Here is a 144,179-nt window from a genome sequence, read left to right as displayed (position 1 = left end):
AGATTTAAACAAAAAGCCCCCCTCAATGGGTTCCTAATGTACAGAACTCACTACCAAACTCCAAACCAAGGCCTCTTTACCCTCTGCCAGCTTTAGAGAGCAGGGCCTCACACATAACAGACATGGGCTCCACTGTGTAGCTGCCAAGCTGCCATTTCAGCCCTTTGGATTCCCCTGAATTCCACAGTCACTTTTCTAGCCTATTTTCTCATTTTCATTGTGTCTTAAGTTTAGCACCCCTGCCCCGCCCCTGCCACAACCAGCTCCTGCAGAAGCATCTCCTTTATCCTCTCTGTTTTCTTTCCAATCTGACATTATTCTCTACCATCCCTGGTGGAGGATGCTAATATTCTAGTTAGCTAGCTAATACTCTAGTTAGCTTTATATTCTATATTATTTTAACAATATGTGAAGATGGAATTACTTTAGTTTGGGTTCACACTGAGACTTATATTACCTAGCCATTACTGTGCTAACTCAAAAATCATCTCACAAGTTAGAAGAAAATGAATTAGGAGTTGACAATATTAAATTGCATTTCTATGAATGAATTTTGCAATTCATTACTTGATCCAAATCATCTCTCATACCCTATCTTATTCTCCAATTTCTTCATCTCGTAAAAAATAATCTAAGATAATACGTATGTCCCATGATTACTGAAGTTATTAGGTCAGGTAACACAAACCAAAGGGTTTTTTTTTTTAAAAATGGTTTTGTTGTTGTTCAACAATTTCATAAATTCATGTAAGAAAATGCAGTTGTTTTCACGCCCCATTCCCTCTCTCATCTCCTTTTCTCTTGTGCCAGAACCTTCCTTCTCCTCCTTCTTTCATGTCCTCTTTCTCTGCATGGCCCGCTGAGTTTAATTAGAATATTTTTGCCTCGGGTTGTTTACTGGAGTTAGGGGCTGCTTACTGGAATGAGGACAACTTATCAGTGGCTTTCCTATTAAAGAAAAGGATTCCCTGTCCCCCAACAACCATGAATTGACTGCAGTCTCTCAGAAAGTGGTAAGACCTTGTGGGGTCTCCTTCCTAGATAAAATGTTGACTAGTCTAATCTTGTACAAGTCTCATGCAGATAACCATAGCTTCAATGACTTCGTAAGCAATAGAGTATTTGCACATAATATACACTTAACAAGAAATTAAAGACTTCCTAGAACCCAAACTTATAGGACATAATGAAAGCAGTGCTAAGAATAAAATTCATAGCACCAACCACCTTCATAAAGAAATTGGGGTGATCCCATACTACCAACTTAACAGCACACCTGAAAGGTCTAGAACAAAAAGAAGCAAACACACTAAAGAGGAGTAGATGACAAGAAATCATCAAATTCAAGGCTGAAATCAATAAATTAGAAACAAAGAAATCATTCAAAGAATCAATGAAACCAAGAGCTGGTTCTTTGAGAAAATCAACAAGATAGACAAGCCATTATCCAAACTAACTAAAAGCCCAAAGAAGAGAATACAAATCAGAAAAGAAAAGAGAGACATAATGACAAACACTGAGAAAATCCAAAGAATCATTAGATCTTACCTCAAAAGCCTATATGCCACCAAATTTGAAAATCTAAATGAAATGGACAATTTTATTGATAGATAATACTTACCAAAATTGAATCAAGATCAGCTAAACAAAATAATTAGTTCTATATCTCCTAAGGAAATAGAAGCAGTCATCAAAAGTCTCCCAACAAAAAAAAAAAAAAAAAAAAAGCCAAAAGCAAAAACCCAGGGCCAGATGGACTCAGCACAGAATTCTACCAGACCTTCTAAGAAGAACTAATAGCAATTCTCTTCAAACTATTCCACAAAACAGAAACATAAGGAACATTACCAAACTCATTTTGTGAGGCCACAGCCAACTTGATACCTAAACCACAAAAAAACCAACAAATAAAGAGAATTTCAGACACATTTCCCTTATGAACATTGATGCAAAAAAACTCAATAAACTACTCACAAATCAAATCCAAGAACACATCAAATATACTATCTACCATGACCAAGTAGACTTCATCCCAGGCATGCAGAAGTGGTTCAATACACAGAAATCCATCAATATAACCATTATATAAACAAATTGAAAGAAAAAACCCCACATGATCACCTCCTTAGATGCTGAAAAAGTGTTTAACAAAATCCAGCACCCATTATTCATGTTAAAAGTCTTGGAGCGATCAGGGATACAAGGCACATACCTAAACATAGTAAAGGCAATATATAGCAAGTCTATAGCCAACATTAAACTAAATGAAGAAAAACTTAAATCAATTCCACTGAAATCAGAGACATGAAATTGTTGTCCATTCTCTACATATCTCTTGGTACTTGAAGTCCTAGCTAGAGCAATAAGACAACTAGAGGAGATCAAAGGGATACAAATTGGAAAGGAAGAAGTCAAAGTATCACTATTGAAATATGGTATGAGAGGATATATAATTGACTCCAAAAATTCTACCAAGGAACTCCTACAACTGATAAACATCTTCAGTAAAGTGGCGAGATACAAAATCAACTAAAAACAAATGAACAACAACAACAAAAAAAAAACCCAGTATCTCTCCTTTATACAAAAGAAAAACAGGCTGAGAAAGAAATTAGGGAAACAACACCCTTCATAATAGCCACAAAAATACATAAAGTATCTTGGTATAACTTTAACCAAACAAGTGAAAGACTTGTATGAAAAGAACTTCAAGTCTCTAAAGAAAGAAATTGAAGATGATATCAGGAGATAGAAAGATCTCCCGTACTTACGATCAATAGGATTAACATAGCAAAAATGGCCATCTTACCAAAAGCAATATAAAGACTCAATGCAATTCCCATCAAAATGACAACACAATTCTTTACATACCTTGAAAGAACCATTGTCAACTTCATATGGGAAAAAAAACCCCAAATATATAAGACAATCCTATACAATAAAAGATCTTCTGGAGGTATCTCCATCCCTGATCTCAAGCTGTACAATAGAGAAATTGTATTAAAATTTTCATTGCACTGGTATAGAAACAAACAGGAGCATCAATGGAATTGAATAAAAGACCCAGAAATAAACTCATACACCTCTGTTCACTTGGATTTTGACAAAGAAGCCAAAACCATGCAATGGAAAAAAAAGAAAGTATCTTCAACAAATAGTGCTGATCTAACTAGATGTCTAAGTGTAGAAAATGCAAATAGACCCTATTTATCACCCTGGACATATTAGCATCCAAGTGGGTTAAAGACCTCAACATAAAATCTGACACACTAAATCAGTTAGAAAAAGAAGTGTGGAAGAGCCTTGAGCTCATTGGCAGAGGAGACAACTTCCTGAACAGAACACCAACCCCTCAGGCTCTAAATTCAACAATTAATAAATGGGACCTCATGAAACTGAAAAGCTTCGGTAAGGCAAAGGACACTGCTTCTGTAAGGCAAAGGACACTGTCAACAGAACAAAGCAACAGCCTACAGACTGGCAAAAGATCTTTACCAACCCTACAACTGACTGAGGGCTAATATCCAAAATATATATTGAGCTCAAGAAATTAAACACCACCAAGCCAAATAATTCAATTAAAAGTGGAGTAGAGAACTAAACAGAGAGTGCTCAACAAATTGAATGGTTGAAAGCACCTAAAGAAGTACTCAATGGCCCCAGTCATCAGAGAAATGCAAATAAAAACAGCTCTGGTACTCCACCTTAAACCAGTCAGAATGGCTAAGATCCAAAACTCAAGTGACAGCATGTGCTGGAGACGATATGGAGCAAAGAGAACACTCCTCCATTGCTGGTGGGAGTGCAAACTTAGACAACCACTTTGGAAATCAATCTGGCACTTTCTCAGAAAATTGGGAATGGTTCTATCTAAAAACCCAACTATACCACTCCTGGGCATATACCTGAATGATGTTCCATCATACAAAAAGAACATTTGCTCAACTATGTTCTTAGCAGCTTTATTCATAATAGCCAGAATCTGGAAACAACCCAGATATCCCACAACCAAAGAGTTGATAAAGAAACTGTGGTACATTTACACAATGGAATACTACTCAGCTATCAAAAACAAGGAAATCTAGAAATCTGCAGGCAAATGGATGGAACTAAAAATGATCATCCTAAGTGAGGTAACCCAGACTCAGAAAGACACTCATGGTATATACTCACATAATACATGATAACCACACAAATCTAAATAAGCTAAATAACAAGAAGAACCATAAGGAGAATGTTTAATTCTCATTTAGAAGGGCAAATAGAACAGAAACACAGGAAGTGTTTGAAGAGAAAGAACAGGAGTGGTGCCTACCCTAGAGGTCCTCTCAATGTCTCCACACAGCAGTGGATCAAAGCAGATTCTGAGAATCACAGACAAACTTTGGGAAGGAGTGCAGGGAGTCTTATGGAAGATTTGGGAGACAGAAGAACCGGGAGGGGACAGGAGTTCCACAAGGAGACCAAAGGAGCCAACATCTGGGTCAAGGGTTGAAGAAGTGAACGTAAGAGACTGGATGCTACAGAGACTGATGCCCCAGCCAAGGACCATGTATGGTGAGGATGTAGTAGATAGGCAGCACAGTCTCCTTGTGGGTCCCATAATATGGGGAGTAGGGGCTACCTCTGACAGGGACTCCGGTGCCCGCTCATTGATTACTTCCCCGCTGGTGGTGGGGCAGCCTTGCCTGGACATAGAGGAAGTAGATGCAGACAGTCCAGATGATAGTTGATAGGATGAGGTCAGATGACAGGGGAAGAGGACTTCCCTTTTCTGAGGACTAGGAGAGAGGGAAGAAGGGATGGGGGGCAGGGCGGGGCCAGGAGGCAATGAGAAAGGGGACTGCAATTGGGATGTAAAGTCAACAGAATTAAAAAAAAATGTAAACATACATTTAACAATATTTTTAATTAATCACAACAATTAAAATTAATTTTATATGTAGACAAATAATTGTATGAAAACATTATATTGTCCAATAGAAAAGAACATAAAAATAGATGACATTATTTTGTCTTCTTTTACAATGACTGGCTTGCTTTCTTAATGCTTGTAAACATCTAGGTTCTCTTAACATTGTTTCTTGGTTTCTGTGTTTGTTTTGAGAGAAGGGCTCACTGTGTAGCCCTAGCTTTCCTGGAACTGTGCATGTAGACCAGTCTATCCTTAAACTCACAGAAATCTGTCTGCTTCTGCTTCTACCTTCCAAAAACTAGGATTAAAGACGTGCACCGACATATTGGCTGGCAACCAGATTCGTATCTTTGTCTATGCATTCAACTTATGCTAATTCATTTTTTCAAATGTATACTCCAAAAGCAAAACTTGCCTCAATTAACTCTTACAGTGGAAGGTCAAGAGGAGTGCTCGAGAGCTCTCACACATCACAGGTACTCTATCAAAACACGACAGGTTGGCGTTCCTCAGAACCTGAGAGCATACTCCTAGAATTACCTGAGTAATCACAATGTCAAAATCTCTTTTATTATAATTGGTCTTAGTTATTGGTTGGAAACACACGAATTTGCAAGATGTAGAGTGTCTGCCATAGTGAGTTGCTCTTGTGTGCACATGAGATGACTAGTCACTAGAGGTCTCAAGGTGGCTTCAGTGTGGAGACAGGTGGCAGATAGATCAAAGTATGATTTCATGACTAAGATTTTCAGTTCCGTATGTCTCCAAACATCTATAAAATTGATCAAAAATGTCTAGCAAGTTAGTCTCCAGAGTCTGTATAATAACACCTCCCTTAATAATCCTAATCGACTGGATTCTAAGGCTTCAAAGCTGCTTGGCACATGCTCTGAGATGGTACAGAAGATTGTGGCTTGCCCCATACTTCTAAGCATCCCTTCTGTTCGCTCTTCTGAGTAAAATGTTTTGTAACAAAGCAATGATATTTTGAATAACAGTTTCCTGAGTTCTATGAGCCTTTTTCGGAAAGAAGTGGTCATGAGAAATCAGGAGGTAGCCCATTGTTCAGAAGTGCAGGAAGCCTGAGATGGCAGTTGACTTCTTGGACAGTCTTGTGGGATAGACGCTCTTAACCTAATGGCCATATACTAGTGCTGCATGTGTGAAAATGGAAGAATTACAACTGCATATCCACATAATAATTGGTTTCCAGAAAGTTGGATAAATGTGTTTTAAAATCTCATATATTTTGTCAGAAATGTTGAAAATTGAAATAGTTCATCAAGAATTGGAAAACACTTTAGCTATCATCTAGTGTATTCAAGAAATTCTCTCTACGCAGGCCTGCCATCAGGTCACTCAACTTCTGATCAAGCACTTCAAGTGATGTGAACCTCTAATTTGATAAGTAGCCCAATCCACTAGTCTTGGATAGCATCAATTATTATTCAGACCTTCTTCGTTTTAAGCTAAAATGTTCTTGGTTCCATGATGCAGAAAGAATCTATTGCCTCCTTTTTTCACATGACTAAGCCTCACGCATTTAAACTTTAAATTTCTTTGAATTTTTAAAGACCATTTAAAGCTATATCTTTCCTTAACACACACACACACACACACACACACACACACACACACACACACACACTTCTACCCTCATAGTCTTTAGTTACTTTTCTCATCTCTTTAACAAAATACTGAACAGAGGCAACCTAATAGAGAAAGGATTTTTTCTGGGGGTGTGTATGGGCTGGTATCAGAGTTCACAGTCTGTGGTGGCAGAGAAGCCATGGTAGTGGGAATAGTCAGTCTGTGGGCACAGAAATTTATAGCTTGTCTTGGTCACATCTTGGCAGATCAGTCAGCAGAGATGTGACTGAACACAGGATAAACTGTCTCCCATAAGGGCTTGCCTATCCTGGTCTATGTCTGACAACAAGGACCCCTATCCTAAAGGTACTACAGTCTTTCCAAAATGAACCACTATCCAGGAGCCAGTTGTTTAAATACATGAGCTTTCAGGAGACACAAATCATCATTATCATCATTTTCATCATCATCATCATCATTATCATCATCACCACCACCACCATCAGTCTCTTCCCAAATGAAGAGCTTGAGTTTTTTCTCATATGAGGTAGTTTCTAGATCCCTCTTAGTGATTGTCCTGCTTTGCTTTTTATTGCTGTGATAAACACTATAGTCAGAGCAGTTTGGAAATGAAAAGGTTTATTTTACCTTAAAGCTCACCGTCCATCAGGAAGGAAAATCATGTAGGAACTTAGAGACAGGAACTAAAGCAGAGACCATGGAGAAGCACAGCTTGCTACTGTTTACTGGCTTGGTCCCCATGACTTGCTTAGCCTGCTTTCTTACTATCCAGGGCAACCTGCCCAGAAGTGGCACTATGCAGAGTGGCGTGAGCCCTCACTTTCATGCCGACATTAATAAAAGACTTTTCCAGACTGATGGAGACATTTTCTTGATCTTCTTTTCCAGATTACTCTATCTTGTGACAACTTGACAAAAACAAAAACAAAGCAAAACAAAACCTAACCAACACATTCATTCTAATCCTTTTTCCTTACTCTTGTGTCTTTTAAGATTAAAACCACAGTGTTACTAAAGTCTATTGAATTCAATAATTCAAGAGCAGAATTCATTTTCTTCCTGTGCACTGGTATTGGTGCAGCTTGCTGCTGTATTCACTGTTTTGCAGAAACCACATCCAACTGGGGATACATGTTGAATTAGCCTTCAAACACAATCACCAGGCCTTTATCACATAAACATTAATCTGACTTCACTACTTTAAGCATGTTCAATTAATATTTTTAACCCCAGTAACCCCATACTATACTGACAAATCTTATAATATTAGATCCATTTAGTATAATGTAGATTATATGACTTGTATTAATTTTAAATTTTGTCTCTTTAAAGAATGCTTGCTGCCAACTTGAACTGACTTTTTCTTCCCTGTATATGTGCCCAGATGATGTTCTTGATCCAGTCACCTTTGTAGTTCAATAAAACTGTGGAAATTATCTTTAGCCAATCATATAAGTAAGTGGGGTATAAACTTCCTTTGAAAGCCCATTTCCCTTGCTATTGAGAATCAGTAACTTATAAAACAAAAACAAAAGCAAAATAAACCAGAAATTTATTTCTCACAGTTCTGGAAGGGAAAAAACTAAGCCTAAGTTCAAGGTATAGGCTGGGGTAATATTTTTGGATGGGTGATCTCCGATTCCAAGACAGTCCCTTATGTCTGGGTCCCCCAAAGGAAACAAATGCTGTGTCTATCACATAGCAGAAGACAGAAGGACAAAATGAGAAAAAAACATTGTTATATAGGAAAAGGTGAGAAGATGATAAGGTCTGAATATGATGGCATTGCATGACAAAGAGAGGGAAGGGAACAAATCTACTTCCTCAAGTCCGTTTATAAAGTCCCTAGTCTCATCAGTAAGGACTCTTAAAGTTCTGTCTCTTGATCAGTGTGGTGACTAAGTTTTATGCCATTATTGAACAACCCATTAAGCACAGAGCAAAGAGACTTAAAGAAGCAATGAGCTTACTTCATTAAAAGACTATGGACCTCCTGTAGGCTTCTAAGACCATCTGGATCCTTCTATTTCCCCATTCTCCTATGCTTCTCTCCCCTAAAGTGCCAATAGGATGTCCTCCCCTTTGACCCACTTTCCTGGTAAGTGAAGATTTTCATGGGACATGCCCCTTGGACTAGGGTCTAGATATAAGTGAGTATATATCATTTGACTCTTTCTGCTTCTGGCTTAACTCACTCATTATGATCATTTCTAGTTCAATCCATTTGTCCACAAATTATGGGAATTCCTTGTTTTTTATAGCTGAGTAGTATTCCATAGTGTAAATGTACCACAGTTTCTTTATCCATTATTCTACTGAGGGACACTTAGGCTGTTTCCATGTTCTGGCTATTATGAATAAGACCACTATGAACATGGTTGAGCATATGTCCCTGTTGTATGGTGGAACATTTTCTGGGTATATTCCAAGGAGTGGAATAGCTAGTTCTTGAGGAAGTCCTATTCTCATTTTTCTGAGGAAGCACCAGATAGATTTTCAAAGTGGTTAGGTTACCAAGAAGAGACTTGAAACCCTATGAGCATATACAGGGGGAGGAAATCCCCCTCAGGAACAGTCATAGGGGAGGAGAATAAGGGGAAAATGGGAGGGAGGGAAGAATGGGAGGATACAAGGGATGAGATAACCATTGAGATGTAACAAGAATAAATTAATTTAAAAAAAAAGAAAAAAAACCAAAGTGGTTGTACAGGCAGATCTGGGCCCAGGGGTCCTGCTCTAACTATGGAACCAGCCAAGAACTATATGTGCAGAATATCGAACCCCAACCCAGATCAAGCCAATGGACAGGACATTCTCTACAATTGAGTGGAGAGTGGGGACTCACTTTCACATGAACTCTGGTTCCCTATATTTGACCACATCCCCTTGATGGGGAGGCCTGGTGGCACTCAGAGGAAGGATAGCAGGCTACCAAGAAGAGACTTGATACCCTATGAGCATATACAGGGGGAGGAGGTCCCCCTCAGTCACAGACATAGGAATAGGTGGTAGGGGGAAAGCAGGAGGGAGGGAGGATTTGGAGGGTACAAGGGATGGGATAACACTTGAGACATAATATGAATAAATTAATAAAATATTTTAAAGACTATGGACCAGGAACACTCTCTCTCTCTCTCTCTCTCTCTCTCTCTCTCTCTCTCTCTCTCTCTCTCTTTCTCTCTGTCTCATACAACACATCCAGACCACATACATCTATTTTACTTAGAACAAGGGTGAGAAACACAATAACCGCTGATGAAATTAGGCTATCCATCTCTCAAGACTTCATCTCATTCTAAGAAATTTCTCTTACTTTCTAGAAGGTATCATAAGTCCCTGATTTGGACCATATTCCACACATTGACTACAAACAACCTCCTGTTTAAGGCGGCTCCATCATCCCCAGCCTGAGTTGGTGCCCTTCCCTACCATGTCCATAGTGAAGCCTTGCTGAAGAGCTCACGACTTACTGCCCCTTTCATTGTTTTCCAGGCATCTTTTCACTAGACCACATGCTCACAAGAACAGGGATCATGTCTTATTTATCTGCGTACTTGCAGGGTCACAGTCTCTGACACATAGCGAATAGTCAATAAATGCCTAAGAATGAATGATCCCCAAAAGCTGCACAGATGCTTTTAAGTTTGGATCTATAAGAGAAAGAACTTAAGAGAAGGGGGCTTGAAATCACTAAGTGTTTATTAGTGCTAAATAAAAACTGAGTCTGTGAGTGTGATTTATCAGAGCAGAGAGATTGGTAACCTGGCATTCGAAGATCTGTGAATTCTTTTACAGTCTTATGTTTGCTTTGGCAGTCTAGAACTAACTAGTCTGGGTGTCATAATTGTCTATGACGAGTCAATGCTCCAGATTGCAATGAACAGGCTCTGAGAGTACGAACATGTTTTTTAAACTCTGCATCCTCTTAAGCTCAAGTAAGATGGAACTTACTGTCTCCTTATATTTCTTACTTTGGGTTCGATTTATTTAAGACCATTCGTGACAGCCAGATGGTCCACACTAGTTTCAGACAATTTATCACAGAGCTCAGCTGTTGCATTAAATCTATTTCTTAAAGGAGAAAAGGCATTCATAATTTGAGCTGAAAAAGAAAGGGGATGCAGAGCCTTTACCATCGCCACTGCCTAGATGGCAGAAGGTGCTACGAGGTGTTTGAAGGGCTCAAATCCCACTTAGAATTCTGTATGTGATCAAAGCTCTCACTGAATTTTCTCTCAATTATTGGTAAGCTGAAGTAGATTAGGGAGGGATGCCCCTTGGATGGCCCCTTGTGTTGAGGTCTTATGTGTCACCTCCTCGGGTGTACATTCTATATTACATCAAGGCGCAAATGAAGCTAAGATCTCTCTTAGCTCCTACTAAAAAGCTCACTCAGGCTAATGATGGCTGGAAGAGGCTTCCTCTAGAGAAAGCCTCAAACCTGGCTGGGTAGCACTTATTTCATGTTTTGTTCTACTCCTTATTGGTCATTTAACCTGTCATGCCCAGCTCTGTGTCTTATGGATGGTGATGCTCTCGTACATCTTTCCTCTCTCTCTTCTCAATTTCTGTTTATTTACAACTCAGATCAATGTAGGTATGTCATTTGCAGCTTGGATTGATGCAGAGCTAGTAATGGATTAGTGAAATACAGATGGCTAAATAATGGCACTACTTATTTTAAGTAGTACTGACACAAAATATAAGACAATAACATTTAAGCCTGTTTTGCAAATGTCTATGGGGAGAAAGCAACACAAAGGAAAGAGGTCAAGATTGCTGCCTTCTAGAGCTTAGTCATTTTGTATGGAGATACGTCCAAACTCTACGGTACAGAACTCAGCCCTGCCTATAGGTTTCCTCACTCTTAGTCCAGCATGGACCAGCTCTTTAGCCTCTAACAGTGATGTGCTATAGTTAGCATCTTAAATATCTCTACAGGCCAATTTGTACTCAGACTGCTACCTAAAGTCTGGATCATCAGCCTTTAACTTTCTAGGAGGTGGTGGAGCCTTTATGAGGTGGGTTCTAGTGAGAAGAATTGTGGTAATTGTGGGTATACCCTTGAGATGATATGGTGCACTGGTTCTTAGGCCCCAGCAGGTTTATTCCCTTCAGACATCCAACTCTTGGGGAAAGCTGGATTGGTGGAAGCTTGCTCCAAGGAAGGACAAAGATGTGGGTTAATGGCTCTATGCCTCTTAGCTGTGACAAGACAGGTGGCTGCACTCCCCTGGAGAGGGAGCCCACAGATTCGTGCATTCTCCAGCAAATCAAAGCGAGGGCAGGTTCCCACCCTCCTCTGCAGAGAGGAGCCTCTGCTGTTTCATCTCTCAAGCAGGAGGAGTGAAGCCCCTGAACTCATTTGCCAGAATAAGACAGCCAAGAGAAGTACGTTTAATACACATGCTAAGTTTCATACATTCCATCTAGAGGCAAGAGTCATAGTTAAGCTAAAGGATAAAAGGGACTAACAAAGGAACAAAAACAAAAGAAAGGAGAGAGAGAGAGAGAGAGAGAGAGAGAGAGACAGAGACAGAGACAGAGACAGAGACAGAGACACAGAGACACAGAGAGACAGGGACAGAGACAGAGACAGAGACACAGAGACACAGAGGGACCCTGGGTTATAAGTCTGAGTTGTAAAAGGGACAGGCAATACAGCATGTGCTATTTTTTTTTATATAGTAAGCACCCCAAGAGCCTGTCTCTGGAGCCTGGCCTCTTATTAATTCAGGGGCAGCTTTGAAGTGTCTTCTCTGAACAGAGCCAGGTTAGTCACACCTTTTCACCAAATGGGATTTTATGGTCGCTTTCTAGAGACAGGAGGGGACACTTTCTCTTTCTGCTTGCAGGTAAACTGGCTTTTCCATAGAGGAGCAGACTCAAGAATGGAGCAGCCCTCCTCTTTGTTTTCTGACTACCCTGAGATGAGCATACCTCCTCCACCACATGCTCAGTCATGACACATGGTGATACCATGGGTCCAAAGCAGCTTAGCCACGCAATCCTAGACCCAAACCTCTGAAATCAGGAGCCCAAATAAGTTTTTCCTCTTTTTAAGTTGTTTGCCTTAGTAAACATCACAGTGACAGAAAACTGATTAATACATAAAATAGACATCTTACTCTCACCATGTCCTCTTCCCGCTGCCCTCTTCCCTTCATACCCCAGCTTGGACCATTAATATTTCTCCTTACCTGGCTGTGTTTGCTCTGGTTGAAATCTGACAGCTCCATCTGCATGCCTGATATCGGGACTCTGTTACCCTAGTACAACTAAAATTAGGATTGTAATACCAAACTACTGTGTGGCTCCCATGTACAAAATTACCATATTTTTATAATATGTTAAACATTTATTAAATGCTTAAACATCTAGATATAAACTTTTAAAAAGCATTTTTACCATATGTGGGGACTACTTATAAAATTTCACAGTATATTTGTCACTATAATCCACATTTTCAGAGGTAGAGCGAGAAAGCAAGCATTCTTTTACCTTTACTGGTCATTTGAATTCATTGACAACGAGACACTGTTGGCAATGTTGTAGTAAGAAGTTGAGACCCTGATAAGGAAAAAGCTAAGAAAAACTAGCAGTAGGTATATTGGTTAATAAAGCACAGACACTAAAATAATAAAATGCCCAATATTCAGAGTTCAGTTAAGAGTTGGACATCTCAGAAACAGCGTTTGTGGACACCCTAAGATGGAATTGTCAACATTCTCCCATAAGACTACATGAAATAGGAACAACAACCCAATATTCCTCTAAAATGTGTCATGCACATTTTCAATTTAAATCTGGTTGTTTCAAATTGTGTTAAGACTTATGTGAAAGCAACATCTATGTATCTCCTTTCAAAGTTTATATGCACGCACTCCAGATGTACTGGCTTCATCTTCCAGGCACCTGGTTGTGTCAGAGAGATAACTGTGTTGCCTCATGTAGGAGGAACATCTGGGCATCTGACTGCATTTTCCCTACTCATACCAAAGTCTTGGCAGCTAGCTGCAGGCAGATTGAAAATCTTCTCTCAAAACAGGAAAGGGAAGCTTCTGTCAGATGAATATTGACAGGATGCATGGCAGGCTTTTCCCCCCAAGTCTCAGCTACCATCAGAACGTTATTTTCCAGATGCTAAGTGCTGGTCTTTTCTCACTCAAGACCAATTATATTCAGAATGAAACATCAAAAATGCATTTAGTAAAATTTTCAATCCTGGCAGAGGTTTCCAATTACAGATAAAGTTACAGAATAGCACACAGGGAAATAAACATATGACCATTTACTATTCAACATCTGAAATTATCCCTCTTTAAGCATTTTATGCTTAAAGAAAGAGTTAGGTCAACTATTGCTTTTTAAATATATGAGGACCCAACCTTCCATGTGTCTATTTATTCTAAATAACAATTTAATAAATATAGTAATATAATTATATATAATAAATTTTAGAATCTCCTATATCCTCAATTATAAATATATAAACTATTTCCCTGGCCATGGATAGTGGTAGAAGCCTATAAGCCCAGGACACAATGAAGAAGGCAAGATAATTATTTCAAAGTCAGTTTGATCCACATAGTGAGTTGAAGCCCAGTTTAAATTACATTGCCAGACCCATTCTCAAAGAACGAAGCACAGGGATGTAGCTAAGTTAACAAATGGCTTTGCCTAGCATGCATGAGATCCTGAGTTACATTCTCAGAGCCACAAAAAGGTCTACAATAAATAAGATTAGCAATCGCAAGTAAATCATGTAGAACGTGCCTGCATAGGACCTGAGGATTATGTTATTATCTTCCCTAACCACATTTTAGAAAAAAAAAAAAGTGTTCATAGCACCAGAGATCAAATTTGAGTTGAGAGAAGTAGATCTGAGAAAGGAGAACTGGGAGGAAGTCCTGATTGACAAAAAGGACAATGAAGCCACCTTCCCACCCTGCCACGGGTATCCAAACCATTGTTTATTCCCTGCACCACGCAGCCTCCAAATTCAGACCTTCACTCATACTGCTTTGCAGTCAAGTCCGCCCACCTCCGATTACAACCCCTCACCTTCTCCTGCCATAGAACGTGGGTCCTTCGACGACTTCTAGTGTTCTTTCATCCTCCCACTCCTTCCTGATTTCCTTCTCTTCTGAAACATGGCCAAAGCTCACCATGCACTTCCTGTTCCCTCAGTTAATGAAGTTGCAGTCTGCGTGCTCTGGGTTCATCACAAGTATTCCATTGACACAATTAAACAAAAGGGTTGCACACTTCATAGCATCAGATATTTAGAAATATAGTAAGAAAAGTTGGGGTAAAAAAAAATCTATAAAACAAATATAAAAAGTTTAGTCATCAATCATCCTTTAGCCCCAGAGTGTATTTTTAATGTATATATGGGTCCTGTCCTTGGACAACATGCATGTCCGGTGCCTTGGAGGCCAGAAGAGAGCAGTGGGCCACTTAGAAGTGGAGTTACAGTCATTTGTGAGCCACCATTCTGAGAACTGAATCTGGGGCCTCTGGAGGAACAGCCAGTGATCTTAAGGGCTGAGCTACTCCTCCAGGCCCCAGACGTGTATTCTATCTAAAAATCTGAGCAGTAAAAGTTTATGTCAAAAGCTTGCCTCAAGTAAAACAATCTCTATCTGCAAAAATCCAACTCGTATCAATATTGCACCCAAACAAGCATGTCCGCTGTGTGTGCTGCCGAATATCTACTACCCAACATCATGGATGTGTCACATGCCACATGCCACATACCACATACTACATGTGGTACAAAGCCAGGAATTTCATAAAAGCGAAACAGTTTAAAAATACATTTTTTTCTAGTGTTGGTTGAAAAGTTCTTGAGTTTTGCATTATTATTATTTTTTATCTTCTATTTTAAATGATAATCTAACAATGTATGGCTCCACAAAACAAAGATACAAGGTGTTCCTTTGGTGAGGTCCCAGATCTTCAGGGCCTGCTGGTGGCAGCAATCAAACTAATAACGTTAATGGCAGTCGTAACGTTGAAGGCAGCATGTTCAAGCTGCTGAGATGGAAAATCTCATTTTTGAAATGGCCCCTTTCAGATTGTTGTTTCTCCCTGTTCTTCTTTTTTTCATTTTTCCATTGGCAATAATAGGTAGAGAATCACAAATAATTTCAAACTGCATTATGCTCCTTGACGTGAAGGACCAGGACTGGATCTCAAATCACCAGCTCTCAGCCAAGGTGTCATGACACACTCATTTTTATCTTACAGCTGGGGAGCACTTCAACATTGGTCTTAGTGCACAAAACGTAATTAGATACTATTAGGAAAAGTACTAAAATGTGATTGTAAAAGATTGTATATCTGAGGTTCTGTAACAAACTGTAAAACTTTCCATCATTTTCTTTCAAATTATGCTCTCCTGAGAGTGGAAAAGCAGAGGATAGAACTGAGATATTACTAAGTGTAAAGAATTCGTTTCCGGTTTGCCTACACCATGGTCGCACAGTGACAAACGCTTATATGTCCTCACTTCAAGTGTTCCGTCATCTCAGGAAGAAAGAGCCCGGACCATCTGTCAGAACCTAAAGGAGGCAACACACTTCTTAGTGGCATCATGGCCTACAAAGTCTTTTGTCAAGCCTACATCCTAAATATTTGTTTGCAAAATACAGTCACCAGAGAATCTTGATAAAACTGTAGGTTAGTTTTAATTGTCATATGCAAAAAAAAACCAACCAAACAAAAAAACACAAAAAAACCCACACACATCAGAGAACCATTATGCAGGCATTTAATTGTATAAATCAGGTATAATTCAAGACCATAAAACCTTGCATAGTTAAAAATTCTCCTTCACTATAGCAACATATTTAAGTAATACTTTCAACGTTTTCTCTCTCGAAATTCTTTTTATTGTGTCTATTGGGGGTGCCCACTAAAAGCTGCAAAGGGCATTGAAGCATTCAATATATATATATATATATATATGTGTGTGTGTGTGTATGTGTGTGTGTGTGTGTGTGTGTGTATACATACATATATATATATATATATGATATTTGGTTATACTGGTACCTGCAATAGCTTGGCAGTCATTTGCAGCACACTGAAAAGAGAAATGCCATTTTCGATTCACACTAGGAAGAGAATGGGAAAAGTATAGGAAAAAGAGGAAAATGTCAAATTCACACAAATGGCTAAAACTATAAAGTTAGAGCAAGGGAACTGTGATTGGGAAGGAAAGGGATAGCCTGTGGCTGTCAGGCAAGACTGAAAGAACAGAGAGATTGGCCTGAGTGTTTATTTAACCTTAAGGGGTCTAGGAACTGAAACCTTCGGCCCAAACCTCAATCAAAGAGAACGTTGCAGGGCAACTCATGCAATAAGAACATACAAAAAGAGCTGAGCCCTGAGTGAAGCCAGTGCAAGGACAAAGAGCAAGGCTGCCAGTGCCCTGGTAAGCAAGCCACTGTCATGGATCCATAATGAACTCACCTAGGAGAAACAGTGTGGAATTCTTGGAGTACCCCGGTCTCTTGGGTTCGTCCCTGCAAGGCCTCATTATTGACTGATGAGCTTGTCTGAATCACCTGTTTGCTTTATGATTTGGAAGCAAACACGGTTATGCCTGAGCTAATTTGAGATTCCAATTTCTCATTTTCAGGGTTGCCTAGTTAACACATAAAACCTTTCACAGTACTCATGACAAAAGGTTACTCTTTCTTCTTTTGTTCCCGTGGTTTGTTTCCCTCCCCCAAGGGGGCCACCCTCCCCCAACTAGAAGTCATTTTCGCTAGATATTTTCTCCCACCTTCCATTACTGGAACAGCCTAATTACTGCATATCAAAGAGAGAGGCACACACAGCTGTCTGGCTTCACCACTTCCGCACAATGGTGCAAAAACGCAGCTCAACAGTCCAGTGAAAAGTAATTGGAACTCAGGGGTCCGCCTCCAGTCCTGGTGGGGGCAGCCACTCCTGTGTTTTGTTAACACGGAAGTCACCCTGGGGAGATGGGAGTTGGGAGTTTGTAAAGATTCTTTATAAATTTTTTTAAAGAAGCTGCCGTACTCTTACTCCCTCCTAAGACATTTTTTTTTCAATTACACATTAAATGACTTGGCATTTGAGGTAATGTTATCTAGTGCTAATTCACCTGTTAGGAAATTGCCTCTCTCCAGAACTCGGGGTTAATAGAGTGCAGAAGACCATTCTTATCAAGGGGTGGGAGAAAGGCGATTAATTTACACTATAAATTAAAACATAGAAAATAGACTGAGTACTGGCCTTGCTCCGGAAAAGCTATTATGTTTTGTGAGGTTTTTTTCTGTTTTTAATTTGTTATTTTTATCCACGTTAGCAGGCCTCTAATCACTCCAGGCATAACACACAGCATGGATGAAACTATACATGAAAGAATATGCTTCAGGAAGCAAAATTAATTGACATTGTAGGGAAAGTAGTCGCAGGGTCCATGGAGTTGGAGCCGTGTGATTTCTAGTCACATCACAGGAGAATCATTTTTTCTGGTTAATATTTGCTAAGACACATTTGGAAAACAAAACTACACAGTGTTAAGTGGCCTTGTCGATAAGAACTAATCCTCTTGGTGTCATATCATACTCACCTTTATTTAAAAAAAAAAACCTGAATCTAATCACAATACAAATTTATTGAGAATTTCTTGTGAAGCAGTGTAGGTCAGAGGGTAGCCTACCCCTGTTGTGTTGGCACTTTACACCCTTTGGGGGACTGACAGTAAGCCCTAGATGAGGAGTTGAAGACATGAAGATAGGTTGTTCCTATTCACTGTCATTTCAGGAGCCAGGCCCTGTTCTCTGCTCCATCAATTTATAGCAACTGAAGCTAACAGGTGGTCCTGTTACAGACCCAGCTTTAACTCAAGCTTACCATTAGCTACTCCAGCTCTCAGTCCTCAACATCTATAATGTTGGGTAAGGCATCTTCCCAGGAGCCTAATGTTTCCCAGAGCATCAGCTCAGAGGGTCAAGCCAGACCTATTTTCTCTCATCAGTCCTGGTGGCACTTCCTTTTTCCTTTTCTTTTTTTTCTTTTAAGACTCTAAAAAGATATCCCAGCACATTAATTTAGCCGAGCTAGCAACTGCTTACTATGTAATTGATCAAGTGTTCAGCACTCACACATTCTGTAGCCTTGAGCCTCTTGTCTGATTTCTTAAACCTTCGTTTCCTTATTTTGTACAACTGGAGCTGCTACCTTCTCAGAGGCTGGAGAAGAAGTACTCGAGGCACCTGTACCAGTAACTCATTAAGCATTAGCCATCCCGTAATTACCCCAGGGCCAAGCAAACTACCTGCCACAGGAGGAGGTTAAATGCGAAATGCATGATTGTGGAGTAGACTAGATGAAGAGAGACAGATTATCCCAGATTGCTATCACCACCCAAAGTGCCAGAACAAGCCACCAATCAAGTAGCAATTATTTTTTGCATAAAATGCCCTGTAAGCATCAACACAGTATCTAGAACTATAAAGCAGTTTAGACTAGTTCAGATTCCCACGGAACATGCACCGACTACACAAATGGAAACGCTGAGCGCTTTCCGCAAGCTATCCGATGGAGTCACCCACACTGCTCAAGGAGACAGAGACTCAGTCTCGCGAGCACTTCCTGGCTAACTTGAATTGGAGCTAGTGGACATAATTCATTCTTGAATATACAATTTAAAACCATGCACTAAATGACTCATCACTGAGAATAATGACCAATTATAAAACAAAATCCCGAGAGTGTGGTTAAGAAGCCCCAGCTATCTTAAAGTACTTTAGAATGGAAAACGTAAAATATCCATGATAAATCTGGAACGTTGCTAATTTTGTGCGACCAACACAATAAGTATGAAGAAAATAAGAAGATAGTGGAGGTGGGGCGTGAATAGAAGAAAAGGTCTTTGGAAAAGGGATCATTTAGGAAACAAGTTAGTACTTGAAAAACAAATACATTACTTTGTAGGTAACTTTACAAATATCAACCTCTTTCAACCTTGGTTTTCTTATCTTTTAAATGGAAATTATTTGCTCCAACGTGAAGAAGCTGAAGCCGGAGGATCTTGTGATTAAAGACTGGCATGGGCTACAGAGTGTATCCAAGGTCTGCCTGAAAGATGTTATAAGGCATTATTTTTTTTTAAAAAAAAGATCTGGGAATCTAGCTCACTGTAGGGTTTTTTTTTTTCCTAGCATGGACAAGACCAGTCTGGGTTCAAGCCTCATCATCACAAATTAGTTAGAATTAAGAAAGTATGGTGGTCAATTTAGCACATGCTATGCAAACATGAAGCTCAGAATCCCAATGCTGATGTAAAAAGTCAGATATCACTGTCTGCACCTATTCTCCCAGAACTGAGGAGGGAGAAGCAGAAGGATGCTTGGAGCTTTTTGGCCATCCAGTCTAGCTGAATTGGCAAGCTTCAAGTTCAGTGAGAAGGCTGGCTCACACATCAAGATGGAGATGAGATTGGGGAATACATCCAGTGATGACTTCTGGCCTCCATGTGTATGCATGTACACGGTAAGCACACGAGTACTACATGAACATGTGCAGACATGTATACCACATGCAAAAATAAATACATTTTAAATTCAATACTTACTGGACATTCTTAGTACAACCATCTGAAATCCAAAACTCAGAAACTTTCTTGGCACCAACATGATACCATAAGTGGTCAATTCTAACCTTGCCCTTAGTTGACAATCACAGCCCAGATGAAAACAGACTACAAAGATAAGGCAGCACCTGAAGACTGTGTGCAGAGGTAGATTCCATATTTGAGCCTGGGTAATATGCCCAATATACCTGATAATATATGCACAAATACTCCAAAATTAAAAAGAAATCTGAAAGCTCAACACCTCTCCTCCCAAGCTCAATCAGTGAATGTCTCTGAAATTTTCTTGTAAGAATTAGAGTCATACGCATACTAGGCACAGCGTAACTGCTTGTTGCAGATATAGTGAAAGTGGTGATGGGGGAAACAGAAGCTACAACAGCAACATAAGGAATGGATGGTCCTTTGGAGAGTCATATTTAACCACATGCTAAATAAGAATTAGCAATTCCATGCTATAAGGAGAAACCACACAGTAATCAGCAATGTATCACTTTAACCATGGGATAGCAAGAGGAAAAACAAGTGTTCAGTTTTAAAAGTCATCTTGCTGGTAATCAGGGACATGAAAATTGAATAAAAAGATTACATTACACATCTACCAGAATGGCAAAAACGAAGAAGTCAACAAAAACCAAAGCCAGTGAGCATGTTAGAGGCAAGGGACATGTGAAAAATCTGTGGGGAGCAGTTTTCAATATCTAGTAAAAGAAGAGGGATGCCACAGTTGCTGCCCAGATGCATGTTTCCAGTAGAGAAACTATCACCTCTGAACACACATACAACATTGCTTACCCTAGGAAAAACCTTAACTCTCTCTTTAAAGAACAGATATATGAAGGAGTCTGTTCGCATGGACTACAACAGAACACTCAAGTGAACAAATCCAAACTGTATGTATCTACTTGAGTAAATCTTAAAACAACAGCAATGAAACAAGAAAGTACAGTTCTTGGTTGTAGCAGTGTCAAGAAGACAAAGAAAATGAACTAATGCATTGCAATGAGGTGATAATTTTCTCAATAAGAGAATCAGGAAGAAGGCCCACAGTCCTTGATAACTGATCTTCAAACACAGCTGAGGTAAATGTGGTGGAGTGACACACTGGCACGGTGTCTTAAATGCACAGTTATGCAGACAAGAAAGCACGAGAAACACACGAGGTCGATAAGACTCTGGAGCTTAGAATCACCATCTGTTGAAAGACTTGCCTGAGGCACCTAATCACCAAGCTCCCTTCAAACACCATGATTTCACAATGCTGTGTTAAGCAAATTTATATTCTGGGATAAGAGAACCAAATAGTCTCCCTAACACAGGAAGAAGAAATAAACTCAAAGTTAGGAAGGAATACCACAATGCCCCCAGCACCAAGACAGTATGGCAGATCAATGTGGTACTGGCATAAAGAATGTCACGCGTGTCAAGGAATGAGGCCCTGGATTCTAGAAATCAACAGGAGTACTTATGCTTAACTAACTTTCAACAAAACAGCCAAAATAGCCTGAGAAGAATAATCTTTTCAACAAGTGATAATGGGACAGCCGCATGATTCATATACAGGTAACAAAGAAACATATAAAAAGGACACTCTACTTTATTAGTCTCTATGGAAATTAAAAACTAAAGTTACAACTACTAATATGTTTATAACAACAACAACAACAAACTTGTGACTGATGGAACAATCTGAAGCCTTAAAGTAATACAGGGTTTTTTGTTAGAGGGTGTTTGTTTGTTTATTTGTTTGTTTGTTTGTTTGTTTTCGAAAACCAATAAGTGGTCCTCAAAAAGTTAAACATGCTTTTACCAAGTGTTCTAGTCTCCTTCCTATTGCTGTGGTAAGCACTCTCACAGCAACGACCAAAGGTACCATAAGAGAGGAAAGGTTTATTTAGCTTGCAATTCCAAGTTAGAGACCATCAACCAGGGGAAATCAAAGTAGGAATGCCAGCAGCTAGCCACATCACACCTACAGTCAAAAGCAAAGGGAAAAATGTGCACAGATCCTTGCTTGCTCGTTTGCTCGCTCGCTTGCTTGCTTGCATTGCTTAGTGCTCAGCTTGCTTTCCTTCTTCTGACACAGTCCAAGACTCAGTATGAAATAGTACCATGGTCTGGGTCTTTCTGTATCAGTCAACAATCAAGACAATCCGACCGACGTATACATGCCAGGCCAAGCAGAACCACACAGTTTCTCAACTGAGGCTTTCTTCTCAGCTTGTGGCAAGTCAAGAATTAAAAAGTAATCATCACGTGGAATGTAAACTGGCACAACCACTTAGGAAAACAGACTCACAGCTCCCAAAAAAGTTACGTATACATTTACCATATCACTCAGCATTTCCAATCCTGGGAATATTTCCCAAAGAACTTAAAACACACATGCACATTAAGTCTTGTATAGCACTGTTCACAGCAGCCTGTTTACGGCAGCTAGAGGTCAGACAACTCAAATGCCTACCAAGTATTGAGTGAATAAATCAATGTAATATATTCCTCGAGAGGTATCACTTAGCCATGAAAAGTAGTTGACTACTGATACATATAACATTAAAAGAAATGAAAATACTGTATCTCTTGAAAGAAGTCTGACATAAAGAATCATTCGCAATTTGAATCGCCTTCCCAGCTGTGTTGGTTTTGTCAAGTCACAGAAACCTGAGTCACGTGGGAGGAAGAAACCCCAAATGATTAATTCCTCCACCAAGCTGCCCTGCCACCAAGTCTGTAAGAGCACTTCTTAAGTAGTGATTGATGTGGGAGGGGCCATATCTTTGTGGTTAGGGCCAACCCTTGGCTGGTGCTACCGGGTGCCATAAGAAAACAGGTTAGCAAGCCATAGGAGCAGCGCCTGTACCTGGCCTCAGCTTCAGTTCCTGACTGTAGTCTTCAGTTTTCTTCCCTGGTGAGAGACTTAACATACAAGTCAAACCAACCCCTTCCTCCTTTTTTTTTTTCCATACTGTTTATGACCACAACAGAAAGTAAACTGGAAACTCTAATACCTCCCGATAGTATCATTTGAAATCCTACCCCCATTGTGATGGGATTAAGTGGTAAGGACCCTACCAGATGATTGGCTAATGCTCATGAATGAGATTAGTGTCATTCAAAAAAGGAGGGCCTGAGAACCTCAGTCTTTTTTACCCTATAAAGAGCAGCATAGAGCAGTGCCATTTGGGATGGAGGAAGCAGAGGCCAGGCACCAGATGTTGGTGTCTTGATCTTGGACTTCTGAGCCTCTGGAATGGTGAGAAATTAACCCCTCTGCTTATAAGGCACAGGGCTTTTATTTGGTAACAGCCCATATGAACTAAGTCAATCCCGTATCACTTGACTGAAATAACATTAAAAGCGCACAATAAGTAAACCTATTTGTAAAAGCAGATTTAAGATTTTTGGGCAACAAGGGAGGAAACAGATGAGTGACTGCTACTGGGTACAGGGATCTTTTTCAAGTGATCAAAATGCAATCAAATTATACGCTACTGCTCTCAATATGCTAAATGGAACAAAATTAACTGCATTAGGACATGGCATTCATACTGACATACTGATATTTAAAGATTTAAGGAGAAAAATTTAGTGCCCATGTTTAGGTTTTATAAAGTATGGCTTAAATATCATAATCACTATGACTACTAAGTAGACTTTTCTTGGAAAGTTCTAAGAAAAACAGGTTGTTGTTTCAGGAAGACTTCAGAGGAAGATATGTTGCAGCCTGCCTTGATCACTCTAGACATTTTTCATCAGAAGGTTTACAATCTAGTGATGTAGTTTTATGACATTTCTCCCAGTTTTATTTAATAATGAACTCAAGAGTTCTATTACCAAATATTGATTTTTCTCCCATTCCCCTCCTAGGCTTTATGTCTAAATACAAAATATATTCTCTTTCTCATCTGATTTGAGGAAAACCCCTCATGTAAATCAAAATACGCTGATGTTATAGCCACCTGTCACTATAATGGAAGGAGTGAACTTTCTCACACAGCAAGGTGCTACAAACAACTGGAAACTATTTGTAGCTAAGGTTACCTGTGTTTTCCCTAGTCTTACTTGTTAGAAACACCTCCAAAATGCATTCCTCCATGATCTTTGAGGCAACAACAGCAAAACAAACAAACAAACAAAAAATCACAAAACAAACAACATCAACAAAATAAAAACAAACAAACACACAAACAGAGTGTGTATAATCACCTCTCCCTTGTGACCTAGGTCACCTGCAGGAAGAGCCACATAATGCGCTGTGCTACTAAGTCTTGTCCAAGGCTGCCCTGGGTTTGGGTAAAATCTCTTCACAGGATTGGCACATTGCCTGTGTTCCAAGAGAGCGTTTTTCATTCTCTTTAGCCCTCCCTCATGCATCAAGTGAGAAAATTATTTCAGTTTCCTTTAAAGGAGAAAACCAACTCTTTTGTGGAAATAAAATGAAAATAAAAAGCCATTGCTCTGTATAGCCGTAACTCCACTCATACCTGAGAATTGAAAGGCTCTTGAGTCCAGCTATTCTTCCTCTTCTAATGGCTTGGGGTTGAAGAATGGATAAATTTCCATCATTTCAGTCCTGAGGAGTTGCAGAGGAGTAGAGTACCAAACTTAGTCTTTGTTATATGGATATGTTACTACCCACACAGCCTCTGACGTGACCCAGACACCTTCTCCCACCTACTCCATCTCTCTAATGTGTCTTTACTAAGAATGACAAGGGTGCAAAGAGAGATAGTAACGGATGTGAGGTCCCCAGGAACCAGAAACAGAATCCATACCTTGGCCAAAGCAAAGCAGGCGATAAATGAGCATGTTATTAGTTTCTCAATATTTCTTGGAAATAGAATTTTAAATACTGTATCACAATCTTCTGTATGCATCAGGTAGAGAAACAGGATTACTCTTTTGTTCATGTCATGCTTTCCATCTTTAAACTGAGGGTGTTGAAAAGGGCTTGGCTTCTATTTCCTCTTCTAAATAAAGAAAATATTAACTCACTGAGACAAACTCCATCCCCCCACCCCCCAGTCTGGTTGCCATTTATTCTTTTCCTTTATTATCTTTCCAACATCTCAATGTTGAAACATTACAAGCAGGACTTTAATATTCTCTGCCTCTACATGGCAAGAAGTAATCAGATAGCAAAGTACAGATTAACACATGTTTGGGGCCATCAGAATTGCCATCGGTGCTGAGTATTGATCCCAGAGTGACCCTATGGAAGAGGAATCCCTGATGACCCCCCAATGAAACAAGAAAAAGATTCCTCGGATGACTGATGTGTGTTGCTATGATACAGACAGTGAACCTTGACTAAAATGACCCAGAAGATGGGCGCTCTATGAAAAGTTCCATTTGGGCAGTGTCAAGAATGGCTGTTGTTTAGGAGGGGGAAAATGAGAAAAATCTGGGTGTGTATATGGAAATTGAGCAAAAGGAGAAATGTGCATCCTTATGAGTAAAAGAAGAGACTAAGCAATAAATTAAAGCACAGAAGAATGGGCTTAGGTGTGCGACACGAAGGTTCAGCTCACAGCCATTGGATCCGGATGCGTTGTGTAAGATTTGTTAATGAGAAGAGCACAGAAACCATACCAGCTAACTCAAGGCAACAAAGGGAGATGCTTAAAACAAAATGAAAAGAGTAGACTCAAGATCTCTGAGGCTCAGACCACACTGAGGCCCAAGCTGGAGGAAGCGAGTCGTGGTGCGTTCTGCAATCACTTATTTACCTTAATTTCTTTTGACACGTGTTTCATTCCACAGACAAACCTTCTCATCTTCTATTTACATGGTTTTATTTTTTCATTTCCAGTCATAGATTAGTCCATTTAAACTCTAGTGCTTAATACAAAAGACATAGCTCTGCCATGTTCTGGCTTCTGCAACCCAGTAACTGCAGTGCAGGAGGCTGAGTTGGAGGGAGCACACGCTGTAAAACGCAGGTCCTCTAGAAGGTAGATTGCCTGGCAGATGCAGCAGGCTCCCAGCAGTGCTCTATCCATAGATTGTGGATGATTTAGAATGTGATGCATTACACGAAGAGGAAAAGGCAAAAAGAATAATATACACCACTGTGATGAAAATATCCTGACACCACTGAGCACAATGGGTCAAAGGTCAATGTGGATCAGGGACAGACAAGATCCGCAGGTAGTTGTAAGTGAATGTGTGTCTTGTAAAAAAAATGTCCACAGTTGAGTGGAGAGTGGGGTATGATTTTCACACGTACTCTGGTGCCTCGTATTTGACCATGTCCCCTGGATGGGGAGACCTGGTGGCACTCAGAGGAAGGATAGCAGGCTACCAAGAAGAGACTTGATACCCTATGAGCATATCCAGGGGGAGGAAATCCCCCTCAGTCACAGTCATAGGGGAGGAGAATAAGGGGAAAATGGGAGGGAGGGAAGAATGGGAGGATACAAGGGATGGGATAACCATTGAGATGTAACAAGAATAAATTAATTTTTAAAAATGTCATGGAAAAAAACAAAAAGCAATCAAGAAAAAGAATTCAGTTGCAACAATCAACAGCAATGTTTCTTCCTGTTGTGGATGCTGTTATTGTTACTGCTTTCAGCTTACTTTAAAAAGGCTGGTGTTTTAACCTAGGCTGTCACTGTGCCCGGGATTCTCCTGCTTCAACTTGCCAAGTGCTGGGGTTTCAACACACACAGCCTAATAGACTGCCAGCCAGGCAGTCTACCTTCTAGAAGACCTGCGTGCACTCCCTCCCGACGTATGCATCACCTGTAACTCTGCCTCCTGGACTGCAGGTAACTGGGTTGGAGGCCCCTGAACAGGACAGAGCTATCTCTTCTGGATTAAGCACTAGAATTTAAACTGATCAATCTGTGGCTGGAAATGAAAAAATAATGTAAATAGAAGAAAAAAACATCTTTCTGTGGAATGAAAAACACTTTGCAAAAGGAGTCAAGGTAAATAAGTGCTTGCCTAATGCACCACCACTCACTTCACACACACACACACACACACACACACACACACACACACACACACACACACACCATCCCACCCCCGCCCGGGTCTCAGTGTTGTCTGAGCTTCAGAGATGTTAGTCATTAGAATTAGTAAAATGGGCACTCAACCAGTCTTTCACTCAGTTACAGTCACGTGAAATGTGAAAATTGACTATTTTAATGGTCAGAGGAAAGCAGTTTCTGAAATACTAAGAATAGATGCAGGTCAACTTCATACAATTTGTGAATCAACTATTGATACCTCCTAAGTAATGTATGAAAAGTTTCCTTATTTTAAAATTTTGCCATTTTGATTTCTGAAGTTATAAATAATGTATTCTTTCACTCTTTAAGTTCTGAATTTCCACTCTCTTTGTGTTTCCTGCTGCAGAGAGTGAAAGTTTAATTAGGGTTCTAGCCTGGTGAGGGAGAAGACTGATCTGCTCTCTCTGAGTTCTTCAGTAAAAGGTCAAGTCAACTAACTCATACTGATACTGGTTTATAAAATCTATTTCATAAACAGGGCTTTGGGCAACACAAAAAAAGTGCTCCTAGGTTCTGGCTCTGTAACCCGGAAGCTATCTCCCATTTTATCTCTAGTATGTATAGTCACAAGAGGGGGCGGGCATGCAGGGGGCAATGCTTCAGACCTACTTATTTGGAATAGATTCAGATTTTTATCTCTACTATTAATGTCATTCGCCAACTTTAAGGACATGCCAGTCCCCTTTTTTTTTTTTTAAATACCTCTCTCTTTTGGAAATTCTAAGGATGTCAAGATTAGCTCAGGTCTCTTATATTCTAATCTTTTCAGCATCTTTTCTTTTGGGTCAAGTAAGGCAAATTCTATTGCCTTTTCCTCAAGTTCAACATTCTCCTGTCTATCTCTGAATTTATCTACTAATATTTCATTTCTGTTATCACAATTTTTATTTCTAATATTTTACCTCATTCATTTCTTTTAAGTTTTTTATTTCTTTGCTGGGATTCCCTATGTTTTTATTTGCTTCGAGAAAACTCATAGTTGAAAAACTCAATGACAGCTGCTTTAAGGACTTTGTCGGGCTTTTCAACGTATCATTTGTGTCAGTGTTCTTATGTGTTTTCCCATTTCCATTGTACGTTTCCTAGTTCTCAATGTGAAAAGTGATGCTTGATGTGTCCTGGATTCTGGAGGCTGCAGCATCCCTAATCTTCAGTCTTTTTAGTTGGGAGTCCAACTGTTGAAGTGTAATGAGAGAAACAGGTGTGTTTATGTCTCTCCTTGCTAGGGCCCTTTTCCCATCTCCTCACTTCTCTTGTTAGGCTAGATCATTTGTCCTTCAATCTTTATTTCAAAAGGCTATTTCAATCATATTGATACAAATGATCTGGTCTATTTCATAAAGGTAGAAAAATAATCAGCTTTTGCATTCTGGCTTTTTTTTAGTGCACTTTGAAAACATGTAGGTATATGTGTATTTATAGAAACTGAGAACACTACTTTTCTAGTTTATATTTACATATTAGGTCATGTATGTCTCATAGCTCTGTATAAACTGCTTTTGCTTTAGGAGTCTCCCAAATTGCTCTACTTAGGAATGAATGCTTTTTTTTTTTCTTTTTTTTCTTTTTTCTTTCTTTCTTTTTTTTTTTTTTTTTTTTTTCTTTTTTTTTTTTTTTTTTTTGCCGGGCATGTCTGATTTTCCCATCGAAATGTGAATACTGAAATAGTATTTCCCACTGAAATAGTAATAGTGCCTTTAAAACAGTGGTTCTCAACCTGTGGGTTGTGACTCCTTTGGGGTTGCATTTCAGATATTTAAATTATTATTCATAACAGTAGCAAAATTACAGTTCTAAAGTAGCAACAAAATAATCTCATGGTTGGGGGTCACCACAACATAAGAAACTGTACTAAAGGGTCACAGCATTAGTAAGGTTGAGAACCACTGCTTTAAAATGTATATCTAAATGCAGGTTTGTTTGGGGATGGTGGTTAAAACTCTGGTTTTCAGTGCCACTAGAAAATACACACCTTGATGCTCTATGGGAAAACGCTGTTGAACACAGTTTGATAAAGACACCCTTAGTGAGCATGCAAATCAGTGAACCTTTTCAGTCTCTTTTGTGTGTTAGACCCATATGATTTTTAAAGGTGAAACTTTACATTCTAAGGCATAATAACTATGCGTTGACAAAAAGTGATGCATGAAATACCACAGAAATGAAATGCATATTTTACACTTAAATGATTTGAAAAGCAGAAGAGATTTGATATACATAAAGTTCTTTATTTCCAAATTCCAGAGTTAAAAAATATTTGAATAATAGTCAAAATATTACATTGCCTTTCCTTCTTTTAGAAAACAATACAAATATGCCTCAGTAGCAGCAGCCCTCTTCTGTAATTGAAATGATCTGGGCAGAGCCTGGGGTGGTTTAGAGTTCGAGTTGGGAGTATTGCATTCACACATTCCAAGTTTCTTTTCTTAACTTGTGACTCTGGGGCTGAAATAATGATCTATTTTTCTTCCCTTTAAGATAAATCTTTTCCCACTTCTAACTACCAGGGGAATATTATGAAAACATTCAGAACTAACTTCACAGAACTAACACAGCCAAAAATCCACACATCAGCATTGTGAAAAGGCCTGTATTCCCAGAGAGGTGAAAACTCCAAACACTATGAGCAACACAGAACTCTTTACTGTTGATTCTGAGAAACATTAAGCTTGGAGTTTTTGCTGCTCATTTAGCAAGAATAAACTTACAAGAGAGAGATAGGAAGAATAGAAAAGGAATATAGACAGGAAAGACTCCCCTGTGGCCCATGTTACTCTTGACTGAGTAGCCTATCTGATTCTGAAAAGTTTCAGTGAGGATAGTAAGATGGAAAGGAGGGGCCATTGCAGAGTATCTTTTCTCCTCCATAGTGCCTTGTTCTTGTAGAGATGACCATAAAGGACAGACAGTTTTAGTGATGACCACCCTCTAGTTTAGACAGTGAGGACCACCCTTTACACACACACACACACACACACACACACACACACACACATACACACACACACACAAACACACACACACACACTTAAGTTAAAAACCACCATCTTCGAAGGTAATTCTCTGACTCCTTTTACTATTATGGAGTTGATTTTTGTCGTAGTTCAGAAGTTTCTGCAGCCCTGCAACTATGTGTATGTCTTCTTGGGTCCTGTGATGGTAGACATTATGTATTACTGCCACTTTCCTTGATAAGGAACCCTTTAGGGTGTCTTTGAGTTCCCAAAGTCTAGGCACTTTCCAAGTAGAAGACATTTCAGAGAACTCATAATCACTGCTGCTTTCTGAGCAGCTGCTGACTCCCAAGAAATATTTCCAATGGTTCTTTATAAATAGTAAACACCACTGGGGAAGTGTTAGCTCTGCAAGCCAGGCTTGGGTCAAGGGCCTATGGGAAAGTTCACTGTCTTCCCACTGTAGTTATCATCCAGGACCACAGACAGAAGCCAATAATGTTATTATAAGAATCTAACAATTGCCTTTTCACTGTTGGAAAACACTGATGGTTTTCCCCTTCACTTGAGACAGCTAGACTGTAGGACGTGTGAATTAAACATGGATAATAAAAGCTTTGCCCTAATACATTTATAGACCATGAGGTAACAAGGAAGGAACCTACTTTTTGTGTTACACTACAAATAACAGCAAAGATAGCATACTGGCCCATTCATACATACACGCATGCATAGCCCCCCACACATATACATATTGAGTAGGGCTGGAGAGATGGCTCAGCCATTGAAGGCTAGGCTCACAAACAAAAATATAAGAATACAACATTTGGTGTGTATGTGTATATAGAGAAAAACGGGGAGGCCTTACTAATGAGTACCTTTAGGCAAAGTTTTAGCTATTTCTCTGTGTTCTCCTATCTATGATGGGTTTATTGTGAGAATAAAATGAGATACAGTGTTTAAAAATGTATCCATTGCAACAAGAGGTCCTCCATGGCCAAGGTTAGAGTTCCACAGAATTCCACTCTCATGGCAGAACTCCAGTAAACTACCCACACACTGATATGCAATTCTTGTGACAAATGGAAGCACATCAAGCTTCAAATTCATGTTTTCCTTAACAGGGTCTAGGATACATCCTTATGATCCAGTGACACGACAGTTGAGAAAACATCATAGTAGCAGGGATCACTCTAAAACAAGCAGGTCACAGAACATTGGAAGTAGTTCTGATTGCCCCTGGAATCAGGTCGTGATGTCTTCACTTGAAAGGTGTCCTCTCTGTGCCCAGAAGAAAGTTTCGTCTTTGTCCTGAAGACAGGATCACAGAAAGGACTCTCATTATTCAAGCCTTACTAATTCTTCCTTGGTTTATAACCATTCCACCATTGTCTATGTCCAATTATAATCCTCTACATTCCATTGTCCCACTAAACTACCAGGAAAACAAGTATTTCTTTGGATTGTCAACACGTTGTCTTATGGAGGTTCTACTATCATAGAAAATTATAGAGGAATTTTCATTCAGAACATGGGTGCTCTGGAAAGAGGTGACATCCAAAGAACTCTAGGTCTGTATGATCTGGCTGGAACACAGACTTGAAAGGCAATGGCAGCACACACTTTTAATCCCAGGATTAACCATGGGGTTTTTACACTTCGAAGCCTCACCCTCATGCCACATCGCTTCCAATAAGGTCACACCTCCTCATGCTTCCCAAAAAGTTCCAGCAAATGCACACTAGTAAATGTTGAGCCTATGGGGGACATTCTCATTCAAACCACCACAGGTAAGCCCAAGTCAGCTCTGATCAATGCCACCCTGGAAAAGTGGGCCTGAACTTAAGAGAATGACAGTTGAGAAAGCCAGAGAGAGGGAGAGTAAGTCAGTAAGCAGCACTTCACCATGCAGTTCCTGCACTGGCTTCAGTTGAGAATGGGTTTTATTCTATAAACTGAAATAAGCCTTTTACTCCCAAAGTTAGTTTTGGTCAGAGTTTCATTCCAATAGCAAAAATCAAAGCACAATAAAACTTTTTCCTAGAGACTGGGTATTGCTGGAAGAAAGAAAGAAAACAAACAAATAAACAACAACAAAAACCAGACCATGTGGCTTTATGCATTGGACTGTACTTCGAGAAGGAACCAATAAAGTGTTCTTCCATGGTTTTGCTTATGCCTGTGATTTGAGTTCCTGCCAGCTTCCCTTGGTGATGGTCTGTAACCTGAGTGATAATATAAACCCTTCATTCCTCGTGTTATTTCTGGTAGTGGTTATCACAGGAACAGAAAAGCAAACTAGGACAATACCAAGATTGTCAAACAAGATAAGTCTCTGCCCTCTTGCTTCAGATATTATATACTAAACAAACAAATTTGCTGCAGTCTTTTCTTCTTCATTGCCTACTTTAGTTGAGTTTTCATTGTTTGAAGTGGCTTTGGAGTCCAACACTTCAATGCTGTACCATTAAGTGTTTATAAGTATAAAATATTTGACATACGCTTTACTTAGGAAACATTTATGTTAGAGGCCCTTCCTTCAGGAATGAATGACAGTGTTAATGGCTAAGAATTCTGCTTACTTAATTGAAAACATATATCAAACAAGTTGCCTTTAAATACAACATGCTGAAAGTGAAATTATACATTGGTTAATGAAGATAGTGTGACCAAAGACTTGTGGAATCTTAACTCTGTATGACCAGCTGTAGTAATGCTTCTGTGTTGGATAGCTTACTATTTATAGTATTGTGTAGCACATTACTTGAACAAATAACTAGAGCCATCTGTAGCTAGCTATTATAAGTGTAGGAAGCAAAACATGGAGTACAGAAGCCCATCCTTACAGTAGTGCCAGGCAGATGAGACGGGGAAAGGAGTGGATGGATCATAGCTATGAAGGGTAGGTAGACATTGCCTAGGTGACTGAAAAATGCAACTGGTCTGGGTACAGAAAGCAACTTGAGTTCATAGAGAGAAGATGTATGATGGAATCATGACATGGGGAAGGGCAATTAAATAGTCATCTGAAACGGGCACACAAAATACCACTCATGGTGTGCCTAAAAGTTCAAGATCAAGGCCACCAAGATTGACTCCTTCAGGGAATTATGATAATCTATTTGGTTTCTGATGGTTTGCCTATAAGCTGTGAGTCTCTTGGCTTATGTAATATCACTTGTATATAACATTTCTCTCTGTAGTTGCCGGAAATCTGCATTTCCTCCTTTTCTAAGGAAACCAATCATATTGGAATAGGGGATTTCTGTGTGACTTCTTAACAATGCAAGCCTGCTAATGTCTTTTGTTCAAATAAGGTTACATCCTGGGATAACTGAGAGCGAAGACTTTAAAATCAAAATGGGGGGGGGGGGAGACACAAATCAAGCCACACAAAGTCGGCAAACAATGGTTGAGAGATTTGGAACCAGGGCCAGCATAAGAACTCTGAAAAGTGTGACCTTTACTCTAAATGCAGTGGGGGAGGGGGAAATGTGCTTTAATAGAGAACTATACTTCACCTAGTGACAGTCTTCAAGATTATATGGTATTAGTCTTCTGTTGTCTTTAACCTATTTTAATGTTTTGTGACTACAATTTACAATGCAAAATAATTCCTGTACAAATTCAATTGACTTCCCAAAATCATGTTTGGATTTGTATTCTTAATTTGCACATATCTATGACATCTGTTGGATTCCAGTACTCTGAGTAATGAGAAGAAGATAATTAACATATGTTTATTTCTATATGTAAATAAAAGTTATTGTTTGTGGTAGTTTGAATAGTAATAGCTCCCATAGCGTCATATACTTGAATGCTTGGCCGTAGGGAGTGGCACTATTTGAAGGTGTGGCCTTGTTGGAGGAAGTGTTACTGTGGAGATGTGCTTTGAGGTCTTATAAAATCAAGTCTGGCCAGTGTGACACAGTGTCCTTTTGTTGCCTGTGGTTCAGGATGTAGAACTCTCCATTCCTCTGTCACCATGTCTGCTGCACACTGTGATGCTGTCTTCTTTCATGATGATAATGGACTAAACTTCTGAAACTGTAAGCCTTTCTCAATTAAATGTTTGTCTTTATCAGAGCTCCCGTGGTCATGGTGTCTCTTCACAGCAATAAAACCCAAACTAAGACATGGTTCTTACAATATTCTGAAAGTCATCTTGCACAGCACTGTGAAGCCTTTAATGGCATGCTAACAAAGGACAACTTGTGTATGTAAGTCAGCAGGTTACACACTAGATCCACTCCTAAGAGGAAAGAGGGTTTTTTTTCCTGGTAAATGATGATGAATTTTGTAAGTCCCTTGTTTTTGGAAATGAGGGACGGTTAAGAAAACTAGACACTGTGATAAGGTAAAGAGCTTACCTCCAAGAGCCAATCTTGCTAATGTGATATAGACAAATGTTGTTCATGAATTCCTTTAGACTATGAACTGTTTATCTTCCCCAATATTGACATGTGAATATTGTTTTGAAGGTTACTAAAAGACAACAACAACGACAACAACAAAAACAAAACAAAAAAAAATGTAGTTTTAACTTAAAAATCCCCTCACCAGTAATTGCCTACTCTTCACTATAGAAGTCTAGTATAAAAGCAGCTGGCAAAGGAACTTTAGTCTAGGGTATTGTTACTATTCAACAACTTGATTAAAATGAGTTTCTCTAATTAGTAGTTTCTAAGGTACATTTCAAGTGTCATCAAAGAGCTCTGGAAAAATAGCAGATTCAGGGACATTCTCTTCCTCCTGAGGCAATTGCAGGGAGAGCTCTATTCTCCTTTCTCTTCTTTTTCCTGAGAATGAAGGATTTAAGAGAGTATGAGTGTCTCTCCCAGTATGGCCTTCACCTTGAACAAACTATGTAGCCAAGGATGGCTTCAAACTCAAAGAGATAACGCTGCCTCAGTCTCCGGGGTGCTGAGATTATAGGTGTGCACTCTCACATCAGCCACTTCTCTTTATATATCTGTAGTTTTCATCTTGCGATTTCTGTTGGGCAGCTCCCTACTCAACAACCCTGTGATAAAAAGATAAAAACATCTTAATATATTTAATTATTTATAACTTAAGCTAAAAGTCATCTGCAGCTACATAAATAAATGGAAAGAAAATGTCTGAGGGTGACATTAAGCTACGCGCTGTTTTGATCTTTGATAGCACTTGGTGTGAAGGTGTGTCATGTGATCTGAATATGTTTTGAACGCATCTCATACTCAGTTTCACAGTCAACTTCAGAACTACTGAAAATCCTTTTCACTGTACTGAATAAAAGATTTTACTGTGGAGCAAACACCTTCTAAAGACTAATCTTTTCCACCTTGCTTGAAGAGTCAACTCATGACTTGAGCATCCTTCTATGGAGCTGCCACCTTGCTTGAAGAGTCACCTCATGACTTGAGCATCCTTCTATGGAGCTGGAAACATGTGAGGTAACTCAGGCTCCGAAAGATAAATTCTGTATTTTTTTTTTCATGTGTAAATCTTAGGCTCTAACTGTTAGACATGTGTGGCCATGTGGGAGTTAATATAGGTAAAGGCCAAGAAACAAGAAAGAGTCTCCAGAGACTGGGGTCAGGAGAAGGCTTAAAAGGAGGGGCTAGAGAAGACAGTAGATCAAAGTACAAGTACGGAATGCCACTGTCTAAAGAGTATTGCTGGGGGAGATGGAATGAGTAACAAAACCTAAACATATATGAAAAATCCCATATGAAAACCTACACTTTATAAAACAACTGAAAAATTAAGAATAAAGTCTCGGCAGCTACATCTAGAGAATGGATGTTTCTCCGTAAAGACATTTAATAAAACCTCGCACAAAGGAAAAGAGTAAAGTATTTTATGTGATTTCCCCCTCACTGTTTATTATTCTCCTTTTTTCAGCATCAGAAACAATCTCAGCTCAATAAGAGAGAGACCTCTCCCTTTCCCATTTCCTTTGAACCAGGGATTTGCATGTCCTATGGACGAGATGATTACACCCATGAAAAGCAAATGTATATTTCAGGTGAGTATTATACATAAGTCATAAGCTTTACTTATTCAGCATCTGTGTGGAACACTTAGAATTCATAAGGCGCACTGCTGTGTCTGTTGGCACTTTTTTTTATTTTATCATTTGCTATTGTTACACATGCATCTGCTTTTCCAGCACACGTCCTTCAGCATAGGATATGAGGTTTGCTTTCTAGTATTCACTAAATATCTAAGAATAGTGGCAGACGTTGACACTCAAAAGAAGAGTGATTGATGGCAAATTGCTTATCTTTTGAGTACTGTCTTCTTGGTAGATGACAGTGAGAATTTACAAAGCCCTGTGTTTATTAATTGTTAATCTTTTAAATACTGGAATGAATAGTAAACTAAATACCCTCAAGGCATCCCATTAGAGAAAACTAGTTTAAAGTCTTTTTTTCCAGAAGAAATACAATAAATTCAGTGGAAAAAAAAAAAACCCAAACCTCAGTAATTTTAATTTCCTTTCTTCCTATGTGGGAAGGGTGAACAGCTATGAGAAGACTGAGTTTGCAAGTTCAATAGGTGAAGAGACTGAGCCCAGGACTGAAGAAAGGTTTGCAGAGCAGTAGAGAATTCCCACCTACAGAACAAATCCTGAGACACCAAGTTTCATGCAAAAGGAAGCTAGCAGGGCCGTTTATGTGATTTGAATCTCAGAGTGACTTCGTCAAATCATTTTGTCTTTCTTCTCCTCTTCTCCCAACACTCCATCAATCCATTTGCACAGAAGTAGTATTCCATGTTGAGAAGCTGAACTGATTCTCAGGTGAAACTTCACTGCGAGACAGAGAGAGAGAGAGAGAGAGAGAGAGAGAGAGAGAGAGAGAGAGAGAGAGAGAGAGAGACCATTGTAATAATAATTATAGAGAAAGGGGTCATGAATCCAAGAAAGAGTCTCAGGGGGAGGAGTTGGAGAAGAAGGAGAGGTAGAAATACTGTAAGTAGCATACAGTGTATGTATGCATAAAATTCCCCAAAATAATTTATGAAAAATAATTAGACTGGCATATCAAATCATATTTGGTATAAACAGTGTATGGATGCAGGCTTTGATGTTAGAGGTGTGTGTGTGTGTGTGTGTGTGTGTGTGTGTGTGTGTGTGTGTGAAAGAGAGAGAGAGAGAGACAGACAGACAGACAGAGACAGAGACAGAATGAGAGAGAGAGACAGAGAAAGAGAGACAGAGAGAGAGAGAGAAGTTACTAGGACAAAGTCATTCTCTGACCTTAGGCAATCTTTCTTCCCTTGCAGCAATCCTAGGACACAGCTCATCTGGCCCAGCATTGCTCCCCCCACCCCACCCCACAGGCTTTTGCACCTTGAAGGATGGCTTTCTCCTGTGCCTGCCTAATGAATACTACCTACCTGTGCCAAGCTGAAGTTCATGGCATCAGCAGCCCCTTTAAGAGCTTGAGATTCTCAGGCTGTGGTCTGGGGAGCCAGGGCTAAAACTCAAGGACATGTTTTTCTTCCTGTACTGGGAATCAAGACTAGGGGCTAGTGTAAGGTAAACAAGGGCTCTGTCTTTTGGAAGCACATTTCCTGAGCCTGAAGCACTCTTGAACAGTACCTGGGCTCTAAGAGAAGTGACCAGTTCCCTCCACCCCCTCAGCAGCTCTAACTGGTTACAGAGTAACAGAGAGGGAGGGTATGAATGATGAGACATAATACGAATACATTAATAAAATATATTGTTTTTAAAGTGAGGGGATAACAATCTGAATAAATTAATAAAATAAAAAAATAAATAGTCTCAAAAATCAGGTTGAAAAAAAAAAAGAAAAGAAAACTCCAAAATTATTCTTTTGGCTTTGGCCTCAGTTGATTATACTGTTTCTGCTACAGCTCTTCTCATTCAGGCTGATAATAACCCCTCACTGTAGATTCTAAACTTCCTCAATGCCTGCAAGGACATGGCTGAACAGAAAGTATTGTGTGCCAATCTTACCCTTGACCCTTTTCTTATTGTTTAATTATGTGCACACACACACACACACACACACACACACACACACACACACACACACACACACACACACCCCTTTTCAACTCCAGATAGCTGACAAAGAAAGCAGAGGCCTAAGAGAATGAGTCCCAAAGAAAATGGGTCACCAATGAATAAGGGCAGGTTCCTCGTCCTTAGTTGAGTATGTTAATGACGGTTACAAAGCTTGGAAAGATGCAGAGATTGGAAACAAAGCCATATACGGCTAGGTGACATGAAGCGTATCGGCCACTTCCTTTATGTGAAAACACTGAGGAGTGTAAAGAATGAGTGAGTCGGTTACTGCGGTGGTTTGAGTAGGAATGGCCCCAGAGCCCCATCTTTTGAATGTTTGGCCCACAGAGAGCGGCACTACTAGGAGGTGTGGTCTTGGAGGAAGTGGGTCACTGAAGGGGTGGGGCTTTGACGTCTCCTATGCTCAATCTACATCCGGGAGCACAGTCTTCTTCTGCTGCCTGTGATTCAAGATGCAGGATTCTTGGCCTCTCCAGCACCATGTCTGCCTGCACTCTGCCACGCGTCTTGCCATGATGATATTGGACTAAACCTCTGAGACTCTTTACAAGAGTGGCCACGGCCACAGTGTCTCTTCACAGCAATGAAACCCTAACTAAGACCGTTGTGATCACTTTTTTTTTTTTTTTACTTAAAAGGAATGAAAATGTTTTCTTAATCCCTGAGAATATAGGCCTGAGGCCATGTTTCCACTGTGGCAGTGGAGAAGCTAGTACCAACTGGAAGGAGGAGATAGAGATGCTGCCGAAAAGCACAGTGATAAAAAGCCACTCCAACGTGAGGCAGAACCATCCTTTCTTATCTCAGCATTCCAGGCTCCTCCTTAAAGGAGTGGGAGGTGGGGGGAGGGAAAGGCAAGTGGGAGGGAAATGAGTTATAGCAAGGACAGCACAGATGGATTAAAGTCTAGAATGAAAGAGAGAGAGAGAAAGAAAGAGAATAAAAATTTTCACTCCAGTGTCTTCAATTTTAATTATGTGTCACTTTAAGACTTCTGAGAGTTAAAGCTCCTACCATGAAGAAAGGAATGCTTGTCTGGGCTGGACATGAGATATGGGTAGAGAACAAAGATTCCAATGAGAAATAAAATACCCAGACTTCCATGCTCTTAGAGACACCGAGTCAAACCAGGGTACTGCTGTGCAAGTTTCTCTCCTCTCTTTTGTCATAAAACAAAACCAAGGTGTCATTCTGCTTTGACTCTCCCGGAAACCTGCAGGACACATAGCCAGGTTTTACTTACTTTTGAAATTGTTACTGTTTTTTTTTTTCCCACCGTGCTTGAGGATGACACTTCTGAATAATGTCCTTCCTTGCAAAATCAGATCACACCTTTATCTTTACCCACTAGTAGTATGTTTGATCTCTCTTTGTGGTAGCTCTATAAAGACACAGTGAGCAGAAAATTTGCAAAATATGAAATGTTGCAACATGGAATCAGGGGTATGTTTTTTGGAAACATTTGTCACAATATTGTCATTAAATTATGAATATTTTTATTGTCTTAATCACTGGGGGCAACTGGGGGCTTGCCTACAGCTTGGGAGGCTTGGTCCTTCATCATCACAGCACGACGCACAGCAGCACACAGGAAAGCATGATGCTAAAGAGCTAGCTGAGACCTGCACACTCATCTTCAGGCAGCAGACAGAGGGAGAGAAAGCCCCTGGGCTGGGTATGGTCTTTGGGAACCTCCAACCCCACACCTGGTGACACACTTCCTCCAACAAGGCCACGCCCACTCCAAAGAAGGCCACACTCTTCTCCAACAGTACCATTCCCTATGCCCAAGCATTCAAAAATATAAGACTGTGGGGGCCATTATTCAAAGCACCACATGGACCTTGTCTGTGTTTCTGCATAAGAACCTCTTCATTCATGTACGCTATTGCTTAGTTAACATTGAACTTATGGTCATCTGTGCTGTAACTACTGTCTAAAAAGAAACTTACCCAACTCAGAACTATCTGCATAAATTGCACCATAGCTTTGAGTTTTTATGAACCACATAGGAAATCCATTAAACTTTGAATACATCAACATAATGCACAAAATTGCAAATGAAAATTATCAAATGAAACACAAAAAGGGCATTTGTTTACAAACTGATAGCTGAGGATGGAAGACCCACAGTTTAGCCAGGAGTCGTGGCACACGCCTTTAATCCCAGCACAGGCGGGGTGGAGGGGGCTGAGGGAGAAGGGCAGAGACAGATGGATCTCTGTGAGTTCAAGGTCAGCCTGGTCTACAAAGTGAGTCTAGGACAGCCAAGGTTACACAGAGAAACCTTATCTCAAAAAACAAAACAAACAAACAAACAAACAAAAAGAAAATAAAAGAAAAAGAATGTATCTTCCAAAAGCAGCCTGTTCCTACTGACATCATGTCTCTGGTTTCACTTCTCTCCATAGGGAGCAAACCCCCTGGCTTTGATTTTTTTTCCCATCTTTCCATCATGTACTTCTTCTTTTCATCTCTCCACTACATATTTGCACATCATAGTGGTGCCCACCCGGTGTCCAGGTGGGTGCTTGGACATCTCTCTTCCTATCTCTATAAGGATCCACTGTTGATGGTGTAACAGAAGCCAGAGGCCTCAAACCAGACCAATGACTCCTTGCGATGAACATTTGAAAGCTGATTATAAAGAGTATTCTGTGTGACACACTGCAACGTCCATGGAGAGATGCTTTTTCACTTGTTTGTTTGTTTTATTTTTATTTTTTGTTTTCTTTTGGGGGGACTGCAAGGGCTGAAGGTGGATATCAATACAGGAGGTGGGGGAATTGGGGTACCTGATGTGAAATTCACAAAGAATTAATAAAAAGTTTTTTTAAATGTACAATCCAGCCTTAATGTTTTTCCACTCTGCCTTTGTGTTGATTGTGGAATTATAAATACATTTAATCACATAGACAAATTGGCAGTAGTAACATTCTCAAATAACAGAAATCAACAGTGTTTTTCTCAGAAGGAAATGAAGCTCTACTCTAGGCGTGATCCACTAAATATGTGAAGTCTTACAGAAAGGAGGATCGTGATCTCATAGGTGTGGATTTGTTCTGTAAGAACAAGAGCCTTCATTTTTCATGAACAAAGCTCAAACTGCCTACAGCATACTAATTTGGATCCCTCATTTCTTGTCATTTGAAGCTTTGGAAATGTAATCCTGTATCAAGTATAGTAAGTTGCCCATGGTTATACTGGTAATTGTGGAATTAGAGAGTTGCAACTTCAATATAGTTTCAAGATTTCATTCACATGATGCCTCTCTGAGATGCTCCAGGCACTGAGAACCAGAGGCTGTGACTTGCCTTGGCGGTTTCTTGATTCTGCCTTTCTCTACCCTTTCCCCAATACCGTTTGAGATTTTTGAAGACATCTGTAAACTGAAAAGAGCCTTCTCACATTTCTTAAGTGCCTTCAAAACCTTTTGCTAACAAAATTTTGCTAAGAGATAATTCCATTCTTTCTACCCAGTTTATGTTTCACACATTTCACACCTAGTTTGTCCTTCCAATGGCAAATCCAATACCTTGGAATAAAATCAAGATTATTATTTTTTTCTTCAGAACATTCCATCTTCTAGATTCTTATTTCTGTCCCTCTTTGGATACATTTTTTTTCTGTTTCTTCTCTCTTTTTTCCATAAATTTATTTTAAATTTATATATTCACTTTACATCCTGATCATAGCCCCCTCCATCCTCTCCTCCTGGTCCCTCCCTCCCATCCTCTTTCTCTATCCCACCTCCCCTTGTCTTCAGAAAACGGGAGTCCTCCCACCCCACCCCAGCACATCCTTTTCCACTGAGGCCAGGCAAGGTAGTCATGTTAAAATGAAGTGACTGAAAACAAGCAACAGAGTCCATGTCATAGACAGCACCTGCTCAACCCACTGGGGGACACACAGGAAGCTCAAACTGCCCATTGGTTACATATGCGTAGAGTGCCTAGGTCCAGTGCATGCATGCTCTTTGGTTGCTGCCGTCTCTCTAAGCCCCCGTGGATCTAGTTTAGTTGAATCTGTTGGTCTTCTCGCAGCGTTCTTATCCCCTCCAGGTCCTTCGATTTCTGCTTCTTCTCAATGTGGATATTCTGTTTCTAGGTTCCTTCATATAGCTTCTAAATGCTCTAGCCTCTTCCTAAAGTCTCTCCCATTTTCTCATTGTCTTCAGTAATTAACTCATTCTTATAGTCCCCCTTGATCTTCAGACACAACTGTCCCAAACCTCAAGTTATCAATTGAAACTATATATATATATATATATATATATATATATATATATATATATATCTGTGTTGTCATCTTATGTAAATGGATGGAAGCCAAAATTAATTTATGTTTGTATTTTCCACTCCAGAGCAGCATGCATATTTATTATTGCACCTGACATCTATTAACAATTTCAGCAGATATTTATTGGGCATCTGCCACAAGCCAGACATGCTGCTGGAGAAAAAAATAAACTCTAAAATACAGCCTTTGCCTTGTCTGAGTTCTCACAGGGAAGGCAATTCAACAACAACAACAACAACAACAACAGCAGCAGCAGCAGCAGCAGCAGCAGCATGAAAACATTATGGACTACACTTACAGAGATCTTCATGGTATAGCTTACTATTAGAAAAACTTATTTCTGAATACATATATATTCATATATCATACATATATGATGATACACATACTTTAAAGGGATATAATATCTATATATAATCTTTCTATATATGTATATATATACATCCTTTAAAGGGTATAATATATATAGTCTCTCTATATATACACATATATAGAGAAATGTTTATGTACTTTGTAATATACTACATATTTTATGCGTGCTTATATTATTATTATTGAGATCACAATGCACTCAAAAAAGTGAAAGTAAATTAAGCTCATAGAAATATTTTCATTGTTAGATGTAGAAAACACAAATTCTATGAGATTGCTCCTGGTAAAACACATCATACTGTTTACAGTGAAGTTTCTTTCTTCCTTTCATTCCTTCCTTCATTTATTTATTTATTTTGGTTTTTTTTATTTATTTTGCTTTTTTTTTAAGACAGGGTTTCTCTGTGTAGCCTTGGCTGTCCTGAACTCACTTTGTAGACCATGCTGGCCTCGAACTCACAGAAATCCACCTGCCTCTTCCTCCCTGAGTCCTGGGATTAAAAGTGTGTACCACCACCTCTGGCTCACTGAAGTTGGGTTGTTTTGGTTTTTTTTTTTTTGGTAGGGGGGGGTATTATTACACTGGAATTTTGGCAAATAATTTAGCAAAGTAAATATCTAAGCCAATGACAGTCTTCTGTTAACATTATCAAATACTAAACACAACAGTGTGTGCTGTATTCTCATAGGCCATGAGCCTTAGCAAAAATACCAGAAATGTGTAGTGGTACAGTATTAATAAAAAAAAAAAAACACAGCTTTGCTGGAACTAAGACATTAGCTGCTCCATCATAATCTTCCAGGAACACATACACACAATAAATAAGTCTAGTAGAGTAAAAGCTGTATTCAACAAAAATTAAAACGTTATCACAAAAATGAAAATAACAAGATCTTTCCCATGCTTGGAAATAGGACTTTTTCAGTCCTATGTGCTGAGGTCTGAGTGTTGGGTTTCAAACCTGGGACAAGTGGCTGAGGTGCATATTTAACACACCAAAGAGGACGGGGCTTCCAGGTTCTCCCAGCATCCCTCAGTCCAAATGTGTTACAGGGCGTGGCTGGCATACCCCACCCTCTCCCCTAAACTTTCCAGTCCAGGGTGTGGGATTCCCTATATAACCCAGATGTTTTGAGTTCTTCTCTCCCTCTCTGCATTTTCTCTCACCCTATGTGTGGAAGATCTTTCTCTCTTTTTCTTCCCTCCCCATAGTGACTTCCCAGTCCTAGTTCCTTGGGACAAGTGAACTGACCCAAGAGATGCATCCAATAAACCTCCTTTTATGCTTTAATCTGACTTGAGGGGAGAAAACCTATTACTGAGTACTAGAGATCACCCCTTTATTATAGAGGAGGGAGGAACCAAGAGTTTGATTCCTCTCCCTCTATACATGTGTGCAAGTGAAAGTGCATGCATTTGGAGACCAGACACCAACTTTAGGCATATTCCCCAGGAACACCACGATTTTAGTTTTTAAGACAGATATGACCATACTACACACACCAATAAGTCTAGACTGGTTACCCAGCAAGCTTCTGGAATCCTTTTGCCTCCATCTCCTCAGCATGGGAATTACAAGAACACACCACTATGTCCAACATTGTACATAGGCTGTAGGCTTCAAACTCAAGTCCTCATCTTACACAGGAAGATGCAAGGCAAATCCTTCACTGGCTGAGCCATCTTCCCAGTTCCATAACCAAGATTTTCGGATTATATTTTCTGGGGAAATAAGTCTCACCCCATTCCTGCTTTAAAGCTTAATTGCTTGACAAGGATATTATGCAAATCCAGGTTTTCTTTCCTTACTTGTGCCTTGGAGAAGGCAGTTCCTTCTTTACGATATCAAATGATCACAAAGTAAATTGCATTTTAGTATGATTCAATATTTTCAGAATAAGTCATTTTCTATCCTTTCCATTTCATAGCTAATATAAATTGTATTCTTGAATGTAATCCCCTTGGCCTTGGGGGCTTCTCCATTGAAATGAGTGGTGGATATTTATTAAGCCCACACTTTCCTACATTGTCACTTGAAAACTTGTCAACATCTTGAATTAGGGTAACACTTTTAGCTCTTCTTAGTACTATTGTATGTTCTATCAAGTTATTGAATTTTAAAATACTTAAATGGTATTAGAAAACTTGTAAGAAAAATTTTAATTAGAGAAAAAGGATTTGCAAGGCACTCTTAATCTTACAGTATCATAATTTGTTCATGATGGAAGCCCAATAATAGATAGTTGCCTTTAAAGCTCTAATTGCATTTTTTAAATTATAAGATAGAATAAATTGGATCGTAGAAATGGGAAAAAGCTAAACTGATTATCACTATGAGTCATGAGCAATTGGAGGAAGAAATCACAATGAACAAATTTCTAAACCATTATTAAAAACTGCTATTAGAATAATTAAACATGAAATTGAAATGAAATGGAAAACAGAAACAAAATAAAAACTGCACCTTCAAAAGAAAATTAAGTGTCAGATCACATAGTCAATGGGATGGGCTATTACACAAAGAAAGCATTTACAGCTGTAAGCTATTTGTCTACAGGCAGGCAATTGTGGTTGCTTTCAGTACAAATTGTGTTGCATAATTATTAGTGTGTGTTATATTCATGAGTGGAAAGGAAAAAAAATCATTCTTTTCATAGTGAAGATGCCTGAGGCTCTTATTCCCTATGGATGTTTCTTGCCAATTAGATGTCAAAAATCCACCAATAATCAATCTGACTTATGCGTAGTCTAGAAGACACACTATTAGCTTGAGTTTATGGGACTCTTACTATGCATACATGGATTACTAAGACAACCCTTAACAGTGCCTTTGCTTTTCTTGACTTATCAATACATTTAATATTGTGCTGTGTTCATGATTATGAGGGATCCGGTTATTATTATTTTAATTGTTGTAAACTAGTGGGAAAGAATAGAGTTAAAATAAAATGAAAAAGATACTTTCAAGCCAAGTTAAAGAGCCAGTTCAGTAAGAACAGCCAGTATTGGATGCTGTACATACTGCAAGCCATCGAGTTAAAAAAATTGTAATTTACTAAATTTCCAGTTTGAAGTTTTTATGTTTAATTCATATACATGTATATATGTTAAATTGCATTACTCCAAATGCAATTTTAGCTCTAGATCCAATGATATAATTATTTTCACATGTCAGGATTTCATAGCTCATTGGTTAAAAAGGGTTTGTTGCTCTTCCAGAGGACCTGAAATTCAGCTCCCAGATCCACATGGGGGCAGCTCACAACATCCTAGAACTCCATCCTCAGAGGATATAACATCCTCTTCTGGCTTCCATAGGCACCTGCATACACACATGACAAACACACAGACACATACACTGATCTTCAAAAAACAACAACAACAACAACAAAAATCACTAATGTTTAAAAAACCTGATTTAAAACTAGCTTCATAATCTCTGCCAAAAGTATACCAAAAAGTAGAGTGCTTCCAGCAATTTGTTTTACTGTTGCACAGCTCTGGTATTTACAAATTTCCTATTTTATTGCTGAAAATGTGTTTTCTGTTAAGTCATAGCTATTTGGTGGTAGTTATATGTTGACAAATGTGTTCTTTTTGTTTAAATCTTCAATTATACAAGATAACCATCGTGATAATTACTTATATACATGTGGACTTTACTGCATCAAAGAATATCTTTTAGAATTTACTTTGGGAAGAATATCATGCCTTTACCATTTCCTTCTTTCTAGTCTAACTAAATAGCCCCGTTCCACTCAAAGTTTCTTTGTTTTTGTTTGTTTGTTTGTTTGTTTGTTTTTTCATCTGACCACTCAAAATTCTAAATAACTTGAACCTGGATGATCTGGGTGTTATTGTTTTGAAACATGGTACTTAAACATAAATACACTCTGCCATCAGGATGGTTCAGTAGGTACCAAGTCTGACAGCAGCAGGAGTTGTGATGCCCAGAAGGCACAAGTGAAAGGAGAAAACCAGCTCCCTGGTAGCAGTCTTCTTTTCTCTATTTGGTGTGCCTGTAACAGCACTCTTTCTGACAACGCATGTGTAAATCTGAGAAACACCCAGAAAAGTCGGACTTTTGCTATAACTCTAATAATAAATAGTTAACGGTAGAAGTGTTATTAGACTCCAAGGAGACAGAAAACAGAAGTATATGGCAAAAAGCTACACTTGATTTCAGGGATCTCCCACCCCCAACCCCACGCCGGTGTTTTGTTTGTTTGAGTTTTGTTTCTTGTTTTTTTTTGTTTTTTTTTGTTTTGTTTTGTTTTTTTTTGAGACAGAGTTTCTCTGTATAGACTTGGCTGTCATAGACTTGCTTTGTAGACCAGGCTGGCCTTGAACTCACGATGATCCACCTGCCTCTGCCTCCCGAGTGCGAGTGCTGGGATTAAAGGTGTGCACCACTACGCCCTGCTCAAATAATTTTAAATTGTAATTCTAAACAAAGACCGAAACTGTTAGAGTACGTTAAATGTTACAAGAGTAAATTACAGCAACTCAGAAGGTTGAAAAATTGAGTTTATGTTATTATTGGCACTTTCTAGGCAACAGTTGTAGAGTTTTGTCTTGAACTGTACAGGATCAGAATATACCAATACAAAGCACTAGAGCAGAAATATTGGCAGTGCCAAAGTGAAACCCAGATCTTTTTCAGTCTTTGTCTAGTCCTTTTTATCCTCCTCACTACACCCCAATACAGCTCCAACAAAACAAAACAAAACAAAACAAAACAAAACAAAACAAAAACGACCACCAAAACCCAAAACAAAACAAAGCAAAAAGTCTGCTGGAAACAACCAATTAATAATCAAATCTCTTGGGAGGTGATAAAGAATTAAAAGCATGTCTCTTTTTGAAATAAATAAGAATATACATATTTTCATGTGTAAAAAATAATCAAATCTTTTAATGGAGACTAGAATATAAATTTGTAAAAAAAGTTTTGTGCCTCTTCTTTATTTGGCTTTCACTAAGTGAATGCCATTACATTAACTTCAAGCCGAATTTTCCCGGTTTCAAAAAAAAAAAAAAAAGTTTTGTCAAAGCAGGAAGACTGGAATGTAACCATAGAAGTCATGCTTCCTGGCTCCTCCTTTGCCCTTAAGCAAGATGGCGGGCCCCAGGTGCACATGCGTACAGCGGCCCGCCGAGGGGCGGTTCCGTCGCACATGATTGCGTTACGGACTGGGACTGGTAGGTTACCCGGCGGAGGGACGGAACAGGAAGTTTTCATGTTTTGAGGCCGCGGCAGATTCTTCACGGAGGCTTTCTGGTGCCTGGCAGTCTCTGCGGCTTCAGCTGTCCGAGCCGGCCATGGGGGAAGCGGAGAAGTTCCACTACATCTACAGCTGCGACCTGGACATCAACGTGCAGCTGAAGATGTGAGAGAGCGGGGAGCGGGGGCGGAGAGGGGCTGCGCCGAGAAGGGCATCGCTGGTGTAAGCTGCACAGAAGCCCCCAGAGGGGTGTGGAGCAGTTTGCATTCCCGCTTTTGTGGGGAGTACTGCGATCCCGTCGGACGCAGGACGAAATCAAGTCTTAGGAGACAAGTTTCTCCGCCTAAGAAAGAGGAAGATCTTCCCTTTAGAGCAAAGGATGGAGGGTTGAATGGGGCTTAGGAAATCGTGAAGGTGGGGTAACTGAGCACGTGGGTGCAGTTTAATCACACACAAGACCATTTCATCACACACAAGGGTCGTGTATATCTAAACCTTTGCACAGCCTGACATTTTAAAGGCAGAGGAACTGAGGGCGAGGGAGTAGGAGACCGCGTCAGTTACAGAAGGATCAAGAAGATGGGAGGAAAGAGCCTTTTAGTAAAACCTCGTCGCAGCGTGCTTGAAATAAAGGTCAGGAGCACGTCGTGAAATGAGAACGGGAGTGGGAAAGACGGCTTCCCCGAGATGCTAACTTCAAGAGCCATAGAAACATTTGCGTAAGTAGGGAAACCCACCCTTCCGGGCAAGTGCAGTTTTGTTGTGTAGTTTCCCTATTGTCAGAACTTTGACCCTGTGCCATTTCTTGAGTATAGGAGACAAATTTGAGGGCTGTGCCTGGTGAGAGCCTTTTTGCTGTCGAGGACTTTGCACTCCTACCTGGAGCCAAAAACTGCATATTTGTTCTTTCCCTCTTTTGCGCCTATGTCCTAGAAGCCTTAGGCAAATGTCAGACGTCTGTCTAAGACGCAGACTTGGGTTTTCTTATGGTGGGAAGACAGCCGGTCTTGGACTCCTCATGCTGGTTCATAGTCTCACTTGTTAGTGTTTCCATCTTGATAGGGAGTGTGATCTCTCGAGTTTCTGCTTCTTCGTGTATAAAATGAGAATGTGGTTTTAAAAAGCATAGATGAGATTCCTAGTATGATAGCTGATACAATATTGATGTACAAGAAATGTTCCTACTTCCTTAATAGTGTTTATTCCTATCCAGTACAGCTTCTTTTTGTATTATGAAATGGTGGGATAATATGAGTATATAGTATGGAAAAACATAATTGGTAAAAGTAAGTTTTTCTCCCTTAGAGCAAGACATAGGTTTTTTTTTTTTGTTTGTTTGTTTCTTTTTTGTTTTTTTGATAGGCTCTCACTATGTGTCTCTGGCTGGCCTAGAAGACACCATGTAGATCTGGCAGTCTCTGCCTCCTGAGTGCTAGAATTAAAGGCATGCATCAGCATGTGTGACTTTACAGTTCCTTGCATTACTATATTGGGTAACTTTATATATATATATATATATATATATATATATATATATATATATATACACACATATATATATATACATATATATATATTTCTAGTCTCTATACTCACTTAAAGGCTGGGCAGATACATTGAAATCAGTAATTTATTTATTTATTTTTATTTAATTATTTTATTTATTATTTTGAAACAAGGTTTCCTCTGTGTATTCCTGGCTGTTCTGAAACTCTCTTTGTAGACCAGGCTGGTCTCAAACTCAGAGATCCAACTACATCTGCCTCCCAAGTGCTAAGATGAGTAAAGTTAATCTTAAGACGTGCATCAAGAGTAGGTGACAGGGTTTAAAATGAAGAATCCCTAGGAAAACACTGTAGAGGAATGTTCATCCAGCAAGATGGCCTCTTTGGCAAAGGACCACAAACAAAGACCTTCTAGGTCTGTGTGATTTGGCTGGAATGAAACACCTTTAAACTCCTCTGGCTGGAATACAGACTTGCCCTTAGTACACATCTTTAGTCCCAAACAGTGTAGGTAAAGTTAGTTTGTAGAAGGAAGCAACCGTGTTTGAAAGTGATGTCTAGTTGAGAGGCAGATAAATCAAAGAAAGATTGAATCAATCAGCTTGCAGAGGAGTTTGAGTCAGAACAGCTGAGTTGAACCAGCCAGCCAGAGTTCAGAAAGAGTTAGAAAGGTTGAGCTTATTTATTAGTTAGTCCCAGAGGCTTGAAAAAATTCTAAGCCTAAATTAGATTGTACGGAGCCTAGAAGCTTCCAGGACTAGGCCTAGGTTAGTGGGTGGAGGCCGTAAGCCTCCAAGATGACAATTACATCTGTCAAATAAAATTTGCTTTCACAGGAGACATCTTTAATAAACAGAATGAGCTTAGCAACATTAGGATTCTCAGAGTTCCATATGTAAAAGCGACATTACTTTTAAAAATAGGAAGGTATTGTTAGTTTCTGGTTACTTTAACAGGCATAAACTCCTTAGCTTTCTATATATCCATGTGTTCTGTAAAACTATACCTCTGAAACATTGTGTTTGTGCTTTCAGAGGAAGTTTAGAAGGAAAGAGAGAACAAAAGAGCTACAAGGCAGTCCTAGAAGATCCGATGCTAAAATTTTCCGGGCTGTACCAAGAGACCTGCTCTGACCTGTATGTGACCTGTCAAGTCTTTGCTGAAGGGAAGCCTCTGGCCTTACCAGTCAGAACATCCTACAAGGCATTTAGTACAAGGTGGAAGTAAGTTATTTTATTTTCTTATTTGTTGTTGTTGTAGAAAGATTCTAGACTGTTCTTTCATTGCCTTACGAATGTTATAAGAAGTGACACCTATATACCTATAAGCATTAGACTGTTGAAAGCACATGCTACCCATGGACACATGGTTGTATGGATGTGGTAGTGACTTCACGTTCTTATTTAGTATGTCAGCATTTTGCAGAGTAAGTATTTTACTCATTTACAACATGAACCAGAACACAGCCATGTCTGGACTCTCTCTCTCTACTGTTCTGTGGCCTTCAACACAAATACTTAAGATAGTTTGAAATGGCCAATCTGTTGTTTGGATCTTTAGAAGTAGATCTTACATCATATGTTCAGGTAAGCTTTATGTTATTATTGAATTACCACTATGGCCTAATAATGTTTATTATCAGGCCTATAATTATTTTTATGGCAGTATAACCCGCTAGCAATCAATCAAGACACGGACACTTGTTATATTTTAAAACAGCCTTAGTTAACCTGGGGCAGGGCAGATAGTAAGCCCTTAAACTACTTCCCATAGTGGGGCAGGTATGGGATCCCTGCCTCAATCCCATGCCATCTGCTTCTAATAATTTCCATCAAGCTACCTCCCATCCGTAATCCCAAATGCTTTCTAATGTTCTTCATCTGGGCCAAATGTCCATCCATACAGGCCATGTACTTCTCTTCCATCTAACCCATGGCCGCCTTCTTCTCCTCTCTTCTCCTCTGGTCTCTCTTCTTCCCAAGATTCTCTCTGTCTCCCCAAGCACGGGACCCTTAGCCACGCCGATCCCATTTGCCCTTCCCAAGTGTGACAGCCTTTTAATTAGCATCAAAATACATTAGACCAACAGATTTATAGATTTTTTGTTTTCCAAATGAAACTCTATTTTAGTTTCATAGTTTATTTATGAATTTGCATGACATATTAGCAATACATTGTTGAGATATAGGGTCAGTGTAAGATGTCATGAAATTCTGATTTTGAGAATAGTATTGTGGATCCTTAATCTAATGTCCTGGTACTTTTTGTCTGATAGACTTTATGGGGGCATTTCTAATGTTTAGTCAGTTTTAATCTACAATCAATTAGGATGGGAAATAGATAGGTATAGGTTAGTTTTTATTTTATGTGTGTATAAGCGTTTTGTGAGTATAATTATATTTGTACTATGAAAAGAGTGTTGGATTCCCTGGAACTGGAGTTATAAACATATGAGTTATCAGGTGGGTACTGGGAGCTGAACCCAGATCATCTATGAGAGCAGTGAGTGTTCTTACAGCTGAGTTGTCTCTCCAGTCCCAAGTGTGTGCCCATGAGGAAAGATATCTGTTACCAGTGTCACGGAAGACAAGACATGGCCATGTGCACAGTCACACTGTTGTTGATTGTACATCCCTGTTTATATACTGGTCTTTTATACTCAATCTGGGAAAGACTTTTCAGAGAGAGGAAACTTTGTTGGTCTACCTACATCCAAATCAACTATTTCAATAGTATAATGTCTTTAGTTTTCTTCTTGGTGTCAAAATAAATATAAATATTTATATCTAGAAAAAGCATACATACATAACTAATACATTTCATTCTGCAAAAAAATTTTTTTATTTGTATTTGGCAGCTTTGATGAAAGCATCTTGCCTATCTTAGTGAGTCTAAAATTCTGAAAGTAAATCAACATCTATCATATTTCGTCATTATCAATACAAATAGCCAAAACATGAATGCAACATATGTATAATTTCTGATTATTCTGTGGTTCTTCTTGCTGTAGGTAGTTTATTGTCTATATGTGTAATAATATAAATGTATATATAAAAATATTTAATAAAAAAAGAAAAATTAAAAAAAATTATTTAGTTATTCACTTTACATCTCAACTGTAGCCCCTTCCCTCCTCTCCTCCTGGTCCTTCCCCTCTGTCCCTCCCTCACTCCCTCATCCCGCTACCCTGCAAACCCTCCCTAGCACTTCGATCTCATCAGGACTGTGTACTTCCTCTTTCACAGTGTCCTGGCAAGACAGCCACAACCAGGGTAAAGTGATCGAAAGGCATGCAACTGAGACCATGTCAGAGACAGCCCCCATCTGCTTTCTGGGGGACCCACATGGAGGCTAAGCTGCCCATTGGGTATATATGTTGTAGAGGGCCTAGGTCTAGTCCATGCCTGGTCCTTGCTTAGTACTTCAGTCTCTGCAAGCTCCTCTGGGCCCAGGCTAGTTGGGACTGTTGGTTTTCTGTTGTCTTCCTGTCCCCTCTGGGTCATCCTATCTCCTACTCCTACCCCCCACTCTTCTACAAGGCTTCCTATGCCCCTCCCAATTTTTGGCTGTGAGTCTTGGTTTCTGTTTCAGTCTGTTGCTAGGCAGAGCCTTTCAGAGGACAGCTGTGCTAGGCTCCTATCTGCAAACACTGAAGAGCATCGTCAGTAGTGTCAGGGGTTAGTTCTCTCCCACGGAGTGGGTCTCAGGCTGGGCCAGGCATCAGTTGCACATGCCTTTGATCTCTGCTCTATCTTAATCCTTGCATATCCTGAAGGCAGGTACATTCCTGCTGGAAGGAGTCCTTTCTTGTTAGAGGGTGGCTTCTCTAGTCTCCATGACCCCCACCAGCAAGGGTTTCAGCTAGAGTCACCCTCATGTCCTCCCAGGAGCCCACCCTATTGCAGATCTGCAGCTAGTTTAAGAGGTCCTCCCATCCGTGGTTGCTGCTCGCTCTGCAAGCCTTCTGTCCTCTGGTTCCCCGCCCACACCATTTATCTGATCCCCACCCTTATGTCCCTGCATGTTCCCTCTCCTATCCTGTTCCTTCAACTACTTCTGCTTCTACTTCCCCTCCTGGGTGAGATTCCAGCATCCTCCCTTGGCGTCTTTCTTGTTTCTTAGCTTCTTTGGGTCTGTGAATTGTAGTATATAGCTAATATGTGCTTATAAAGGAGTACATACCATTTGTGTCTTTCTGGATCTGAGTTACCTCACTCAGAATGGTCTTTTCTATTTCCATTTATTTGCCTGCAATTTTCATGATTTCGTTGTTTTTAATATTTAAGTAGTATTCCATTGTATAAATGTACCAGTTTCTTTATCCATTCTTCAGTTGCGGGACATTTGGGTTGTTTCCAGTTTCTGCCTGTTATGAATAGAGAGCTGCTATGAACATAGTTGAGTAAATATCATTGTTTTGTGGTGGAGTATCTCTTGGGTATATGCCCAGGAGTGGTAAAACTGGCTGTAGAGTAATGTTAATTCAGAACATGGCTGTTCTGGCAAGAGATCACATATAAAGATCTTCAAGGTCTGTGTGATCTAGCTGAAATGCAAACATGCCTTTAATCCAGGAGACAGGCAAACAGATATGAGTTCAAGGCCAGCCTGATATAGGGCAAGTATCAGGTAAGAAAAGCTTAGATCCAGGTGTGATGATACACGCCTTTAATCCCAAATTAAGATAAAGTTAGTTTGTAGAAAGAAGCACCTATATTTGAAAATAATGTCTAATTGCGTGGCAGAAAAGGTGAAGAATCAGAGAAGATGTGACAGAATAGGGTACATCCAACTCTCACAGGGAGAGGAAAAAAGAAGCTACTTAAGAGGCAGTTTTTCAGAGAGAGAGAGGAGGCAGTTTTACCAGAACAGTAATAGAGAGATGGGTTGCAGAGAGAAAACTCAGGTGAAGATGGAATGATCCAGAAAATGAGGAGAAGCCAGAAGATTAGAGCAGATTGCTGAGTTAGTTCTGGACTGAGAGAGAAGCCATATTTTATAGGTGAGCTGGAAGAAGAGTTTGAGCTAGAACAGCTGAGTTGAACCCACCAGCCCAGAGCTCAGAAAGAACAAGAAAGGGTGGCTTATTAAGCAGTAAATCTTAGAGGCTGAAAATATTCGAGTCCTAGGTTAGATTGTATGGAGGCTAGAAGCTTCCAGGCCTAGACCTAGGTTAGCAGAAGGAGGCAGTAAGCCTCCCAGACAATAATTGTGAAAAATTGTAGAATAAAAGCCACTTTTACAGCTGGGTCTTGAGGTAGAGCTACACCCAATTTTCTGAGAAACTACCAGATTGATTTCCAAAGTGGTTAAATAAGTTTGCACTCCCACCAGCAATGGAGGAGTACTGCCCTTTCTCCACATCCTCACCAGCGTTTGCTGTCACTTGAGGTTTTGATCTTTGCCATTCTGATGGGTACAAGTAAAAAGGAATCTCAGAGTTGTTTTGATTTGCATTTCCTTGATGACTAAGGACATTGAACATTTCTTTAAGTGTTTCTTGGCCATTTGATATTCCTCTGTTGAGAATTCTCTGTTTAGCTCTGTACCCCATTTTTTATTTGGATTATTTGCTTTGTTGGTGCTTCATTTCTTGAGTTCCTCATATATTTTGGATCTTTGTCCAATCTGTAGGCTGCCTTTATGTTCTGTTGACAGTGTCTTCTGCCTTACAGAAGCTTTTCAAATTTCATGAGGTCCCATTTATTAATTGTTGATCTAGATCCTGAGGTGTGGGTATTCTATTCAGGAAATTGTCTCATGTGCCAATGAGTTCAAGGCTCTTTTAACTATTCAAAAATATAGAAATGTAATATGGCCAGACATTGGTGATGGATGCCTTTAATCCCAGCATTCAGGAGGCAGTGGCTGGTAGATCTCCATGAATTTGAGGCCAGCATGGTTCACATAGTCAGACTCTTGACTTAAAAACCAAAACAAAAATATATTATAGTACCATCATTACATCTAATACAGTGCACCAGTGTTCCTCAAAATATACTTAGATATAGAATGTCAGTGTCTTTGGTGACAGCCACTACTGTCTTTTGTTTGTTTTGGTATGAAAATTTTTATTGTCCATTCCTTACACTGTCCAAACAAATTTAGAACAAAAACTTTGTCTCAACTCATTTACTAGATCTTTCATTCATTGTTTTTGCTATGGTTTATAAGGTTGTAAAATTACAACAAAACAAAACATACTGACCACTAAGATTTAAGACAACTGTAGAAAGTAGATTGAGAAACTACTTGGAGGTGTTTGTAAAACAAACAAACAAACAAAAGTGGACTGAAATTAAGAGGAAAATTCACAGGTTTTGTGAAGTCTACTATCACTATTTGAAAGGTGCATTTAGTGCCTAACTCACCAAAGTAAAAATCATGGATAAACACTTCCGTTGTCCAGTATAAGTAGGTACCTACCAGAAGTAGTCTATAAACTAGAAAAAAATATTTTGTAAAAGAACCTCTTGCTATATGAATTTTTGCCTTTCCTTGGTTTAGATAATATATTTTGGGGTACTAAAACGCACTGTCATCTAAAGGTCTGATTGTGACTTGTGTGAGTTCTAGTAAGGAATTCACCCAAAATGTATCCAAGTCTGTCCTAATGCCTCCTATTCTGTCATGTCCTACACACAGATCTCATGATAAAGGAGGCTGTGGCCCAGTGGGTAAAGGCACTGTCTATCAGCCTGACAACCTGAGCTCTTCCCTGGACTCTTCACTTTGGGAGGAGAGAACTCTCTCCTGAACGTTGTTCTCTGACCTTAGTCACAGCTAATGCAGATCTTCACAGAGAATGCAGTGTCTGGATGTTAGTTTTCTATAATTCAAATGAAGAGATTTGTTGTTGGTACTGTTCTTAGGATTTTTCTTTAGGTAGGTTTTCGTTTTGTTTTTATCCTGATGGAACTTACAACCTTGTGCATGCTAGGTAGGCACTGTACCACGGAGGTTCAGCCCCTGCCCCTTAAATTTTTAGAAATATTTTGATTCTGTCTTCTTCTCTAAAACAGTTTAAACAGTGACAAAGAAAGAAAGAGAGCGAGAGGGAGGTATTAATCTGATAATTTCCATTTCAAAGTGTGTCTCCATTGGTCTAGAGAATAAGTCCCATGGGATGTATTATGGGTTCTAGTGTCCAGATTTAGGTTTTGCAATCTGGAGAAGGCTTATTAGGGATTGGGTTAGCAGTGATGGATAGAGAGGAAGACGACGAGATGATGCTGAGAGCACACAGCCTCATTGGTGTTTGGATTGATCCTTTCATGGGTTTTGGAGTGTTTAGAGTGGTTTTTACATGTGTTAGCTGAAGGAACCCTTCCCCCTAGAGAACTCGAGCTGCAGAAACCCAGTGTGTGAAACAGGTCGGGCTATGCTTACTTTGATTTAAAGAGATCTTGGGGCCAGGAGTTAGATAGCAAAAGATTTGAGGGGAAGGTTCTCTTGATCAAGGTACTGTCTCTCAGAATTTAAGGAGTAGACAGAGATGAACAGTTCCACAGATTAATTTGGATATTGGCACCACTTTTTCTCTTTACCTCACGTTAATTGTCTACATGTCAATCAACTGCTCTGCTTTCTTCATCACAAGTGATAACACTCTTCAGTATCAGGAGATGTCAGTCTGTTTTGCCACTCGAGCAGTAATTTACTTAGTTGCTTATAATCATCTGTAGAGATAATGGCTCTCTTAAACATGCAATTTGGTTTTTTAAGAAATTTATATAAAAAAGATTTGATGATATTTTGCTTCTAATGAGAATTAGTGGACATCTCTACTTTTCATGGAGTTTCACATTTTACCGTGGCTATAAATATTTTTTATTGTTTTTGAAAATTCTGTTGTTTTTTTTAACTGATACATATGTATTTGATCTAGAGATAATCTGCTTCGAGGGTAATGGTGAGTAAACAGAATTCTGTGTGCCTTCTGGGTATTCATGGTTTTGCATGGAATTCTGTGGGGATTTTAAAAGCCATCTGCTTAAGGGAGTAGCAATTGTCAAATGAGCCTATTTTAAATGCAGAAGAATATTTACAGAGACGAGTATGGAGGGAGAAATTGCTGGTTATTTCTCTATTATTCTGCATTATTAACAAACACCCATTAACAAGTTATTTGCAGGCGTTCTTGAGAAGCATAAGATGCTAATAGCCAAGTGTCTTCCGTGCCAATGAAGTAAGTTGAAGGGCAATGATCAAAATATATTTCGAAAAAAATTTATAAAAAAGAGCTTACTGAGATAAAACAGATGTGCAAGTTGGTAATGTCCAAGTGTTACAAAAGCAAGTAAGCTTTGGCTTTGTGAGGTTAGGGTTATTCGGGGGCTGTCTTATCTCAGAAATGCACTAGCAATCCATGATTTTATAATTATAATATGATTATTGTTTTGTAATTTGTTATATGATTGGTTGTTTTCCTGATGTGAAGTTGTGCTCTGGAAAATTGTTAACAGAAAATGATAGTTTGGCTTAAAAGTTTTAATATGTTGAAATGTATTTCTGAATTTGTTTATTTATCTTTATTTTTCAGATATTCTATTTTCATACATCTTAGTGACATAACTTTGTGTTTTGGGCGCTATCATTGTGTAGCATGGGCTCAACTCAAACTCACAAAGCTCTCTTGGCTGGCCTTGAACTAACAATAATAATACTACTTTTGCTTTGGGCTGAGTCCTGGGATTATAGGCACATGCCACCCTGCTCAGCCTGAGGGTCTTGATATAAAAGTTCATGTTTTATATTTGAACAAGCAAAATTGATGGGATTTCTATATATATATTTTTTTTAGCATACAAACCTGAAATTTTCAGAGTCTTCTCATCTTGCAGAGCCATCTTTCATTGGTTAATCTGAAAGAAAGATATGTATTTAGTCTGTTGATTTTGTTTCCATAGTTGGAACGAATGGCTAAAACTACCTGTGAAATACCCTGACCTACCCAGGAACGCCCAAGTGGCCTTGACTATATGGGATGTGTATGGACCAGGAAAAGCTGTGCCCGTGGGAGGAACAACTGTGTCACTCTTTGGAAAGTATGGGTAAGCTTTCTGCCCACTAGTCCACAGAGGGCTGGCTTCTTTCTTTCCTAGAGAACTTTGATTATTTATGCAATACGGTTTTTGTTGCAATGAAAACACATTAGGTACCTGGGCCTTACACACTTTGAGATTATATTTGAAATGGGTTTCTTCCAAGATATGCTGTATTAGCTGTTTTTCTCATTGCTAAATCAGCAACAAAGTCCTGACAAAAGCAGCATAAGCAATCACCAGTTTGAGGGTATGGTCCACCGTGGGTGGGGAAGGCATGGATGTAGGAGTGTGAGGCAGCTAGCTGGTCCGTTACAATTGCCATCAGCAACAAAGACAGATGAGAACTCATGACCTGTTCCCTCTGTTCATGTGGTCTGGGACACCAGCTTGTAGAGTGTTGCCGCACATTAGGGTGGGTCACCTGAGTTAACACCACTGCCTCACACATGTGTACCGATATTTGACCGCCATAATTAGCCACCACAGCAGCTAAATGAAAAGAAACACAACTTGTATTACTCTACTGAAAATGAATGCTAATGTCATTTATATTAGGAAAATAGACTCATTAGCAATGAGAACCTAGGGTCCAGATCTGGAAACTGAAAAGATGTGTAGTGCCTTTCAGTGGAACAGGATACTGACTGTAACTTTTTGGATGTTACCAGATGCCTCAGTTTTTGTCCATTTTAAAGTTTAAACATGTTAATTTACTCATCATTAAATATAAATGAGAATTATTGTCTTAATAGGTTTCTTGATTATTTCTGTAAATTGCTTTAATGATATCTGTTGCCTCCCTCTCCTTTTTTTAAATACAGTTTTCACACAGCCCTTTTTAATGTTGTTAAGACAGGATCTGACTCTGTGGCCCTGGCTGGCCTAGAACTCACTATATAAATCAATCTGGGCTTGAAATCACAAAGATCTGCCTACCTCTGCCTCCTGAATTCCAGAATTAAAGGCATGTACCACCATGCCCAGCTAAAAGTGCCTTTGTCCTAATTTTTCTTTTTTTAGTGATGTGTGAGGAGTGTTTGCACATGAAGAAAATTGGCTATTTGTGTGCTGTGTTAAGCAATTACTTAAAAAAGTAGAGTTTTTTGGTTTGTTGTTGTGTGTGTGTGTGTGCCCACGCGCACATGTGTGTGTACATATACACATAGGTGCACACATATATGTACATATACGTGTTTATATATAAGTACATTTAGTGAGCCTGATAAATATTGTATTTATAAATAATACATGTGTTGGTGCATTGTAGATAGTGTCAGCCCAGAGCAGGTGAGCCTGAGCTGTATGAGGAAACAGGCTGAGTAAGCCAGGAAGAGCAAGCTAGGAAGCAGTCTTCCTCCATGGCTTCTGCTGGGTGGCAGGGCTTAACTGGATGGAGGATGAGCCTGGAGGTTGTGGGCATGCTAGGAGGGTCCTGACAGAAGTCTAGAGATGCCTAGAAAATTCAGGGACACTGGACTGACCTGGCCTAGATCTGGGGCTTAGGGGAGGGCACCTGATAAGGAGGATCAGCCAGACTCACAGGCCTAGACCCTGGCAGAGCACGTCTGTAATTCTTTATGTAGCTCATTGAGTCACGTTTTCTTTGGCTCCCATCTAAAGGAAGTGGAAAATGTGCCTGAAATACAAATTCAATCACAAGCACTGGCAAAGTTAGTAGTAATAATTAGGAGTGAAGTTTGTTTGCTTGCCACGAACCAAGAGTTTTAAATCTTAGAAAAATCTGTTCATGCTATTTCTTCATGTCCTGCCACTACAGTTCTGTGGTTTTGGGAAGCACTGCTTTGGGCCTTCATTTTCTCAGATGTTTCTTTAGCAATACAATATTGGTGGCCTCTTCTCCCAAAGGACCCTGGTATGCACTTACTAGAGTGTCTTGTATAAGTGGCCCAAAGCTCATACTACTGGAAGATAATACAGTAACTGCCAGCTTGTGCTGTGTGCCAACATCTGTTTTATACATGTGTGTTAGTATGAGAGAGAACATCTTAGTCAATTTTCATGAATAATACAGAGACATGTTGGACAGTAGTTGTGCAGCAGCAAACTGTCTTTAACTTGAACATGTAGCTTCAGAGATTTCTTAGTAGCCTAAGAGCAGGTTGGGCATTGCCTGAATTGGTAGAACCATAGGCAAAGGGCAGAGGATGCGCAGGGGTGTGTGTGTGTGTGTGTGTGTGTGTGTGTGTGTGTGTGTGTGTGTGTGTGTGTGTGTGTAATTCTGAAGTCCTGGCAGTGGCTGGCTATACGGCATGGGCCGGCCAGCCAGAGCTGCAGTGGTAGCTGCTACTGAGCCTCTGATGGAGGTGAAGGACGGCCTGCTGTTCTTCTGTCTTGTCTGTTTGCCCTAATTTCCCAAGTGGGCACAAGGCTCTGCACATGGTCTACCTCACTCCCTATAGCTGTGATTTTCTCCTAAGTTTCCATTAGTCCAAAGAAAATGGTGTGAGCACTTGACAGTCACCAGCATTTAGGGTACCGCTCCATCACACCCCATTCTGAACTCTCTCCAGACGTATCCCAGTTGCTTAAATCATTTACTAGACTGGCTTCAAATGTGGCTTTTTGTTTTTAGTTAAATTCAGCCCAAGTAGTCACTGAGGAGCAGAGAGGTAGAGAGGAGGAAGGGCCGCCGTGTGCTGTGTCTGAAGGAGTAAGTGAGGGTCCTCACTTTTAGGTGCTTTATGGTAGCCAGTTCCTTAAAGACGGCTCTAAGGTTGTTCTGTATTGCACTTTGTTTTGAGACAGGGCCTCGTTAGATGCCTCTGTTAGTCTAGAACTTGTGATCCTCTTGCCACTGTGTTGTCAGATCTGTTTGGTATTAAACATGAAAGAATTTAACTTAATAAGAGATTGTATTCGTGTGTTTTTGTAATAACCTTTATGAAAATCTTTAATATAGTATTTTTATTAATGAGAAAACTGATGAATACTAAGGAGTAACGTTATTTATTCACGGTCACAGTCAGATATGCTGTAGGTGGTACAGTTGTTACCCAAACCCAGACAAGTTTATAGAAAAGTTATGTAACTAACAAGTTTTGATTTTTTTTGTTTGTTTTTTTTTTTACTTTCCATCCTGTAAATCCGATATTGTTCTGTTGCCTAGAAATGTAGTGTCTGCCATGCTAGGATGTCTTCTGAAGTGCTTGTTAAGTGCTGTCCTCAAAGCACAGCGGACACCATTTTCATCAGAACAGCAGTGAACACTCGCAGGGGTACCCTGACCTCAGTGACTTGGCACTTTACATAAAAGGAGGGTATCTGGAGAGTCACTGGGCCCTCACAGGGATTCACGCTGGTCCCTCTTGCACCTTGCAGCCATTCATATGCGTTTCTGCTCCACTGTATGTGGGCTTGTTGTACCAGGAGGTACAACTGTGGCAGGTTAACTGAAGTGGGGATCCATCTGTTCTGCGATGAGCCTTGCCGGTGCCTAGCTGTCTTTGAGTCACATAAGTTGCTCTAAGTAACTGCTCACTCATGCTCTGAATTTTGCCTTGGTTTGCCACTGGCGCCGTATAAGAAAGAGGTACATATTTGTTTAAGTCTGCCTAGCAACAAGTTCCCTCAACAACGGTTAAGTAGATACTGGATTGTAGACCATTTCTATAGACCTCTCTCACTTTCTGATTATCTAAGGAAGAAAAGAGTGGCCTGAAGAGAGTTTTGTGGGCTTTAGCAGCTTAGCTCATTGTTGCACAAACCATGGGGGCCTCAGAGCTTAGCAAGCTTGTCACACGTTGCTTTGTGATGAGCTGCCTCAGTTTGCTTCTACTCTGAACTTTTTTTTTTCCTTATAGTATGTTTCGCCAAGGAATGCATGACTTGAAGGTCTGGCCTAATGTGGAGGCAGATGGCTCTGAACCCACAAGGACTCCTGGCAGAACGAGCAGCACGCTCTCAGAAGATCAGATGAGCCGTCTTGCCAAGGTACACAGGTGTCTAAGACAAGACACGCTCTGAGCAGGCCGGATTCTAGGGTACTTGGCGTCATGACTCCTATCAGTTGTTGGTTTACATTTAACTTTAGTCACCGTTTGAGAGAGGATTCATGTGCCTTCACTCTCAAAAGGCGTTACGTTCCAGAGCCTTGTATAATCATCCTCACTGTATGAGTTTAGGTTAGTTTCACCTCTAAAAGCTCCATGTACTGGGTCACTCCTCACTCCAGTCTTCTTGTGCTTTGTATCTGGGGGAGACTTCTGCATGCATGTAATCACACATTATCAGCCTTTTGTCTAGAATTGCATCAGATTTGGAAATGTGGGTCTCTAGAATTTTCATTAGCATAGCTATTTTCTACGTTGCTCTTTTAAGTGGAGAAGGTGCTCAAGGTCCCTAATAAGTATATTCACTGATACACTTTTTTCAGCTTCCTTGATCTTTGCTCCAAATTAATAAAACTTAAGATGTGTTTCACCTGCTCGTTTCCAGGTTTTGCTTGGGTATGTAGGACAGTTTATAGCTTCTTTTATATCTGCCCTCTCTTTAAGACTTTATCTGCAGTGACATTTAATTTGGCTGCTTTCCATCAGTTAATAGACATTTTATTAGAATCATCTCATAAATAGTCTGTGGGATACTAAAATTGGAAAGATTCCATTTTTAAGAGTCAGAAGAACATAGGTTTAGTCTGGGCTGCCTAAGGATAACGGGACTGGGAAGTGAAGACCAACCATTTAAATAGCCTGTGAAAAGATGTTGGGTAATTATTAAACGATCAGTGTCAACTACAAGCTGGATTTAATACTTTGATTCTGATTTGTTGCTTGGCTATGGAAGATAAATTCTGACTACAATATGAATAATGAGCCTGCTTTCAAGTTTGACTTTTAGAAATCAGTTCTTTCAGAGTAATTTTAATGGAATAAATCTCTCTAATGATTTAGACTGTTTTATAAACCTAATTTTCCTTTGAGGAAAAATGTTTATGAGAGAAGGAAATAATGTTGTATAGTGTGCAGCTTAGCTTTTTTTTTCTTATAAATAATTTGGATTTCCTAGAGTTTTAATGAGGGACAGGAGGAAATGTATGTATTAAAATATGCCACCCCATGTCTTATTCATTGCCTTCCCTTCCCCTCTCCCCCATCTCTAAATGTTTTAACTAATGCTTACTTCTGTTTCAACTGATAGAGCAGACTTCAGGGCTGTCTGTTAGCTTTCACAGCCTGGCCCTACCTCTTGGTAATGATGGGTCAGTGTGTGCACTGTTCCCTTCAACTTTCTCAGCTTGCCATACTGTAAGAATTTTATGATAGCATGCTTATTCTCCTGGGGCTTTGGGTGTGACCACTGGGCTCTGGTGTTTGATTTATACTGAACGTGTGTCTTTGGACTTGAAAGGTTAGTACAGAAGCATGCTTTCCCCTATCTCCTTCTCATTTCAGCAGCTCTGCTTGATGCCTTCACAGTGTGCTTTCCTTTCTGTCAGTTTGATTAAGAGCGGCAAAGAGAAAGTAACGAGCAGATGAAAAATGCTTTGTGGTCCAAGTGGAGATGCGAAGGGTGTGGGGAGCTGAGCACTGAAGCAGAGAAGAGGGGAAGCCATGAAATGTCACAGTGCTGTGTCTGGTCATGGTGGGCTGGGGTCTAGATCTCAGGGTTATTACAGCAGGAACCACAGAGGGCAGAAGGTGAACATAATACACAGAAACGGGGCAGACAACATAACCATCCTGACGCATGCTGCCTGGGTGTGCGCTGCAGATGACAGTGGAATACCTATGTTCTTAAGTGCTGTCTATACCTATCAGTAGTACTGCACTGCACACTGTCCTCACATCATTAACAAGGAAATTTATAAAAGAACTGAATGGAATGCAGAGTGCCTTCAATGAACCTTTTCAGTTATAATCTAAATCATTAAGTGACAACACAATGGAAAAAAATGATAGTTTGAAAGGTAACCAAATGACGACCTAATAAAGTGTGTGTATGTAACAAAGAATACCACATTTTTAAGGAGTGCATGGATACAGAGAAGAACCAATTGAAAGTGCTTTTAGGGAGTTAGTCCCAATAGAGACAGTAATGGACACACTGCAGTCAGTCGGTCTCATGCGCATGGAGCACTAGCACCCCTGGTCACATGTTTTCACTGTAGGAATGGACTTTAATCCTGATGAACAAGCACAATTTCTGGGTTTAGTTGTTGTTGTTTGTTTTTCTTGCTTACCTTAGAGAGGAAGAGAATGATTGGCTAGAGTTCACAGAGACATTTATTACTGTACAAATGGGAACATGCACTCCTGGCCCCAACATTTGGGTTGGGTCTAAGAGTCTCTTGTTGTGTCATTAATCCTCTTAGGTGGTTTTTAAAATTATAATAATAAAAAAATGGAGTTATGATAATGGCTGTTGTGGTTTGAGTGAGAAAGTTCCCCATACTTTGATATATTTGAATATTTGGTCAGCAGGTGGTGGAACTGTTTGAGAAGGAGGAGGACGTGTGGCCTTGTTTGAGGAGATGTGTCACTGGGGGCAGGTTTGGAGATTTAAAAGCCCACACCATTTCCAGCTAGCTCTCTATAACCCCTACTTGCAGATCAAAATGTAAGCCCTCAGATCTTCTACAGCCATGTCCTTGCTCCACCATCGTGAGCAAACTATAAAGCCCCTAACTAAATGCCTCTTGAATAAGGTACCTTGGTCATTGTGTTTTAGCATAGCATATAAAAGTAACTAAGGCAATTGCGGAAATTCTTCAAGGTTATGAGACATGTTAAATGGTGTCATTGACATTACCTAAAATATCTTATTGTATGACATTCATAATGATTTTTGCTCTAGATAACATACCTTTTATAAGCAGCTTTTTGACTTAATGACGTATCACCTGTTTCATGTTACAGCCAGGGTTTGGGAATGCCTTGTCAATTGTGTCCTCATTCTGCTGAGTGGCATCTTTTCAATTAGTCACGTGGTTTGCTCACAGTTGTCTGCTGCCAAAGCCTTTAGACTTACCTTAAAACTAGTGGCACCAAGTAGAATGAGAGTGTTGATGCCAGTGGAGTATTGAGCCCTAAAACACTATTGATTGATGTTCTGAAAAACCTATTCTCTGTTTTTACAGCTATAGTTTCTGCCTGAGGAATAGAAAAATCACATGCATTTAAAGCTAGATTAATCTCCAAAAAGTTTAGCTACATGAAACTTTTATATGGCAAATACTACCCTTCCTGAATTTATGAATGATGTTTAATAGTAAAATTGAAGAATTGTGGACAGGACTTCATTAATCAAGGAGATACGAAAATCTAGATGAAATTACTTTGCTAAAAATCTTTTGGCACAGTCAGACTGTGACAGACACATGTGTCAGTTGTTCAGATGAACTTTATTTTATGTATGGCTGTTTTATATCTTAGTTACAGATTATTTCAGTGTATATTAGAGTTGATGCAGACAGGACTCAGTGTTTTGTTTATTTCAGAGATACATCTTTAAATAATAGAAACCTATAAGACAGTCATAGTCTGTGTATCTGGTCTGTCCCCACACACATCATATATTAGGTCAGGAATACTTTTTTTTTTTTGAGTATTTATTTACATCAGTTTTCTTGAGGCTTATGAAAGGTGTTAGGCCAGGAATGATAGTGCATGACTTTAATAGCAGCACTTAGGGAGATAGAGGCAGGCAGACAGATCTGTGAGTTCAAGGCTAGCCTGGTCTATAAAAAAAGGTTCTAGGTTAGCCAGAGTTACATGATGAAACCCTACCTTAAGCAAACAAAAAGGCAATAAATAAATAAATAAATAAATAAATAAATAAAAATAAAAGGAAAAGAATAAAATAAAGAAAGGTACTAGAGAAGAAAGAGTAAAGTATTGACCTTTTACGTTAAGGGAGTAGAGAGTAAAATAGCAGGCATTGGCAAAAGTATACCTGGTATGGTTAGGCTGAAAAGGTCCTGTCTATGGTAAGGAGCAGAGGGCCTGGCCAGGCCGTTGTCTTCACATAGGTTCTGTTAATTGGAAGGCTTCACTATCTGCTGAAAACCAAATTAGTTTTATGTACTTCTTAAGTATCAAAGAAAAGTGGCAAAACAAAACAAATGCCTGCTTTTAATTAGCTATGGGGCCACCGGAACAGTTTTGATGGAGGATTTGGCAAGATGGTGAAGAAATTAGCACTTTAGACCAGAATGGAAGGGAAGCAGGTTTATCTACTATAGCGCCAAGGGCAGCGGGCATGGTGGAGTCAGAGGACCACCTAACTACAGTGATGGGTTGTGGGCTTTCCGTTGTGAAGCAGACAGTACTTATCTTATATTGGAAAGATGTAGGGCACTGACATTTCAGGCTAAGAATAAAAGGACGGTTTATCCCAGTACACATACAAGTTTTCTACACTCACCTGTGTTGAAAGAAGTCCATTTTTGATCCTCTGCTTTGGTAGAAGTTGGAGGTAACGGGAAGCTGCTGTAGACTGCAGGACACTCTTGTTTAGATACGCTGCCATCTGCACCAACAGGAGATGAAGTAGCAGGGGCTCTGAGCAGCTGCTTTCAGTGTGCACAAGGATTATAGGCATGTAAGTTTAATGCATTTGAATGTTAATTAGCCTTTCCTTATTAAAAATTGTTACTTCATGTGCTTTGAGCCCTACCTAAAATTAAAGCCAGTATGGCTTGAAGTTCTAAAAGGGATTTCTTTGCTAGAGTATATTGAATTCGGATGAATTATTTAGAAAAGTTTTCCACCCAGCCCACCATTCCCACCTTGGTGTGCAACCTTCAGTGAAGCTGTTCTGGGTGATCCACATGCAGCCACATGCCTCTCAAGAGGGTAGCTTCTTCAGATCATGGGAAATAATGACGTGAATGCTGTAAGCCACTGACTTCACATGCTTTAACTCATAGGTAAATAGGGTAAATGCCTGGAGGACATTTTCAGTGGCAACTATTTAGTTTTGCAGAACTTCTGTAACTAAGTTAAGCTGAGAAGTAGCTAGAATTCCTTTAAATATCAAGATGTGATCTAGGCAGCTATTGAATAGTCATCGTAATATATGTAAATTACGCTTGATTTTCCATTCACGTGTGAAATTCATCATTACTCTTCTCTGTTGAAGCTCACAGACAGTCCTCACTGTTTCTGATTGCAGCATTGTAGAGTGTGCGAGTTCCATCACTGAGCGAACATCTTCCACAATTGAGGTCTGAGAGGTACTTTACACTTGGCCTTTGTGGTGACTTTACCAGATTTAGTATTGCTTCTGTGATGGCTGTTCAAAAGACTGAGAACGTCATATTTGATGTGCAGCTAAGGAAAAAACCAAGGCCTAGCCTGTGTAAGGAGTGCCATGTATTAGCAGTGCTTAAACACAACTGGTACAGATTGCAGCAGGAAGCGCCCAGTGTATCCGCTGGAAACCTCATTTCACTTTCCACATCAAGAAACAACTTGCGTTGGCAGTTCTTTCCTCATAGCAAATCATTGCAGGGACCAACTGTTGGCTCATCAACACAGAACTAGTGTTTGTAAATAACTGAAATTAGAGGAGCTGAAATGACATAATAATAAGTCTACCAACAGAGGGAGTAACAAAGGCTAGCAGGTGGAAAATGGTTGAGAGGCTCACTTTATCGTTCCAAACTGGCTTTTACAGTAGACAGTATGAAAAGTTATAGTACATATTTTTTTTGTTTGTTTGTATGAGCAAAGTAATAGAAGTCAGTAAGAGTTTATATGCTCTGTAAAGGAAAGAAACAAAAAGACACATCTTTTTGCCTTTAGTAACGGTATGGAACTATACCTACTGTCTGTCATGTTTTTCATCTACCTGCATATTAGGCCACAAATGGAAAATAGAAAATAATATTTTTTTACTTCTTGCATGGGCTCAAATGTGACAGAGTTTGAAAAGAATTTGTCAGTGTTAGAACCAGGTCTACAGCTTGTGGTGTGACACTCTCCCATAAGTCCCAGTGCTTGGTCTTTGGTCTAGCTCACACGTCTATCAGATGTTCTACCAGCACTAACAAAATGTCTGCTCCTTGCTGTGTGTGAGTCCTTAGACTACGCGCTCAGTGGGGTCCTCTGTTCATTAGTTGTGTAAGCTAGCATGAAATGCCAGGTGTTTCAAGGTGGGGTTCTGTACCTTGCATTGCACTCCATTCTTATTCTGCGCGCTCTCTGACGTCCCTCCTCTCATTTACTGGTCCCCTTCCTTGTCCCTGGTAGTCCTGTTGGCTTTCCTGTCACACCTGTGTCGTTATCCTTCCTTTGTCCTCTCTCCTTTTTAGGTCTCTTCCTACTCTCAGTGTACTTTCTAACTTCATGTTTTACACACACACACACACACACACACACACACACACACACGCACACGCACATGCACACACATGCATGCACACATACACACAAATTCACATCTAGATTCAGCATATGAGAAAATATGCAGTATTTATATGAATCTCATCATATTTCATGTAGAATAATGATCTCCTTCCACTTGCATGGTTTTCTTGCAGTGTGATTTCCTTCTTTACACTGAGTAATGTTCCCGTGTGTATTTGTGCATACTACATTTTCTTTATCAGGTCATCTTTGCTGGACAGCTACACTGGATCCATCTCTTAGCTGTTGTGAATTGTACAGCTATACACAGGAGTGGCCGTTACTAATATCTCTGTATCTGTTTTCTTGGAAGAAAATGGTGCTGTTTGCTATGCAAAGAAAGTTGATTGTTTTGCATTACAGTGGGCCTCAAACTTCTTTTTAAAGGTTTTATTACATATGGGTAAGTGTTTTGCATGCATGTATGTAAATGCACCACATGTAGGCTGTGCTGACAGACAGCAGAGGAGGACATTGGGCCCCTTGGAACTGGAGTTAGAGACAAATGTCAGTCACTGTGTGGGTGCTGGGAACTGAGCCCTGGTCCTCTGTGATAGCTACAAATGTTCTTAACCACCAGGCTATCTCTCTAGCCCCTGAGCTTCAAACACTTTACAGAAGGTTATCACTTGTTTATTTCTGGAACTGTGAACTCATATTTGTGATGTTGTCAAGGAAGAGAAGAAATACTGGTGGTTACTGCTTTCGGTTCTGAGTGAGGTGATAATCAATCGGACTCTTGATGGGAATACTGCCACGGCTTGGACAGTGGGGAGGAAGTTGATGAGCTAAGCGAGGTGCCAATGGAAGGGTTTGATACTCAGTTTTGCTTCATTTCATGAATTTTTTGAGAAAGTGTTTTTATAAATAGGTTAAGCTGATGTTTAAAATATATACTGTCAGTGAAAAAGCAAATTCTAATCTGAGGACCTGGCAGCTTATCGCAATTTCTCTCTGAATTAGAAAAAAAAAAAACCAGTATGATGTAATTTATGAAAGTAGATCAAGATTAGCATGTACTCAAACATCAGCAACGTTAGAAATTTTAACTCCTGTATCGTTTTTCCTAAGATAAAGGCACACATGCGTGTGTGTATATACGTAAACCTTAGAGTGATGATTTACTGGTCCCCAGGAATTGCCTTTCTTTGTATAACTATTCTTTTTTTTTTTTTTTTAGAATGTTTGTTACATTAAAAATGGGAAGAATAGAGAAAGGTTTATTTTCCCTTAGAGGATCTTTCTTATCATAATTTCATTTATGCTAGTCAACACATAAGAACTATAGAACATGCAGCTAACGTTCAGGGCAGGCTTTGTTCTGTTCCTGCACACTAACCATGACAAGTCTGCTGGCTTGGCTTTAAGAAGTGTTTTTAAAAGTGATTTTCATATTTAGAAAAAGGTTTGTCTCTTGCCTAGTTTCGTGTTCTGATATGGTATGTGGTTTTGATATGTACTAGTGCTTTGTATGTGGGAATCTGAAGTGTTGGAGTGCTTCACCTGTGGAATCTCATGTTCTGATGTGTAGACTCAAATGTACAGGAGTGGTTTGTCCGTGTGAACGGCTGTGTAGAACAGTGTGGGTGGAACTGGATGTGTAGAAGAGCTTCCTGTGTGGGTATCACAGGCTCAGCCTCTGTCAGCTTAGATCTTTAAAACCCCAAAGTGTTTGGAGTTTTGGATCACTTTAGAATTTGAAGTATTTGTATATACTTGGTGAGATATTTTGAGAGTAGGCCCCCAAAACAGCATAAAACTCACTTGTTTCTAATGTATATTATATTGTCTTAAGTAGTATAAGACTTATTTTTAATGTATTGTTGACAGTGACCAATGCTATGAGGTCAGTATGCAGTTTTCCCTCTGTGGCCTAAATGCTTTGAATTTCGTAGTGTTATAGATTCTTGATTTTCAAGTCAGGGTGGAGTGATCAGTTTCCATCCTCCATCTTCCTGCTTGTTGGATCCATGCAGAGACTAACCCTGTTCTTTCCTGCAGCTTACCAAGGCTCATCGGCAAGGGCACATGGTGAAAGTGGATTGGTTGGACAGACTAACATTTAGAGAGATAGAAATGATAAATGAGGTGAGTTGTTTCCTTTTTTATATCAGGATACATTCTGTAGATTTACTAGGTTAACATTTTTTTTTTTAATTCTTTATTGCCAACTATCTGGCAGATGTGGGCTTACTTCAGTCCCTGAGTTTTATATTAAGAAGCAACTAATTTGGCCTTTTAAATGTTACTGTAACTTGAGCCATTAGCAGGGGCTGCCTGTTGTATGTGAGGATTCAGCGCCTCATGTGCTCTCACTTAATGTTGTTCAAGTTCCTGTCATTGTTCTGTCTCTGCTCCAAGGCCACTACATACGTCTCCAGCCCACACCTATGCTCAGCTGTCTCATTTGCTACCTCCTGGATGTGATACACTCAGTAAGCTCTCCCTTACACACAGCTTACTTTTTCTTCACCTTGTGTATTGAGCCATTGTAAATATCTAATTAAAGGTGATGGCAGTGAGTGTGTTACAAAGTTATATTTCTTAAAGCTAGTAGTATTTTGTAACCTTGTTTTAAGAATAGCCTACGTCTGCTATAAGAATGTGTATCTAGAGAATGGAAACAATTTTTATGAATCAAATTCTGAGAGGAAAAGACTCTGTACAGCTGATAGTGACCACTGTGGCCTACACGTCACATGACTTAATTCTTATGACACCTCTAAGGGTTCTTAGTAGGGTTTTCCCTGACAGGAGGAAGATGATCGAGAACAAGTTGAGTCATTGCTCTTGTCTTAAATGAATGTGGTAGAGGGTAACACTTACATTGATTGTAAAATTGAGATCTTTTCTAAATTATTCCTACATTCTCAACCCAAACACTAGGAGAGTTAGCTTTTGCACTTTTAATAATGGTTCTGTGGAAAAATTGTTCATTCAAAACATGTATGTTTTCTCCCAGGTCAGTGCTTTGTGTGTAGAGATGCAGCACTGGGCACACTTCCCACCTTTGCTGTGTTGCTCTTCCGATTTGCTTGTCGCCAGGCAGTAGACTGTTGTTTATGGAGCTGGACAATTTAAGTGACCTTAGTGTGTGTATACTTACATGCCTGTGCACCATGCATGTGCACTGCGAGCAGAGGCCAGAGGAGGGCATCCTGATAAAAGTTGTTAATAACGAGTAATCTTAGGAACATTCAGAAATTGTGAGAACCTTATAAAAATTAGTCAAGCCTCTTTGGGTACAACCTAAGAAAACAAAAACAAGATTATTTTTCTGTAAATTTACTATCTATGAAGTGGGCTAGTTATGTAGTTCAAAAGTGAAACTGCTGAAGTTGTTACAAGTATTAATTGTCATCTTTATTTTTGAAGTAAAATAAAATAGTTCTCAAAACACTTTCAAGTTTTAACATCATAAAATCCAAGGTGCTGAGTAAAACAACAGTTTATCAAGTTTGGAGATGGCATGCTGAGTACATTCCTTATAAGTAAAACAGTGATTCTGTCTAGGCTGTTGCATGTGGTTGTATTGTAAATAGTGGGTTGGTTGATTCATATACTGTTGAGTTGTGGTGGAACCCTTATTCAAACAGGTTGGAAGTGGTCATTTATGTATATATTTTTTCTTTTTCAGAGTGAGAAACGAAGCTCTAATTTCATGTACTTGATGGTTGAGTTTCGCTGTGTCAAGTGTGATGATAAGGAGTATGGTATTGTTTACTATGAAAAGGTATTTTCCTTGGAACTCTATGCTTTCTAACATCCATGATGGCTCTCGCCACTGAGACACAGTATTTGGTTGCAAGAGAGCAACCAACAGTTTTCAGTAGCAGCTGACCCTGCACACAAATAGCTGCAGCCCATTTGGCTCAAGCAGTTCCAAGTTACAAAATTAGATAAGTATGCAAGTGATTAAAGCTCTCTGATGAATTGTTCTGTAAATTGTTACAAATGACATTAATGTAATAACATTATGTACAGTTATCTATTCACACAATAAAGTAGGAAATCCATATTTCCTTGGCACGACATTGAAGAAATTATGTGTCTCTGCTTATGAAAGGCTTCATTGACAGTTTATTCAACATTTGGAGACAATGTTTTTACTAGACTGAATAACAGTTGGGTATTGTTCATACTTTCTCATGGAAAGAAATAGTCTACTGTTCAGTATGTAGCTATTTTAAATTCTTTGCCTTAAATTCATGTTGAAGGAGTTTCCTTTAAATGTTACAGAAATACTTATATAGATAAATGTATACTCATATACTTACATGTGTACTTATATACATAAATGTATACTTACTGTCATGTATGTATAGTTTGAAACCTTATAAGTAGTGTTTCTCTTATCACTATGAAAATAGTGTTGAGATCAGTAAGTGAGAACAGAGTTCTTGTGCATGACTCCAGAGATGAATACTTGTAGCACACAGTGAAGTTTATACTTGGGTCACTTGTTCATTAGAAGTAGCTCTTTAAATTACACTTGCACGTGAGTGTTGTTTATAGATGCTGCCCCAGTTACTTTGTGCTTATACACTTTGAAAATGGTTACTTGAAAGATTTTCATAAGAAACAGTTTGAGTTTGTATTGTTAATTCTTCAATACTTTGTGATCCTTCTCCAATTATTGCTCTTACGTTCCCTTAATCACTTTTTTCTTTTCACTGTGATGGAAGATTAGGATAATTTAGCAGATTATAGCTTTTTATATATGAGAAAGACTAGGAAAGATGTGAATGTGAAACCTGCCTCAAACAAAGGGAAAAAGTTATTGCTCAGAATGTTTACCAGTATATTCTGAAATTACTTTGTATGATACATATTTATTAAAGCCACATTGCTGCTCCTATGGGGCTTCTGTGTGAAGAACCTGCTAACTGGGTGAAACATTCAAACATTGTGAGGGATTTTTTTTAAAAACAGCTTAGGCAATTGACGGTATAATAACAGAATAGAAATTAGAAGAATTTTCAGCATTTTTGAAAGGTTACTCCTTCTAGTACTTGCTCATGAATTAATGCTTGCCTGCCCACCCTGTCATATTTCCACTTAGTATAAGGATGGCTGGGCCAGAGCTTCACAGTCTAATGGAAACAGACTTCCTTGTCACCTGTCTCCTGTGACAGATAGCCTTAGTGAAGATTACCTGTCACAGTCGGGCTGATAAATGCCTTTTCTGGTGCTGTGACCGAGAACAAGCCTGTTAACAACAGCTGTGGGAATCCGTTGTTTCCTGTAAGACTCAATTACTGAAGTGGAGTTGAGGTGCTTCTTCAGCCCCGCCTGACTTGGTTGCGTATATGTAAAATTGAGAACACACTGACCTCTAGGCACAGAGTCACAAGGGAATGAATACTGACCAATACTAGCCTGTTGCAGTAATTTGGAAGAGATACTTATTATGCTGAGTTGGATTAAAAACAAAAGTTTATTCTTCAAGATTGGTGACACCAACAAGATAAGACAGCTTTAATTTTTAACGTGTCAAGAATTCTGCATTCATGCTGCATTCTTGTCCTTGAGGTGGCTTGTGTTGTCCCTTGGGATGCCTTGTTACTGCTGTCTTTGACTGGCCAGAAACGTGACCCACACTTGAGTCTTTGAGTAAGTTATGGTGACGAAACCTGGACTGATTTAAGTTAAACCAGGGTGTTTTCTTATTCATTGACATCAACTAAAATTACAAAATTATAGCCACAAACAATAAGAAGTAAAACATTTCTAGGCTTCATATCCTTATAACTATAATACATTTTTTCTATTTATTTTCTAAAATATTAGTGGTAGAGATAGAAAATAAATATGGAATTGAAAGAAGACAAGAATTTATAACTGAAACAGTGATGTTTTAAAAGTAGAATTTAAATTTATTAGCATTCTATAATATTATGTCCACTTATCATTTGGGTAAAATGTGTTTTTTCTTCTTCTTTAAAACCCTGCACTATATTCTAGGATGGTGACGAATCATCTCCAATTTTAACAAGTTTTGAGTTAGTGAAAGTTCCTGATCCCCAAATGTCTATGGTAAGCTGTTTTACAAAGCTTTTAAGAACACTTTCTTCTCTAGAATGAACACAACTTAGACCCATGTAATGTATTTTAAAATAGTAATGCATATATCAGCTATGCAGACACCATTTGTAATACTGCACTTCGGCTATTTGGAACTATGTCAACTTATAGGAAGCACTGACACCCTGAAAGAAAGGTCTGACTAATTCAAGAGTGAGCAATTACTTAGTTAAGTTGTGAATTGCTGGTGAAGGGAGCTGCTGAGAAAGTGTTGGCATGGCCAGTCACCGTCCCAGTTTGCTTGAAACACAGAACCAATAGCAACTTGGGGAAGAAATAATTTATTTGGCTTCTGGGTTACAGTCCAGTATCACAAGAAGCGAAGACAGGAGCTAGAAGCAGTAACTGAGGTATAGACCGTGAGGGAATGCTCTTGCTTTCCTACACCATCCAGAACCACCTGCCCGCCACACACAGTGTGCTGGGCCCTCCTACACCCATCGTTAATTAAGAAAATGGCCCACAGGCTTGACTACAGGCCAGTCTGATGGGGTTTTCTCAACTGAGGTTCCTGTTTCCAGATGGCACACGCTTGTGTCAGATTGACAAAACTAAGCATCACAGTCACAGAAAGGTCGTTATATAGAAGGTGAGCGGGCCTAAGTAAGATCAGTGGATTAACATTTTCTCTGGATGGACTTTCTTATAACAGTGTTATAGCCACCATGTCTACCAGACAATAGGCTTATGCAGAGAGGTGTTAGGGGCAAGGACAATGGACTCAGAATTAAAAATTAGTCCAGAGACAAAATTACAAACAATGTGTTTTTAATGAACTAAAACCTAAATTTATGTTTTCTGTATCTACATACCTACAGGCAAATTTCAGTGGCTCCACAGATAGCATTAATAATATGGCTGATGGTTCAGCAGCAGATGAGTGCATTCAAGCAGCAGGTTCACTGGCTCGCTTGTACAGTGACATCACAGGTCTTGAGTGGCTGGTGTGGTAGCTACTAGTGTGAACTCGATGAAACTTGATAGGATGGAAGGATAGCGGGAGTGTGGAAGCACTAGGAAGCAGAGTGCCACGTGTGTATGTGTGCGTTCCACTACTGGAGCTTGACTCGTGCATAGTCTCACAGTCTTGCAGTGGGTCCACAGCACTGAAACGGCACGAGAATCACACAGCAGACATCTTAAAATGGCTTTAAGAAAGGACGTTGCCATTTCTGACTGCCGAAGCTTCCCTTTGTAGAGTTTGCATTCTCTGTATATCTAAATAATTTACAGGAGAACTTGGTGGAGAGCAAACACCACAAGCTTGCTCGGAGTTTAAGAAGTGGACCATCTGACCACGATCTCAAACCCAACGCTGCCACCCGAGACCAGCTAAATGTAAGAGAACTTAAGGGCCCCGCAAAAACAGCTCAGTGGACGTGTCTTGCAGCCAGTACTGCACATTATTTCAAAGTTAGATGAACTTTGTAACTTCATGATTTCAACAGTTTCATGTTGTCTGCAGAATGTTTTTTCTTTAAATCATTTCAGGTCTCCTAGTAATTTTTTTCTGTGGAGACATAACTTGAAAATTGTAAATATTTTCACAGTTTAGTGTTCTTAGAAATGAGGCCTGAAGTGCTCCTTAAGAAGGCTCCCATGTAAGCAAGCACTCACAATTGTGTTTGATTTGACAAAAGGAAGATTCGTTTTGTTTCTTTTGCTGTTATGATGAGGGACATTGTACTTCGGCTTCCTTACTATCTAGCCAAATGTAATAAGCTCTGAAATCATGTGTTCATATGGAGCTTGGCTGTCTCCTCCTTCCCTGTATGTCCTAATGACTTGTTTCTTGAATAGATGCCTTGGCTCATTTTTGCCTTATTTGGCTCTGGGTGCCTTCTTCCCCCTTGTGTACTAGTTATGTTACAGAAATATCAAGCAAATGAAAAAATGAAATGGAAATATGTATTAAGTGTATGCTTGGCAAATCTAGTTCTTTTTCTTTTGTTTTAGATTATTGTGAGTTATCCACCAACCAAGCAGCTCACATATGAAGAACAAGATCTTGTTTGGAAATTTAGATATTATCTTACTAATCAAGAAAAAGTGAGTTTCTTAAATAGTTTATGTATCAAATTTACCTCAGACTCTTTTTTTTCCTTTTTTTAAAATTTTTTATTAATTTATTCTTGTTACATCTCAATGGTTATCCTATCCCTTGTATCCTCCCATTCTTCTCTCCCTCCCATTTTCCCTTTATTCCCCTCCCGTATGACTGTTCCTGAGGGGGATTTCCTCCCCCTGTATATGCTCATAGGGTATCAAGCTACAAATTCAGCTATAGTAAGCAAACATGCCACACAGCAGTGTGCGTGCTGTACTGCTGTTTAAAAACAGTAAGAGGTGTCAAAATAGAGACAAATGTTCCTGCTTATCAACCCCTAGAAAACGTCTGAATGAATTTTGAAGGCGGATTTGGGTTTAGTTTTTGCCTCTGCCTTTTGTAGACCTACAGAGTAAAACTACCCTGGGCCCATGGGGGCACAGAGACTGAACCACCAACCAAAGAGGATACATGGGCTGGACCTAGACTCTCTACACATATGTAGCAGATGTACAATATGTGGGTCCCCTAACAATGAGACCTAGAGCCCTGTCTCTGACTTCATTGTCGCCCTCTGGATCCATTTCCCCTAGCTGGCCTGCCTTGTCAAGCTTTAGTGGGAGAGGATGCACTTAGTCCTGCTGCAACTTGAGGTGCCAGGGTGGGTTGGTACCCATTGGGGGCCTGCCCTTCTCTGAGAAGAGGATGAGTAATGGGGGGAGGGGCATGAGGATGGGGCTGGGAGGAGAGAAGGGATGGGGCAGGGATCAGGTTGTGAGGTGATTAAATTTAAAAAAAGAATCCCAGCACTCAGGGAGGCAGAGGTGGGCAGAGCTCTGTGAGTTCAAGGACGGCCTGATCTATAGAGCAAGTCTAGGGCACTCAAAGTTATTCAGAGAAACCCTGTCTTGAAAAAAACAAAACCACCACCACCACCACCACCACCACAACAACAAAGGAAACACACACCCATGCACAAACATGCACAAACAAAAGAAAGAAAGTGGCTTACTTTATTTTTTCCTTGTTCTAATGGAGACAGCGTTCGTCACAGGTGAAGTGACACAGTACCTGTTCCATAGCACAAGCAGTGTCAGTCCCAACTCCTTTCTTATCCTCTTTGCCTCTTCATTCCCGGGTGATTAGGTGAGTAGGAAGTTTGTGAGTTGTGGGGACGATGCAGACAGAGGAAGAACATGAGTGGTGTAGACATGTAGAAACTGAGTTAGTAGAGCGTCAGGCTTGCAGGATGGAGGTGAGCTGAGCACTGCACATTTGGTGAGGAAACTGCAGGGTTGGGGCTTGTGGAGGGAGAGCTGTGATGAATTGCCAGGACTGGCCTCGAATGTAAGGACCTGTTGTGTCTAAACTGTTACCACCGAGCAGCTTCTTAACTGTGGGCCAGTTATTTGATGGATTGACACTTTAGTTTCCTGTTCTTAATACGGGATGATTCCGTGATAATGAATTTTCTGTCTCTTGCAGTTCCTAAAGTATTCTATCTTAGGTGGAGGAGGCAAAGATTAATTCTTAAAAGGAAAGAAAGAAAAAGATTCATTTATTTTATTTTACATGTATGAACATTTGATCTGCATGAATATATGTGCACCATGTGCATTCTTAAAGAGCTGATGAAATGTGAGGGACCTTTAAATCCACAGAAAAGCCACTTTGTACATGGTACATCACTGTCACACAGATAAGGATTCATTACAGAGCCACAGAGTTATACATGCTGCTTCTTGAGATGGTCATGATTATGAGTGAGAGGGAAGGCTCAGTGACGATAGAGAAGAGGCCATAGATGCATTAGGAAAGCTTAGCATCAGGAAACTCATCGCATGCTGCAGAATGACCCAGTGTGTTGCAGTCTCATGGCGTCCTCGACTTGTAAAAGTGAAAATGAACTAGGGATCATCGTAATTCATCAGCTTTTCCTGTTTCATTTATTGATGTTTGAGAACCCTTTGTGGATGAGTCTTAACTTGATCCTTTATGTCTGTGAAAAGGGGAGAAGGAATCTATGTTACTCTGGCTTTGAATGCTTGCTCCTCCTCCTCAGCAGCATGGGCCTGTGCTGTTGTATTCTGTAGAGCATGAATTAGCTGTGCTAAGGGAAGAGTCCTGTGGTCACAGACACCATGGCTTCATCACTACAGTGCCTGAGTGATGTGAATTGTGGGGCATGTGGCATGTTGTCCCCAAAGCTGCTGCTGAAGCTGTAGTTCTCAGACATGAAGGATCTTAGGTCATTGGCGTAGAGTAAATAGTGTTTTTAATGCTCAGGAAGGGCTGTTCAAGAAACCAATGCAAACTGGACTTAAGAGGCTTGAGTGCTCATCACACAAGCCGCCTGTGGATGTTAAGATGATGCAAATGCCTGTGCGCCACCCCCCACTGACACCCAGGCATTCTTTTGGTCTCTTTCTCACATGGGAATGGGGTTGGTTGCCATTTGGGCTTCAGAAGAATTTCTCATTTGTGGTCTCAGAAGGACTTTAGAAACAATTTGGTGGAAATTAGCTATTAGGAAATGACACTTTTTACACTTTTCATTAAATTTGTTCCTTTTATTTTCTTTCCTTAAATGATGTGTCTGAAGAATGTTGGATGATAATTTTGAAGTCTTACTTTATTTGCTACAGAAAGTTCATAGTAATAACATTGTTTGATAAGACCATTTATATTTATAAAATATACTTACATTTTTGGTTTACATCAGACAAAATATGACTCATTTTTGTAGTTTAAGTATTGCAATTTTCTAACCTAGCATAATATGAACTTTTCTCAAAAATTATTAATTAATCATAAATATTAGGTATTGAGATTGCTCAGTGGTTACACGTGCGTGTCGCCAAGCTTGATGACCTGAGTTTAGTCCCCAGGGTCCACGTGATAGAAAGAGAGAACCAACTCCTGAATGCTGTCCTCCTCTCTACACACACAAACACACACACACACACACACACACACACACACACATATACACATACACACAAGCACACATGCACTCTCGCACACATAGTCACATGCACACACACATTCACAGTCAAATGTATGCATACATGTAAATAAATATCTATCTATATATATTTAAAGTAACTAATTTCTTGTTCTTTGATTCAATCTGGGAAAAAGTAGTAAGGGGATCCTGTCTCAGTGATACTAATAAAGATTTGCTTATTGTTTTTAGAAGGCAATGTTTGGCATGGTGACATCAGGCCAGAAATATCTTTGTGTTGCCTACTTAGGTGGTATTGAAGCAGAAAAGAAATGAGTTTAGCTAGGTTCACTTAATATCTGCCTTTGGCCTCACTGCATTTAAGGTAACATGTTCCTGCTTCCATACATTAAAAGTGTTTTTGACAAAGACTGTTGACATCTAGTTCAGATGGGGTAGTAATGGACTATTTTAGCAAACACATAGGCTGTTATTGTAATAAAGTGTGAAGGACAATGCCTGCATTCTGTGCACAGAGGGAGATACCACAGTTGAATGCGCTCGTTGGCTGCTTATGAGTTTTCATTGTAAGCAGGAGTTTAGGTTCAGGTAGGAACAGTGCTATGGAAAGGAGATGGATGAGATTGTATCAGTCTAGATTTCTGTCTGTAGGAGTGGCTCTCACTGGCAGCTGGAAAGCCCACAACAGGAAGTGTGGCTACACACGTGGTTCTATAGGGAAGAGGAGCTCAGGTACATTGGAGCAGAGCTGAAAAGGAAAAGGAGACATGCTCTAGTTAGTGTGTGCCCATGTAAGGCCTAGCTTTAAACAGTAATAAACGTATCCTGTCCCATTGTAGGGGACCCACATGATGACCAAGCTGCTCATCCTCTACATAGGTGTAGGGGGCTTAGGTCCAGCACATGAATGTTCTTTGGTTGATGGTTCAGTCTCTAAATCTCCATGGGCCCAGGTTAATTGACTGTAGGTCTTCTTGTGGTATGTTTGGCCCCTCTGGTTCCCTCAGTCCTTCTTCCCACTCTTCCACAAAACATCTGGAGCTCAGCCTGTTATTCAGCTGTGGGTCTCTGCATCTGTTTCCATCAGCTTCTGGATGCAGCCTCTTAGAAGACAGTTATGCTAGGCTTCTGTCTGCCAGCATAGCTGAGTATCATTAATGGTATCAGGAGTTTGCTCTCGCCAATGGGGTGGGTCTCAAGTTGAGCCACTCATTGGTTTGCCATTTCCTCGGTCTCTGTTCCATCTTTATCCCTATACTCCTTGTAAGCAAGACAAATTTTGAGTCAAAGGTTTTGTAGGTGGGTTGGTGCCTCCCTCCCTCCACTGGAAGTCCCACCTGGCTATAGGAGGTGGCAACTTCAGATCCATATCCTCCCCCTGCTGTTAGGAGTCACAGCTAGAGTCATCACCATAGACTCCTGGGAGCCTCCCCATCCCAGACCCACCTCAACACCTATTTCTGTTCTCTCTCCCAGTCCTCTGCCACTCCTCCCCTCCCTGCATCTGATTCCCACCCCAGTTGCTCCCCTCCCCCCTTCCCTCTCCCACCTAGTTCCCTCCCTCCATCTACTTCAGAATGGGCAAATATTAAGTTACAGGGAAGATGCTTTTCTGTTGTTTTCTGTCTGCCACTGTGCTCTAGGACCAGGACCTGTGTGCTGTACAGATTCTGCCCTTACCTGGCAGTGGGATATAGTTCCTAACTGTCTACTGTTCTCTGATTCTAGGCTTTGACAAAGTTCTTGAAGTGTGTTAATTGGGACCTACCCCAGGAGGCCAAGCAGGCACTGGAGCTTCTGGGGAAGTGGAAGCCAATGGATGTGGAGGACTCCTTGGAGCTGCTGTCCTCACATTACACCAACCCCACAGTGAGGCGCTACGCTGTGGCCCGCTTGCGGCAGGCCGATGATGAGGTAGTTACTGTTCATTACTCCTGCTTGGCAGTCTGACAAGTACATTCATCACACACCTAGTTGATGTGCACCTAGTCATTAGGTGCAAATTCCTTTATGTGTGTGCTGTAAGAGAGACAAAAAGAGTTTCTAAGGGAGCATATGTACCAGTGGTTCACTGCATTCCTAGACTAAGGCCCTTAATATGGTTCCTCTTCTTGTGGTGATCCCAGCCGTACATTTTGTTTTTTGAAACAGGGTTTCTCTGTGTAGCCTTGGCTGTCCTGGCCTCACTTTGTAGACCAGGCTGGCCTTGAGTTCACAGGGATCCACCTGCCTCTGCTTCCCTGAGTGCTGGGTATACAAATATTTTTGTTGCTGCTTCATAGTTGTAATTTTGCTAGTTATGGATTGTAATGTAAATGTCTGATATGCAGAATGTCTGCTAGGATTCCTGTGAAAGGGAGAGGTCCCAACCCACAGTTTGAGAACCATTGATATATACAGATATACTAGTTAGGTTTCCAGTAGTATTTAAAGTATTTCTGTAAGGACTGCTGTAAGAGAAAAACTGAATTCCATTTGGTTACATGATGGGGCTCTCCCTCAGGGCTTTCCACTGGTGCCAGAGCTTGTATTCCTCTGGCCGGAGAAAAGGATTCTAATGAAAACTGCTTTAATGCCACAGCACCAGCTGGGGAGTAGTTCAGTAGACCACAGGCTACATGAACTGTAGCCCTGCAGAGCCTGTGAGCCTGTGAAATGCAGAAATGCATGGCCAGCTCTCTCCTTCAAACCTCTGCCTTGAACATGAGTTGCTGGCAGTTGTGCACATGTGACAAATTTCCCAAGATGGTGTTGAGTTCTCTGGGTACTCAGAGCAACTGTAAACTTTATGCTGATGTCTGTGTACCTGACACTGCTGAGGAGGGTGAACACTAGTTGACACAGGTATTGTTGGACTTTGCTTTACTAATTCCCAGCGAGGTAGACTCATCTGCAGTTTTTCTTGTGTTATAGAGTGAATGTGTTCTTAAACATGACTTACTAGTTTGTGCTTGGACTTATAACACAGTGTGAAACCTTATTGTAAATGGGTTCTGAACCAGTGGAACAGCTATTATTAATGATATATTAAAGGTCATTTTAAATTAGAAATGTCATGAGTTTCAAGAGGCAAATGAAACATTATGATTGATATATGTACATATTTAGTATGTACATACATACTAAATAGTACAGTAAATGCTTCCAAAGAATTTACCTGTCTAAAGCCATCATTTGCAACACTAGTTTCCATCACAGTCGCCCCTATGGAGACACAGACACCCTTTTGACTCCCATATACACCTTCTTGTTATCTCTCAAAGTCATGGTCTCATTTTTCATTAATTGTTGTTACGTGTGTGTGTGTGTGTGTGTGTGTGTGTGTGTGTGTGTGTATGCACACTCTGTGTGTTCTGTCTGTGTAATGTTATGTTTCTGTACGTATGTTTTCAGGCCTGACCATTAAGAATAGGATAACCAATTGGTGTGCTCTTCTCTTACCAATTGGCTTTGAGATGACTTCCATGTCTACTTCCTTGGGATGGATGATTTGCTAGAGCGAGTTACAGAACTATGGCCCGGTAATTAGAACAGGCATTTGATAGAATCCTTGGGTGTAGTCCTGAGCTTGGAGCCCCTGTTCCCATGGACATTTAGGCCTAGCATTGTCCTCTGTGGACACACAGTTCATGCCATCATTTTGTATTCTGGGCACTTCTTCACATTGGCATGAGTAATGAAGCCATTGGTAGCTAAGACTGCCCTGTTGGACAGGCAGACCTAGCTTTTGGACATTGACTCTTTCCACGGTGTTTAGAATAACTGTTGTCTTATGAAACCTCATAAGAGTCAAAGTAAGAGATGACAAAGTAGTCACTCATTTCTCTTATTCATTAGGTAAAATTAAAAGCTGTCATTGTATAATGCCCATTTTTGATCTCTCTTCTGATTCTTATACATGTTTCTTGAGCTCTCATATTTTCCAGGTGTAAGATGATACTAGAAAAGCCATGTCAAGTTTTCAAGTCTGTATTGCTCTCCTCTCATTGTAGCTAAGCACAAATACTGTCGACGTTTGCCTTGCATTTACTGATATGAGAATGCTGTTAGTGCCTTGCCATCTGATGTGCATTTATTGGTACTTGTATTTAATTCTTCTTGTGTTCAGTTGGCTCTTTGTGTATGCCTGAGTTGTGAGTGTGTAAGCTTAAGTCAGGATAGACTTTTTGGCTCTTGTTCTCGTCATGTTAATCAGCATTGTGATGTATTTTCCTAGGGCTTTACCACTCATAAAGTAAATCTCTTAATACATTTATGATTTAGGTTTTTTTTTTGTAATTCTATTTAGAATGTTTAGGGTACATGGTTCAGATGGGAAAGCTTTTCATGAGAATTGAGTGAGGATACTATTTGAGACACACCGAAGACAAGTTGTTTGATTGCGTACAGAGAGCAACTGTTCCTGGGGAAGGCAGTGATCATTACACATGCTCGTGGCTTCTGAAAATTTTCTGTTTCATCGATTTGGTTAGAAATCTGATTTTTTTAATCCCTCCCCTGCTTTTGCTTTGTTTTACTTAAAAGCTAATGTCTTCCATGCTTAGAGGAATTTGTATTTTTCAGCATTTGACTGTATAATGAGAAAGCAAGTGGTTTCCTTAGTGTTCCTGTGAATTTATTTCCATAGAAATGAAAAGATGAGTTGTTTGAGTGTAGAGTACCAAATGCCCAGCCAATCATGTGGGGACGTGTGACTTAGGGAGGGTCTTCTCCAGCTTCCCCTGCCCTGGGCAGGTCAGTGAGAAGCCGTCCTTTTGCTTTTGATGGCTGAGTCTTGTCCATCACTGGGAAAGCCTTTCCTTTTTAAAAAGTAAATTGTTTTAGTGTTTCCTTAATAGTGCTGGAAATGAGCACATTGCTCCATTTATAGAGGCACGTAGCACTCCCTCACAAATGTTAGAGGTTTCACAATAGAGACCAGTCAGATGAGGAGCAGCTTCTTGTTGGTGTGCCTCAGTTCCAGGCTCCTACTGACAGCCAGTAAGCAGCAGAGGGACTAAACTGAGCCAGCGAGGCTCCAAGACCTTCCTTTAAGCAGATGTTAGCATCTGCTCGGTGTCTCCCATGTGTGTTTGAAAAGACAGACATGAGGTTGTTAGAGGGGTGTGGTAGTGGGACCCTGGAAGGTTGAGAGGGGTCTGTGGATATGGAACATGCATAGTATACATAAATGGAATTTTCAAAGAACTATGTAATGGGGAAGAGGAGGAGGAAGAAGAGGAGATGGGCGGCAGCTCCAGATTCTCTGAACTCTGGCTTCTAAGGGAAAGAAGAACAAAAAAATCTACCTCAGAAAATGTCCTGAAACAGACATTCTTTTGAAACTGTGAAGTGTGTTGTGCTCCAGCAGTCATAGACGTGGGGGACTGTCTGCTGCTCACAAGGCCCTTTAACCCCTTAGTTCTCCAGGGGCCGTCTCCACCTTCTCCTCACTTCCCCACTTTCTTGTTGTGCTGTTGAGACACACCTCCTTAAATCATCCGCTGGCCGCTTACTGTGTGCTGCGCACTCTCCAGCCTCCGTCTTCTACTAACTTATTTTATGATAGTGACTGTTTCTGTGGTCTTTGTTGTTCTGGTGTTTGTGTAAATAAAGACACAAGGATGCGGCCAGCAGTTAAGTAGCTTCATAACAACCCAGAGGCAGCAAACGGAAGAGGTAGACATGCAGACCACATGCTTTCCTGGCTCTGCAAAGAACCATGTCTGTACTCTGTGTGCTATTTGATCTTCTAATACCTGTTTCTTTTTCATTCATTTATTTCTAGGATTTGCTGATGTACTTGCTGCAGCTGGTCCAGGCTCTGAAATATGAAAACTTCAATGACATCAAGAACGGCTTGGAACCTACCAAGAAGGATAGTCAGGGTTCAGGGTCAGAAAGTCTGTCAAATTCTGGAATTAGTTCTGCAGAAACAGATAGGTATGGCGCTCCAGAGATGATTTACATATGACACTTTCTCTCTTTTCACGCTATCCTCTTCTTCCCTTTATATTGGTGTCTTTCCTTCTTTACCGCACGTACCAGACAGACTCTAGCTTTTCTCCTGTTGACGCTGACTTTGGTGTGGAAACTCACCAAGTGAACTCAAGAGTATACATGTACAGATGACTAGAGCCCTGTGTGCTGCCTGCTGCCCAGTCAGAGGACCTGGGTTACAGTCTGGGGTCAGCCTTTGTCTAGATGTGCAAGCCTACTGTGTTGTATACTCGATGATGTGGCTCTGTTTTCTCATCTTAAAAATGAGGATAAAAGTAGCAGCTCCTTGCCTGCAAATAAAATGATTACAACAGATTTTACATCTTGGTTATTTCTTCTGTTACGTTTTCAGCTCCCAAATTATAACGAACCCTCTTCCTCCGGTTTCCCCACCTCCTCCCTCATCTAAATCAAAGGAAGTTTCAGATGGGGAAAATCTTGAGGTGAGTACAAAGCTTTCCGAGATTGTGGTGGAAGAGGCCATGTCAGTGGACATTTTGTGTCAGTCTTTAAGACCTTCATTTGATTATCATTGTAACTTTGTTCAGTAATTGATTATGGTGCATTCTTGTGACATTTCCCCTCATGTAATGTGCTGGGTATTGCTGTTGATTTTATTGGTACTCGGGGCATATAAATGGGTTTAGATATAATATGAAAATAGACTAAGCTCAAATATTTTATTAAGGATACTCAGGATGTTCATTTTAATATATTAATGAATGTTAGTGCAATGGTCAGTATATACAATTGTACATTAAGCAGATGTTGGGGAAACAGCTCTCTTAAACAACTGAAAAAATACATTGGTTCATCTCTCTCTCTCTCTCTCTCTCTCTCTCTCTCTGTGTGTGTGTGTCTCTCTCTCTCTCTCTCTCTCTGTGTGTGTGTGTGTGTCTCTCTCTCTCTCTCTCTCTCTGTCTGTGTGTGTGTGTGTGTGTGTGTGTGTGTGTGTGTGTGTGTAGGGGGAGTGTTGGGTAACACCAGGGGCCCAGTCCTAGGCGAGGACCTGAACGTGGAGAAAATGATGTCTGAGGGAGACGTAGGTGGTCACTGGTATAGGGCCTGCAGGCCATACGTGCACTTTCTTACAAGTTGATGAACTATGTGAGGGGAGAGCTTGGCAGCCGTAGCTTATGCTGAGAATGCTGTGACCTGACCGGGTTATGAATGTGTGTTCAGTGTCACCCTGCTTACTGACTACCTAGCGTTCAACTGTAAGTTAAACCGTTTTAATCTATTTCTGACATTGTTCTTGTGGCCAACATTTCCTAGGCTGACTGTTACAGAATTCAGATAATCTAAATCATCATAGAAAGGTGGGGGCCCCTTTGAGTGATGACCCTCCCTCTTTCGTAGCTTCAGAAAAGTAATTGTATTCTACCAGCCATCAGCACCTTCAAGTTGATACTCACCAAGGCTCTGAAGATTCAGTTGTTTGTATGATAGCTTGTGACACCCACAGCCTCCGCTCCTCCTCTACCCCTGAGCTGTCTTCTGACTTCTTTCTTTCTTTCTTGGAAATTTGGACATCAGTTTTTATGGCCAGCTAAATGCTAAAGCCTGACTTTCTGAGATCTTGATTAGAAAGTGTCAGGTCCAGCACTGTACAGATGGCATAGAGCAAGCTCACTGAACTCTTGGACAGTTTGTAGCCTTTCCTGAGGAGTTTGCTGCTTTGTGAAATAAGTAGGTCTCCTGGTTTTGTTTCCTGTTGGTATGATATAATATCCTTTCAAAAGCAAATTAAGGGAGAAAAGGTTGATTTCACAATTCCCAGTTAGTTTACCATTGCAAGGGGTGAAGGAGGCAAGGTTACAGGAGCTTGAAGCATTAGCACGCAGTCACGAGCAGAGAGCAGTGAATTGACACAGCCATGCTTGTGCTTACCTACTCCCTCTCCTTTCAGTTCAGCATCCCCTGCCCAGGGAATGGTGCCACCCACAGTGGGTGAGAGTTCCTTCCTCAATTAATATGACCAAGATAAACCTCTTCAGACATGCTCACAGCCTGAACCAGGAGGTCCTTTGTTTAGACTCTTGTTCTACATGATTACATCAAGCTGACAATTAAATCTATCATACAGGGTCAGAATTCCCTGTAGATGGGGAAATCGTGAGAGGTTTTGTTTTGTTTTGTTGTTGTTGTTGTTTGTTTTGTTTTCTGTGTGCCTGTAAGTATTTCCTTGAAATATTTTTGAATCTCCTTGTTAAGTGAATTGTACTTTTGTAGCCTTGTATGTCAAGTTTACCTTTGAACATATCAGATAGTTTAAATCTTGTTTAGCATTCTGTTTAAGCTGGAGCTGTTTACGTGTTTGATTGCTTGGTTTGTTTGGCTTTTTGTGATTATTGCTGTATTTGAATAGAGCGTCTTGTATAATACTCTCTCTTCTTTTTTAGTTATATATAAATACATGTTTTTCCTTGTTCATCTTTCGGTACATCCTTCTTCCAATCCTCTACCTTGCCCCTTGTTATAGATTCTACTGTCTTTATATATTCCTTTTCTGGTTAACTTAGATATTTTAACTTATGTTCTTAATCTAAATGTTTCATAGTCATTACTTTTCTTCCAAACAATACATAACATTCTTTGAAGCAGTACAGACCCTGGTGTGTCATTGTTACCCAGTGTCTTAGGTCTGTATTCTTCACTTCTAAATTAGATGGTATTATTGTTGTTGTAATTTGTGAAAAATGTAGAGATACTTGCCTATAATAGTACCTGTATTCTTATTATTCTTTCTCTGATCTGCAGTGTGAGTTCATTTTGTTTCTGTCCACAGTATGCTTGATTTTGTTGTTGTTTTTATTTAAAATGTTTAAAAATTTTAAGCATCATGTAAACTGAATTTTTAAATTTATAAGATATATCTCATGTTTTCCAGTTATGATTTCTAAACACTTTTTACCTTGTTTTACTTGCTGTCCTCACTTTCTAGACTGTTGTAAAACACCTTAACAGACTGTAGGTCTGTACTTTTCAGACACCTGGACTAACTAAATGTTAACCAAACTGTCCACAACTCCTGTTGAAGTATTTTCTTGTGTATGGACAGCCACTGCTTTTCACTACAGTTCACACTCTAGATTGTAGCCAACAGTTGTTACATAAACATGGTTTATCTTAATTGAGCTGCCTGCCAAGCATAGAGCCTTTTTATATACTGTCATCTTGGGTTGGCCTAAGTGTGATGGCTTCACCATTGTCTTTTCAGATTCATTCAAACTACATGATTGTTTTTCATTGTCTTTTTCCATTACCAAATAATTTGGTCAAGGGAACAAGGAACTCCATGAAATCTTATGTATTGTCTTAGTTTATAGTCAACCTGGGGTGGGTGGCTTGTAGGATGGATGGGAGACATGGATGGATGAAAATCTGTACTATAACTGCAGGTGAGAACTGATGGAGCAGCTTGGGATCTCAGGTGGTGATATGTATTTCTTTTAATTTTTCAGCAAGATCTATGTACCTTCTTGATATCAAGAGCCTGTAAGAATTCAACACTGGCTAATTATTTATACTGGTAAGTGACAATAATTTTGTTTGCTCTCTATCACTCCTTTGAACTATTTGTCTCATGCTGTAAAGAAAAATTGAAGATGAAGACCATAACTAGGTGCCTGGGTGGAGTGCTTAAGCCACCCACCTCCATCACAGCTGTGTTCATAGAAGTCAGTGTCATCATAGTCTGTCTTCTGCTAGTTTTCTGAGACCTAAGATGTAAACAGCTGTGATGACCCTCCTTCCCCAATTTGGTCTTTTTTTTTTTTATTTATGTAATAGATCATAATTTATAACTTTTCAAGAGTATAATAGTTCTACATTATCTTCCAAATAATTAGGATCCTATCAAAATAGAAATTGAAAATTAAAAACTACCTCCTTCTCTCATACTAAAGGTGAAGGGCTGAGGCAGGAGGGCGCTCTAGCTGAATGAGTCAGCGCTGGTTAGGAGAGAGGGGTTGCCACTTCTACAGGAGTCTCGGTGTTCATTCATTCCCACTCCTCCCCGTGTAGGTACGTGAGGTAAAGATAACCATCATGGCTTACATGAAAGCCGTGTAAAACTGAGGCACACAGAGGCTGCTTCTTGTGCCAAAGTTAGTGTGAAGTGTAGCTCCCTTAGACTCTAAGCGGTGGAGGCCATGTTGAAAAACACTGAGTGAATGGAAGAAATCCCAGGGATTCTAGACTGACAGGTGAGCCCTGTCTGTTTTTGCAGAGGATCCTAGGGCACAGCTAGCTGGGTGAGCCCTACTGGAAACCTGGGTTTTTAACGATAGGAATGATGTCTGCTTTAATCTTAATTTATGGCCTTAACGTAAATGGCACGAATTAATAGCTGTTCATTCTGTAAGTCCCTTACTTTTTAATGTCATCTTTTTCTCGGCTGCGTTTGACACACCTGCTGTGTGCTTTGAGTGAAGCGTCAGTTCATTCTTCACTTCTCCAGAGGTGATGATGTGTGCTGCTCCCTCTCAAAAAGGAGGAGAGCCAGAACACTTATAAAAACATGGTGCTGGTCCGCATATGCAGTATTGCCTAAGCCTTTATGGTTTTCTCTACCACAAAGAACAGTTGAAACCAAAGATTTTTAACACATCCGTCGTTTTCTTCATTGGGACCTGTCAGTTTTCCACTTGCCCCATGGCTGAAATTCTAGAAAGCAAAGTAGCTCCATGTGTCTACTTCAGCAGTTGAGGGTAATAGTCATAAAAATATATTCTCACATTAAATGTTAGGATGCCCTTGAAAATAGATCACAGAACATTCTGGTTAGTTTTAACTACCAGTTTTCCTTCTAAGAGTTTACTTACAAATTCTCATATTGCCAAATTGCTATTTTGATTTAATAGAAACCTTCAGTTAATGTTTTAGATTCCTATTTGATTTCTTTAGTGTGCTTCTGTTTGCACTATTACAGAAAAACATGTCCTTGTGAAAAGCTAAGTAAATATTTATAAAAGAAAAGACAAAACATATTTACAGAGAACATAAAACATGAGCATTCCTTTTTTTTTTTTTTTTTAAAGACAGGGTTTCTCTGTGTAGCCTTGGCTGTCCTGGACTCACTGTGTAGACCAGGCTGGCCTGGAACTCACAGTGATCCACCTACCTTTGCCTCCCCAGCTGCTTTCCACTCTTAAGCGCATCCTATCACACTCAGACTCCATGTGGGTTTCCCTACCATGTCTTTGATTCATTGGACCGTCTATTCATTATCAGAGGCACAACTTTTACACTTTACATATTATATATTTAGAAATGCTCATTGGTGACAAAACTGGTGTTTTATGAGTATAGGGTAATTATATGAGAAATAATTTCTAAGTTTTTTTCCTAAGTTTTTTTTTTTTAAGTGATCGTTTCCTCTAAATGTGAACCAAGTCTGAAACTGTAGAGCCTGGATGAGCTTTCTCTGTCCTAACAAATGAATTTACATTTCAAGTTTAACTGACCGTGCTGGCTTCTTCTGAACACTCTGGGTTTCTTTTGCCATTTTTCTCCCCTTTCCAGTGATTTCAATAGGATTCCTGCTGTAGCCAAATCCTTGAGGGGCCAATAACTGTGCAGACAGACAGCCCCTTTGAAATGAGTAGTGTCAACATTTTAATATACAAAGTGAGTTATGGCTCTAGTCTGTAAAATGTTGACATCAGAATCTATAAATCCTTGCATTTTTTTATACAGTAATTTTGGTGTGTTGAAAATGAAAGTCAATGATGCTGTAACATTTTTTCTCTTAACTTCTAAGACCTTTCAAAGTCATGAAACTTAGTTACATCACAAAATGAAATTGTCATGAAAGAGTGAGCCTACTGATGTCATCTTATTTTGAGTACCTGGATAGGTTCTCACGTTTCCCTTCAGATGACAGCATTCCAGGAAACACTGTCATGTAGTGCTCTGTTGAACACCGAGTTGTGAAATGAGTAGACTTTGGTCCTCATCCAACCATGGAAGTGAAGCTCGTTTGTACATTAGGCGACTCATTTGATTTTCAGCAGAACATTGACTTGAAGTACTAGAAAGGCGTTTAATTATGGAGTTAAGCACGTACAGCCAGGTCCCCATGGTGTCTACACTGTGATTAGGGATTACTGAACAAAGTCGGGGATGAGTGCTGTGGCCATGCTCATGCTGGTTTGTGAATGAGTTTGCTACTTCAGTACATAGGAAAGAAGTGAAACGTACAGTGGTGGCACCACCAGTGACTTTGAGCGGCCAGGCTTAGATCTGGTGCAATCACATTGATGGTTTTGGAGCTTGCAAACCACTCTTGTTCTGAAAGTCTTATGTGCAGTCCTTAGGTGACCACACATTCTGAATGTAATAGAAAATGTGAGTTTATTTTGTTTGTATCCTGGCTCAATCCTCTAGAACAGAGCTACCCTCTGACCCTTGCTGGGTAAATGACCCTCAGCTGTTCGCCTGCCGTCTGCACCCAAGATGTTGGCAGTATGAAGCACTAATGTTTGAGTCTAATCTGATGTAGTACTTACTGGTTTTGTTGTTTCTTGAGACAGGATCTTGTTTCCTGGTCTATGCTGGTCCAGATGTCAAGTTGCACATGCCTCAGCCTCCCAAAGTGATGAGATTATAGGCATGCATCACAATACCTGGAAAATTGGAATTAATTTCATTTAAAGAGTCTCCTGTGTCTAATGGTAGCTTTGGATGTTACATAAAGCACCTCTAATCCCTCATACCTTTAGTCTACAACTCTTGGAGAGAAATGATGTACTATATCTAGGGTCATGGCTCAACTCATTGCAGCACTTTCCAAGGCCTCAAGAGCATTGGGCTTTGTTGTATAGCTTAGCTTTAGGGGAGAGAGGACAACAACCTATTTTAAAACAGTCAATCCATTTGTGATTTTATATATACACACACACACACACACACACACACACACACACACACACACACATATATATAATCATGTCAGTACAAGTTGTCAGAAGGATCTCGCTTATAAAGGAAGTCCGGAAGCAAGGGGCATAGACTTCCCCAAACGAGACAGGATTCAGCTGTGAATGAATACATTATGGGGACAGGAGGATGAAGAGACAGAAAAGGAAGGTGTCTTTGGCAGATGCTGCCATATTTGCCAAATCACAAAGTTGTTGCTTAGTGGCAACAAAGGAGACCAACCTGCCTGTGGTATGAGTGCATACCTGAGACTGTGGGCGTGCATCTCAAGCTCAGGTATGCACAGTCTGTTTCCAGTAGTTGGAAAGGGGAATGCTGATGCTTCTGCTATTGTAGGCAGGACATAATTAGGATATTTTAAAGAAACTTTAAAGGTGATTGAGGAATAAGAATGTTCTTAGAGCTGAAGCAGTGTGAAGCGAATGTGGAATTCCTGGTGGTGGCGCACTGGCTGGTGCACAGCCATCACCACAAGCGCATCACAAGTGCCATCACAAGCACCATCACAAGGTCCATCACAAGTGCCATCACAAGCACCATCACAAGCACCATCACAAGTGCCATCACAAGCACCATCACAAGGGCCATCACAAGCGCATCACAAGTGCCATCACAAGTGCCATCACAAGCACCATCACAAGGGCCATCACAAGCGCCATCACAAGCATTTGGTGGAGGCGGTATCAGGCTGGGTTGAGTGACCTGGCAGAGGTGTGGTAGGGTAGGTAGAGGGCCGCAGGCTGAACATGTCTCTACATATGTGAACCAGCACTGAGCACACTATGAGTATAGGTGTTAGTCAGGCCATGTGTTCTCTGATTGCCTGTGTCATGCCTCACCCTTCTTGTTCATGTGATTAATATACATCTTTCCTGATTCACTTTGGAGAAAAACTAATTTTTTGTCAATTTATTTACAGTGTAAAAATTTCATCCTAAAATCACAAAGGTTATTCATAGGCCATTCAGTAATTAAAGAAAAGTTCAATTTTATATATTTTGTTTTAAAATACTACATCATTTTTTAAGGTTCTAGTGCTTGAAAAATCACTGGATAAACATGAAATCAGGCCATGTAATAAAATAGAAATTATATCTCACAGGAACGAAATATATATATTTTCACATTGTAGAATTACCATTATTGAGATTTTGCCTAAATGCGTGATACCCAAGTCAGCCTGCTGTGGTACAGTGGAGAAGACACACATGAGCTCTCTAGTCTTGGCAGTTTATCCTCTACATGGCTGAATGGATGCTTCTAGGAACAGTGTAAAGGATGATGTTTGGCAAGCGTTACCAGTTAAGGAATTTGTGAGTGTCCTGTGGCTCTTGGAGTTGGAGTAGAGTTGAGTAAGCTTAGCAGAATGGAAGGGATTCTGCTGAGGCCAAAGAGATGCTCAGAGAGCAGGGCATTTGCTGGTCAAGCATAAGTTTGTATCACAACACCAGGTGAGAGCTGAGTGCGGTAGCACACGCCTTTAATCCCAGGACTCAGGGAGGCAGAGGCAGGGGAGTGCTGTGAATTTGAGGCCACCTTGGTCTACAAAACAAATTCAAGACAGTCAAGGCTACACAGAAGAACCCTGTTTTGACCAAAAAAAAAAAAAAAAAAAAAAAAGGCAGGTGAGTGGAGGACACTTGTAATTGCCATCCTCGGGGATAAAGAAAGACAGTGCCCACAGCTTGCCTGCTGTGAGCTCAAGGCTCAGTGAGAGTTCCTCTCTTAAAAAAAAACAGCAGACTCAACCTCTGACCTTCACAGGCAGGAGCACATATACATACAGGTGGGTGTCTACTAGTGTATACACACGCTCCTGAGCACACCTGTGTCCTCACACAAGGGCGTGCAGTGTGGGGGAGGAAGAATGACTCTGACTGTGTGGATTGCAACTTGGCTGCCATCTTCTGAATCAACCAGAGTGCCGTTGTGAGAAATAAATCCCATCTCCCCGTTTTCACTGTTGTGAGCCAAGGTCTCATGTCACACAGCACTCCTGACTCTGCCTCCCAGTGCTACAGCTAGCCCTACCCAGCTGCCCCTTCCCTCCAAGGTCAATAGAGCAAGCAAGCTGAGCTAAGCGTGTGTTTATCGCTGCCACTGAGAGTGGTTTATAAGCTTCTTTACAGTTTGGCCTTGTTAAACCGTGCAGACTGTAAGAACTATCAAGTACCATATGGTTCTGCTGCTTAACATTCTGCACCTTTGCTATGGATTATGCTGTTTCCATCAAAACGTTGTACGTTCCCTCTCACCTCATTTGTGTGTGTGTGTGATGTTTATAATCATTCAAGGGGTTTAGATCCAAAAAACAATTTGCTAACTGTCTAAAACAAAGATTTTATATGGGTTTTTGAGAAATAAGGAAATTGGATTGAAAGGAAAAATCAATTTAAACTTTTAGTCCTCTTGCAAAAATATGTCAGAGAAAAAGGCAGCTCTAGAGGGGTTTTCAGAGTAAGAACGCCTTTTATTGTGCGAGTATGAGACAGGGAAGGGATGTGTTTGTTGTGCAGTCACTTGGTGGATATGCGCACTTCATTGACAGGAACACAGTGTTTCCAAGTATCTCCTACCGTAGTGGAACACATTTCTGTGGCATCACTTAGAAAATATGGCACCTAGCACAGGTTGATGCTAGCCCTGTTGATCAATCATGGTGGCTTACATTCCTGCTTAGTGTTAACTTTAAAGGGATGGAGATGAAAGGTTTCCTCAATCCCACTTAACTCGTGTGTTAATCTAGTTTATGAAACGATACCAATATTGACAAGATGAATCTGAGCTGCACTTCTCATCATATGAGCATCTTAAATGTGTTTTTGAAGGTATGTGATTGTGGAGTGCGAAGATCAGGACACTCAGCAGAGAGACCCGAAGACTCATGAGATGTACCTGAACGTCATGAGGAGATTCAGCCAAGCCTTGCTGAAGGTACTCAGATGCTGCACCTGGGTTGCCCGGATCTGACTGGTTCTTCTTTCTGTAATCTTATGAGCTGAGAAAAAGTAAGAGGGCACTGGGGAGATGGCCAGTGGTCAGTGGCCACTGTCTGTTCTTCCAGAGGACCTGGGTTCAATTCCCAGCATGCACATGACAGCTCAGAACCAGCTGTCACTTCAGTTCCAGGGGGTCTGACACCCTACCCTCTTCTAGCCTCTGTCGGCACCAGGCATCCCTGTGGTGCACAGAACACTCAGACAAATAAAATAAAAGTAAAATTGTTTGTTGTTGGTTTTTGTTTTGTTTTGTTTTGTTTTTGTTTTTTCTTTTTTCTTTTCCCCGAGGCAGGGATTTTCTGTGTAGTCTTGGCTGGCCTGGACTCACTTTGTAGACCAGGCTGTCCTTGAACTCAGAGTGATCCACCTGCCTCTGCCTCCCGAGTGCTGGGATTAAAGGGTGTGCTACTGTACCTGGCAGTGAATTATTTTTTAAAGTTAAAAAATGAGATTAATATCTGTGGTACATAAAAATTATTTGAAATCCCAAATTGTGTTTATACAAAACTACTGAATCTAGTTATTCATTTTCGAGTGTGTAAGGCTGCATTGTTTGACACCCAGGGGTGAATCACTGCATAAGAAACTAGACAAGGCTTATATTTACTCTCACCCTTAGAGCAGGCGTTTGCTCTTTATTAAACAGGCCTTACCTGAACCAAACAATGACTAAATCCTTGCTCCTTTCATTTTACTTTTCTGTCCTCTCTTCCCATCTAGACTTAGTAGTCTTGTTCTCTTGTAGTTTACCTGACCCCAGTAACGTTTTTTTTTCATTTTAAAAATTTATTATAATTTATTCACATATGTCCCAATTGCTATCCCCTCACTTTTCTTCTAGTTAACATCTTAAAGGGCCATTTTCTACTGCTTTTGCTTCTTTAAAGCAGTGTCCAGGACAGGCCAGCAGAGGGCGCAAGGGCAAAGAAAAACAATTACAGTACTCCCCAGCTGTGCTGCTTTTTCCTGTATCTGCTGTTTGCTGTTTCAAGTTCTCAATAAGCTAAACCACAGCTTGACAACCAGTTGTAGACTAAGTGTGTGTACAGCTCTCACAGCAGTGTCAGGCTTATAACAGATGATTCCTTGATCTTACCCCTTCAAGTTTAAGAGGTTTGTGTGTTTTTAAGTGAATATTTTCTCCATTCTACTTTCCAGATAATTGGGAAGAATAAATTAAAAAGTAAATTATATAATATTTTATGAACTGGGAATAACTACTTGGTGATTTCAGTTTATTAAGACATTTTACTCAACAAATGTATGCTGCCTTTTATTATTTCTTCTCAAAGAGATTTCTATATAATGCTTCTTTAGAATCAGAGTCTTTGTTAGCAAACAGAAGCATTGTAGGGTAAATAAATCCTGTTCTGTCACATGGTCATATATATTAACTAAGGATTGCTGAGGATGCAGGTAAGTTTCTCCCCTAGCCTGTTGGTTGTGCGTACCCTTGACAGCAGGTTTCTCTTTACCTCTGAATCAAGAGAATCCATCTTAATCAAGAGAATCCGTCTTTTTCAGTCTTACTTTGCTTTGATGTCTATAGCTTTCGAGGAGGAAGGGAAAGATCACACCAGGAAAGCAGAGCTGATTCTCCCTGCTCTGCTCCCTCAGGGTGACAAGTCAGTGAGAGTCATGCGCTCCTTGTTGGCGGCCCAGCAGACCTTTGTAGACCGGCTTGTCCACCTGATGAAGGCAGTACAGAGAGAGAGTGGAAACCGCAAGAAAAAGGTAAGCCACAGGGTTTGCTTTCTGTTGATGGCTGAAAGTGGCTTTGCACCCTAAAATCCTGAGTTTTGAATGTTTTGTCATTGGGCTGTCACATTATACAAATTTACATGGTTTGCTTCCTCCTTAGAGACAGTTTCTTACTTGCTGTGTGGCCTAGGCAGGCCTTGTATTCATGCTGCTGTTTAGCCTCTGGAGTGCTAGGTTAAAAACATGAGCCACTATGTCCATGGCCGAGCAGTGCCTACCTGGTCCCCAGCAGTGGGTGTGTCCGAAGCTTGGGCCTTTGATCTTATCAGCAGTGCTCTAGTTAGTCTGTTAGATTGAGAGTGGAACCTGCAGATGCAGTAAAGTGACAACAAGGCCTGAACACAGACACTGGTTCACACATCCCTCTTGTGAATGAGGATTGTTCGTGCCCTTTACTGAGATGAGATATATAAACAGACTTGTGCCTGATACGAACTGATTTTACCCTCAGAGGCCTTGAAGTATTACTGAAGGGAAAGAACTGCTTGGCAGTTATTAATACTATTCCTTGACATCTAGTTTTTATTGACTCTAGAACTTTCTCCTCTGATACATATGTCATAATTGAAACACTTTATCTCTCTGGATATGGAAGTCAGGGTTTTCTTCTTAAAGCACAGGCTTTGCCTATTTAAAGACTGTAAGATTCTGGCAGCTTCAGAGAAAATGGATTGTTATGAAGTTGGGTAGATGAGCTTTAGTGGGTGTAAAAGACAGATTCTGAGATCTGTGTCCTATCCAGTATGTCTGTGAGCTAGTGAAAATGAGAGTCAGGGGTAGTAGGTAGCAGCTTCCTCCAAATGATTGAAATTTCCCTCTTTAAGTTAAAGATGCACTGGGGTAGCATAATGGAATACTTGGCTAATATTTGTCATGCAAAATTAAGCTTCAAATAAAATTATACTTCTCTGTGGCTTCAAAAATCCTTTGGACAAGGAAATTCAACTTTAAGTTCCACTTGAATGTATGTTCCTAGCTCTTCCTCAGCTGCAGGAAGAAATGCATTTCCTGTTGCTCTTGAAGACGTCTAGCTTTTCGTAGGAGCGACTTCTTGAAGCCACACTGCTGCTGCTACAAGGCAGGTGATTTATAGCAGGCCGTTGCTTGTATACGTACTCTGTGTTTCCTACTCAAGTGAAATACATAGCTCTTTTCCATGTGTTTTCATATTCTTAAAAAACATTTTAATTGCTATAGAATAATATTCCTTCCCCTTTCCCTTTCTTCCCTCTAGTCCCTTCCAGCCCCTATTCAAGTTGATAGCCACTTTTTCTTTTATTATATTTGTTACATGTACATATATCTGTATGAACAAATATATATAACGAAAACCTGCGGACTACAGTGGATGTTTTTGGTTTGGTTTGGTTTTTTGAGACAGGGCTTCTCTGTGTAGCCTTGGCTGTCCTGGAACTCATGCTGTAGACCAGGTTGGTCTCTAACTCACAGAGATCTGCTTGCCTCTGCCTCCTGAGTGCTGGCATACAAGGCGTGCCCCTCCACCGTCTGGCACTGATTCTGTTTTTGTTGGTGGTGTGTGTATGGTGTGCATAGAGCTGACCACTCTGCATAGGACAACCATTAAGGCAGATCATTCCTGAGAGTCTAATTCTTTGTCTCCCAGCAGTCAATAAATTGCCTGTGGTTCTTTGCCTAGGCCTGGGACCTTGTGGCTTTGCCTCTTCATTGTTAGTGTATCTGTTGATATTGCTGTTGTTTTGGTTTTATTTATACAGCCATTCCTAGGAGAGACTTTCACAGCAGGCTTCCTGGTGTCACTGCTATAGAGGCGCAGACTAAAGTCTCATGCAAACGCAACTTTATTCAGAGCCTGAGACGCCGTCTACTCTATGAGTTAAGAAGGTCACTTGAATGAAGCTCTCATGCTCTCAAGCTGTATACAGTCACAAAGACAAGCTGCACATAGCAAACCATGTTTCTCCATAGAGGTGTAGTTGACTAGCCCAGCAAGCAGCAACAAATAGTGTGAAGTACACTCACTCCTATCCGCTACATTGGGAGGCTCAGGAAAACACCTTCCAAGAACAGTTCTGTGTTTTGAAGAAACTGAGCTCACGAAACACCTTCCAAGAACAGTTCTGTGTTTTGAAGAAACTGAGCTCACGAAACTCATGTCTTGTTTTCCTGTAGTGTTCTCACCAGCACGTAGAATTCTCCTTGCATTTCTCCACTCCTGGACTGTGTTCTAGCACTCTTTGTATTTTGGCCTCTGTAGTCTTTTTAGCCCCCTTTTTTTGCCCCCTTTTACTGAGCCAAGGATGCAGAAGCTATGGTGTAGATATGTCCATTGAGGCTGGGCTCCCTGCAGTCTGATCTCTGTGTCCAGTTATGATTTTCTGTGATGGCATTGAGGGGCTGGTAGCTACACTTCTCTGTGAGGAGAAGATTTAGAATGTAGTAAGGAATCAATACTGCTCTAGCAAAGTGGAAATAGTAGATTATTTTCTGAGGTCCATGACCTCACTAGCCCCAGGAAATTAAGTAGATTTCCAGTACCAGGCACGACTTCCCTCCTTTGAAGTGGCTTTAAAGTCACATTGGATGACAGCTGTTGGTGGCTGCTGCTGTGTGAACGTAGCATTTTGCACCTTTGTGTGTGTCTTGCCTTGCCGGTAAGTGTGGTTCATAGGTATCGCAGCTGGCTAGCACTGAGGGATTGCTTCCCTGCCTTGGCAGCTTGCATATTATTTCCTGGACCCATGAACATTAGACCTTAGAAAAGAGCTTTTAGTGATGTATCCTAAGTGTGTGATGTCTCTAGCAATAGGAGCAAAGGACACCAAACATCTTCAATAAAGCCTCAAGGAGTCATGCTCTTTTATTATTTACCTAAAATTATACACAATATATAAATATGTATATATGCACATTTACCTACAACATGTGTGTGTCAAAGGAAATTAGGTAAGGTGGGCTCACAGTGCTCCCTACAAGAACCATAGACTAACAAAAAACTCCATTACCAGACATCAGACACTGCCTTGCGACGGCGTGCGGCCTTGGTTGTCTCTCAGGTGAGGGCAGGCCCTTGTGGCTGTGGGTTTCAGATTTTTTTGTATGTTTTGCAAATACAGTGCTAGAATCAGTCTTATGCCTTTAGTGCATGCTAGGATGAACTGTTCCTTCATTTCGCCTCATTACTCCTTTCTAATTTGTTCTAGAATGAGAGACTTCAAGCATTGCTTGGAGATAATGAAAAAATGAACTTATCAGATGTGGAGTTGATCCCATTGCCTTTAGAGCCACAGGTGAAAATCAGAGGAATAATACCAGAAACAGCCACGCTGTTCAAGGTAAGTGTGAGGGGTCCTCACTGTGTGCAGAACCAGAGCAGAATCACTGCCTCTGAGAAGGAGACTGTTTCAGGGACTAACCTCATTTCATTGGATAAGTAGTAGATTAAAAGATATTGTTTTGATATTTTTTTTTACTGTATGTTTTATTATTTGTATTATTGTGGTTATTTTTAAAATTTTATTTATTTTATTTGCATGAGTGTTAATGCCTTACATGTATGTTTGTGTCCTGCCTGTGGGCCTGGTGCCCTAGATCAGAAGAGGGTGTTAGATCCTCCAGAACTCGAGTTACAGAGGACTGTGACCCGCCATGTGGGTGCTGGGAATAGAACGTGGGTCTTCTGCAGGAGCAGCAAGTGTTCTTAACTACTGCGCTCTCTTTCTAGCCTGTGTCATCTGCCTGAGGACAGGTCTGTAGGTGACGTGATGGTCCACAGGTCTCCATCTTCCCTCCTCCCATGCTTTGCTGTGGGGTGGTAGGCGGAGCTCTGTGTGGCATGCCAAAGCACAGGTCTCCGTCTTCCTCCTCCTGTGCTGCGATGCCTGGATTCAGTTTGGTTTGATTATCATGAGTCCTAGGTATAAAACTGCTTTGGCCACAAAGCCAGGCATCAAGCTAGGATGAGCAAAGGACTGCCAACTACTCTGCCCCTGACTGATATAAGAAACACTCCTCTTTATTCTTAAGTGGTCTACCAAATGTTCTTTTCACTGGCTACCAACTGTACAGGTAGAAACTAAATCAGCCTAAATGAGGCATCATGCAGGATGATCTGGGGAAGGCACCATGGTTAATGTTCTGCGGTCAGGCTAGAAGAGTCCATCTGAGGCAGAACAGGAGCTTCAGAGTAGGAGCTGGAGCTTTTGTTTGCCACAGTGTTTGGGTGGATTCCAGACACATGTTCTCCCCAGTTGTAGAATGTTTTCATATTGTCTTGTATGCACAGAGTACTGCCAGTATTCAGCAGGGCTGGCGATGGGATGCCCCAAAGGAAGGTGATGGGAAAGATTGTCAGTCTGCTGTGCTTCTCTGTATGTAGATTCTCAGAAGTGCTTTCGATGTTTTTGGTTTTGTGGTTTGTATTTTTGTTTTGTTTTGTTTTTTTTATTTTATTTTGCTGTCATGCCCTCTATTTTTTGTAAGTGATTTTCAAGCATACATGAAAGAAGCTGGGTTCTCATGAAGGGCTGCTGAAGAGCTGTGTGCCCACTGCTTATTGTGTTGCTGGCGTTTTACTGTTCACTTCCTCCTGACTGTTCATTTTTATTATTATTTCAAGTTTTTCTCATGTATTTAGATTGTATACCTCATATATTGTATTGGACTTGTTTATTTGTTGTTATAAATCTCTCCACAATTTCATTTTATAAATCTTTTCCTCTCCATAGTAAATAGAGTCCCTCTCAGCACGGTCTCCTGATTAGTTTTCTCCACTGTGGTGGCCTTGGAATGCCTTGTGTGTGAGGCATTCTCCTGTTTAAGGTTTGATGTGCGCTGATTTAAGCATATAGCTAACCTACTCTAGAGGCTTTCCTTAAGTAAGAGAAAATTCTGGGGGAAAGCGAGTTCCTGTTTCAGAATAAGGCTCACAGATATTTGCGGTCTCAAGTTACAAATGGTTTTAAGTCTCAAAGATGCAGAGTTAGTGTTATGTCATTGCCATTGAAAACCAGCACTCTTGACTTCAATCTTGCCCATTATTGAGTGTCATTCCTTCACCTTATTGTTTCAGTAGGTCACCAACACCAAAACAACACAGGGAACATGTGTCCAGAGTCACTCTACATCGGGCACCAGAGGTGTCAGGCCTGGACCTCGAGGTTTCCTTCTGTTTTAGTAGAGGGTGACATTGACTTGCAGATCAGAAAGCAGCTTAAAGAATCTACACAGGTCACGGGGTTGCTACCTGTAGTATCGCATTCCTGTCCATTCTGGTTTCATTTCAGAACTGGTCTTTGCACCACATAATCTCCCAGCAGCTGCCTCGCTCGTGCTTCCTGCATTTCTTTCTGGCAGCCAGTTCCTTTCTTAAGGCCCTGTGCATCTGTGTGGCAGCCGAGTGGCAGCTGAGTGGCAGCCGAGTGGCAGCGTGTCCTTCTGTGTGTAGTAGATGTTCGTTCATTAGTTGCCATCGGTGTTGGCAGGCTGTGTTTCTCTTGCAGAGTGCCCTCATGCCTGCGCAGCTGTTCTTTAAGACCGAGGACGGAGGCAAATACCCAGTCATTTTCAAGCATGGAGACGACTTGCGACAAGACCAGCTTATCCTTCAGATCATCTCCCTCATGGACAAGGTGAGCATGAGCTGTGCTGGCGGGGACAGTGCCTCATTTTAGAAACTACTGTCTATCATGTCGTTTCCTTACAGCTTAGCAGTCACCACTTGACCTTGATCAAGCTTATTTTCGTCACTTCAGAGTGACTGATACGGCACGTGGGATTGTACATGTCGCATATGGGGGTTTTTTGTTTTGTTTTCCCAAAGTTCTCATGGTGTCAGATTTAGTAGTCTAATGAGTTGGATCTTTGGTGAATGCCATGCCAGTCGCCAGCTTTTAGAGAAATATGGTTCCCCTTTGTCTTTGTTTCTGCCTTCTATGTCACTTTGTGCCCCAGAAAGTCAGCGTAAAGCATTAGGAATAATAGTGATGCTTATTAATAGTGTGTGACATATTCAAAATAGATGAAAATGTGTCTTGTCACTCAAACAAGTGAGCTCATTTTGACACTGAGAGGTATGTTACCCGTAAGATCTCCTCGTGTCTTTGCCGTGTTACTGTGCAGTGTTGTGTGTCCATGAGCCTGCTCCTGGTGGTCTTTACATATAGTTAATGTGCTCTCTCTTTCAATGAAAGCTGTTGCGGAAAGAAAATCTGGACTTGAAATTGACACCTTACAAGGTGTTAGCCACGAGTACAAAACACGGTGAGTTCTGTTTGCATCGTGATTGTTTTCTTCAATGTCTGGTCAGTACACGCTTCCTTTTTAAACTGAAAATCCTCACGAACATTAGAGCAAGAATTAGCTACTTCAGAGCCCTGAAGACCCTGGGTTTGACCTCCCCATCCTCCTCTCCCCCCTGCGCTTTCTTCTTCTTTCCCTGTTCTGTGTGTGCCCCTCTCCTCCTCTTTCATTTCCTCCATCCTCTTCTCCCATTCCCCACCTCTTGCCTCCCCTACTTCTCTGCCCATCTCTATTTTTACTTCTCTGAGAGATAAAGTGGCAGGGGCTTTCACTTCTCCCCACCTTCTGATTGGCTGTAGCTCACAGTGTTTTCTCCCAGCTGCCTGCATAGCTCTATGAGAGTTTCTGTGGCCCAGAAAGGCTTTGAACCACATGCTTACTGAAGCTTCTCAGCAGGTGCATCGTCTGCTGCATTTTACAGTGTGTATACATGCATGCATATGTACACATGTATGTGCATGTACACATTTGTGCTCACACATAACACACCTGTAAGTCTTTCTGATATTGAATGACTTAAGGCTGTTTGCTTGATGCTCATTGTGAAATACACATACATATATATAAACACACACATACACACATGGAGGTATATATGTGTGCGCATGTGTGTGTATGTATGTATATATGGAACAATCTCTCTAAAAGTAAAATTGTGCTTTTTTGTGACTTTTTGCTTTCCTGCATCAGTTTCTTTCTAGCTTTTATGTGCTCCTGGGACAAAGACAAAGAGGCCACGGTACTGAGTTGTGACAGGCCACGGTAGCTGTGTCTAGCCATCTCTTTGCTGCCTCCCACTTTCATCAGCTTTGGTTATGGTCTCTCTAATGCTCTTTCAGTCTCGGGCTTTACAGTGCTGCAAACAGCATCTGACCCTTTATTTCCCACAGAGCTTCCTTCAGTGTTAGTGCCCTGCATCTTAAGAACATGGCCCGATTGCTTGGTGGCCTCTGATTCCCGTGTAACTTAGATCTCCCTCCTCGGCTTCATGGTGCCCTTTTATTTATGTTTATCCCCGTAAGGCTTGAGCTTTAAGCTATATAGTTGGGGGCTAGCATCTTTTTTTACATATGTGCCACAGTTTGTACAACATGATAGAAAACTAATACATACTTATTGCAATGAACGAATAAAAGTTTTCCTGAATTTTGTACTCTGCAAGGATACCCTTCTCCATAGATTTTTAGAATTTCAGGGTCACTAAACCTAGATCACGTTCAGTAAATCCAGAAACACTGCCTCATTCGCTTAGATTTCTTTTTTAATGTGTTTGTTGTTTTATGCTCCTCGGGTACTGGGTTGACCAGCCCTCTTCTTTCTCTCATTGTTTTGCATCCTATGCCCTTCTCGTTTCTCTTGTAGAGTAAGGAGTTTGCACGTCCCTTCTCTCACTCTTAGGAGATGATGGGAGGTGGAGTGACTGGGCAGAATTTCACAGCTCTGAGAGTGATTTTTACATCTGTACTGTTGTTAATTCCTATTTGCTTTAAAGCTATGGAAGAATGCTATGTTTGAGAAATATCTATTACTTTGTCTTCTTTGAGCTAACTGATAGAAATTCGCCTAGGGAAACATGCAAATAAATAACCTAGTTGAGTAAAAAGAATTGCCTGGTAGTTCTGTGGCCAGCATAAAGTTAGCACTGTGGCCACAGACCTTCTTGCTCTGGGAAGAGAAAAGTGACTCAAAGGGGGAAGGGACGGCTACCAGAGCCTTGGCTTCCTCTGGCTAAGCAGCTCAGGTGGAGTGCAGTGTGCCAGCCCTTTCTAGTGGGTGTGTCCAGCGTGGAACTCAATGCAGTTCATGTTTCTTGCCTTGTAGGTTTCATGCAGTTCATCCAGTCGGTTCCTGTTGCCGAAGTTCTTGACACGGAGGGAAGCATTCAGGTAACCATGGCATGATGCACTCCTCACAGCTGACGCCGAAGGACGCTGTTGAAATCAAGGGCTCCCTTATTCTTCTTGCTGCAAGTCCTTGTTTTTGTTAGAAGTGAGAATTATTTGTAGTTGGAAGGTGTGCGGTTAGTCATTCGGATGCTCAGACCTCTGAACTGTACGTGGTCCATAACCATGCAAAATCAGACTCTCATCCCCCCCACACCCCGTACAAACTAAGGCTTATAGTTGCATTTTGCTCCAAAATACATAAATACTTTTATTTATTTAGCCACTAGTTGAAACCTTTTTTTAACTTTTTATTGATTTTGTTTGTGGATTTCATTATGCAACCCAGTCCCACTCATCTCCTCATCCTTTCAAATTCGTACTCTGTCCTTGCAACCTCTCCCACACACAGAAAAGTAAAAATAAAAAGTAAAATACGTGAAATAAAATAACACACAGTGTATCTTTTTCCCAAACAGCTTTACTTTCAGTTTTGGTTATTTCCAATTTTTGTTCTTAAAACAGGTCTACACCAAAAATTTTCCCCAAATATCCTTTGTATAGTTGTGCTTATATTATGGCAGATTTTTAATTGACAGATTTCTTTTCTTTCTTCTTTTTTTAGTCTTGTGGGAGAATGATGCTTATTTTATCCCCTCAGAAGAGAGTTAGCTTCCATGTCATTTTTCCATCTGATCGTATTGTGTGTGTCTTTTCACTGTGGCAACCAAGACTCACCATGGACAGGACTGTGCCTTGGGTGTCTGTGGGTCCCTTAGCTATCAGATTGTCAACTTGTTCATGACGGTGTTGATTGTGTATGCTGCCTTTGATGCCAGCGTTCTAATATTTCCTCTGGTGATTCCTCCATAGCTGATGCTTATGAATAACTTAGCAGCTCATGTGTCTTGTGTTTTCCAGATTCAATTGAATTTAATAGTTATGTTCACAGTAGTTTCAGCTTTTCCGTATCCATTCCCGCTTACACAAAAGCACCCATCAGGATGGTCTGGCCCCTCGTCACGATAAGATTTCTAGCTTGTGGCATCTCATATAGCTCTCCTTTGCCTTTTCTTGATTGCGTGCACGGTTGAGCGTTTACAGATGCATGTGGTAGTAGGAGCACCTCCTGCAGAGGGCTCCTTCAGCCGCCTGCTGCTCTCGGGTCGTCTGCCTTTTGATCAGTGTAGAGGATCCCCTCATGTGTTCCAGCTACAGAGCCTTCCTCACATAGGATTCAGAAAGATGAAAACGGAAGCCTGTGACTTCAGTGTGCTGTTTATTTCTACGTTATGTTGCGGGGCAAAGCTCCCACTGAAAGGAGTGGGGCGAAGGAAGTACCCCACAGGTCTCCAGGCTCTTTGGACAGCATGTATTATGGAACCCTGCCATTGGCTGTGTTTACACAGCCTCGGCCTGTCTTCTGACTCCATTTTAGACTGGACACTTGGCCACTACTCACGATGTTGTAATGCCTAACTTGTTTAACTGTGTGAAGTTTGGGAACTTACGTGCCATGTCTTTTCAGAACTTTTTCAGGAAGCATGCCCCAAGTGAGACTGGACCCAATGGCATCAGTGCAGAGGTCATGGACACTTATGTCAAGAGCTGTGGTAAGTGCTTCAGGCTCTTGTCTCTCTGTGGGTGCATTTGAGTAAGGAAAAGCTGGCCATGCCAACACTGCTGTATTGAGTCATAGTTACAGAATGTGAAGTGAAGGTCTAAATGTTTAAGAAGAAAAGAAGTAAAAGGGACAAGTGGTGAAAGAAATCCTTGGTATTTTGCAAAGATAGTGGTGACAAAGTAACAACGCAGTTAGTCGTCCTAGGTCCAGGCTTCCCCCACTTAGCTCACCACTCATCCGTCTTGCAGCCTGTTGACTCCTGCTGACGTTTCCCTGGTTCAGATCTTTATCATTAGGTAAAGTATGGGGAAAGCCTCGGTTGGAAATCATTGTTCTTGTTAATGCTAAGCAGAACTAGCAGGTTGTTTGGAGAATGATTCCCATGGCCTTTGAAGTTACTTGTTGATGGAAGGAGTAGGACAGTGCTTTACATTTCTTTATAATTTTGTGTCACGTGAGTCAGTTACCATGCAGCTTATATTCATATGAATAAATTTTCATTTCTTTAAGTTATTATTTTATAATGGCATTTAAAAAATAATTTATTGATACTGTGTTTTTAAAGTTTTATGTGCATTGGTGTTTTATGTGCAAGTATGTCTGTATGAGGGTGCTGGATCCCCTGGAACTGGGGTTACAGACAGTCGTGAGCTGCGATGTGGTGCTGGGAATTGAACCTGGGTCCTCTAGAAGAGCAGCCAGTGCTCTTAACCACTGAGCCATCTCCCCAGCTCAACATTAAAACAGCATTTTAAAAGGAGGGATTAAAAAGAGATGATATTAGGGTTAGAACCTTGGGCAAATAAGCTAGTTATAGATTATGGGATGGTTGACAGTTTTCCTTATATGTCTCTTAGTCACCTTTAGCATATCCATTTCAAATGACAAGTGCTAAATGAGTATTTCAGTTAAAGTTCATGAAAGTTAATTTAGCTTATGTTACTAAAAAACCTGTTAATTTGACAAAAATTCTTTAAGATTTGTTGTTGCAAATACTAATCTCTCTAGTGTTCAGTATATAACTGACAGAGCCAGGGAGGCCACAGCTTCCTTACATCGGTGGGGAAATTGGAGACAGTAAAAACCACATAGGAATTACAACAGCACAGATTACTCTTACAGTCAGTGGAGTGTGGGAGCTCTGTGCTGAGTGTGCCTTTGCCAACCCCGTTGTCTTCCAGCTGGATACTGTGTGATTACCTACATTCTCGGCGTGGGAGACCGACACCTGGATAACCTTCTCCTAACAAAAACAGGTAACGAACCAGTAGCATTAGAAGATTGACTTTTGTATGTGGTGATTTTTCTTTTGTTCTAGAATCAGCTTATTATTAAAATAAGTTACCTACTTATTGATAAAGTATAGGTGCTTTTGAAATTTTTAATTCACTTCTATATGTTTATGTGCATGTGGTGGCAAATCTGTATGGATTTCAGAGGACAGCTGTGGGGAAGCAGTTCTCTGCCTTCCCCATGGGTCCAGAGGGTCCAGCTGAAGTCCTTGGGCCCACACGGAAAGTGCCTGTTAGAGCTGAGCCGCAGTGGCTTGAGAGTCCTCTAAAGTCTCTTAAAATGAGGCATTGGAAGGGCACTTAGGGAGAAGCCCAGCCTGAGTAAGAGCACTTGAGCAGGGACCTGTGAGTGACCCCCTGTCTGTTCTGTGTGCGGAGCCGCTGTGTAGAAAGCAGATGCACATAGGCAGCCAGACCCTTACTGAGCATCTCTAGCCTAGTTGTCCCTTTTCCGGTCCCCTCAACTTCCTCTCCTCAGCAGCTGTCTCACGGTCTCCTTTCCCCATAGTGTACAAGTGAAAATCATTCCCTTTTCCCTTTTTCTTGATCGTGTATTAACCCGTTTGCTTGTCTGTCTCTTCTTAGAGTTTTCTCTGGGATTCCAGTTGACGCCACCTGCCTGACCTTAGCCCCCGACCTCTAAATACACTTTCTAACCCTACAGGTCGAGATGTCACTCCATTCCATTTCTTTAGCTTGTAATAGCCACGTATACCAGCTACTGTATTCATGATACCTCCCTGCAGCCATGCTCCTCCCCTCCCTTCCCCCTTCAGCAGGTAACAGCCCAGGCCCAGAGGCCACTGATACCTGTCCTGGCCTCATCTCATGCTTTACCATCATTCGCAAGTCTGTTCCTCAGCTCCAGGACCCGTCAGTAACATGCCGGTTCTGCATATTCAGCGTCCCTTACTGAAGCCACCAACATAAAATCCCCCGCCTCATTTTCTGTCTGCACGTGAGATCACTGCCACCTCAAGGCACCTTCCTTGGTCAAACCTTTGCAGGGCAGACATTGGTTATTGTGTCAGCTGGATTAGGATGTTCTTAGCAAAGCCGCAGTTGTCTGACAGGTGCCTTGTCCTCTGTCCCTCTAAACTTACCACTTCATTTTGTCTTCTTTATGTTAGTTGATGGTGTTTATTTACTCCAACAGGCTTTTTTGTTTTGTTTTGTTTTTTGTTTTTGTTACTTTTTAAGTACCTGTTAGATGCCTCATTGACTACTGAAGCATCTCCAGTCAGGGTGCAAGGCCTGCGAGCCGGGGCCTTGCCTGTCAGTTAGCACCATGCCTCTGGAGCTGCAGGCAGCACCTAGCTAAGCATGCAGGATGGCAGGGTTGGAGTAATGGGTAGTTAAACATCTCTGCTTGTTCCTGTAGTCCTTGCTTTGAACTAACTGACGTTTCCTTAGCTTTTTCCATCTGTTCTCATATGAAGACATTTTTTTGTTTTAGCATTCTTCCGATTATGGTGGCCAGAATATAATGGAATAGTTGAATGTAGTCTGACCAGTTATTAATATGCTAACCCTGGTAACTCACATACTGTAACAGAATTTCACATACCCATTTTGAATGATTGTATGTGAAATTTATTTGTGATTGAATTCCTGTCTGGGATGTCATGTTCCTGTCAAGACAAGACAGTCTAGTAGACAAGCCCAAAGGATACCATCTGGTTGTCAGAGGTGAGAGAGGAAAGCAGGAAACTGAGTGTATAGAAAGGTTATAGGGAAAAGAGGACCTGGGAGGGAAAGAATATGATAAAAAAATATTGTATGAAGAGCCTTAAATAATAACTAAAAAAGTCCTGAAACCCCTAGAAGAAAACTCAGAGAATAAAACTTGAAATAAAACAGAATAGCAGTTTTTGGTGTTATCATACAGCTGTTGTATTGTGAGAGGTGATCTCCATGGTGTGTGTTAACGTTAGGGGTTAATTTGGAGAGGATAGTCACCCGTCTCATTTTTGGTTTAGTTTAGTTTGGCTAGGTCTTTTTGCTTTTTGTTTCACCTAGGTTTCAGAGATCTAGAAATCAGATTGTGATTTTTTACAGTTTTAAGCCTACAATAGTTTCCACCAGAGGGTGCTTAAGTTTGTGTTTAGATGTCAAACTTCTATGAAATGTAAATGAAAAACATTCTTTTTCTAAAGAGCAGGTTTGTTTGTTTGTTTTTTAAAATTCATCTGCCCAGTAATTATTTTAACCAGGTACATCTTGCAGAAGCATCTTAAGTCTTCTCTATTAGATAAATTAATTAGAAATAGAGCCAAATATGTCTAGCTGGGTGTGATAACTCACTCTTGGCTCCCAGCACTCGGGAGCCTATAAGGCAGCCTGGACTGCAGAGTAAGTTCCAAACCATCGTGCTCTACAGTGAGATCCTGTCTTAAAGGAAAAAACAAAAAACAAAAACAAAACAAAGAATTGCTTTGGCAGATGGCAATGTTTCAAGGCCATTTTAAATTATGTTATCTATAAATAGTATCATAGCTGAGTCTCCTAACAACAGGAATTTTGACTGTTGGTTCACTGCAGGAAGTATATTTCAGTTCTTTTAAAATGCTTCATTTTAATCATCTTCCATTGATTGTTTTTGATCCATTGTGCCATGAACATGTATCTTGCACTTTATTAGACACTGAGAACTTAGAACTTTTCTCTTATATAGCTGCCTTTTCGTCTCTCAACAGCTGATGCACAGTGCCCCTTCACTTCTGTTCTCTCTGCCAGCATGGCAGAGGTCTGAGTGAGCCTCTGTTTTGATGATTGCTGTGTGTAAAGGTCCCCTTTATCTCTGTTTCCCTGATGTGAGAAGCCTGAGGCTTCAGATTTAATTCACTGATGCCCCAGGCCATATAGACAGACCAGGGAAGGACTGGCTAGGGACTCTAGGCACCTATGAACTAAGGTGGTTCACGTAATGTGGGAATTAAAGTGATGTTTACAGGTAATATGCTAAAATGTAAACCAAGAGTTACAGACTTAGACTCCTCCCAAATTTCTTGGTTTGAGTACTTTTAGCTTGTTGGGTGTTTCCTTAGTTGTGCAGCAGAGGGCGCCATGTACCCATCATAAAATTGAAGGCCCTTATCCGAAAGCCTCATAGTCAGTTATAAGGGTGTTTTCTTTTGAGGGATTGAAATGGTGTTTCACTTGCTACTGAATAATTATACAAACCTGGAGAGAGTAGGAAGCTACAAACTTAAATTGGTATGAGGTTTAAAGGGAGATTTTTGTTATTCAGAGTTGATGCCTGTGGATGAAACCATAGTTTAGTAGGGTGATCAGTCATGGTAGGACTTGCTTTAGTTATTAATCTGTTGCCTGTGATGAAACACCGTGACCAAAGCAACTCTTATCAAACAAACCGTCTAATTCAGGTCTTGCTTATATTTTCATGGGGTTAGTCCATTACCATATGACAGGGAGTATGGTGGCAGCCAGGCATGGCACTGGAGCCAAGGGCTTATTACATCTTGATTGACAGACAGCAGGCAGAGAGAAACTGGGCCTGGCATGGGCTTTTGAAACTTAAAAGCTCACCTACAGGGATACATCTCCTCCAACAAGACCACACCTCCTGATCCTTCTCAAACAGTGCACTAACTGGGGACCAAGCATTCAAGCATAAGTCTATGGGAGAAATTCTCATTACACCACTTCAGGTCTCAAGGGAAATGAGGTTTGACTTTATCATAACTTTTGATAAAGAGTTATTTTTTTATTTCTGAAAATTTGTGGCAGGTAATCAAAATAACCAAAGAACTTTTATGTTGCGTAGGATATATAGAGTGTAACAAAGCTATAGAAGTGAACACTGGATGCTAGGGAATCCTAACTAAATGAGATCTTATTTGTAGGTCCTCAAACAGCCCACCACTCCTGAGAAACCAGTGGTGCCTCTGTGTCTGTCTCAGGTCTTCAGAGTGACTCGAGGCTTCTGTCAGAAATCTCGCTTAACATTGTCCTCACTGACCTCGTGGGATGGTTTTTCAGAACATCTTCTGTCCTGATCTTTTTTATTATTCCTTAGTTTTATGTGTAATTAACTTTGTTAAAAATTCTGAGACAAAAAAGCTGACATAACAGAGAAGGCATCTGTCTCTGAAGTGAAAGTCCGATGACTCTGGGCTGCTTACCTCATCTGCATCTCCTTTGCTGAACACAGTAAGGACAGAACCCTATCCTCCTGGGGGTTGTGTGAGACTGACGGGAGTGTATGGTCCAGGTGTGCTGCTGCTCTCAGCACTGTAGGCTTTCGTCAAGGGTGAGCTAGGCTACATTCTGACTGAGATAAGAATGCCTTTTTGGCTTAACCTGTTAGTTGGACTCATAATTTCAGAGATAAATTAGCTAATATATTTAATGTTTCCTTTTATCTCCTCCTTTTTTTAAAAAATGATGCTTTAACAAGAGCTTAGTGGCTTATTTAAAAAAAAAACACCCAGTCTGATTATCTATTTGGTGTGATAATTTATTTGTATTAGATTAGGTAAACTTTGGTGTTTCAAAACGGGTAGCATGTTAAGGCTTTTTCTTCTGCAGGGGAACTTTGTGGTTGAGTCAGGTATGCTATCCGTGTTGCTCATGGTTTCATTAGTTTATCTTGTTCCTGTTCTGAAGAAGCTCATCTGAAGTTGAAGGGGAACGATTAGTGGATAATTAGGATGTCTGTGCTAATTTGAATTTATATCCTTACTCTTTGTTAGAAAACCATTACTGTAAAAGGGCTTCCTTAGCTGTGGGTGAGACGCCATCTAATAGACATTTTGGTATTAGTGTGTTATCTGTGTGGGAGTACAGCCTGCCTGAGCCTGAGGTTCATTACAGTGGTTTTGGGCTCCATTGAGTTTACTATTACAGCAGCAAGAAAGATATAGTCATATAGGAAAGAAATAAAGGAATTAAGGGAAAATAGAATGGTTGCATACAAAAAGAAGCTGCACTAACTATGAAGTAGAGGAGAGGGGCAGCCCCAGAGGTGAGGCACACAGACTCCTGGGAGGTCAGAAGTGCAGAGCAGGGAGCTGCAGAGGATGGAGAAATAGCAGGGATGCAGGCGGCGTGGGACAGAGTGAATGTGAATTTCACATTGTATGCCAGTAAGTATGTTTAATTTTAGTAATATATATTTAAGAGTTACAGTAAGTTAGTCTTAGAATAAGTTTGTGTTATTCAACAATACTTAGCACCTGATTTACTGTATTTTATAGGAATAGAGGAACTAAGTGGGTAACTGCTTTGTTTTGTCACACTTTTTATCTTGTCTCATGTGATGAGAGATTTATTTATGACTACACTTCTGTACACTTCTGGAAGTTCTTTTTGTTTGTTTGTTTGGTTGGTTTTCGTTTTGGGGTGGGTTTTTGTTTTTTGGTTTGTTTGTTTTTTTTTTTTTTTGGTTTTGTTTTGTTTTGTTTTGTTTTGGGGGGGGCGGGAGGTTCTCTTTAGCCTTGGCTATCCTGGACTTTTTTTAGACCAGGCTGGCCTTGAACTTAGAGCGATCCACCTGCCTGTCTCCTCAAATGCCAGGATCATAGGGGTGCACTACCATGCCTGGCTCCGTCTTGATTTTTTTAATTTTTTTATTTTATAAGGTACACTTTTTAAATCTTTGTGCTTTCTTACAATAAGTATAGTTCTCAAAAAGAAAAATGGCCTCTAGTATTTGTGAGAATTAATTTTCTTAAAACTGATAGCCTCTTTTAAAAATGCATGGCTCTTTGAACTTATAAAACTTAACCATGCTTCCTTGTTAGAGCCACATGCCCCTTGCCTCTGAGCCGTAACCTCACAATCCCTTAGAGTTTTCCTACAGGAAGGATAATAGTATAACATTCATTTACAAGCAGTGATTAAACAGCTGACCTTGGAATTCCAGTAATGCTTATATTGAAAAGAAAACTGGAAGAGGTTTCCTATTACACATCACAAATGATAGAGTTTGCTGAGGAAGACTGATCAGGTTGGCCATCTGCGTCCCGAGTGGGAACAGAGCCGTGCTTGTGGGATGCAGGGTGGTTAGGGAGAGCTTGTCTCATCTTTAACACTGTCAGCTTTCACGTCTTCATCCTTGGGAGTGAAGCATAAGAGCAGGGTGCTCAGCTTAGGCAGAGGGTGGCACTTAGAGGGAAAGCTATGAAATCCTCATCACGATGCCCTACGATGACCTTGGATTGTAAGGGTTAGGAAACATGCTATTACACTGAGCACTGCAGGTAGTAGATGCCTTATTTTGAAACTGATTGTCTATTGTTTGAAAAGTTCATGTCTTTAGGAATTTCCTAAACCCTTTCATCCTGTTTAGAGGGAAACTGGGATTCTAAGAGAGGTGTCTTTTTCATCTGCTTTACTGCTGGATTTAAACCTTGTCTTTAAACCTCTATGCATATACTCTACCACTGAATCCTAGCCTCTAAAAGTGTATTTCTCAATTCTAAGAGATGTTAGTCTCTCAAGTGGACACGAAGGCCCCACAGTGTGTAATATAAACCTGGTATTGACTTCTTGTGTGAATAGTTTTACATAGTGATAAAATAAAAACAGATTTATTTACAAACTAGTAAAATTTAATCTAATGACATTAATGTGTCAAATAAACAAATATACAATTGAACGCTTGTGCTGTTCACAGTGTTTGCGTGTGAATTTGGGCTGTCTGGCCCCTGTGGAAATGCTTAGCTATATGCTGCCACATGAACTGTCTGTTCTGATGCTGCCAAATAATTTCAAAGTGCCAACTGTCTCTGAATGAATGTGATTGATGTACAGTCATAAAAGTGCATTTTGAATGTTTAGTTGTATGAATCCCCCATTTGCTGGGCAGCAACAAAGAGACACATCTGCCAGACATCTGTGTGACCCTGAGAATAAACAGCTGGCCCACTGTAGCATTCGGTGGTTGCCAGAGTGTGGGGTTTGCACGTTAGATTCAGTGCATGAATTTTTTATTCTTCATATTTTCATTTCATGGTGCATTTGCAGAGATGTAATCCCCATCATAGCTGAAGGAGCATCTGCATAGCCAGCCACTCTGTCAGTATCATTAGCTGGAGCCATTTAGAATGGCTATGCTGTCAATATCAATCTCAGACCCAGAAGTCACAAGGCATGTCAAAGCAGTAAGCACCACCATGGATTTCAAATGGTCTCTATTGTCTGTTTACTACAGGATCAAAGAAGGGAAGAAAGGAATTACAAACAGCTTCTCCTAATAACTTTCCAGCCTCCAGAAGCAAGTTTCCTGTATCAGCAGCATTTGACATTGTCTGGGCTATAACTGGAATTAAGAGCAAAACAGATCCAATGAGAGTTCCTGGTACTAGGAGTTTCCCAGGTTTCAGGATGATAGCAGTAGAATATGATGCTTAATTTCGAACTCTTACTGCCTCATTATAAGTAGAGGAGGGGAGAAAGATGAGTTAACATGTTTTCAAATGTTGTCTTTAGCATGGTAGGAACTGCTGAGCAAATGTGCTCTAGGCTGCAGAGCCTCATGCCCTGTTACCGAAGTGGTCTGTCTTTGCAACAGTGCATGCTCCCTTCTCTGATGTCTGGGTGTCTCAGTCTGTAACTCACTGTCTTTCACTTGTACCATCCAAACCAGAAATAGCCTTCAAAAACAAACCAGTTCCTACATGATTGGACCGCTTCCTTATTGAGAGAAAAGCTTAGGGTAATGACACAGTAAAAGAGAGGTTGGCTTTTCTGTGTAACTGTTTCTCGGTAGCAGCTGTTTATTCTGTGTGCCCTTGGGAAGTTGGGTATTCGCCGCCCATGGCCTTTACTCTGAGGTCTGTTTCCCAGACTTGATGTGTGTGGCTGAGCTATTCAAGCACAGTTTCCCTTACTCTTTTGCCTGAAAATGTCCAACTTATTTAATCACTGAGTTTGTTCTTCTGATAAAGATACCTAAAAGTTGCAGAAAGGGAGGTGGCGCCTCTATTTAGTATTTAATTGTACTATTTTCTGTCATCTGTGAGTCTCAGGTACAGTCAGGTTTGGATGCTCAGACATCTTTAAAGTGGCTGTTATTAACATTTTTTTTTAAATCATTCATTTACTGGCGGAGTGTGCACGTGGAGGTCTGAGAGCAGGATCGCTGCAGTCTCTTTTCCCCTTCCTCCATGTGGGCCCCAGTGCTCAGACTCAGATCATCAGCCTGGCAGCAAATACTTTACCCGCTGATCAGCTTGCCAGCCTCAAGATTTATGTTTGAGAGAAATTCATAGTTTTAATATTTACATGTTATTTGAAGTATTTACGATAAGTATTTATGAGCTACTGAAGAGACCTGATTATTGCATGGTAAATGGCTTGACTTAATTTTAAATGAATCCTATCATTTTAAATTATTTCCTCCTTTTTCAGAACAAGTTAAGACTTTAAGTCACCCCTGCCTTAAGGGTTTTATTTGTTTGTTTTTTAGCTTTTCTTGACCATCTACTGTGTGTGTGTGTGTGTGTGTGTGTGTGTGTGTGTGTGTGTGTGTGTGTATTGATAGTGGCAACTGGCCTTTCAAGCATTTACTGTGTGCCAGGTTCTGTGTTCCAGTGTTCTTTTGATGTTACATCTGAGATAATTGCCAATTATAATTTAGTAGGTGACACTAGGATGGGTTCAGCAAGGTTGCAAGCAGATAGGGTTTCTTTTGTACTTTGATTAATTATACTGATTTTAATGACCCTTCCTTCACAGTGACAAAGACCCTAAGATCATAGGGAGGCATGCAGTGACTGTGTTATACACAGTGTGTATATGACTGTGCAGTGACTGCATGTCAGTTTGCAATGACTGTGATATACACAATATACACACTATACACAATGACTGTGATAGTATTCAGGAAAAGCAGTGAACAGGAAGTCCTGGCCAGCATCTTAAGCAGTAGTCAGTGTGGAAAATGTGTTTGCACAGCATCCCTTGTGCTCACAGTCAGTAAATTCAGTACACTGAGGCAAGACTGGTACCCTTGATAGGAAAAATCAGGTAGATGATAAATTTCCACATGAAAACAGCTCATAATGCATGGCATGACAGAATAAGTCAGTTGCCCTAGAGAGGGTTTTAGTTGGCTTGTTAAGCCAGTTGGTTCCTTCACTCGATGGCTGGTACTTGCTGTGTGCCAGAAGATGGTCTGAGAGTTAGCAGTGCTGAGTCCGAAGTCTCTGCTCTCAGAATTCACTCTAAAACGCCGAGCCTCATGCAGCTTGTCATTCACTAGGTGCTTCATGGTTTCCATGGTGAATCACCACCAGCGGAAGGATCTCATCCCCATGTGTCTGCTCTGCAATGACCTAAGACTTTTCTAGGAGGAACTGGAGCTGTGTTCGGCTCTTGGTGGCCATCGGTACAGGGATCAGATTCTCAGTCTCCAGCTAGAAAGCAGAAAGAATAAGCCAACACCATAACTGGAAATTTGGAGGATTATTTTTACAGTCATAATTTCATAATGGCCAGGGTTTTGTGTTAGGAATACTAAAATCAAACAAGTGGTTGTCCTATGGAGAGAAAAAGCAGTTCATCTAAGCTTAGTATACATGAGGTTGTCTTCTGATGATGATTCTTTTCAGAGCTCTCCAGATGTTTCCTCCTTGATTGTGCAATTCTAGACATTAGATTTTAATATTTAAATTAATATTAATTGGGACGATCTTAAGCTTGTTTTTTCATTTCCAAGAATTGAACTACACTGTGCTTTGGATGGCATATTTGAAGATATAGAGTAATGTAATGAATGAGTTAATCTTTTTCAAAAAGGCACTTCTAAGAGATGTATGCAAAAGCATCTTCTGGGTTTGCAAAGGTAATTGTACACATGACTGGGTTTCTTTTTTACATCCAGGCAAACTCTTCCACATAGATTTTGGGTATATTTTGGGCCGAGATCCAAAGCCTCTTCCTCCTCCAATGAAGCTGAACAAGGAGATGGTGGAAGGAATGGGTGGCACCCAGAGTGAGCAGTACCAAGAGTTCCGGAAGCAGTGTTACACAGCCTTCCTCCACCTGCGCAGGTGAGGGGTTGCTGGGATTCTCGCAGCACGCTAGAACCAGCGGTGGAAATGTGTGTTTGCTGTTAGACCTTTATTAGAAAGACAATGACATTTTAAAATTGTATTCACTCACTGTAGACAACATTTTAAACACACATTTGCTGTATATTATAATAAAAACTCCAGCATCAAAGCATATCTTGCTTTCCTCCTAATTGTCACATCTGTAACCTACCAGTTAATAAGCTGGCCTTATGAGTGTGAGAGTACGCTAACCAGGGGGAGTTTTACTCCATCCTTTCTCCCTGGAGGCAGTGGCGAGCAGCCTTGCATCCGCTGTGCTGGCTTTGGGACAGTCATGATCCTCCAGCCATTTTGTTCTCTAGCACTTTCTCCATTTCAGTTTTAGATGCTGTTCAGGATGATTCTGAGGTTTCATTTTTATCTCTTCAATGCTTCATGACTCATTCTGCTTTAGACTAGGATGGTTTTACTCCATCCTTTCTTTTTCAGTGTCAGTCTATTCTTCTTTCATCATGGTTTGATTAAAAAGACTATATGACTTATGAGGGAAAAAAAAAAACCAAAAAACAAAGCCAAGTGCTTGAGCACAAAGAGAACTCTGACAGTTAGTCTAAAGCAACAGGATCGCTGGGCTCTTGCAATATTTTGCACCTAACTGTGCTAAGGGAATTTTCCTAGTGCAAGACATGCCTGCATTCCCTCCCAGAGTATGAAGAAAGATGGTATGGCCAACCCACAGGGTCTGTGCCTTTAACCTTACCATGCTATTACAGTATTGCATCATCTACAAATAGCAGCAGTTTTATTTTTTATTTGTCTGTAATTATTTCTCTTGCTTTGTTCTGTTTGTTGGAACAGCTAATACCAATCTAATACTAATTTAAATAACAATATTAAGAGCAGATGCTCCTGCCTTGGACCCTACTACAGTATTTAGTCTATTGTAGCTGAGCGTGATGTTAACTGTAGCATTTTTGATAGATGCTTCACTTTTGTCTGTCCCACAAAGAGCCATGTGTTAAGCTTTTGTTCACAGGGTGGCACTCCTGGGAGGTAGAGAAGTCCTTAGGTGATTAGGTGTGACCCAGGATGCCTGAGGAGAGGGCAGACAAGAGGTTGCAGATGGATAGTTTCAATGATGCCTGAGAAGGATTGTCTCAGATAACATCAGTGTGAGTACATACACTAGTTGTCTCAAGGAGAAACTGTAGTCTTCATATTATGCAATAAACTTTTATAGGTTTCATTTAAAATTAACTTTCCCCTCATTTTCAGAAAGTACATTTTTTATGAAAGAACAAAAAAGAATATGATATTCCTTCAAGTAGAGTTTTGTAACATTGAAGATCTGTCTTTGTAGATGACAAGTATATACTTTCCTATTACTACCTAGGTTGTCATCTGTTTACCATGGCTACGTGAATCAAAGGGAAATATCATCCCACAAGTCACTCACTCTAAGGAGCCAAACAACAATTCAGGAAGTACAGTGACAAGTTGCATATTTACTCATTCTGTCTTTTCCTTTGGCTTAGTAGTAATCACAAAGATACAGTTGCCACTACTTCGGAAGTGTTCTCAATAAGACGAAGAAATCTAAAATTCTGACTCATTTGTTTTCCTTTTCTTTCTTGCTCTTTTAGGTATTCAAATCTGATTTTGAACTTGTTCTCCTTGATGGTTGATGCCAACATTCCAGATATTGCTCTTGAGCCAGATAAAACTGTAAAAAAGGTAACTCTTCTTTTTATATATAACACAGTACATGTTTCACTTCCTGAACAAGAGCTCTGGTGTCACTTAAACATTCATTTTATAGATAAATGTGTGCCCTTCTATTAATATAGACATTACATGTCACGGATAGAATGTGTATGCCCTTCTGTAATATAGACATTACATGCTATAGATAAATGTGTGTGTCTTTCTGTTCTGTGAACATTGCATGTTATAGATAAATGTGTGTGGCTTTCTGTTCTGTGAACATTGCATGTTATAGATAAATGTGTGTGGCTTTCTGTTATGTGAATACTGCATGTTACAGATAAATGTCTGTGCCTTTCTTTTAATATGAACATTGCATGTTATGTATGGATAAGTGTGTGTACCATTTGTCCCTGTGGGCTCTGCACAAAGGTTTCCACCCTGAGGCTTGTCTTGGGAAGCTTCCTGTCCCCACAGGTCAAGAGTTAGTGTGCCATCGCCAGTTGTAAACACAATTACCTAGTTGCTGGGGGTCAGTGTGCCAAGCAAAGCTCTGTTATATGAGATTCTCACTTAAAACTGTCATAAGGCTCTCAAGCCAATTACTTGGAACAAAGACTGTCAAGATAGTTTAATAAATAAGAATATATTTTGATAAAATTAAGTATTTGTTGTTACTATAACCGAAGCTTATCCAGTAGTGTGCAAATAGATCCCTGTTGTTTTATTATATAAATATAATATGTATCTTTATAAATATTAAAGTGTATGTGTGAAGTACTGAAATCATATGATAATAAACTTTTGGGCTAGCAAGAAAGTTGAGTAGATAAGGGTGCTTGCTATCAAGCCTGTTGACCTGACTTTGATCCCCAGAGCCTAAATGGTGGAAGGCAAAACTCAATTCCTGAAAGTTCCAGAGTCACATATCTTTATATACACACACACACCACAGACATGGGAGTATGCTAAATAAATAAATAAATAAGCCTCTGAACACACATACACATTAGAAAGCGGAGGCAAGAGGGTGTTGAGTTCTAAGCCAGCCTAGGCTACATAGCAAGTTCTGTGCCATGTGGGTTACATAATGAAACAATATCACAGAAAGAAAACGAAGTAAGTAAATTAAAAACCAGAAGTGCATGAAGCATATGTGTACACACTGTCTGTGTTTGGCCTGTGTTAAGGCCCCGTTGTCTGCAGATCTGCTCTTCTTGATGAAAGTGCCACTCCTGCACTGTTTGTGTCAGCGCTCTCCTTTCCCTGAATGGTATCCACGCTTTCTGTTTCACTGCAGTGTCTGTGAGCTGCTGGTTTGTTTGTGAGGTCATGACTGGTGTTTGCATGATAGTGACTACTATAATCCATCTCTGTATGTCATGAAAATTACCTTGTAGTAAGAAAGACAACAAACAGAATGAAGTGAATAAAAGTTCCTACTTATTAGATAACAGTGGGTGATAAAGCTGAACAAAGGGAATAGGGGCAGCATCTTGAGTTGGCGGTAATGTTAGTAATTTTAGCTGTGGCCAAGAATGGCCCCACTGGGAAAGATACAAACTCTTCCTGAGTAAATGTGGAGGGGACATTCCATAAGCCTGGAGCTCTGAAGTAAGACTTCTTACTATGGAAGAGTGCATCATGTTAGACAAACCGTCCACTCCCTAACAGACCTAAGCTTTGGGACTAGGGATGGTGGGTTGGAGAAAATGGTCTTATCTTCTAGGAGTTTTAAGTCTTCCTAGCTTTTTAAAATGAATAGCCCTCTCTAGAGCGTTGAGGGGAAGGCACTAAAGTGAAGATATTTAATGGATCCACGTATAAACACGACGGCTTAACAGCCCTGCTTTGTCATGGCTTTTCCCTTTATTTCAGTAATTAAAAGGAAACTTGTAAACTCTGATGCCAAGTTTATCCAGTAACTTAAAGTATTGTTTTCTATTGGAGAATTTAACGGAGACATTGATTTCCTACTAAACTTTAAAACAAAGAAATTATATATATTATAAGAAGCTATAAATAGCTGACTATATTTGAAGTAACCTTTAAAATTGAATTACCCATGGTTCCTGTAAGATTACCCATAGCTCCTACTGGATTAGCTCCTATGCAGTTTGGGAGGCTCCTCTTGCTTCTGAGCAGCCCATGTCTTGGTTAAGCAGATGCCAGTGGTGGTTCTCCCAGAGCCATGTTGGGTGGGGATTTGCTTTTCATTTGTTTTTAAACTTATTCTTTTAAATCCTCTTCTATTACACTGAGGAATTTTGGGTTTGTATTCTATTACAGCACAGATAAATGAACCCTGCAAGAAAATGATAAGTTAAGCCTTTTCCTTTCATCGGGATGAATCAAATGTGTTCCTTGCTGTAGTCATTTTCATGACTACATTATTAAGGCGTTGCTAGGAAAAGTATTCTCTCTGCTCTGTTTGTTTATTTGTTTAATTTTGAGATTGCATCCTGTGTAGCTGAAGCCAGCCTTTAAGTCATGACTATTCTGCCTTCATCTCCCAGAGTCACACCCAATGTAATCTAACTTTCTGAATAAAGAAAATCTAAAGAGGGAAGTCCACACTTCACTAACTGAAAGCTGCTGCTGTGTGGGAGATTTGGCGTTATCTCTTAAAAGATCTTGTTATAGTAGCTCATGTAAAATTGAACACAAAAAATACTTAGTTTAAACCAACCACTGTGCTTTTTTAGTATGAAAATGTGCTTTAGGGCCTTATTGGGAAAAGTATCCTGCAAACTTAGAATTGTTAAAGCTATATGTATGATTGAGTATAGCAAATTCAGACCTTACAATTCTAGTGTGCTGCAGAAACTTCACACCAATCTATAGGTTTTATTTTGTTAAATTCACACTTAATAAATTGTTCTTTGTAAATAAAAGACTAACTTTTATTGTGAGCAGGAGCAGGGGAAAGTACACCATTGTTCAGAGGTAGGGGTTTGTATAGCTTGATGCAGGTTGGGAGCGTAGAATGGTTTTCCGGTTGCTGTGTGCATCGTTGGAGAGCAGTGTGTGTGCGTACCGTGTGCAGATAGAGGCACTGGGCTGCCAAGGGTAAGTGAGGGCTAAGTCTATCACCAAGAAACAAATGGCGGCAACCAGCTAAACTGTGCTTTACCTGTTTAAGACTTGTGTGGGGACCACTGTCCAGTGTTACAGCCATTAGAGACACCGTGCTTTACCTGTTTAAGACTTGTGTGGGGACTACTGTCCACTGTTACAGCCATTAGAGACACCGTGCTTTACCTGTTTAAGACTTGTGTGGGGACTACTGTCCAGTGTTACAGCCATTAGAGACACCGTGCTTTACCTGTTTAAGACTTGTGTGGGGACCACTGTCCAGTGTTACAGCCATTAGAGACACCGTGCTTTACCTGTTTAAGACTTGTGTGGGGACCACTGTCCAGTGTTACAGCCATTAGAGACACCGTGAGATGTGTGGCCCAGGGTTGACTACAATGTCTGTGCAGCATTGGTTCACTTACACTTTTAGATCATTTGAGCATCTGGTAATTACTCACTGAGGAAATGTTATTGCTGTCTGTTTGTTACAAATATAATGTTTGAAATGGATCTACTGTGGTACAAGGTCACAAGTGGATTTTCAGGAACCAGGCACTTCAGGCATTCCCAAAATTGGAAAGCACTGTAAAAGTTCAGATGTCTTTCCATGTTCTGATAGAGTAACCTATTTCACAACAGTGACCAAGATTGCAAGTGCCTCTTGTAAGGCAGGGTACAAATAAACAGTACTGAGTTTCCAGCAACAAATGTGAGTAGAGTGGCTGTGTCACAGTGGATAAAAATGTCAGTTTATGACTTTTAGCTTCAAGGCAATTTCCAGTTTGTTTGAGTAAATATAAGTAAATAAATACGCTTAAAACTGAGCCATGTGTTCAACAGTGCTTAGTGTTTGGTGTAGGCTCAGCCAGGTTAACTGCCTACCAACTAGGATGGGATCTTCACAGCTACACAGCAGAATGTAGTCTCTGTTCCATACTATCCAGAATGTGTATGTTAAGAGATACACATGTGACTCAAAGCCAGAGAATACAGCAGCAGTGAGTGGAAGCACACTCAGATGGTACAGGTGCTGCTAGGCCATCGCTGCTGCACATGTGCATGCACTTAGGGAAAACAGGTGAGCAGCGACTGGGCGTGTGAATGCGTCCAAAGAACTGGGCAGGAAGAAAAAGACAAAAAGAAAGCGATAGAGCTGGAAGTGTGGCCCAGGAGGAAAAACGTTAACTTACGCAGCCAACAGCAAGTTGCATGTGGTTCCCGTTTATGAAAGTGACATGGACTGCAGAGAAGAGGCTGAAGGCTGGAGGGCAATGGCAGGTGGCCCAGCACAATCAAGCACAGCAGCACCAACTGACCACTTGTGCAGAAACCATTTTTTTTAAAAGGTTTCATATTTGTTAAAGAACGTTTTGTGCCAATTATATATTTTTTCCTTCAATGTAGGCACTTGAATTAAGTACACAAATTTTGATAACTTAGGCTAGAGTTTTATTTTGATCCTTGTGCTTTCTGATTTTTTTCCCCCGCTGTGTGTTCTTGAAATAGTACCAAAGTTGTCAGATATCCAGCCACAGAGAAACATGAAGGGCAAAAAAAGTCACACTCAAGGAGAACATTTTTTTTCTGTGGAATCCAAAACGAAAGAACCAGATCAGTAAAGACAAGCCCTCCAGAGTGCCAGACTGTCCCTACGTTTTGTGTCTATCTTTCTGTTGCCTCTCTGTCCAGGGCTGTGGAATCAAGTCACGTGTTCTACCTCCACACTTCAGCACCTGGTCTACCTCCACGCTGCAGCTCAAAGTGGTCTACCTCCACGCTGCAGCTTGCTGTGGCTGTCGATTGCGTTCCCTCCTCTTTCTCGTTTTCAGCTAGTGTTCTATAGTTAAATCCTATAAGAAGCTCCCTACCCATGCTTGTACAAGCAAACCAAAGAAACGGAAGACACAGGAGAGTAGAAGCAAGGTCAAGGAACTAGCGGAGAAGACGAGGGCATTTACAGGCGTGGGGGCAGCTAAGCAGGTAATGGAAGGTGAATTTGATGACTATACAGTATTGTCAGAATAAAAGGAAGTACAAAATTAAGTAGTTTGTCCACTTGGAAATCCTACTTCTATTTTTTGCTGAAGGAGCATATGTGGGTCATTTATAGTAGAGGGGTAGAGTGCAGTCATTGTGAGCAGGGCATAAGACTGTCTGGAAACACATCTTCACCACTCAAGTGTTCCTATGGCTGCTTCCTGTACCCTTGGTTTCTGAAGACAGACGTGCTGTCCTCATGGGGCCATCACAGAATCAAATAAGAGACTTTATGTACCACTTGCAGGAGTTTCATCTAAAATAGATTTTCAGTCACCCTGGCTTTTTTTTGTTTTAGGAAAAACAGATGCATGTGTTTTTCTAGTATTTAATGCTATTGAAAATGAATGATGCCTTTAAATGTAAGCTAAAAAACACAATGCTGCCTTTGGACATTACAGACCTATTAAAATAATCCCTTGCTGAGATCCAAGGGGCTGCTGTCTGTAGGAAAGGCGTCTGAGGAGGTCTGTTTATTTTGCCAGGGATTGATGTAGTTCCTGTGAACACTGACTGTCCCGGTGTGTGGGGGTGGGGTTGTTAACATGCTCTCACCTTGAGCTAGAATGCTCAGGCATGAAGTGCAACTTGGTGTTAAAGTAGTGGCATTTCTGTTTCTAAAAGGAACCAGTGTCTGTGAGTGGAAGCAAGACCCTCAGAGCTCCTTCCTGGCGTAACTCCTGGTGTCTTAATGATGTCTCTGTCAGTTTGAGTCTGTCTCCTCAGAACATATTCCTGACTCCTTTCACGAAAAGATCGGTGCTGTCTCTGGTTCTCTCTAGGTCCAGGATAAGTTCCGCTTGGACCTGTCAGATGAGGAGGCCGTGCACTACATGCAGAGTCTGATCGACGAGAGCGTCCACGCACTGTTCGCTGCGGTGGTGGAACAGATCCACAAGTTTGCCCAGGTAAGTTAGTTCTCCAAGACTGTGTGCACGGCCACCCTGGCCAGGTACTGAGGAGTCCTCAGAGACACTGCCTGGCATCCTTATCCTGGGGTTTGGTTTCCCATCAAACCTTAGGAACATTTCAGCAGTGGGTGAAGGGAACATCTTGAAATTCTGTCACTTCTACATAGAGGAGCATTGTAGAACCCCTTGGGAGGATTTCTTGTAGAGTTTTATAGAACCCCTTGAAACTTCTAGGTGGACAGAAGTCTTGACATGTGGACTTAGACACTGGTGGGTTTTGGTAAACACTGCAGTGTAGGGAGAGGAGGTTAGAACACAGGGAAGGCAGTGTGTACCCCTCACTGACGAGGCTCAGTAGTCACGTTAGCTGCATCTCTGGCGTATAAGGCAACTTGCCTGGTGGCCCTGCATGATCACCTCCGATCTATGTCCCTTGTATGGATTTCATCACTAAGATGGTTGGCAGAGAATGCAGGCTGCTTCTCTGAAGTCTTGCCTTACTCTCTGTATTCAGGGAATCTCTCTTCTTCACTTACGTTCAGCATCTTTGTGTGGATCTGTCACGCAGTATGCCACCAAGCCATCTCTGTTTCTTTAGTTATTTCTTTACTACTCCTTTAATGCCATTTCCTGAAGAGTGTTTTAGTGTAGGTTTTCTTGGTTTGATAATATCTTGAATATTAAAAGCTTTTTGTAACCCTTTCTGGTATTTAAGTCTATTTCTGTTCATTCTTTTACCTTTATTCTAAATATATTTGTTTATGTGTATGACCTCCTCTGTGTTAGGTTTATGCGCATGTTCAAAACACGTGCAGCAGGCAAGAAGCCAGAGTGATACTGCTAATAACTATGTGTTTTGTTCCAGTTGCTTGGAAGTTTGTATGTTTGATTGTAACATTAACAACATTAGCCAGCATAATCATATAAATACTTAATTATTTCCCAAGCTTGAGTCTATCAGATGATGAACTTGGTGAACTTTAGGTGACAATTTTTCTTAACAAATTCCTCTGATGAAGCCAGATTAGTTTAAAAGGCCAGGGTCAGCTAATGTCTATCCAGAAGAGAAAAATCACCTTGTTTAAGGATTGTTGTTACTTTATCTTTAAACACTTTAAGTCTTACACCTAGACATGCGCTACCACTTTGGGTACTATGAATAAATAAGTAGAAAATAAAATATACACTAAATTTTCAACACATAATTAAATGTCATAAGTAATAAACATTTCCACAAAACCCTTTTATGAACTTATTATTTCCTTCTACAAATGTCAATCATCACTGAGCCTGTAAAATGGGAACAGAGGAAGCTAGTCCATTGAGGCCCCTGTGGTTCTCTTGTGCTAAGTAGCAGAGTTTTCCAGTGTTTGTATTTTGTTTTTAATTGTGTGACTCCAGGGGCCATACTTCTGTCTTGTGCTCTGTGTTTTTGAAGTTTCCCTGTGTATATATTGGCCAGTGAAACCCAATTCTGCTGGCTTTACTGATCATGCTTACCCTGATGACTGGAGCCATATAGCCATGGCTGTTAACTAGCCACATTCTAAGTGAACACTAACATCCTTTAGGGTGCCCGGTGCACAGACTCTTTATATGTAGTTCCTTCTGTCTTGCCTCGGTAAAGAATGAGCCTCTTTGTACATAATAACCAATCTTTTGGGAACACAAGGTATCAGCCTACTTTCTTTTCTAGATGCAAAATAACTCTAAAGAAATGCTGTAGATGTCGTTGAGAGTTTCCATTATGTGGTACTCATTTCACCATTAGGACTGAAGAATAGCACTGTACAGTTTCTTCCGGAACAAAACAAAATACCGAGTCTATTACCAACGAAAGTCTTCACTATGAACCCCCCCCCCCTTTTATTTTATCAGTTTAGAAATTCTCTGAAGAGCCAGATAAATCCCTAAGCAGCAGTTTAAATAGCTAAGGTTTCTTCATTGTGTGGCACAAACAATGATGTGCCAGCCCATGTCCCACATGTACTCCTAATGCATTTGGTTTATTTGAGGAGGAACGACAAGGCAGCAGTCACAATGGCTGAGAAACAGTAATAACAGACCCAGCAGCCACCGATCAGGCTCCTGTATGTGCTAGCAGTGCTGTGAGCGCTCGGCATTAGCTCATGTGTTGTCCTGCGCACACTCACCATTTGTAAAATTGAGGCCAATAGTTAACGAGGTCCAGGTCCATACCTGTCACTAAAGATTTTTTCCATGGCTATGTACTCAAACCCTACTTTATTAAACATGAGTAGAGTTTGTTATGAGTTGGTATTATTATTATTATTATTATTATTATTATTATTATTATTATTATTATTATTATCTTGCAAATAAAAAAGAAATCATTTCATCTTTTCCTCCCTAATTTTCTGATGATCAACAGTAGAAGCAAACTGACCAGCATGAATTTGCATGCCTTTAATCCTAGCACTTGGCGGGCAGAGGCAAATAGATCTTTGTGAATTTAAAGCCACGAGGACAGCCAGTACTACATAGAGACCCTGTCTCAAGAAATTAAAATTTTAAATGAAAATACTTTAAAAAGTGTTCAAAAGCCACCAGGAAAAAAAAAAAGATACATAAAAGAGTTGTCCAGGCTGGGGTATGGTGGTGCCTGGACTTTAATCCCAGCACTCGGGAGACAGAGGCAGGCGGATCCTTGTGAGTTTGAGGCCAGCCTGGTCTAAAAAAAAAAAAAAAAAAAAAGAATTGTCCAGAATAGTTAAGCAGAAGCAAATACTGTAATTGTAGAGCAGCACAGGTTCACCTGCTGGTCAAGCTCATCCTGAGTGTCTCTGGCCTGAGCTTTTCTGTTGACTGCAGTCAGCCCTGAAGCTCAGCTGCCAGGCACTTCAGGCACTTGCTGTGTGGCTGAGGCAGTGGTTCCCTACCTGCATCATTACTGTGATGGCAGTCCTCTACCTGCCTGCTGGGGCCTCTAAAACTCCCTGGACATTACTTTTCCTTCATACATACCCTGTTTGACCTGTGTAAGAAAGGTTTCTAAACACTTCCATGCGATCTGTCTGTCCCCATCTGCCTGCTCATCTGCCTCAAGGAAAACCAGTTTCTACTTGCTGGTTTGGTCTTTTCTTTTCTTTTCCCCCCAGAGTTGTATCACTATAAACAATTTTATTTTTGAGATTGTAATTATATTTCTCTCTTCTGTTTCTTCCCTCCCAGACGTTCTCATATATTCCTCCCTGCTTTCTTTAAAATTCATGTCCTCTTTTTTCATTGTTATTTTATGCATAGGTGTCCAATTTATATATATACAGATATAGATATATTATCACTAAATAGAACCTCTTAAGTCTATATAGTGTTAGTGTATGTATATTTTCAGAGCTATCTGTTTGGCACTGGACAAGCAGTTGGTGTGCTCTTCCCTGGGGAAGAACCACCTCTTGTTTCCAGCATTCTTTAGTTAAATGTAGCTCTTGGCATATTCTGTGGCCTTGTAGGCTCATCCCTCTCGAGGTTGGCATGATCATTGGTTCCATCCTGTTCAGCTCATGTTTGGCAGTCAGGTTGGTAAAACTTCTGGGGTGTGACTTCTGACATTATTAAGAGACACGGTCTCAGAGCAGACACCTGATCCTCCAGCTCTGGCAGCCTTTCAGCTCCTTCTTCTGCGATGGTCCCTGATCTTAGGTGTGGGATTGCTCACGCCCTTTTTAAAATAGTTCTTCACGACTGTTGGGAGCTGAATGTTTGGAAGCAACTCTCATACTTGGTATTCTTAATCTCTCGCCCGCCTTCCCCCCCCCCCCCCAAAGCAGGCACTTTTGAAGTGTTTGAGAAAGCATTTGAGACCATCTGTTCTGTCACAAAAAAATTCTTACACACATAAAAACATACATAAACACGCATGGGGATTTTCTTTCTGAAGCGCTTCCAGGATCTTCAGACTGTTAGCATGTCAGTGTGGGTCCTTTACAGTTTGCCTTTTACCAGCATATTCAATATTTATTATGGGAAAGCTTTTAAAAAGAACCTTGTAGGTTTCATGACAGTCCCTCTCCATAGTGTCACCCTGAGCCCAGCCAACAGTGCAGCTATGCTGTGCTGAGAGTGCACTTCCTGCTGGTGAGCGGGCTCCTGTTAAGAGTTGAGTTCCAGTGTGTGTCGGGGCTGAAACATCTGCAGATATTACCCACCGAGCCTATGCTGGTTCCTGCCTTGTGATTTTGTGTCAAGGACAGTCCTTTAGAGAGTTCATTTCTTTGAAAGATGCTTTAATGAAAATACTAAAGTTGCTTCTGAAAATGCAAATTATTTCTTTCATTAGCATAAAATAAACATTTTACTATATTCTTACTCAAGTTGATACTTTACCTTCTATCAGAGGGATCTTGGCAGATTCACGGGTGCCTGCATACTAGAACTTTTGACAGATTTCTCCCTGTCAGTTCCCACGTGGTGCAGTTCATAGGCACTGTAGGCCTGAGGGCTGTGGGCCATTCCGGACGCACCCATCTTGGACTGAGCTGTATGCTGGCTTTGTTCTTTCACAACCGCTTTAGGTTTGGTTTTCAGACCAATGCGGAGTTCAGCACTTGTATTCTGGAAGAAATGGCACATGTCCAGTTATCTGCACACTATTATGCAGAGCACACTATTTGGAGTGTTACTTGGAATGCTTTGCCTTCCAGTGCTGGGTGGAGAGTTTTTTTCTCTCCCTCATAATAATTTTGTCATCTCGGTCTTGCGCCAGCAGCTCCTTCCCCAAACATTTTCTCGCATAACCAATTCCTCAGAAAGCCTCAGGGATCTCGTACACGGTCAGTTCAGTCCTGATCCTTGTGCATGGCATTGAGCAAAGCAATGAAGTCACTTTTGTTGATGGTTGTCTTAATCTTTTCTCATGAACAGTAAATGAAATCATTTTTTTGTTTGTTTTCAATTTTAACAGTACTGGAGAAAATAAGTGGAATTGGCACACGGTGATGCCTGGCTCAGGAAGAGAGCACATGAGAAGCCGCTGCTGTGTACTAACCCTGTTAGAGAGAGAGCCAAGAAGAGAAGGTGTCCAGAAGCCACAGCGTGCCCAGGCTTCGTGCCCTTGGGTGGGGCTGCTTCATCCTGGCATCGAGGGTCCGTTGAAAGCTGCGCTGTAGAGAACATGGTGTATAGTCACCTCTGTGATTCCACAACTCCGAAGACCTAGGTGTGAAGACTGCTGCAAGTTTGAAGCCATTCTCAAGCTACATAATGACTTCCGGGCCAGCCAAAAGTCAGTGTATATATTTGTTCTATAATGTATAAAGATAGAGGAAGATTATGTGTATGATTTAAGAAGCCTGGGGAAGTTCTGTTATGAAACAGTAAAGCGTTTTAACCTCTGAGTCTGAAATGCCTCGTTTTCCTTTCCCATAAGGACAGCACATTTCTTAGTTTTGAAGATAGTTTTTTATCCTCTTTCTCTTCTTTCCTCCCCTATTTTTGTTCATTTGTTTCTGCCTAGTTTATATAATATTTTGCTTTTACTTTTTCTCTAAGTTTTATACAATATACTACAATCTCTTTATAGTTGAAACATTGTTTTTTAGAAAGCTTTTGTGGACAGGGAGTAGTGAGAAGACAGGACACAGTGATGCACAGCATTGGCCCAGGCCTGGCCGTGTCCTGTGCCTGTGTACCCTGTACCCTGTGCCCTGTGCCCTGTGTCCTGTGCCCTGTGTCCTATGCCCTGTGTCCTGTGCCCTGTGTCCTGTGCCCTGTACCCTGTGTCCTGTGCCCTGTACCCTGTGCTCTGTGCCCTGTGTCCTGTGCCCTATATACCCTGTACCCTGTGTCCTGTACCCTGTGCCCTGTGCCCTGTGTCCTGTACCCTGTACCCTGTGTCCTGTGCCCTGTGCCCTGTGCCCTGTGTCCTGTACCCTGTACCCTGTGCCCTGTGCCCTGTGCCCTGTGTCCTGTACCCTGTACCCTGTGTCCTGTACCCTGTGTCCTGTGTCCTGTGCCCTGTGCCCTGTGCCCTGTGTCCTGTACCCTGTGTCCTGTGCCCTGTGTCCTGTGCCCTGTGCCCTGTGTCCTGTACCCTGTACCCTGTACCCTGTACCCTGTGCCCTGTGCCCTGTGCCCTGTGTCCTGTGCCCTGTACCCTGTGCCCTGTGTACTGTACCCTGTACCCTGTACCCTGTGCCCTGTGCCCTGTGCCCTGTGCCCTGTGTCCTGTGCCCTGTACCCTGTGCCCTGTACCCTGTGTCCTGTACCCTGTACCCTGTACCCTGTACCCTGTGTCCTGTGCCCTGTACCCTGTGTCCTGTACCCTGTACCCTGTACCCTGTACCCTGTGCCCTGTGCCCTGTACCCTGTGTCCTGTACCCTGTGTCCTGTGCCCTGTGTCCTGTGCCCTGTGCCCTGTGTCCTGTGCCCTATATACCCTGTGCCCTGTGTCCTGTGTACTGTACCCTGTGTCCTGTACCCTGTACCCTGTGTCCTGTACCCTGTGTCCTGTGCCCTGTGTCCTGTACCCTGTACCCTGTGTCCTGTACCCTGTACCCTGTGTCCTGTACCCTGTGTCCTGTGCCCTGTGCTCTGTGCTCTGTGCCCTGTGTCCTGTGCCCTGTGCCTGTATCCTGTACCCTGTATCCTGTACCCTGTGCCCTGTACCCTGTGTCCTGTACCCTGTACCCTGTGCCCTGTACCCTGTGTCCTGTACCCTGTACCCTGTGCCCTGTACCCTGTGTCCTGTACCCTGTACCCTGTACCCTGTGCTCTGTGCCCTGTGCCCTGTGCTCTGTGCCCTGTGTCCTGTGTCCTGTGCCCTGTACCCTGTACCCTGTGCTCTGTGCCCTGTGTCCTGTGCCCTGTGTCCTGTGCTCTGTGCCCTGTGTCCTGTGCCCTGTGTCCTGTGCCCTGTGTCCTGTGCTCTGTGCCCTGTGTCCTGTGCCCTGTGTCCTGTGCCCTGTGTCCTGTGCTCTGTGCCCTGTGTCCTGTGCCCTGTGTCCTGTGCCCTGTGTCCTGTGCTCTGTGCCCTGTGTCCTGTGCCCTGTATACCCTGTACCCTGTGCCCTGTACCCTGTGTCCTGTGCCCTGTACCCTGTGCCCTGTGCCCTGCGCCCTGTCCCCTGCTCTGGGCCCTGTACCCTGGCTGCTGCCTCCACAGGCAGCGCTGAGCATATCTGTGCGAGGTGGTGGAGTTGTGTGCTAGAACTCAGCAGGAGCAGTTAGTTGCCGATCAGTTGCTTCTGCTTGTAGACAAATGGAGATGTACATGGTCAAGAGAGTAGTTGGGGGGGGGGGCTGCATTTCACGAAATGGTTGTTTATCTTAAAATGATGACTGTTGAGGTTTTGTTCTATACGCTGCAGTTCTCAGCTCCCCTGAGTTGTGTGTATGTAGTGAAAGGTCAAGTGTGGCACGATTGTAGGTAGCATTAGTCAACATTAGCTTCTGTCACATTCATGAGACACAGTATCATTCCGCAATAAATGATGGAAGGTTTTGACATGTAGTTGTGTGCATCTGGAGGGGGGAGGGCAGCTTGCCACTGCACTTAGTAGGACACAGGTCTCTCTTCCCACCATGTGTGTTCCAGGCATCAAACTCAGGCGGCCAGGTATGGTGGCAATCACCTTTTTTGCTCAAGGAGCTATCTTATTGGCCCATTAAGTTATTTTTCTATGCAAACTGAGATTTGAAATAGCTCAAGCATGTTATGCGTCCTTTCTGAGGTAAGCAAAATAACCTTTACCTTTCAAGACTAGATTTCCCACCAATCTGTCCTGCTCTTTTTCTAAACAGTCTTTGAAAAAAGCAGGCATCCGTAGTGATAGAGTCCCCCAGTTATGCCTGTACTTTTGTGTATTGCAGTGAGGGGAGTTTGTAAGGAAAATTCGTATTTCATATTTAAGACCCAATAAATAATAAGTGTCAAATAACAGGATGTATAAAGGTTAAATGGCTGCACAGCTTCTGAGATTTCCACTAATTGTTATTTCTCACAGCTGTAAGGCAAACAGTTATGGGGAAATCCCCTGCTTCCATGATCGCTAAGATAGTGTCCCTGAGCTTCTTTGCTATAGATTATCTTTATCATCACAATTTATATATCGCACTCACACAGATTAGAGAAACAATAAGGAAAAGATCTTTTAAATCACCATTAGAAATTTGTGCCTAAAGTAATTGGCCAGGCCCCTTGTCTCCTGCCCTTCGTCTGTCAGTGTCACTTTTCTTCGTGATCACAAGTCTTAACCTTTCTTTGGTTCCTTCTGAGCCCTTGTCTGTTGGCTTGTCCTTCAGTCTTCTCTGACTGGCCGGCCCCGTTGATAACGAAGACTCCACTTCTGGACAAGGTTTCTGTAGCGTTATAATTAGCATATTTGCTGGTAATACATTTTCATTATTTCTGTAACTCTTGTCTCAGGGGTTGGCAGCCATCATGGAAAACATGTTCAGCTTTAAGAAGTTTGTGGATTCCCCATGTCTGCTGCTGCGGTGGAGACCAAGCCTCCCACAAACACATAAACAAGTGGGCAAGGTCCCACACTGAGCTTTGTTATCTGCTGAGCATTTTCGAGTTCATTATCTGATAAAATTGTATCACTTACTGATCTTTCCAAACTCAACACATTGTATAGATAGAAGCATACACCAGACAGCACTAATAGGAAATTCTGTGCTGATACACCTTGCTTAGGCCTGGCTCTACCGAGACTGCTTCCCCATGCCCTAATGTTTTGTGCAGTAAGCCAGACCTGGTGAGTCACGTTTCTCTTTGATGTTGGCGTACCACCTACCATTTCCACAGCCTTCAGAGCTGTGCCTTCATTCTTAGTAGTGCCTGCCCTTCCTCCTAGATCCCGAACAACCTTTTAAACTTCCTTTTAAAAATTAGGCTTGGACTTTTTCAAGCGTAAACTTAACATACTAGTAATACAGTTCTAGTCCTTGTTATTTCCTCATGAAAATGTATCTACGTAAGATCGTGAATGTCAATAGTCTAAACTTCCTTTACTTTTTTTTAGATTTTTGAGACACAGTCTCACTATTAGCTGGAGCTGGCCTGTAACTTCCTTGGTAGCACGGGCTGCTCTTAAGCTTTCTGTCTGTGTTCATTTCTTTTCTGTTACTGTGATAATAACAGCCTATGGGACCAAAGGTGTTTTTTATTTACCTCACATTTCAAGGCACAGTCCACCGTGGGCGGAAGTCAGGGCAGCAGGAACTCAAAACAGCTGGGACTACATTCGCAGTCAGCAACATGCATCTGCCAGTGCTCAGCTGCCTTGCTGCACTCCATACACTCTGGAATTTAATTCCAATCTATGCCTTTCTCAAGAATTTGAGATTTAGAGTTTCCTAGAGTATAGACCAGATCGGAAAAGGCACTTAGAGGAAGAAATGCTGGCGACGGAAATCCCCAAGTGAGGAAAGAGGTGGCAGTGAGCTGATCTCTTCTGCCTTGAGTTTCCTGAGCAGGGAACCATGGGTAAAAGAAAAGATGCCAGGTGTGGTGATGTGGCCAGCAGGTCCACGCTGGCCTTGGCCTGTCAGATGTTTCTAGATTTTCTGTAGAAGATTCTGATAGTGAATGTGGGGGAGACACTTGATGAGGAAGGGGTAGGATGTGTGCTAAGATCCTTTCTGCATGTGTCAAACTGAAGGCTAAACTACAAACCGTCATTTTTAACGATTTAAATTCCTCGTGACTGGAAAACTCAGCCACTGGAAGGTCACATATATTTTGTTGGTGAGAGAGTTTGATAAATATACTCAGAATCTTGATACTGATTAGCTTGAAATTTGTGGGTCTTTCTATAGGGCATGAGGCAGGCACTGGAGTCCAAAAAGCAGGTTAGTTTGTTCCCATCTCATAGTTTGAAGTAGTTGAACTATTACCTAAGATGTGTGTGTTAGCAAGTGTGTTCTTGGGTCAGAGGAAGGTCTTTTCTGTGAGAGCTAGAGCTATATTCTGCTAAAACAACAAAGTGACTTATTAATCTGTAAGGCATTTTGGTTTTTCAATTTGCAAAATCAATTACTAGTCTGCGTTTAGGAATTTCCATCAAGGTGACAGTTACTATTAATTTTCCCTTTTATAGTTCTTTAATGTGACAGTACTCTATAATTAAACTGTTATTGTGAGATATTTACTACTGCAATAGTAATATAATGTCCTTAAGTATTTGTGTAAGGTGCATAAGCACATTTCCCATAGAGTATAACCCTTCTTACATTTCATTGAAATGTTCATTTGTTATTATATATATATTTTAATATACATATTTAATTATACACACACACACACACACACACACACACACACACATATATATATATCCCTTTTTTATGTACCTCTGAGTCTTATGCATGTGTAAAGAAGGGCCAGCCTACAGTGAGCACAACCCAAAAGCCAATGACTCTCCCATCCCAAACAACCATCAGTTTCCAGTAGCTTCTCAGACTGTGAGCCCTCCACCGCAGTCCTTGCTGGATTTTTTTTGACTGGCAGACCCTTTCTAGGTAGCTGCAGCTACTGTGAGTTCATGCAGCCAACAGCCACGTCATGTGAGGAAGATAGCACTCCATCTCATCATCTGCTCTTACATTGTTTCCACTTCTTCCACAATCTGCCCTGAGCCTTTGGAGACGATGATGATGCAGATGTTCCATTTAGGGCTAAGAACTCACCATTATTTATTCTCCTCACCTTGGCCAGCCAAATGTGCTGACTGTAAAAAAAAGTCTCTCTGACTGAGGTGGAAAGCCCATACTGATGGGTGTACTTAGGAGGCAGTGTGACACCATGACCATTTCACAAAATAACAATAGTAGACCCCCCCACTACCAAGACCTATGGCCTCTTGAGCTTTTGACCAGATGGATGACAATAAGGAGATCATTTGTATAAACAGATTATTATTAGTCATAGTTGGTGTTGGCAATGCAGCCAGTAATGCAAGGAGTAGGGCAAGTGCAGGAGGGAGAGCTGTAGAACGAGAGACAGTGCCTCGCCGAGTGGAAGAGGAGAGAGCTGCTGGCCAAGGCTGCCTTCTGGAATGTATGTGTAAATGAAAACAAGATGTGGGGGGCATGTGGAAGAATGAAAACTCCTGAAATGATCACAAGTGTTCTCCGTGTTAAGTACTGTGTCAGCCACCACCACACTCAGGTGTTTGATGAGAGTGCGGCCTTCACTCCAGTTTCGTCCAGTAGATAACCTAGCAGCTGTGTTCGTGGGCCCAGCCAATCCAGCTTCTTGCCACATACATAATTCATTTTAGCAATGACATGTTCGTTCACTTCTCTCATGTACATACTCAGACACCTAAGGGCGGTGCGCACATGCACGTGCATGCGCAACACACACACACACACACACACACTGTTCAGTGGTGGCCAAAGGAAAGGAGCTGTAAGTGTCACCACACATTGCTCCTGTCTGTATGTCTCCTTGGAAAGGCGTGGACTTCATACTGGGTTCATAGTGGAGAGCACAGCCTCTGGGGCCTTTCTCTGCCCTTGGTACTTTTCCTACAGTTAACACGGATTTCCCACATTCTACTTAATTGGAAATGCTTAGGGTTAAATTTTTAAAAATTGACTGTTGTCACTAAAATTCATCACGCGAATAATGCTTTTCCATGGGTTATCTAGAAGTTACTATTGCTATACCATTGAGATTTTAAGTTTTAAAAAGTCTTAAGCACCTTGGAGGAAAAGAGGACATTTGAATCCTTGCTGTATATACGTTCTGAAGGATCTTCCTAGTCTCCCCAATTACACCAGACAAGTACAGTTTGGGTTTGAGCTAATTGGTTTTTCCATCACTTTTATCGGGAAGACTGATGTAATTGCCTATACTCGGTAGGGAAACTGGAGCCAGATCAGGAACAAAGGCCTCTAAATAAAACCAAAGGATGTTGGCTAACAGTTGCCTGGGCATTCGGTGTGACCTGAGCTATTTTCACTTACTCACAAGGAAGTCATTCCATCCTGGGCAGTTAAAGTCAACACATGAAGAAATGAAGCAATGCAGCAAATGCCAATGGTGATGCCTGAATGAGTGACATCAGCTGCAAAACGGAGAGACGTTCTCAGAAATTGGAGGGGGGAGGTGGTCAACTGTAAAGATTCAGCATGTGTGAGGGGGGCTCTTTTATTAGGGAATTTCTATTATGGAGCAACTAGCACCCCATTGGCCAAAATTGTAACTTCTTAAAAGATTTTAAGCATTTTTCTTTCTGCTCAGAATTTATGATTTTTTTTTCTTTAATAAAAATATTTTCAAAGACCTGTTTTCTGGGTAAAACGTTGTTTTAACTTGCCGGTCTATGATAGGCAATATGTGATAGATAGCTGAATCCCTATTTTAATTTTGTTATTTTGAGATTATAATTTAACTAGGAAATTTCTCCGTTCCATTTCCTCTAAACCCTCCAATATATCACCGCCCTGCTCTACTTCAACCTCATGGCCTCTTTTTTCCGTAATTGTCACTGCACACATATATGTATATGTCTACAAATATATTCCTAGGTATAACCTGCTCAGTCTATGTAGTGTCACTTGTATGTGTGCTCTCGGGGCTGAATTGGCCACTGGACATCCCATTGCTGTGCTGTTCCCTGTGGAGGATCACCTCTGCTGCCCCAGCTTTCCTCAGATGCCTGTAGTTCTCTGTGTAGGGTAGAGGCCTCGTGGACTTTCCCCTCAAAAGCAGTACATGACAACAGAGAAGGATCTAAGCAGGCATACAACAACATGCTTTCAAAGGTGACTGGGGACGTGAGCATCCTGGGAGCGCTTCATTTTAATTTTCTTATTTTAACAACAAAAAAAAGTATATCTAACTTTTGAATAACAAACTAGGAACTAGGAGCTTTTAAGCATGGGGGAAATCAATATTAGAAAACTAAGCAGAAGCACAAGAGCTAGGTTGGCAGAGGCACCAAGACGTCGTCCAGGAAGCCGTGGTAGCCCCAGTGGAGCACTGGGGTTAGAGAACTGGGAGAAGTGGAGACTGCAGCAGACCATTGTGGGCCCGTTTTTAGGTCATTTGTCTTTTAAACAGCAATGATGAATATTTTGAAAAGAAATTGTAGTGAGGCGCTACCAGTAAAAAGCTATGCCTTGGGCTAAGAAAATGATTGAAAACTTGGATTTATGTATTTATTTATACATATATATGCATATATTTTTTCATATCCAGTCAGTTGGTTTTTAAATATCAGCGACTCTGTTGAGCTCCTATGCAGATAAAGGGTTGCATACTCCAGCAGAGGAAAGAGGCTCATTTCCATAAAAACAAGTCATAAACTGAGAAGAGTGTTACTGCTAACAGTGTCACTGTCTTGACTTTGAGCAAAATATGAAACACCAATTTCCAAGACATCAGAGACCATATGAAAAGCAGAAACAGCAAACAATAGGGAATATAGCCAAGGATTCGTTAGGAGTTGAGATACCAACTGTGTGTCACCAGGAGCTTGAAAAATTAGCTAGGCTGCTGGAGGGGAACATTTGTCTGAATATGATGGATGGAAAGGGATCAAAACGCCAGAGTTAGCAGAGGTTTTTGAATCTAAATAAGCTGCTTAATATTGCTGAGCAGAAAAATAAATCTAGGTAAGTATTTTAAGCTTTCTCCTTAGAAGGCTCAAACAAAAGGAGAAATATGAAAAGCAGTGACATTCTGTGGCCTGAGTCTGAGCAAGGTTAACAGTCATAGGAAGAGCCGAAGACTCTTACACACACAGTACTTACTGTCAGGATGCTTCCTGAGCATGCGTTGTGGGTACTTACTTGAACAAGGACAGTTTTCCTAGTGGCTCCACTGCAGGAATATGATCTCTTCATTAAAGAAGCATTAACTGCCTGTAGCTCCCCAGGAAGAAGTGAGGTCTCATGCTCTCCTTTCCTCCTTGAGGGGCTCTTGAAGGACCCAAACTTCCAGCTCTTCTTTCAGTACCCTCTTTTCTCTTACTCTGATGCTTGAGGGGGGAGGGTGTGATTAAAATGTCCCTGTTAGGATCAAGTAATGACAGCTACGCGTTCTCAGCACTCTGACCCATTAGGAGTCTGTATCTGGTGGCGCCAGTTACTGCAAAGAAAAGCTTCTGTAACCAAGGATGGGGGTACCACTAATCTATGGGTATAATCATAAGTATTTAGAGGACAGTTTGGCAGCTTGTTTATTTAGCAAAGCATCAATGGTAGCTTCCTGCATAGGCCCAAGGACCTCCCCAGTCGTGGTCTGACCAGCTTTATAGTACAAGGCACGGGTTCCCGTCAGTGCTGTCGGCCTAAAATCCAACGAGAAAGCAGTTGCCTATTAGGAATTATTACACTACTTCACTGGTGGCAACATCTTACCCGGCAGTTGGTATTTTAGCACAGTTTCCACAGCTGGGTAAAGACTTAATAACTTTCTCCTTTCCAGAACCTCTATGTTTTCTTCAAGCTGGCTGAGGGATGGTCCATAGTCAGCCATGGCTTCTCCTTTCTTAATTGTTCATGGCCACCCTCAGCAGACAAGTGTTCTTGCCATATGCAGCTTCTGTTATTGGAACACCAAAGCAGGCACAACATAAACCAGGGTTCTCGAAGGCCTCTGCCATTGTCTACACCTGAAACATAGTTGGACTCTCTATCCCCAACCATCTGCTACTGCAGGCCGTGCTAACCCTTCAGAAAGACTAGCAAACTATACACGAAAAGAGAAAACAAGTAAGTATATTCTAGAGTACATCCGTCCACATAGGGAAATCACCCCCACGGGAGACCAGGACTTGACAGCACCAAAGACCCAGTGGGAAATGCTATTAATATGATGGAGGCTTTTGCCGAGACTCCGAAAGAAGATGAAGGGGACTTTGGTCATCTGAGTTCCACAAGTTCCACTCCCTGTGTTTTGCTCCTGCTCTGCCACCTTTCCAAAGACCACCCACCCAGCCTCCTACAATTTCATATTTTCTGTGACTCCTTGAAAATGTACATCAACTTTCTAGCAATTTTCTACAAGACAAACTAACACCACCTATTGTACCCACTTCATTCCAGAAAGGCATTTCTGGTGGTGTTTGGCTGGAACCCCTGCTCGCCCCTGCACAAGCTGGCAAACCCTGTCAGCCTTCCTCCCTGTGCTGAAGCCTCAAAGCAAAGGAAAGGAGCCAAGAGCCCAGTAACGCTTTTCTGGCAATCGAAACCTCCTCCTCTGATACTGCCAGCCACGCAGAATCCCTGCCTACATGCTCATCCCTTGACCATACTTGGGCACAAATGCATCTTGTGGCTGACACGTCACCACCCTTCTCCCATAGTCTATAAAACTTACCCGCCCTAGCCTAGGCAGGCGACTTACTCAGTCCCGTTCTTTGGGATTGATGAACTGTCTGGGAGCAACTCCTAATAAACTTGCCTTTATCTGCTTTTCATCTGGCCTATGTCTGAGTCACCGAGAGAGAAAAATCTATTAACAATAGGAAAGGGAGATGGGGAGAGCAAGAATGACTGAAGGTCAATGTTCTGTATTAGAAAATGAGAGGGCATTAAGGGTATATTTGACTGAAGAAGAGCCAAACTTGAAAGCTTCTTATTAACTCAATCCTAGATCGTAGAGGAGCTGAAGATGCCATTTTGAGCAGTGAGAGTGTCAAGAGTTACGTGAGACTACATTGGCACATCTAGCAAGGGCTTCCTGAGCATCCATAGCTGGTCACGGCTCTCTATTCTTCCAGTTCCACACACGCAGGCGCCATTTCAGTGGGACTGTGGGAAGGAGCATGGCTTGGTCCCGTGAGTAGCCTGTCAAGTCGTGCCTTCTCACAACATGACTCTGGCTCTTTTTCTAAAGCAGTCTCTTCCAGATTGAAACATTTCTTCAAGGAAGCCAGGATTGGAGCGAGTGGGCAGTTTATAACCCTCAGGAAGTAAACAAACTTTACAAGTCTAGATTTAGCCTAAAAAAAAACCAGGATAAGCACATATCCTAATTAAAATATCCATAGGAGTGGTATTAACATAAATCCTAGAAATTGCAGCTTCAAGTCAATACAGAATTGATTTAATCTCTTCTTTAAGCAATGATTGCACTCTAACCTTTTTAAAGTATTTTTGAATAAAAATGAAATCCATTTTCATGTTTACTTTAATTCTAAATTTAAGTCTGTCTGAATATTTCATAGATACATCAAGCGGCTGGAAGCCTGCCCCTCCTCCATTCTGTATAAGCTGTAAAAGGGAGAAGGCAGGAACAGGCAAGAGTTTAATTCCAGCTCTGCAGCTCTCGCTCTGTGAGTTGGGGCCTGCCACCTTGTTCTCTCAGCCGCAATGTTGCGCAGACAAAACTCCTGGGTGTGACCAAAAGGGCCACTTCCTTTGTGCCCCCTGTTCCCTTTATTCTCACCCTCTGGCTAGCTTCTCTGCCATCCATCAATGACAGCGTGATACATGTCGCGCACGTGTTTCATGTTTGAATAATAACACTACTTGCTAAGCACACAACTCCATTCTGGTTAAGACAGTTGCAAGCAGCAGCTGAAACTCCCATGATTACCTAGAGTCACAGCTGCTGTCCTCCCACCGGGATGTCTGCCGAGAGGGACTGTGTAGTCCGTCCAGGAGAAGGTAGTGACATTGCACGGGACTTCTCTCTACATCCTTTACGAGGTACAAAGCTGGTGAAAGGGAAGGAGATTTGCAGACTTGAGTAGTATGGCTCTGAAACTGCTCTGGTACTTGCCTGCTGTTGGAGATTGGTCTGGTGTATTTTGATGCTAATTACTGCTTGCTGTCTCTGTGCCCCACCTGTACCTTGCTTAAGAGCCTAACCTGTTTCACCAATAAAAGGGCATCACACCTGGGTAAGGCAAATAGAATGGGCAGGCTAAGGTTCCAGGGCTTGGGGAGACAGAGAGAATCTTGGAAGGAGGAGAGACCGAAGGAGAGAGGAGGAGAAGGTTGGGCCCTGAGGTAAGTGGAGAAGAAACACATGGTTGGCATGTACGGAGACTTGGACCAGATGATGATAATTAGCAAGTATTTGGGATTATGGATGGGAGGTAGCTTGATAGAAGTTATTAAAAATAGATGACATGTTTGGCAAGCCCCATGTGGTGCCCACTCTGGACAGACATTTTCCCACTTCTCCTTGCCCCCACCCCCTTGTGTTTCCTGAAGTTGGAGACAAGAAATATACTTTGCTAGTAATGGGTCAAATTGGTTTTTGGAAAGCACTGTTCCAGACTTTACCTCCTCACTTAAAACCATCACAATGCGTGGAACTATTTCCTCTAATAGTCCCAGATGAGTCTGTGCTTTGCCTTCTCAAATTTACACCACAATTACTTGCCTGGGCAGCTAAAGGAATGGCTGACAAAATCTGGATAGCATGAGGTAGACATGGACAGTTGGTGCAAGGTGAGCTCTGGAATCTTTGACTGCTTTTAATTTCAGTTGTATTAAAAAAATATTTTATTTAATATGTCCAATGATGATATGTGCCCTAATTTCATTTCCAAGATTAGTCTGATAATCTATCAGTTTTTAAAATTCAGGTCTTAGCATTGGAGCTACCTATTATATTTAAGTCTGACTTGCACATGAATATAAGTT

At 40.9% G+C, this 144,179-nt stretch overlaps 1 protein-coding gene across 1 annotated transcript; it reads left to right on the top strand.

Moving 5' to 3' along the window:
- The first annotated feature begins 48,059 nt into the window (after positions 1-48,059).
- PIK3C3 (phosphatidylinositol 3-kinase catalytic subunit type 3) lies at positions 48,060-131,959 on the top strand. Its single transcript, XM_084780870.1, has 25 exons — positions 48,060-48,241; positions 50,616-50,804; positions 58,491-58,634; positions 62,450-62,579; positions 70,997-71,083; positions 72,633-72,728; positions 74,960-75,031; positions 76,313-76,417; positions 77,036-77,128; positions 81,820-82,005; positions 85,859-86,013; positions 86,423-86,513; positions 89,535-89,602; positions 95,841-95,946; positions 97,629-97,745; positions 100,955-101,086; positions 103,253-103,381; positions 103,943-104,012; positions 105,873-105,937; positions 107,463-107,547; positions 108,740-108,814; positions 118,701-118,869; positions 120,516-120,606; positions 126,474-126,599; positions 131,527-131,959. Exons 1-25 carry the CDS (start codon positions 48,174-48,176, stop codon positions 131,539-131,541), a joined length of 2,664 nt encoding a protein of 887 aa, XP_084636996.1. The 5' UTR covers positions 48,060-48,173; the 3' UTR covers positions 131,542-131,959.
- The last annotated feature ends 12,220 nt before the right edge of the window (positions 131,960-144,179 follow it).

Source organism: Acomys minous, assembly GCF_964271855.1.
Source record: "Acomys minous genome assembly, chromosome: 4".
NCBI classification, from domain to species: Eukaryota; Metazoa; Chordata; class Mammalia; order Rodentia; family Muridae; genus Acomys; species Acomys minous.
Note: the sequence above shows the minus strand (reverse complement) of the source record. Positions and strands in the feature narration are given on the sequence as shown.

Coding starts and splice junctions, on each gene's coding strand:
- PIK3C3 (XM_084780870.1), top strand. CDS start 48,174: ATGGGGGAAGCGGAGAAGTTCCACTACATCTACAGCTGCGACCTGGAC. Junction 97,746..100,954: donor GTGGAAACCGCAAGAAAAAG/GTAAGCCACAGG, acceptor AATTTGTTCTAG/AATGAGAGACTTCAAGCATT. Junction 104,013..105,872: donor AGCCACGAGTACAAAACACG/GTGAGTTCTGTT, acceptor CTTGCCTTGTAG/GTTTCATGCAGTTCATCCAG.